Here is a 137808-nt window from a genome sequence, read left to right as displayed (position 1 = left end):
GATGGATGATTAGATTGTTAACCTGTTAGATCAAGCCTACTAACTGGCCATATTGAAGCAGGTGCACAATTATTGGAGGTATTTAATCAATCCAACAGTCACATTGGAAATCAGAACTTTGTTTAATTAAGATTAATATAAAGTAATCCCCTTTGTTTATGGGTCAACTTTCAGTAATGATAACAGGTTGGCATTTGATGCTTGATGTCACTGTTCCATTTTCTAAGTCATCACTGCATTATTTTAATGGAATAAAATCTCAGGTATATCTCCTGCAATGAAAATTATTGATAAAATGTCAAAGTACAGAAAAGAATAGGATCCATTAATAAGATCATGAAAATTATGGATTGTTTTCTCCGTCAAAATTTCCTAACTGAAATATTACAAAAAGACTGTCAAACTTCATCCTGGACTATTTCTCATTCTCTTCTTAGCTTATGTAAAGTTGATACCAGAAGATAAGCTCCAAGAAAACACTTGGAATTCAGGAGATAAAAAGGGTTTCCTCTTTGTTGGTGGAGGTGTGTTTTTGCACTTGAAGGCATGTAACTACTGCTTATCTGTTGACGCTTGCTTTTGGACGCCAACGACTCACACGTGAGAAGCGCTAAGCGGACTTAGGAATCACACGTGATGGATCCATGAGATTTGAATATGGAGCTGAGATTATATATGTTGCAGAAAACATAAATAAAATATTGGCAAGAGGGGGTTTTATAGTGGTTCGGATGCTCAACAAGCGACTCCTATATCCACTGTTATTTTATTGATCTCTGACTATTTCTATGATATTGCCCATAAGACATACAAAGATGAAGAAATACAATGTTTACAGAGAGAGAATGAAATAAAGCTCAAATCTCAGCCCAACCTCTTTCTTCGGGAAGAGGAGTGCTAATTTATCCACCTAAACACTCAATGTAATGAGTGTTTTGCAAGTTGCCTTGACATATGGAAGGCTCTCGTCCATTCATTTCTTGAAAGAAGATATGGTTGGTGTGAATATCTTTGAGCAGATATGGGCTTGGCAGCACATTTATTAAGCTAACATAAGCGTGACTTTTGAGGCATAACAAAAGCCCCCCAGTTTTTGAAGTGCGTAACCGCGCTTTAGAAACTAAAGTCTTTGATCTGAATGGCTGCAGTCTCGAACTTAGGAGCTTGAACTGAAATCTGTTAGGAAAACGACCTGAAATCTGGTAGGAGCATGACCTGAAATCTGTTAGGAGCTCGACCTAAAATCTGTTGGGAGCTCGACCTGAGGGTCAAACGACCTCGACGTGAGAGGTCAAACGCCTCAACCTGAGAGGTCAAAACGAGCTCAACTTGAGGTCAAAACGACCTCGACCCGAGAGGTCAAACGAGCTCAATCTGGCAAAACGATCTAAACGAGCTCAACTTGAGGTCAAAACGACCTCGACCTGAGAGGTCAGAACGAGCTCAATGAGCAAAACGACCTCGACCTAAGAGGTCAAAATGAGCTCATAAGCAAAACGACCTCAATCTAAGAGGTCATAACGACCTCGACTTAGAGGTCAAAACGAGCTCATGAGGCCATAACGACCTCGACCTGAGAGGTCAAAACGACCTCAACTGAGAGATCAAAACGCTCAATAAGCAAACGACCTCAATCTAAGAGGTCAAAACGAGCTCGACCTGAAAAGGTCATAACGAGCTCGACCTGAGAGATCATAACGAGCTCTACCTAAGAGCACAAAAGATCAACATCTCAGCGTGTGTCAGCGATCTGAACACGCGATTTGAAGCTAAAGATCAGCGTCTGAAGCCAAGGATCAGACGACCTGTGCATGCGATCTGCGATCTGGCCACGCGATCGGAGAACTCTGATGCGTGCGATCCGCTATCTGATGCAGGCGATCCGCGTTGGAGAATTCTGATGCGCGATCGAAGAATTCTAACGAGTACATCTGTGATCTGGCCACGCGATCGGAGAACTCTGACGTGTGCAATCTAACCAAGCGTTGGAGAATTCTGACGCATGTTTGAGATCTGACACGCCATCAGGAAACTTGGACGCAGGTTTGAGAATCGAACCTGCATGGGCCACCAAACTGTTGACGCTTGATTTTGGACGCCAACGACTCACACGTGAAAGCACTAAGCGGATTTAGGAATCACACGTGATGGATCCATGAGATTTGAATATGGAGCTGAGATTATTATGTTGCGAAAACATAAATAAAAGATTGGCAAGAGGTTTTTATAGTGGTTCAGATCGCTCACAAGCGACTCCTATATCCACTGTCATTTTATTGATCTCTGACTATTTTTATGATATTGCCCATAAGCATATAAAGATGAAGAAATACAGTGTTTACAGAGAGAGAATGAAATAAAGCTCAAATCTCAGCCCAGCCTCCTTCTTCGGGAAGAGAAGTGCTATTTATACACCTAAACACCAATGTAATAGTGTTTTGCAAGTTACCTTGATACATGGAAGGCTCTCGTCCATTCATTTCTTGAAAAGAGATATGGTTGGTGTGGATATCTTTGAGCGATTAGGCTTGGCCACATTTATATAGCTGACATAAACGTGACTTTGAGGCATAACATTATCTAATCTCATTTTTTTGGAGGATGTGTAAGTTGAAAATATGCAATTTAAAAGATAAAGAAGAGGAAACTTTCTTCTGCAATAGAATAACCTTATCACAAATTTGGGAAGTCTCACCCAGTGCATGTCATGAACGGATATACCAATTAATTCTTGAGTGCGTCATATGGTAGATGCAATAAATGTTTTTCCAATTTTTTAATATTGATAATCAATGAACTGTGAATGGAATAACACCAGGGAAATGGTCAAGAAGTGAGACTCTTTTAACTTAGATTCTGAAGATTTAAGAACTTCTTGATCTGTTGGAAGTTACATGAAGGGTTTTGTTCTGGGAAAGTGAGCTAATACATGTGAAGTCACATGAAGACGTGACCATTTCCACTTAAGGTGCTATAAAACTAGTTGATGAAAATAAAATTGTATCTCTGGCAAATCAAAGCGGCTCCCCCCGGAATTCTGTGAATGCCTGCAAATATATTTTACTTTCTTGCTTGCTTGCTGGTTTATTGGAAGAATAATTTAGTAAAATTTACACATGGTTGATAGTTGTACAAACATGGCAGTAGACTCTTCTCGAGATCTGACCTTTCGCACTTAACTGGGTGCCACGTTAGCCCTATGTTCCCAGGCATAACAGAAGCTTTCCATGATTATTCCAAGTCTAAAAAGACCACTTGTAATCTAATTCATAAGCAGAAGAATGTGTGAATTTTCTATAAAGTAAGACACATTATCTTGCACATTTTAACTAGAGAAAAAGAAAAAAAAAAAAAAATCACTTGTTTGCCATAAACTCTTGTACAAATATCTCCATGAAGATCTCGATTACAATAATGCATTTGACTTATTAATGGAAGAAATAAAAAAGCATGTGGGGTTGGGGTATCTTATAGGTAGATCATAAATACTATTTCTTTTCATATACTCTTACAACACTTGCTCACAGCAAACCTCTCCACCAGCTTGCAGTTTGTCTTTCAGTAAAACTATGGTAGGAAAAAAGTGGTTTTGGGCCATAATCACTTAATGAAAACTTCCAACAAACACAATAATAACAAACAAGCCTTTGGAATAAACAACCAGAATGCTACCACAACCCAGCTTGCAGTTTGTCCTGTCATAAGATATTTTATTTATACAAATATTATATCATATGAAAACTTCTAACAAACACAATAATAACAAACAAGCCTTTGTAATAAACAGCCAGAATGCTACCACAACCCAGCTTGCAGTTTGTCCTGTCATAAGATATTTTATTTATACAAATATTATATCACATGAAAACTTCTAACAAACACAATAATAACAAACAAGCCTTTGTAATAAACAACCAGAATGCTACCACCACCCAGCTTGCAGTTTGTCCTGTCATAAGATATTTTATTTATACAAATATTATATCATCCTCTAACTATCCTTTTGTTCATATCAGTTTGTGTCCATCTCAACTAATCTCTTGTAACGTTGAAGTTGACAATCGAATAAGCTTCTCAATGATCACCCCTATTAGGATTAATAGAGATTCGAACTCAAAAGCTCATGAAACCTCTTTTTATTTTTTTTACCATCAGATCACTTTGTGTAATTAACTATTCAACTAATATGATAGCAATATAACTTCATATACTAACATTTGTCATTCGGTGTGCTACCCTTTTTCCAGATCTGACAAGAATATACTTTGTCTTACTAGTTTGTATATGGATAAGAACTACATCCTTTTTCCAGATCTGACAAGACTATACTTTGTCTTACCATTTTGTATATGGATAAGAACAACATGAGTTGGCAAAATTCAACACTAAATGTCCTTATTCCTGAGGATTAAATTTTGAGTATATCAAACTCTTTATATTTGTTTAACCACAATGGGTTATTCTGAGGGTAAAAAATGTTTGTTCTCTTTTTTAAGTTTCTATGTTCAAACCTTGATATCACTTAGTATAATGATATTGTAGTTTATCTGGTTCTTTGAGTTTATAAGATGTTTAATAGATCTCTGATATTAATTAAAATGAACACAAATTCACCCGAATACTTTAGTTACCAAAAAACAAATTCTTCAACTTCGTCCATGATGAAAAATGTGAGAGAAAGTTGTAAAGACATTATATGACTTGAAAATTTGTGATTCCGATTGATGATAAGATTGTTAATGAGTTAGATCAAGCCCACCGACTGGCCATATTGAAGCAGGTGCACAATTTTTAATTTCTATGCATATTGATTAGTCATTGGAGGCATTTCATTAATCAAACAGTCACATTGGAAATCAGGACTCTGTTTAATCAAAATTAATATAAAGTAATCCCCTTTCTTTATGGATCAAAATTAATATAAAGTAATTCCCTTTCTTTATGGGTCAACATCACTGATGATAAAAGTTTGGCATTTGATGTGACTATTCCATTTCCTAAGTCATCACTGCATTATTTTAATGGAATGAAAATTACTAATAAAATGCGAATAGAATCCATTAATATCTAATTCTTAATAAGCAATGTTACGGTCACTCAAAATATACGTTAAATTCATGCATTAACATGTGTGGTATCATCTATTTTTCTTAAAAAAAAAAATTTATAATTAATAGACGATTAAGATTGTGTCACATCTATCGATGTATAAATTTAGTATATTTTTTTGAATAACTATATCATTTTTCTTAATTCTAAACGCCTAATAATTAAGATCATGACAATTATTGATTGTTTTTGCCGTCAAATTTTCCTATATAAAATATTTCATAAAGGCTGTCAAACTTCATGCTGGATAATTTCTCATTCTCTTCGTAGCTTATATAAAGTTGCTAACAGAAGATAAGCTCCAAGAAAACACTGGAATTCATGAGATAATTTGTTGGTGGAGGTGTTCTTTTTGCACTTGAGGGTATGTCACTACTGCTTATCTCTTCTCATTTTTTTCAAGGATTTGTCGGTTGAAAATGTGCAATTTAAAAAATAAAGGAAACTTTCTTCTGCAATAGAAAGTCTCACCCACCGGCCACTGCATTCATGAACTGATATACTAATTAATTCTTGAGTGTGTCATATGGTAGATGCAATAGATGGTCTTCCAATTTTTTAATATTGATAATCAATGAAGCGTGAATGGGATAACACATGGGAAATGGTCAAGAAGTGAGACTCTTTTAACTTCAATTATGAAGAGTTAGATCTGTTGGAAGTTACATTAAGGGTTTTGTTCTGGGAAAGTGAGCTAATACATGTGACCATTTCCATTTAAGTTGCTATAAAACTGGTTGATGAAAATAAAATTATGGCTCTGGCAAATCAAATCAGCTCCCGCTGGAATTCTGTGAATGATTGAATTTCAGATTGAATCTGCAAATATATTTTACTTTTCTTGCTTGCTTGCTGGTTTATTGGAAGAATAATTTATTAAAATTTACACATGGTTGATTTTTGTAGTAACAATGTATTTACTATCCATCCCCCCATTTGTATATATAAATATAAGCAGGCTCTAAGGAGGAAGAAGCATATGCAATTGATAGCTAATACTAGTTAGCAATGGAGAAAAAAATAGCCATCATTGGAGCTGGTATTAGTGGTCTTCTTGCCTGTAAGTACGTTCTGTCAAAAGGTTTCCATCCCATTGTTTTTGAGGCGAGAAGTAGCATTGGAGGAGTATGGATAAAAACTGTTGAGACAACAAAAATACAAACGCCTAAACCAGCATATCAGTTCTCAGATTTTCCGTGGCCCTCTTCGGTCACTGTAGACTTCCCTAGCCAACATCAAGTCCTTGATTATATTCAATCTTATGCACATCATTTTGACTTGCTTAAGCACATCAAATTCAATACCAAGGTTGTTGGCATTGAATATGAAGGTGCTTCCGATGAAGAGATTGGGTCTTGGAGTTCATGGAATGGCAGTGGTACGCCCTTTAGCTCACAAGGGAAATGGAAGGATGTAGCAGAGGACATACAAAGCCATTCAACTGAGGTACATGTATCCTTTATATATCTTTGTTTAGAGTTTTAAGAACATATAGATACAGTTCATTATGATCTAGTATGTTTCTTTTTGCTAAGGACTTATTGAAAATGCAGGTTTACCAAGTGGACTTTGTAATTCTCTGCTTGGGGCGATTCAGTGATGTTCCAAACATGCCAGAATTCCCTCCAAACAAGGGTCCAGAAGCATTTCATGGCAAGGTGATACACTCTATGGAATACGTTGCCATGGATTACAAAAGTGCTGCTGAGTTTTTGAAAGGGAAGCGAGTTACCGTGGTTGGATTCCAAAAAAATGCATTGGACATTGCAATGGAATGCAGTACAGCAAATGGTAAGATAAACTTAACAACTAATCATTCTCAACTAAAGTTTCCTGTAAAAGACCAAGCAATTTGTAGATCCTCATATAACTTGTGCCAAAAGTAGAAGGAATCTCCAGTTTATTGCATTAATCTTCTATTAACCAATTTTATTGGATTCCAGGGTTGGAATTTCCATGTACGGTTATGTACAAGACTGAACACTGGAATGTCCCTGATTACCTTCCCTGGGGAGTCCCTTTGGCATACTTTTACCTGAACAGGTTTTCAGAGCTTTTGGTTCATAAGCCTGGAGAAGGAATTCTACTGAGCCTCTTGGCAACATTGTTTTCACCACTGGTACACTTTTTGTATTCCTTTATGAATCATTCAAAATATTTCTTCCATTCCAAATAAAAAAAAAATCACCATCTTAAAGGACTAATTTACTTGGGGTATGCAATTTACAGAGATGGGCATTTTCAAAATTTGTAGAAAGCCATATTAAGCACAAGCTTCGATTAGCAAAGTACGGAACGGTTCCCAAACACAGTTTCCTTAAGGAACTGAATTCATGTTTGATCGCAACGGTGCCTGAAAAGTTCTATGACAAAGTTGATGAGGGCAGCATCATTTTGAAGAAATCTCCAAGTTTCAGCTTTTGTGAAGAAGGCATCTTGGTTAATGGAGAGACCGAGCCTCTGAAGACTGATTTGGTGATATTGGCTACAGGATTCAGGGGTGAAAAAAAGCTCAAAGACATTTTTGTCTCCCAAACCTTTCAAGACCACATTTTAGGCTCGCCAAAGGAAGCAGTTCCACTCTACAGGTTAGCATATACATTAATGAAAATATTCAGGTACCAACCTCTTACTTTTCTTCACTGAGATTATTAACTTTTAATATGTTTGCATTTGATCAGGGAAATCATTCATCCCCGAATTCCTCAACTGGCAGTAGTTGGATTCTCGGAAAGTGTTGCAAATTTGTACACCTCAGAGGTGAGATGCCAGTGGCTCGCAGAACTTCTCTATGGAACTTTCATATTACCTAACATAAAGGAGATGGAAAAGGATATAAAGAAATGGGATGAATTCATGAAGCAATCCTCTGGTGAATACTACAGAAGATCATGCATAGGTGGGCTTCATATATGGTATAATGATCAACTGTACAAGGACATGGGAAGGAACCCCAAAAGGAAGAAAGGATTTTTTGCTGAACTATTTGAGCCTTATGGACCATCTGATTACCTCCCTTCTTCAAGAAGCAATTAAACTGATGAAGTAATGATATTTTGCTGGAAATGCATTATTCAGAGGCTGGTTTTTTTAAAATGTTTTTGGCGCCAAGGAAGACTGTTTTGCTGTGCTGAACAAAATTGGTTAAGGGGCAGCTGGATGATTTGTTTTTGTGATGTAATTAGGTAGATGGAGCCGGGATTATGGCATTTTGTCTTTAAATTATAATGTATTAGTTTAACTTGTGTGGCTTAATTTAAATTCTGTAGAAGTGTCCCTGCAAGGGTGGTTGTAACAGTGGACTCTAAGCAAGTATTTTGTATAAGTTTGTTCCATGTTGTTCAATGAAAGATAACCTTCTCTTCTCCGAATTCTTTTCTTCTTTTCCTTTTTTGATTGATCTGGCATTAACACCAACAAATGGTATCAGAGCCATTTCACCAGACCTCTAGATAGAATAAAAAATCTAATCTCAAGCTCAGTCACCCTCCATTTTTTCCAAAAAAATAGCTATGTCCCAAGTCTCAAAACCTGCTTCTATGGCCTCTCAATTAGCCTTCCTTTCACCTCCTATCTTCAATGGTGAGCAGTACCACATGTGGCCTATAGAATGAAAGCTTATTTAAGAGGGCAAGGACTCTGGCAATGCGTGGAAGAAGAGAAACGGCCTCCTCAGTTGGGTCCAAATCCCACTCTGAATCAAATAAGGCTACACGAGGAGGAATTGTCAAAGGCTCTAAGAGCTTTATCCCATATTCTTTCAGCTATTATAGACCTTGTGTTTACAACGATAATGACATGTCAAATTGCAAAAGAAGCATGGAAAGTTAAGAGAGGAGTTCATGGGAAGTGACATAATAAGAAACATGCAAGTGCTGAATGAGAAGGGAATTTAAGATGTTGAGAATGCAAAAAACTGAGAAGGTAAAAGAGTATGCGGATAGACTGATGAGTGTGGTCAATAAAATCAGGCTGCTTGGAGTGGAGATGACTGACAAGATGATTGTTGAGAAGGTGCTAGTGAGTTTGCCTGAGAGGTTTGAGTCAAAGATTTTCTCCCTAGAGGATTCTAAGGACCTGTCTCAAATCACCCTTACCGAGCTAGTCCATGCATTGCAACCTCAAGAGCAAAGAAGGTTATTGAGGCAGGAAGATGCTAATGAAGGTGCTATGATAGTAGCTCAAAGAGGCAAGGTTATGCAAGGGAATAATAGAAGTTATGCTAGAGATAAGAAGGGAAAGGAAAAGACTAGTGGTTAGTAGGGAAAATCAAGTGGAAAAGACTAGTGGTTAGTAGGGAAAATCAAGTGGAACAAGAGGCTACCACCATGTCCTCATTGCAAGAAAAAGAGTCATGCAGAGACTAGGTACTGGTTTAAGCCTGGAATTCAATGTAGAGCCTGCAAACAATTTGGCCACATTGAGAAGGTGTGTAAGAACAAAAGAACTCAGCCACAACAACAAGCACAAGCCGTGGAAGATCAACAACAAGGCCATGAGTCTTAACAACTTTTTGTGGCTTCTTGTTGTACGACTTAGGTTAGCAATGAGGTTTGATTGATAGATAGTGGCTGCACCAATTACATGATAGCAGATTTCTAGAATTTTGTCAAGCTGGATATTTTATACAACTCCAAAGTCAAAATAGGGAATGGTGATTATCTAGAGGCCAAGGGAATTGGTGATGTTGTTGTCCTAACACAATCAGGTACAAAAATTATTTCAAATGTTTTGTATGTACCCAAGATTAGTCAAAATTTATTAAGTGTTGGACAAATGTTAGAAAATGATTATTCCCTGCATTTCAAAATCAATCATGTGTTATATTAGATAGAGGGGGAAATGAATTGATGAGTGTGAAGATGTTGGGAAAGAGCTTCCCAATTGAGTGGAAAAAATTAGAAACTCTTGCACTAACCATAGGCTAGAAGAGTCTAAACTTTGGCACAAAAGGTTTGGTCATTTCCACTAAGACACGTCCTAGTTTACCTAAAATTGAAGAGAAGAAGAGCTTTTGCATAGCCTGCCAACTTGGTAAACTTAGCAGACCACCTTTTCCATCAGATCAGGCTTGGAGAACAACAAATAAACTCCAACTGATCCACATTGATGTGTGTGGCCCCATGAAAACTGAATCACTAAATGGAAGTAAGTATTTCGTTCTGTTTATTGACGATTTCTCCTGGATAGCCTGGGTGTACTTCCTAAAGCAAAAGAATGAAGTAGCTACTGTGTTTAGAAAATTCAAGCTTCTGGTGGAGAATCAGCAGGGTTGAAGATCAAGGCCATAAGGAGTGACAATGAGACAGAATATACATCAAGTGAGTTCGGCTCAATTTGCAAAGAAGCTGGGATTATGCATCAATTCACCACTCCATACACCCCACAGCAAAATTGGGCCAGTGAAAGGAGAAAGAGAACAATCATGGAGATGGCAAACTTGCTATTTGATGGGACGTGGGATGACACCACAAGGGCGCGAGGTCCATAATGAGTGATGACCTCACAATGATGCAAAACCCATAAGGTTTCGTCCTATATAGACATGCGAGGTTCATAAAATGCATTTTAGGTGAAAGACGCTTGTGAAGCCTAAATGCAAATGTGCATGCCAAACAAAGCCGTGCATTTTGAGTAATGGACGTTTATGTGATGCTCGAATTCAAATCCGTGCAAGCCTAGTAATGTGAATAATATCTACTCAATTGGACCTAAGATTTTACTATAACTATTATAAAAATGGTCTCTAAACATTGTAACTAGTAAGATACTGTTGTGAAAGGTTTCCATCATTATTCTAAGACTAAAAATATCACTTATATATCTAATCGTGAAACAGAAAAAAGTTATAACTTCCACAGTCTAAATAAAGAAAAAGAAAAAGAAAAACATGTTGTTTGTGACTTGAAGAATACAGATGGTTTGCTGGATACAGATGGTTTGCTGCATTTGTACGCTTATTAGGCTCATTTGGAGCTAAATTTGGGAAAAGATCAAGCTGCAGCTCGGGGCTTTTGGGAGAACCTGGTTAAGATCTGGTTTGGCGCATTCATCTTTTTCTCTTTCTTATCCTGTATAGTTCAATATGATTGATTTATGATTCATCTTTGTATTTTTTCCATATAACTTGCTTTTTGTCTGTGCAGGGGGTCAATGTTGGAAGCCTGGCAAGGTTATATAGCTATGGAAATTGAATTGGGACATTTAAATGAAGCTAGGTCCATCTACAAGAGATGTTACATTAAAAGATTTAGTGGGACAGGTTCAAAGGTATAATTCTTTTACATTACTTGCTTTCAATTATTCTAGATTGTTTTATGGACAGGATTTGAATTTGAAAGTTTTTAAACTGGTTTTTTCCTCCTTCCTTCTCATTTTTTTTTTTTTTTTTTTTTTTTTTTTTTTTTTTAAATTTTTTTTTTTTTTTTTTTTTTTTTTTTTTTTGGAAAATTGTTGCTTTTAGTAGTATATGATGCAACTTTATTTAATCAATTGATATTTGTCATCTGCAATGCAAACATTTCTTTCTTTATTCTCTTTTTGTTGTTGATGGAAGTTGAAACCAGACAAATGGCTTAAGTCAAGGTTGTTAAAATGTTGTTTATCAGGGAGGGCAATTTATGGAGATCTTTTGAACTCTTAACATAGAATCATGCTCTATAGCTGAGAATTTTTTTAGAGAGTAGCATTGCAATAGGTCAACTTGTTACTAGGGGTGTGGAAATCCAGTTAACCGGGCTGGAATACTAATATTTTGAACCGAATCGATTTTTTGGTTCAGGAGATAATTCAAACCAAAACCGGACCGAATTATCTCTTAAACCGATTATTAACCGAACCGATAATTCGGTTTGATTACCGGTTAACCGGTTTTATAAAACAATCCCCATTCTCTGACTATTTTGAGGGTTCACGATTTTGAACTACCGTCACCAACTTTCTTGCACCATCAAACCACCCAGACTCCACCTTCCACCCCATCAACTCATATACAATCATGATATCTGAACTTTGTTGGATAGAGTGACCTTTCTAGAGAGAGAAAAATAAGAAGATTGGTGAATAAAAAAGTTTGCAAAACTTAGAAAGTTGAAGAGATAAATCAAAGAATTTAACCGTATCAAACGAATGCTATTGGGTGTGAAGGCTGCTATCGGTTGAGATGAGAGAGAAGACTTGGAAAAAGAATAAAGTTGATTGTGATTGTGATTGGGAAAAAAATTGGTTGAGCAGCTACGACTGGGGTGGAAAGCTCTGTTTTAAAACCCAGACCAGACCGGCCGGTTCGATCGGTTCGATCGGGAGCTGGCCTTTACTTCGGTTCAGGTTAACACAAAATCGAAAATATTAATTAACCCGTTTTGGACCGGTAATGGACCGATGGAATAGTACAAAATCGTCGATCCGACCGGCTCGGAGCTTAAAACGGTTCGTCTAATCCAAAAAAATTCATATTCCTAATCCCTAAACCAATTTCAGCACCGTTTCATTATCTTCTATTTTCATCTTCAATGCTCCTTCAGGACACTTACACTAAAATCTACTGGCAAAGAAGAAGAAGGAAGGGGAGGGAAGAAGAAAGAGAAGTGGAGACACGAGAAAGAGTAAGAAGAATATTAGAAGAAAGAAAAGAGGAGATGAAGAGAAAGAGAAGAGAAGAGAAAAATTACAGTAGGTGAATAAGAAAGAGGAAGAAGAAAGAAGAAGAAAGTGACGGGGAGTGATGGGGAGAGAGAGAAAAAAAAGGAGAGAGAATTGATGGGAAGTGATGGCGTGATGGGGAGAGAGAAAAAAAATTAATAATAAAATTGAGGGTCCATTTGCTTTATATTAAACTTAGAGGGGTTTATAGAACTTTTAGGGATATATTTGCTAGTTTTTAAACTTATAACAATTAATAGAATTGTTTAAAGATGGTACTGTTATATACCGGTAAGACCGACCGGTCCAATCGGTTAGATCGGTCAACCCACAAACCGGCCTATTAACCGGGTCAACGAACAGCCCGGCTTTTAAATAGGTGTTTGTAGTTGTAGGAGAAGACGTAGTAAATATAAGTGGAGCCCCCCGTCGGTGGGGGGGAAGGACAAGTCTAAAAGGTAGGGTAAACCACGATATTAATATGATAAATTACTATAAAGTTTAAACCAAAAAACTTAAGCACGGAGCAAATCTTTCCTTAGAGTTGAAAAAGGGCATTTTGATTCCGTACAAGACACATTAAACTACCCTACTAATTAAAGGTATAAAACAACAAGATAAAAAGGGCCGTTGCGATTCCTAACAATCATTTGAAAAAGAAAATAAGATGGCGGCATTGGTCTCAACTTTTTACAATTTTCATGTGCTGTAAATCTTCTGTTCTTGGGTACTTTTTACTATTTTTAAGCTTTCGACTAAGTATATACTCAAGAGAGATTACCTTAGAATAATTTACCACTTTTAGAACAATTGACCACTGGCAAACCAACAACCATTTTTAGAGCAACAGAATCTTGGATTTTCGTAATTCCACAATTAGTAGTATTCTTCAGGAAGCAATCAGATGGCTAAAAAGTGAGTCCTTTTGGGTGGATTTACAGTAGTGTAACTGGAAAACAGACCAGGAAATCAGTTTTGAAACTGGGTTATATATGATATGCCAAGCTTGCTCAAGATAAATTCACAACAAAATCTAATATAAATGTCAAATGCAGATACCAAAATGAAAAATTCCAACAATCAAATTTGAGATGCTTGAGCAGCACTTGCAGCATCTCATTGTTGTTTACATCTAAACTTCCAAGCATGGCGGTGTTTACATTGAATTGAAGTATTACAGTACAGCAGGCTAAAGGTAAATTCATTGTAGAAGTAAAGCATTTGGTTCTTGACATAAACAAACTCCAGACTCACAAGCTTTCTTGCTTTCTCTTCTTGGCTGCCTGAGTAAAACCCTTCCTTCTGTTTGAATGCCCCTAGAACTCCGTCTAAGCATAATAATTTAAGCTTGATTTCTTCTTAGCCTGGACTTGAATGATACCTTCATTGAAATCTTCATGGTTCACCTGTAATAAGACAACATCAGAACACACTTAAATTGGCACTTTCTTGAATCGAAACTCAGATGTTCAAAGTAAATAACACAATGATTTTGTCGGGCCTTCTATTCACACAGAGAGAGAAAGCACCTCAGTAGCATCACGGCGAAGAGCTAGCATGCCTGCTTCAACGCAAACAGCTTTTAGTTGTGCCCCGTTGAAGTCATCAGTGGACCGTGCAAGTTCTTCAAAATTGACATCTGGGTGCACATTCATCTTCCTTGAGTGGATCTGCAAAATCAATCATGTAAAGGATTCTGTAAGTTTTATGCACAGGAGATGAAAAGCACAAATCACTAAAAAAGTTATTGTGTCAGTACCTGCAAAATTCGAGCTCTTGCTTCTTCACTTGGATGTGGGAACTCAATTTTGCGATCCAACCTACCAGAACGCATAAGAGCAGGGTCCAGGATATCTGCACGATTTGTTGCTGCTATCACCTGCAATTTACATAAAGTTATATTAGTGGTGACTTCAAGCATCCTAAACAGCAAGAGTTTACTACTCTTAAGCACCACACTGCATCATCTCAAAGAACTAAACCAATTTAATTGTCAGAAATGGGATCCTAAGAAAGAAAAATCTTCATCCCAGATACATCAGCCCAAAAAGAACACCAGAGGGACAAAACAATTCAAAACACCAATGGAATTCTAATTGCACCAGAATGATAAAGAAAAAGAAGAGTAAATAGAAAGATCCATCAGTAGTATGAGGCATTAACAAACCTTAATTCGATCGTCGCTACTAAACCCATCGAGCTGATTGAGTAACTCTAACATAGTTCGCTGCACCTCCCTATCTCCACTCACTTCACTGCAGTCAATGAAAGTGATGTACTATCAGAAAGGCCATTTAAGAATAAACTTCAATGACACCAATCCAACCCATTAATGTACCAAAGTCTTCACACCTCAAGATATAGTAATGCCTTGAAGATTCAACTTACCTATCAAAACGCTTTGTACCAATGGCATCAATTTCGTCAATAAAAATGATACAAGGTGATTTTTCTTTTGCAAGCTGAAAGGCATCACGAACCAGTTTGGCTCCATCACCAATGAACATCTAGAAATATTCAAAATTATGTTTATTATGGAGCCAGTTAGGTATACAAAAAACTTGCACACATCCTAATATAAACAATTAGTAAAATAAAAAACTGAAGAAGAGCACCAGCTGTCAGACTTAACACATCAAAAGCATATTGTAAGCCAAGAATGGCATCCAAATTGAAAATAAAAAAAATAAAAAAATCATTTGAAGTATAAGAAAATGAAAAAAGAATGTCATACCTGAACAAGTTGTGGACCTGCCAGCTTCAAGAATGTAGCATTTGTTTGTGCTGCACAAGCACGAGCCATCAAAGTTTTTCCAGTACCAGGAGGTCCATATAGAAGCACTCCCTTAGGTGGACGAACCCCCAACTTTTGGAACCGCTCTTTGTGTGTCATTGGCAGCACAATGGCCTCAACAAGTTCTTGGATCTGTCCCAAACCCGATTAAAATAGAAGGCATAAGATATATGGTGTTAACAAACACCACTAATTGTTCATAAGAAGCACATGTTAGAAACTAACCTGCTTCTCCAGTCCTCCAATGTCATTATAATCTTCAGTTGGTTTCTCATCAACTTCCATTGCCTTCACCCGGGAATCATATTCGGATGGCAGTGTGTCCAGGATCAAGTAACTATCCTTATTGACCCCAACTAAATCACCAGGTTTCAACTTATCTGGGTCAACAAGCCCAACTACTGGAAGGAAGATGGTCTGCATTCAAGATCAAATAATCATTTTAAATAATCACAAATTAACTAGCTGCGTACATGAGTAAACACACACACAAAACATATGTAAAAATCTGTGTCTTACCTGACGAGTAGATGTTTTCAACACTACACATTTACCCTTCCTTTGTGAGTCAAGATCAATATTGGCACCGTCTTCCTCAGCCTCATCTTCTGGATTCATTTCCAAAATCTGGAGACATAAACAGACTAAAAATAAAGCCCAGTCCAACCATAAATCTACTATTTTCTTCTGAATAATCCTAGAAGTTACACTCCCAGTAACTCAACTGAAATCCCAGTAAAAACCTGCTTCAGTGAAGTGCCACATGTAAATTTGCCACAAAAATTAACCAAGGGAACCTTTGATCTTTGTTTGCACCCACAAACGATAGGCTCATAGCTTACTCATCTCATATAAACAAACATGGTAAGAAAGGGAGTAACAGGAAATTACCTCAACAATGTTCCCCACCAAGTAAGGAAGCTGCTTATTAAGTTTAATCTTCTCCTGATTCTCCTTTATCTTCTCCTTGTACGAATCCAACTCAAGATTCGTTCTCTGCAACTCTTCCTAAAACCAAACAAAACACGCACATTAAAACCGACATTTGCACAACACATATCAAAACCTTTCTTCATATTTCCTAAGATACATTTCAATTCCATCACAAAAACCATAGGCACAACAATATACCTACAAAATCCAGGCCTTATATATAATCAATAAGCATAATTTTGCTCGCTCACTAATGAAATAAATCATTTGGAAGCAGAATTAACTAAAAAGAGAAGAACACAACCATAAAGCAAACAAATTACACATGCAAAACAACACAACTGGACAACAACAACTAACAAAAAAGTGCAGAACACAAAAGCCCTAAATTATAACAATTAAACACGAAAAATGGATAAAACAAAACCAATATAATTGATAAATACACATATATATTATATAGTCACAATTATCCGCGTAATTAGCGAAACCGGAGGAAATATTAAAACAAATACAAGAGAAACGGAGAGCGAGTAATTTGATAAAGTAGAGATCTGAGACCTTGAGCACGCGAATCTCGTTGTCGAGAAGGCGAGAAGCTCTGACGATGTCGTCCGTGGTCATGGAGGCCAGCTGGTCATCTTCGAACGAGTCTTCTACCATCGCCGTCGCCATTATGATCGCCGATGAATTTCAAGCAAAGCAGAGACTTTAACACAGAGAGATGATAAAAGAGTTCGACTTGTTTCCGAAGAAAAGAGGTTCGCTTCAGTGCTTTATAATGACTTGAAGATGGGCCTGGACTGGATATTTTTGACCCGAACATGGGAGCTGCATATGTACTTGAAGATGGGCCTGGGCTTTATAGTTTGAGCCGGACTTTTGTAATTTGGGCCTTATCATGATCCCTGTCCCCTGCGGTTTTATTAAATATTAAAACTATCCCTAAGGTTTAAAAAAATACAAAATTCTCCTGTGATTACTAAGCCATTAAACTTCAGGGGAATTTTATCATTTGATGAAATCTCAAGGGACTTAAACCATTCTTAACGATACTTACTTAAATATTCTTTTCCATTTATTTTAAAACCATTTATCAAAACCTCTTCAGAACTATCTCGACTACCTTGATGCTTGATGTTTCAGAAAGTCATTAAAATCATCACTTTTGTTGGGGTAAGATTATACTTACCCATTCTACATACCAAATGAACATCCTAACGGACGTAGAGTGCAACATAATCGTGATGGAAACTACTCACGTCACACTCCACGTCAGTCGAGATATCCATTCGATATGCATAATTGGTATGTTTAATATTTCCCTTTATTTTGATAGCATTGAACACTGATTAAGTCCATTCGGTATGCATAATTGGTACACTGAAGCAAATTGACATAATCTATGAATGAAAATCAGTAGCTTCGCTCTCCAAATATAAGAATACATATATACATGTATGTCAAAAACGAGCTACTAAAGCTTCCAATAGATACCAAAACGGTGGAAAATGCCTGCGACAAGACCCCAGAACAGGATCTCTGCAAAGATAACATAAAGTAGCATGCCTACTCTTCGTGAATGCCAAACTCCAATGAAAACGTGCTTTTGAATCCAATAAACCTGCCACAGATTAGATCAATCCTCTGGTAAATATTAGGATGTTAATGCAACAACATCAATGGATGATGAAAAGATGAAGGAACGCTGAAAAGAAAAAGAATTTGGTCATGGAAGTATCAAATGGTATCATGCAAGACCTTCTGAACCTTCCAATGAAATTTATGGTATTCCTACAGGACAATGAAAATCTAAATATAGATCAAGAGCAATGCTGTGATATGATGATATCCATTCCTTAAGCTTGAGCGAAGAATTAGAATCTTGTTAGATGCTGTAAATCTTGAATTCAAAATGAACGTAAACATATAATGCGTTGACAAGGAAACCCACCAGTGTATTATGTGGGTCATCATAATACCACCCGTTAATGAAACCTGCAAAGATGCCTTCAGCGGCCATTACATAAACGAGCATAGCATTCATGCCAATCCACTCCAATGGCAGAAAGATGAACGTTAATTCCCAAATGTCAACCTGACATAACAGAATATTTAGATCAACAGAGCATTGTAGTTAAAAGAATATAACAACCGTCCGTTTGTATGGCCAAAAAATGGTGCAGTCAATCTCTCATGCCTCTGCAAATCTTGAAAGAGCGTATGGCTGTAGGTGAACTGACCACTATCTAATATGCACAACAAAGTATGAAACTAACAAATAAATGCATCTGTCACTATTACCGAGTCACTGACATCAGAACACCTAGTCAGTGAGTCTTCAAAGACGAAATAGTCAGTTCCTTCAAATAAGGTTAGGCAGTTTACTATATTATGTGGCTTTTTTGCCCGGTTTAAATAGAGTGTTTTCAGATTCTTATGGATCCTTACATAGCCATCAACAAATATAGTTGGGAGCTATCACAGTTATACATAGACCATCATACCAGGGCATAGATGGCTGAAAAAACCAATGCAGCTGCTCCAGATGTTACACAAACATAGCTAAAAGTGTACAACTGTTTATTCAAAGGAATAGCTGCAATAAGAAAACAAAAACATTAGAATAGATGAATAGAAATTGATTTCCTTAACAAAATTTATGAAGAATTTCATGCTTCCATGCTTACCATGTGTGAAATGTAGAGTAAGCCCCAAAATGAGAAGACTGAGTCCCATCAAGACCCAATGCTTGAGTCTAGCTAAATGACCCTATAACAAAAAATTCATCAGGAAAATAAATCAATACCTACTGTTTAAAGCCATCAATATTTTAACAAGAAAAGTTGGCCTAACCTTCAAATGTATAAGCACATGTCCAAAATGTACACCTATAATTGTAGAGAGAATAGCAGATATGGAGCTGCAAATAGTAGTATTAAGTTCATATATTCAGTCAAATACATTTTCACAAGATTTACGGAGTTCAACATATAATTGGTGAGTTGTATTCACCAAGGACTTTAACTAACACTCCTAAGCTTCAAGCTGTATAAAATAAAATCATGCATGTAAAGATATGAAAGCAATGCTCTAATACAATGGTCGTTGGGGGAGAGTTCAAGTCTCTCAGCATGACAGCATTTTTCTCTATAATGGTTTGGTATATTATATCAGCGGTAGTAGATATATAGTACCAGCAATTCCCCCACGGTCCACTGATTAAAACCACAGGTTTTTGCTAATTTGTTAAAATTAATATGAAGTGCAAATAAAGTGAAAATGATGTACAACAAACCTCAAGATTCCTTCAGGTTCAAAAGGTGCATGACACCAAGATGGAGCATTACTCCTTAAAGGCCCCTCATATGGAGAATCTTGAGTACAAGCCTGTGGCACTACAGAAATTATTAAAAACTTGTGATTGAGATCTACCACGTCCATAAACTAGTAACCTCAAATCTAAAGAGATGTTCTGTATGCTTGCTACCCACTTTAGATCTCCTCCATGCTGGATGATGATACATGCGATTGATCCCTAAGACTTTTCTGTCAACATATCCCACAGCATTACATGGAGGATCAAGTTTTCCACTCACACCACAGCTCACCTAAAATTCAAAACAATGAAGAATTGAATAGAAATCCTAACATTGTGAGTTTTAGTACCATCGCTTGGACCCACCATCAAACAGAAGAAATGCAACCTTCACGAAAATGATTAAATTTGACAAGGAAATGTTTCCTGATGTATATCAAGAAGTAATAAAGTTTCAGAAGAGAAACACTATATTATTTCATCTTCATTTACTCTGTTATACCTCCAGGCTGATGGTAGATCATATGAATTATAAACTTATACCATGATAAAAATATAACATCTAATTTTGAATACTAGGGTATACCAGTATCATTTGAAGATAGATTATAAGGTTCTATAATATCAATTATGGGAATCCAGGGACTTACATTGAAAACCTTCCCAAAATCGGCACTATCCTTGTCATGAATAGTAAATTGCCAATCAGGAACATATGTTCCATAGATAATGGCCAAGTAAATGATTAGTACACATGCACCAACCAACCTGCAAATTGAGAAGATGGTGTTAACGTTTGTTCTACAGTATGATGGGCATTATCATCAATCAGAGAAAATAATAGAATTAAGAACTCACCAGTGCCAACAGTATAACCTGAATATCGAGAAACACCCAGGTGATTGATTCTTGTCTTGTGCATCTTTTGTAAAGATTTCCACCATTGCCACTATCAAATACGCAAGAGCTATTCTCTAGAAACAGTAAACTCAATTACTGCACAGATCCATTCATTCAAATAAATATACACATTCAAAAAATGTTAAGTATGTAAGAATTTAGACAAACGTTACCTGTAGAATGCCACACCACCTTATCATTTTTACGTCAACCCCATATGTTAATTTGTCAGGAGCATGAGAGAAACCACCTTCATAAGATAAGGTGCAAGTTAACATCAAAGAAATGTTTTTTTAAGTAATGGTTTAATATGGAAGAATTTGTTGACATGACATATGATTCCATGACAAACTTTGCCAAGTTGAAAAGATGTAACTGAACATAAAGTGCTGCATTTGCCATAATTTCAAAAGCTCTACAAATGGGCTTCAGGCCACAACAATAATACATTCAGCTAAGCACCTAAGCTTCGATCATCTCAGAAAGCAGTGGTTGCATCGGACAACTACCACATAAATCGCAATGAGCAATGCAGTTCTCTATCAATTACCATCTATTGTGCAATATTATTACACAGAAACAGGAATGTGGCAAAACACATGATTTCCAACAAAATGTCATTCACTGGCTACAAGAAAGCAAAAACACTCTTGAAAGCGTAAACATGGTAGCACTATATGGCAACATTGAACATCAAAAATGCAACCAAGCAGAGTATTTGGAAATGAAACTAACCTTGTAACAGGATGCCCCAAAATAGGAGTTTCAAAGTTCTAAGAATCACCTTTTTCACAGCTTCAAGCCGGCTCGGTATTCTCTACAACAAGATTTGCAACAAAGAAATCAAATTAACTGAAATAACATAAGGAATCAACCACAACAGTAACTACACTAAGACCTACATAGAACATGTTCTCAAGTAGTAGCCTATTTAAACTATTATATATCCTATCTAAAATAACAAAAGAATCCAAGTTTGGACAGGTCTTAAAGTTGCTAATTAATCATTTGAACTACACCCTGTCTATAAAGAATCTGTCTAAAGCAATACATTTTACATGTCACAAACAAACAACTGTGAGTGTGTTATACTACATAGTTGAATGAACAGATAATTCAACGATACTGCGACGGGTAACATCTAAAGTAGTATAAAACAATGTTTTAGCAATTACAGCATATAAAGTAGTTACATACACTGGTAACTGAAAAATCGTTTATGGTCACTAAATCCTGGTTACATACTAACCAAAACACACCAAAATAACTCTTGAAGGAAATATTCGAACAGTTTCTTATGCATAAGGTGATTAGTTTCAGAGCTTACAAATTTATCAAATATAATTACTAGTATTCACTAATATTACTTTAATATAGAAGCCATCTATCTATCTTCTAGTTATCTATTACCCTTTGCATTAAATAAAAAGATGAAAACATAAACCAAGGTCCAACCTTGAGAGCAAGAGCAATGGCCACACCCACAATGAACAAGAAGAAAGGCATGACAAAATCAGCCAAGTTGCAGCCATTCCAAGGAGCGTGACCAATCATGGGCCACTCTCCTCCAGCATCATCCACCAAAATCATCAACTACAAAACAACCCACATAAAAGAAAAATCATAATAAAGGTGCAAATTGAAGTTGAAAGACCGAGTTTCAAGAGAGATTGGAGATAACATACCGCCACTGTTAGGCCTCTAAAGATATCTAGTGAAGCGAGACGCTTTGTTTTGATATGAGGCTTTTGTGGGTCCGAGATATCGGGTTGGGAAATGATGAGAGGGTGGTGGTGACTCGGTTCGGCTTTGATTTCCGCCATTCAAAAGGAAAAAACTTTCTGGGTTTTGGACCCTCTTGTCTTAACGAGAAAAGATGAAGATTTTAAGAAGTTAAAGATGAACTGAAACTGAGCAATAATGCACACCTAACTAGTTAAGTCAGCTTCAAACTTCAGCAGTCTTTTGTCCTAGTAAGAATAAAGGGGGTAGGGAAGCTCTTTTTAATCCCTGAGGTTTCTCAAAGTAACACATTGATACAAAAGAATCTAAAAATGATACTGTCAACCTTATTAAGTTTCTTCTACAGTTCTACTTCGTTTTTATGTAATTTCTGTTTTGTTATTCACTAATTCACTTCCATTTTCCTTAAAATAATTGACCCTTTTATAAAATATGGCCAACTATACGATTTCTAAATTGAGTAATGTTAATGAAAATTTAAGGTCAATAATTTAGGCTTACTATTAAGTGACCCTTTTTCTATCTATATCCAAAATTTGTTTTCTCTTTTTTTTTTTCTTTTTTTCTTTTCATAGGTGAGGCATCCGCCAGCCACAATTGTCAATCAAGCTTGTCCACAGACCCCTGAATTAATTAACCCAATAGCTAAAAGGCTGTCACCCGACCACGAGAGAAAGATAACTTGGTTTCTCTTTCTTATATTTCAAGAAATAAATGACCCTTTTTGTGATTCTCCCTAAGATACTTGGTTTAATTAGAATAAATAATCTCAATTGCTTCAATTACATTGACAATGGCAGAAGTTCATTTCCTCACAGTTGAGACAAAGTGAAGGAAAAATGAATGGCTTCTGTACTGACTGTCAAGTTCAGTAATAAAACCCCTATCACATTGTTTAATCTATATAGGATATACAACAAATCAGCAACGAGATATTAAAGAACAATTTTATCTATGCTAATCTATACAAGAGGAATTCATGTGGAAGACCATAATGATTAAAAAATAAATCAAAAAGTAGAGGCTGAATGCCGAATCTTTTATCTGGGATAACATTTCTTCTCTGGTTTTCCCCCCGAGCGAGCAAAGGCAATTTTTTTCATTCTGTAGTGTCTATAACTGAATTTTGTGCTGATAATAGACACAAAAAGTCCATGCTCTCGTGCTGCATAAAAAACAAAGATGCATTTCGCTTAGATACACATCAACATAATGACTTCTGCACTCTTTATAATGTATCATCTACCATAACCACATATAGGGAAACAATTGTGTATGAAATTGTGCTGACTGCTGGGGCTTCCCGTATTTCAAGCTTGACAAGGAAATGAAGTGGAAAGATGAGCATGGGCCATTCAACTGAAGACACAGTTTATGTTTTTGTAATGATAGAAAAAATGTTTTTGTTGAATTCATTCAGCTGGTGACCAAAGTATTTGTTGTGACTCATCACAGATGGGTTAGAATGAAAGCAAAATTCTCACCACTTTTTACTGCAAGCCCTCTTGTGCCCTTATCTTTTGTCAAGGGCCTAGAGTTTCAACGCAGCGGAACGGCCTGTGCAGCACCCCAACATCACACTTGATAAGGGGTAAGCCTCCACGTATGCTATTCATCAGCTTGAGCTCTACTGGTTTCATCCTGCCATGGACTCATCAGGGAAGCAGCTCTAGCTCCGGAACAATTTGTGCAGGAATGGCCTAATCCTTGATACTGAAATTGCCAATTTTCCTGAGCACAATCTCACTCACTTCTGTTTGAAACTCAATAAACTTGAGCTTTACTAATGGTAAAACTCTAGTAAGTATATCAATACCTGGAAAGGACAGGAACAATTACATCTCAAAAACTTTTTGAGGCCAATCCCAGTCTTACCAACTAGAGTGAACTGAATCTTATAACAAAAATACAGATACAGCTTGCAGATATTCAAGCAAACAACAAGAGTTATAAATCATAATTTGGCATGTAAAACTATCCAACAATCAAATAGTGCCACAAAAGTACATCACTCTATGTGACTTAACGAGGACTTAATATAATCCGAGATCCATGATAAGCATTCACCTTCAAATGATTTAAATAAAATTACCAGAAACTAAACTTAAGCAGCTCTTAACTTCATTAATACTAGTAAGCTATAAAACAAGAATATACTGATTTGACTCTGGTCAGCCAGCGAAAACCCATCTCTAAGTAATCATCACAGAGATGCGCTTCGACAAAAGGCAATCAATCTAGAGCTTGAAAAAGGGTACACAAGAAACCATTAATGTGCCTCTACAATACCCATAAAAATTCAAGCTTTAAAGACAAAATGCCTTAAGGAGCACATGAATGGTGTCTGATTTGGCTAAGCTACATCATCCCAGATAAAATCTTTAATATCATGGTGCTTCAGTTGAAATTTTCATCCATTTCTATATAACATGAGAATCAACTCTTGCAGGCTTTGACCATAAAAAAATACGTCATTTGCAAAAGATAGCTACAACAGGACATTAGCTACGACAGGACATCTTTATCATTTCAAAATGATCGATACTACTACAAATTCATCCCTTCAATGTCATAATAACTTTCACCCCATACAGTTTATTACAGTATACAGACCCCCAAAGGTTAAAATAAAATCAAAACCCTCCGTAAGTTTGTAATAATATCACTTTCACCATTTTGTTTCACAAATACCACATTCCGTCAATTCCTCATCCTCAACAACCAACATGAGGCTGAGGCTCACATTACAACGGTTCAAAATCTCACTTCACCCCCTAAAAACTTTAAAAAAAAAAAAAAAATCAGGCAAATATTACTAAGACCATTGAAATCTGACAAATGCAGGTGATATCAACCTAAAAAACTGGACACTTGATCGTTCGAAAACTTATCTGCAAAGCAAAAATACTTGAACTCCCAGTTGCGAATAATAGGAAAACCCAGAAAAGGATTCAAAAAGAAAGAGGAAGAAAAGGATTTATATGGGTGAAAAGGAGGGAACTTAGTGAAAATAATGTACAAATACTTACCCTGCGGATTCCATAACTTATTAGCTGCTCTGGTTCTGAGTTGCTCTGGTTGAAGGAGGCGGAGAAGGTTTCCTACGGGATTTAGGATTTGGAATTTATGGTAACGATATAAATAAAACCATAGGGTGCTTTTTAACATTTATGTAATTCCAATAAAGTCCTTCTGTTAATACTAACTAAATTTATAAAAAATTTAATTCAATTGAGATAACAAGTTCCGTTGTCGTCCAGCGGTTAGGATATCTGGCTTTCACCCAGGAGACCCGGGTTCGATTCCCGGCAACGGAAATTTTTTAAATTTTCTTTTTGATTTATCTTTATTTTTTTTATTTTTAAATATCTTTATTTTATTTCTTTAAATTTTAAATATGAAAGATCTTATTTTATTTCTTTGTCTTTTTTATAATATTTTTATTCTTTTTGGTTCTGTCTTTCAAAGATTTTTATAATCTTTTTTTTTTTTTTTTCTTTTGCGATACCTTCATTACCTGAGCCAGTTTCTTCATATCATAGGTACGATGAATTAATTAGACGGGTTTAACACTATCTCAACTCTTGAATCATGATTGATCTCATCGCAAATCAATAATATTACTAAAATAAATTAACTAAAACCCAAAACTTACAATTATAAATTACTAAAACAAGCATTTGTTCATAGCTTTGCTTTTTTGCATGAAAACCCTAATTCATAGCTCTAAATGAAGCACAATAAATCAAATGGGCATCCCACAAACTCTTCGAAGGAAACAAACGACAAAATAATTTTAGGATATACCAGGCAAACAGAGTCTACAAGTACATTAAGATCACAAACTTTACAAACATCAAAAGGGAAAAATAATGTCATTGAAAAAAAAAATTACTACTATACACGATACGACTCGTCAGTAACACGATACAAAAACTACACATCAAAATTGAGAACACTATTGACAGAGAACAATTGATGGAAAATGGCGAAATGACCAAATTTGAGGTGAGGAAGGGGGAGGAACTAAACTCTCCCAAGAATTAATATGATGTTTAAGAAAGCAAATCTTCAATAGGAAGAAAACTCACTAACTCAATTTTACACATCAAGATAATGGCTAGGTTTTTGAGATGATGTAATATTCACTTTCCAATTCCGAGTTCTTTTGAGATTTCTCTTGTAAGGCTGAATTGTGTAGTGTTATGCCAAGGGAAATGGGTACGAGTAACGGGAAGTTTCCTTCGAAGATCCTGCATCACGATATTAAGGGATTAGATGACTCTAGTACTAGAAATGAATTTACTTCTTAGCTATCACATCATATTACAAAGAAAATGCAACCTTTATTAGTTTGAGTCAGCTAATAGCAGTAAAAAGAAACAATTTGAGGACAATGGGCCAACAAGCATCATCAATCACAGGCCGCTTAACCTAGGTAGAATCTTTTGGGATTTAAGTAAAGATAGTCCTCAAACAAGATAATACCTTGAATGTGTTATCTGGCAGATTTGAGTAGGATGCCTGTTAATGTAAAATGTTAAGTAAAAACTGACAAATTCAAATATTTGAAAAAGAAAAGAGGCATAACGAGAACCTCTAGAGATGCCAGATACTCTGTCTCATGATGGCGTATAATGTGGGCTATGGAAATTGCAGAGTCATCAGGGGACTGAGACAAATAAAACAAAAATAATGAGATAAAGTAACAGAAAAGGTATACCGTTCTCATACAATAAATTTATACAAAATGCTCAACTATAATGTTGTGGAAAATATAAGCATGGGTCTGCGAAAAGCGAAAATCGTATGTCTCTGGAAGTTTTTTTATTGGAAAAGTATTTCTGTTCTACTAATACTAAATCTAGCAAATCCTACCACTTAGTTAGCTCTCACACAAATAAGTTACATGCACTTGCATTAACTGACTTGGACAATCGAGTACTTTGCCTGAATTTTAGTTTTTTCTTATAAAGACAGAAGGGGTACATCATAAATAGGATGTGATCATGTACGCGTAAGTTTTGTGACCTGACCTGAAAAATTGTTGTATCTTTGCATTCATGTTTTGCATCTAACTGCACATTTCCCTCTTCAAAATAATGGGCACCCACCTGAAAACAAGAAGAATTAACAAAGTATAGGCATATATAAGCACGTGGATGAGAATTGAGGAGAATTAGAAAAGGAAAAGGCACAAATATGTAATGAAAAACACAAAATCGTTACAAATACCTGCAACTTGCCTGTTACTTCAAGCACTTGTGCATCATCGTTGAACTCAATGTTCCAAATTGACCGCCAACTTCCATTGCTGTTCATATTCCAGTAAAATAATGTAAAGATTAATAAAAGATGTTTATCTTTTGTAACTGATAGATATAATATTAATTAATAATATGAAAGAGACACCCACACAAGTAGGTGTTTACATGGTATAAAATCTCCCAAAGCTAACCACAGTGCCGAAGTAAGAGTATCAAACAATTACTATGATTGGATAGATTTTACACACCAAAAGTTCTGTGGGCTAAGTTTGGCAGCAGAAATCACCACAAGAAGCTCAAAACCAAATCCTGCTCCTTCCACATCTTTTCCCTTTGTACAATAAACTGAACATACACCTTTTGGATAAGCTTCACCAACATATCTAAGTATTTCTGCATCCAGAGCATACCTAGCAAAATAAAAGATTAGCCACAACTTGGTCAAGCACGTAAGAGTACAGCCTTTTAGTAAATAAACCTCAGGAACATACATAATATTTGGCACATAAGCTTGGATTGCAGACATGCCAACATGGAGCTGAAGGAACAATAGGTTAGGAAAAAATCAACATTCACAAAATCATGGTTGCACAACAAACATAAGTCTGAATTTACAAAACCTCCAGATAGTAAGATTTCAGACCAAACACTTTTGACAATTTGAGTTCAGAAAGGCTAGTTGAAGAAATGCAAAAAGGCATGTGAACTAAATAGAAGCAATAACAGTGAGAAGCAAATAATATAACACATGTAATAATTTGGACGCCTACCTTCTTGCCTTAATTTTAAATTTCATACAATTTAAACAGAACTAGTACAAAGCAATTCAGAAAACATCTATATAAGAGAATAATAAGGCATACCGGAATTCCTCAATATATGGAGAAGGAAGTTCCTCATCAGCTGCAGGTCTCACTTCTGTACAAACCTGAACCAATTTAGCACAACATGACATAAAAAATGGGCAATCAAAAAATATAGTTCCTCATCAACATACACATCTCATTACTTCAACAAAAATGAATAGTAAGCAACTAATGAATTTTCAATATGGTATACTTCTCATTTTGATTTAATATTTTCTCTTCATTGATTTATTTATTAAGATTCCATATTTTACCATAGATCCTGAAATGGAATAATAGTGCTTCCCCTTTCCTTAAGATAAGTAATACTCTTATTCTTTTGCACTACCTTATAATATAAAAAGTGCAGGATTCTTTAAAGAGATCACAACTTACCTGTTTAATATGGTCAACTATAGCAACCTGCGCAGTCCTCGGATCAAGATACTTATTCTTATCAAGCTCACCATATGATGTTACCAACACCTGCACTTACAAAACAAGAATATCAAGAAATGTAGAGATAAAGACTGATACAAGTAAAATTTATATGCATCAAATAACTTTAGCTTCAAAGAGATCCACAATTGTCACTGTGTTCCCACTTCCACATTAGGATTCCACAAGACCTAAATTTGAACTCACATTCACCATATGGATTAGGCGCATTTCTGAGTTATGAAAATAAAAAAATGAAAATTCCATACCCTAACAACTTTTTGTAAGCAAGATTCTCAACGTGTAACCAGATCTTATATCAGATTTTCCACACCACAAACCAAACAAAGATAAAAAATAAACTGATGTATCACAAGTTCGAGTTCAGAAAGCTACATGTTAACCTTTATTTTTTTTCTTCTAACTATCTTTTCACGTATCTGCTTTAGAATCAATCTAATAATAATAACACAAATCATAAACAAATACTTAAAAAAAAAAAAAAATGTAATATCCGTTAAACTTCATAGACAATAATATTCCATAACTCAGTATTAAAGTAATCACCAAACCATAAAGATTAACCTAACAAAAATAACAGTAGACTANTTGCTCATTTGGATAATTGAGGAAGACATTAATATCCATTCGATTAGTGTAGTGAAGTTGTCAAATCTGATCACTCCATTCTACTATGATTCTTTGATTCTCTTTATCCACTTTATTTGTAACTTGCAATTAATTGACATCGGGGGTCCTGATTTTGTAATGCTTAAAATAATTGGCAATTGTCTATGACTTCAAATTATTTTGACCATGCAACAATTGCATTTACAATTTCATCAAGAACACTTATCTTTATTGGTTCCAAGACAAAATCTTCTATCAGTTTCAAAAGTAAGCAATTGAAGTGCTGAATTGAAATCCTAATACTGTTAAAACATTAATTGAAATCCTAATATTGTACTACAAAAACATGAATTATAAAATAAGAAATTTTTGTAACTATACATCTATTAAGTTATAACTTCTTTATAGTAATAAAATTAGTTAGTCCCACCATTATGACTATAGAGAGGTTTTACTGTATATATATAAAATATGGGTTGGGGACGGGGCGGGGCAAACCTATCCCAGCCTCGGCCCGTCCCCGAATTCCGGGGGCCAATCTTGGGCCCGATCTAGGCCTGAAGCCCAAAAAATTTGGGGAAATCTGCCCCGTTCGGGACAGGTCCCCGTGGGGCTGGGCTTTATGCCCATCCCTACTGTTGCATGAAGAGACTGGTGAGTGGTGGTGGCAGTGACGATTGACAACCAATCGAATTTTGGAATCATGGGTCTTTCGATGTATAGGTGCCGACGAATCTTATAGTGGTGTCAAGGAGTTCTATCGGCATCGAAATTTGCTAGAATCAAGAAAAAAGATCGACGGTGGCATGAACAATAGGTGGATGGCGATCGACGGTCAATCGAAGTTTGAAATGATGGGGTTTTTTATGTAGAGGTGATAACAAATGTTATGGTGGTATTAGAGAGTTCTAATGGCGTCAGAATTTGCCGGAATCAAGAAGGAAGGCCGACGGTTGTGTGAACGATAGGTGGATGGCAAGTGACGAAAGACTAGATGGCGGCCACTGAAAATAGATGGGTTTTGTCATAGAGATGCCATCAAGTCTTATGGTGGTGTTATCTCCCTTGAATGATGCCGGAATCCCACGAGATTGACTCGCAATTGGGCCACGATTTGACATTATTCGATGGTCCAACCGCTACTCTATCCAGTTTGATTAAAAATACCAGTTTTTAAGAGAAACCAGGCCGAAGATGACGCCGGTTCCCAATCAAACGGTCCCATTTTCATAACACTGATCATAAGAATATAAATAAATATTAATGCGTGATTCCGGATGCCGAATGGTTCCCAGTCAAACTGTTGCAGGATCTCAGCTGCACGTTCGGCAGTTGGTTGCTCAAGAGCTAGTCTGTCGACTTGGACAGTTGGACTTTTAACTGTTGCAGTCGATGACCAATCCTTGAAGCTACAGCATCGTAAAGCTTTCCTCTTGATACATTTTCTACTTGTTCCTCATTAAGCAAATCATCAAACTCGATCGGTCACAGATAAGTACAGTTACCTACAAAATTTGGGCGTATGAAATAGTTTAGAAGTTATAAAATTAGAAAAAAAAACATATAGGGCAGAAGAATGATTCAGAAAGTGGGCCCGGAAAAGGTCAATAAAAGGTTAGACTATTGAATAACAGTGATCCTCAGCAAAGTATCAGCATCACCATTATTAATTTACAAGCCACATGGTACAATGGTATCAAACTACTTCCTACATAAAGGCAACTGTAGTGTTTCTCGACCTTCAGAAAGAGAGGGAGGGTTGATAAAGAGCAGAAAATGAATTTGGTGACCATACAATCAAAAATCAATTACCATCCTTTTCTTTTTCTTTTTTTCAGCACGTTGAATAAATAAGATTGAAAAAACAGAGACTTTTATTTCAATCCACCAAATGTGAACATCTATTGCAGCAATTAACTAAAATGGAGTTAGAGAACTTTCTATGCAACAGCAAGAAGGACTACTTACTGTCTTGCCAATCCTTGGAAAGGTAGCACCAATAGGCATGACTTCCTGCATCCCAGTATGCACAAATGGGACAACCATTGGTACGTTGTCAGCATCTAGGACTAACCTATTGAGCATTAACATTATAACATACAACTGTTAAATATAATCCACTCAAGGAAAAAGTGGAGCAAATCACACAACAGAAAGCAGAATTAAATAGTTCCAAAATGTCTCATTAGCAAAAGAATAATGTTAAGCACATGAAACAACATTGGGACCCTCCTCTTCGACAAGTACATAATAAAAATAACACATCTCGCAACAAATTCTTACCTCCCAACACCTCTCTTGGAAGACCCAATGGTTTCCCTACCATCTCCCGAACGACTGCCTTCTGGGAAGATGTGAACCCACCCACCACCATTCAACTCTGAAATAGCTATGTCCATACCCTGAAAGAAGCAAGGTGTAATATATATTCACATCAAAATGGAAAAGATAACTAGAGAAAGCAGATCTATTAATGTAAGCAAGCTTATACTAGAAATGTGAACTCGAACCAACAAGACGTACAATTTTCCCATCTGGGCTACAAATCTAAATTTGAGATGAGATTATGCAAGCAGAAGAAACTGAATCGAAGATATTTGCAGATACAATAAAGAAATATTCACAGGAATTTACCAGTAATAACTAATAACGCTCAAATAACAATGGAAGATAAAACAAGTCAATTGTGAAACCCCGTTTTTTTTTTTTATTAATTAATATATATTACCTATTCTTTGTGATTTTATTTTTATGGAAGGGCATTTCTGTTAGTTTTTAAAAGTTTATTGGGAATGAAATTGCAAGAAAGGAGCTGCTGGGTTTGCATGTAACAAGGGGCAAAATCTGGAGGTTTTTGAACGAAAAGCTGATGTGGCAGGGTTTACCGGAATTATCTGTAATCTAGGGGCAGAAGCTAATTCTAGAAAGACTAAAATATAAAAAGGCTGATTTTCGCCCAGATGAAGGAAGAGGAGACTGGGAGAGAAGAAAACACGGAGAGGAAGAAAAGAGAGAAAAAAAACAAAAAAAAAAAAAAAAAAAAGAAAGAAGAGAGTGTGAGGTTCAGCCAGAGGAGTGAGAGTGATCTGGAATCGGTGGAGAGAGCAAAAACCGAGCAAGATTAACCCAGATCTAAGCTCGGGATTGGAGGGGGGGGGGGGGGGGGTGGGGGGGGGAGGGGGGAATGTTGGAAGCTTGCTGGAAGTTTGGTTGAGCTGAATGGTGAGTGGATTTAATGAAAACTTTCCTTAAAAAATATTTCAGATCTATGCTTGCATGTTAATTGTGGTATGCCATGGTTGTGTTTTGATGAGGTTTGAGCTAAATGTGAAGCTTGCTTGATTTACCTTCTCTGTATGTTTTCGGACAGATTTTAAAGTGGATGATTTGCTTGCTATTTGAATTTGCATGCATTTGGTTGTTTCACTAAATTGTGATGGTGGCTGGATACTTTGATTACATGTAATCGACTGGAATGTCTTTGTGATAATAGATTGAATGCTGTTTTAAAATGATGGGAGTTAAGATAATTTGGCTGGAAAGTGTATTGGGTTATTGAGAGGTTGTCAACTGAGTTGAGTTTTGGGTAAGCTTTGCTTGTCAAAGGCTTGGAAACGTAGTCTTACCTGGGTAGAGATGAATGTAATGGTTGGTAAAAAGGAAGAAAGTGAGTAGTTAGAGAAGGGATGTTGACGTGTGCAGTAAGTGAGTTTTAAATGTGCTTTTTCCTTTATTTTTGTCAAAAACATGCATGTGTCTTTATCATTAATTGTCTTGTCTTGTTGAAAAATCTGGAAGAGAGGAAATGCACAATTAAAGGGAGGATTAGTGCAGATTTTTAATAATGCGGAGTGTTGAGGCTCGCTGTTAAATTGTTAAATGGGTTCTTGGTAAAAAAAAAAAAAAGAGAAGGGGAGCATTCGTCAGCTTTGAAAGTATGTTTTAAAACTTGCATTCTACCCCCATTTTGCATGGAATTTCATACGTTTTGGCATGATTTGCTTTTATATGAAATGTGGTATATATATCTTATGATTAGTGTTGGACATATGCTATGGTAATGTGATGTTGAACTAATTTTTAATCTGGGTTAAACTGTCAGTTTTGAAACATGTTTGGAAATTTCCAATTTCACCCCTGGATGTGATTTTTGAATATTATGGCATATATGCATGATTTATAAGCACATATGTGGTATGTTCTTGACTTATATATGTTAGTTGAGATTAACATGAGATGCATGAGTAAATGAGAGTTTAGTGATTTTGATAAATATGCTAAATGAGAAACGAGAAAGGGTTGATTTGTCAATTTTGAGGCATGTTCATAAATCTATATCCCCCCCCCCCCCCNGATTTTGGGTATTTTACTGTTTAACTTTTTTGGGAATACCAAGAATAGTATTCCCAATCTTGAACCAAACGGAGCCTTGATAACTCTAATTTTCTTTCAAATGGTAAACAAATTCGAAACAATTATTGACAAATATTTCAGAAACTAGAGCTATTGGAACAAGTGGTAAACCAATTTGCACAACACAAAAAAGGCTTGTAAGTTGTAAAGCAAGGCAAATTCCATAATATTGATCCGATAACGTTACTACACCAATACCAAAAATCGTTACTATGGCGGGTTTACTGTACAGTAAAGCTTGACGCCAGAGCTGCTGCCCACTTTGAGAAAGAGATCAGCAAATGAAAATTTGGTAATCTGGCACTGTTTGCCCAACGTTCAAGTAGTTGACATCAACCGCAACATTCCCCAGATCATCTGGCAAGTATCCAGTAACTTTTCTTTTGTTAAAAACTTTACAAATTAAAATTTGAGGAATAACAGTGTATATATGTACAACTCGGTGAAGTGAATAGTAAATGATTGACACAAACCTTCATATATGGTCCTCGCAAAATTCACATACTCTGGTATGAGATCTCTGTATATAATTCCGTCAGGGCGAGCATCCAGCACAACCAACACTCCTGGTACATCAAGAACAAGGCGAAATCAAACAAAATCGATAAGGGATGGATTCTTCATTTACATTTCAGTAACATCAGCTAAATCGAATAAGAGTTGAACAAAGTACCTGGGGCCAGCCAACCTTTTGTGGAGTTCCTTGGCAATGGGGCAAGCCAGAGAATATTTCTCATGTTCATTGAATTGTCATATGTTACATTGGACCCTAAAGGAAAACAAGTGCTATAAGCATATAAACCACACAACAGCATGGCTAGAATATATTTTAATATTACTTTCACAATCTAAAATTTTCTTTTGTGCTCAGGAAGGAAGAAGAATAACTTGACCGAAGAACTTTTTTCTTCTCTAAAAGTAGCATGATCAAATCATACTTATTTAAGAAAATCGGCTGGAAGCCTATATCTTAGTTTTTCTTTTATAAATTTTTACTGAATACTTTTGTTTCACCTACTTACCAACAAAGAGATTTGAATTGATTAATAATGATCATTTCTAACCAAATGCACCGCCTATAACTCTCTCACTAGACAACCTAATATTAATATGTAGGAGATCTGAAAAGGACCGTGTAGACATAAACTAACAATACTACCCATTAAACTTTACCTTTCTGGCAATAACCCATATTATAGGGAAACCATTCTTTGTCATATGCTGGGTATTCTCTAGCATGGAATCTGCAATTTTTAGTGTCGTGAAGTCAGGAGATGCAATGAAAATAATAGAGCTTTTAAATTATGGCACAAGCACTAACAAAGAATTGGCCATTTTGTGAATCTAATATAACTAATGATGAGCTAAACTAAGACAAACAGAAATACAACACAAATTCTGCACTGCAATTTGGTAGTTAATGATCTATTAATCAATAGGATTTAGCAAGTAGCGAACTAATTGGTCATCTAGCTTCCATCCCTCAAACTTAATCAAGGTTCTTTTAGCTCAAGCCTTCTCAAAACAAGCATTGACCAATTATTGTTCAATTTATTTCTGGTTCTGTTTTAACTCATTGAAAGTTCAATTTATATTTAGACAAATTAAGATTGGCTAGCTCTTGAAAAGTTGACCCCTAAATCAATGAGAAACCTAAAAAATTTGCTCCAACGTTGCTAGCACATAGTCTTCTTGATGACCTGCCAAGGTTAAACAGCTTGTCATCTAACATCTTCTTGAATCAAGTTTTTACAAGTTGATTATTTGTGTGTGAACCATTCAGCATTTGATTTTGTTATCCAAACATGAACAATTTTTAAATATCATAATTATGGCCAGAGCCATGAGAAAGATGCTAACTTACAAGATACCAAGCCTTCCAGTTTCCGTGGCAAGAAAGAGGTGACCATGAAATAAATCATAGCGATCCAGTGACACACTCAACCCAACATCAGGACCTCGAGCAACAATAAGTTCAAATAAATACCCGAGATATGAATTCAACTCCTGCAATCCAACAAGAGATGCAAGTCACAAAAGGCAGAAAATAATCAATAAAAGGACAAAACCTTTGATGTTTGAAGCTAACCTCACTTATGAATTGTCTCCCGTAGGGTGTTCTAGTTAGCTCACATCGATTCTCTTTCGAACATTCAACATCAGGTACCTATCACATTACTCAATGAAAAATATCTTTGCATACCAAAGTTGTAGAGATCATACGTTCCAATCAATTACAAACATTAATACAATAAATCTCTAGAAAAGTGAAACATCATTTCACTTCCTTAACAACCAAGAATTTGGTAACCAAATGTTACTAAAAAATGTACCAAAATTTACTAATTTCGTCCCAAACCCCAATTGAGACCAACCCAATTGCCTTAATAAAACAGTAACAAAACCTACATATGTAATCAAGCAAAGAAACGCAATGAAACGAGAACTCACAGTGAACATGGTAGGGTCAAGAGCTTGATAAATAGCATCAGGGTCGCCGCCGGAATCAACGGCGAGCCGAGCGAGCTCAAGAACGGCCTCGGGGGGCCACCAAACGAGCTCATTCTCCTTGTCCGTTCGGCTCGTAACCTTCTTTATATTATTCAAGGTGCGTCCAATGGAGAAGCCTTCAAATTCTTTACGGGGAGTAAATGGAACGAGGAACTTGAAGCAGGAGCTGAGCTCTCGGGCAACGAGAGGGTTGACGGAGTGGCGGGTGGGACCGAGGAGAGAGAGGAGATCGGAGGGTGTGGCCTTTGGGACGGGAGGAGAGGGGAGTTTGCAGAAGAAGAGTGAAGCTGAAACTGGAGGTGTAATGGTAAGAGAGAGAAATATCATGAATCGTATTGAAATTGGGAGGTGCCGCATCTCGTCTCCCTCTCCAGCGTCTCCACACGGAAGTTTAAATCATACTATATATTGGGTTGGCTTAAAAGACAATATTGCCCTTGCTGAGTTAAATGGGAGACGTGAGACGTCTATAATCTAATTGCAATTGGGGACTACAGTGTCACTTTCAGATTTGTTTGGATGAATATGTTCTTTTCCAAACCTTAGGGATGATTCTTAAGTTGGAACAATTCAGAATTCAATGCCGTCCCTATGGTTTCTGCTTACTTTTGTAAGCAGAGTCATTTGATATACTATAATTTTAGTACCATCACTTAACCCAATAAGTGTCAAAAGACAATAATACCCTTAAATCATATAATTAAATAGCTACAATGGGTAATACTACGACTCAAAACACTTCTAATAAAACACGAAAAACAAGTAACAACTTTTTTTTAAGATTTAAATATTTTGTTTCAAATTCACACTGAACAAATTATTGTAATTTAAGGGTATTATTGTCTTTTCTCACCTATTCTGTTAAGTGTAAAGAGTGAAACTATAGTGTTTTAAACGGAAGTCCTTGATATCAGTAAGCAAAAAGCACAGGGACGCAAATAAAACAAGTTCATATATTTCTTCTATTCATCAAATTTGGTTGAGTCTCTAATGTCTTCATATTGACCCAAGAATCATTCACAATAACAAGGGATGAGCAAACAGATGGAATTATACCAGAAAAAAGATCGATTTTTTTTTTTTTCCTCTTCTTTTTTGAAGAAATAAATTTTTCATCGAGGTTATACAAGAAGAATACGAAAAGTCGAATCATCGCAAACCTGAACATAATCTATGACATTATGTGTAACTCCAATGCAAAACTTAATAGTGTCATTGTTGCATTGACTTCTTTGTCAACTTGGCTTTGTACAAGCTAACTATTGTTCATGATAAGGTCATAAGACTGAAGATCAATCTGCAACCGGTTCTGGCTATAAGGTTCTGGGTATAGCTTGCGAAGATTGCTATATTGTTGCATGTTTAAGGCTCTCGCCGAATAATATGTCATAACACCTGCAGATGAGACAAAACTTCAATGCCAATTCATTATCGAGTAAACCACCACAATCTAGCTCCTTCAAGATGAATTCATGACTTCCTACGTAAGAATCTACAGAGAGCAGTTTAGTTCCATTTCATAGGGCAGAAAAACACATTGTGGCCTAACTTTATTTCATAGTTCGCGCCACAAACGGCAATGGTATAGGAAAGAAAAAAGAGAGAAGAGAAATTTACTTCTTATGATATATTGGCTTAAGAAAAATTAAAGTCCATCCACGACTTTAATGCCAGCATTCTTGTCCCACGCCTCTGGGGGTGCAACATCTGCCATGATTGTTTCCTGACCACGCCACAGAATCTGGACCCCATAATCAAGTATTAGCTCAGTCACAAGCAAACACAACGTATGTGAAATGTCAAAAACCTCAAACGTTTGTCTATAAAGTTACCTTGTCAATGACCCCGAATTCTCTAGCTCTAGTAGAATCCATATAAAATGGTCTTCTCATAACATTTGCAACTGCCTCCTGTGACTATTGAAAGATTGCAAGTTATACGATTAGCTCCCTAATTTTTCCTAATTAACATTCATTCACAACAAGGTTTAACGCAATGAACCATACATTTCCAGTGTGCTTCGCCAGAAGTTCTACAAGAGTGTCCCTGTTTGTTATAGCCTGCAAAAAACAATTAACAGAATAAATTTCTAAAAACAGTTTTCTTAACTTATACAACAGTTAGCAATTAAAGAAGCAAAGAAATTGAGCACAAAATGACTCCGAACAGTAATCACATTAAATAGCAAAATCTGATGATGAGACAAAAGAAATTAGAGATTAAACAAAAGGAAAGAGGAATACACTGAACCTTATAGCTGTTGTTCTTCATTTCATTATATATGCCTGAAAATACATTATAATAGAGACAACTAACCTCTCTTGCACGAATAAGAACATCACTAGCAGGCATCAACCCAGATGAAGGGACACGAGGCTGCTGAATCATGGCTGAAATAGAACTTGTGTGACCATTAGTAATCAGACAAAGGAAAGGATAAAAGCATCAAAAGCATAGGATCACAAGTTAAACAATTTGTTAAACCTTTGGCGTGAGGCATCATAAAACGTTTTCCCGAGCTTCCTGCAGCTAGCAGTAGACAAGCCTGGCCTATAGCAGCTCCAACAGCAACCGTATGTATCTACATAAAAAGAACAAATATGTAACAGGGAACAAATATGTAACAGGAAAAACACTTGAATCATAATTCATAAGTGATGAAACCCTATTTCTTTCATGAAAGGAACTATATCATAAACATCCAGGGGGATCAAGAAAATGACTGTTTATATCTCCGTTGCATTAAACGAGGATAGCCATCACAATCTACATTAATTGCTAAGACACTTCCATCCACATTAAATCGCGTCACATCAGTAGCATAATCACTGTTATCACCAGAAATATGATACAAATGAGAAAAATCAAATCCTTTCACAAAAGAGGAACTCACCTCATTTTTCAGCTGCATCATAGCATCATAAATGGCAAAACCTTCTGTTTCCATCCCAACCTGAATAGTAAGCATTTTGATTAAATGAAAATGTTAATAAAAGAAAAGGCATTACTGATGAAAATGGTATGCAACAGCTAAGAATCGGCAACAATTATAAAGGCTATATGAACATATAATCTCTTAGTTCTAAAAGCTGATCTGATCCAGGTTTGCCCGACATACTCATGACAAAGTTGGTATCAGTTCAGAAAATCCAAATTATAAATTGTCAGGTGATTCATCATCAAATAGATAGATGTATCAGAAATATAATTTCCAACACATATAACATGTTCACAATCAGATCTAATGCACCAAACTTGCAAAACAGAATAGCCAAATCTATTTCAGAAAAAACTCTAAACTCACCAAATTCATTCTTCCAGAAAAGAGTTAAAAAAAGGTGCATCACTAAAGGCTGTGCATTATGTTATGTGAATTTCAATGAGTCACATACAGAACACCATCTATTTTTTATTCATATCCAATTTTAATGTAATAAACAGAAAGACAGGCTTTTTAGGATTCAGATGCAAAGCTTACCGATTCACCATCATCACGAGTTGTCCCAGTTGAATTTATGTAAATATATATTGGTTCTTTGGGATCCATCCACTGCAAATACATCAGCTCTGCAACAACAAGCTCTGTGACAGCAGGCACCAACTGGGGCGGATAAAATGGTTAACTTGTTGAACAGAGAGGAATGAAATTATAAGAAGGTGATAATGACTCTTATAAAATATATAAAGTAGCATCAGAATGCAAAAACATTGACACTAGGATAGCTGAAGATAATCACAACCAACAATTTATAACTTAGTGAACATGAAAGAAGGTTTTTGGGTATCAAGAAGTAAATTTAAAAAAAAAAAAAAAAAAAAAGATGAAAAAATACTATTTCAATGACAAATCAGCAGATACGGCAATCACACTGACCTTAAAAATCCAAGTTCATCAGATGGTTTTATGTCAAATTTGCTCGGCCCATTTATAAGGAAAATAACTCTAGTTCCCACCACAAAAATTCTATAGGTTAAGTACAAAACTCTTCTATAATCTGACAGATTGTAGCAATTTATATATATCTATACCACTACACATGGAAGACATTCTGCATATCTCAGCCTCAACAACATTATGAAACATATATTACTATAGTTCTACATCACTTGACTCAAGCTTTTCTATAAAAACAGAAACTTAAGCATTAAGAGAACATATTAAATCAAACCACTTACCGGCATTCCAATGTAAACTATTCTACCGTGGAGAAGCAATGATGGCAAATCCGGTGGCGGCCTCCTTGGCCTATGTTCATTGTATGAAACTGATCTCTCCACCTAACTCAAAGATAAACATAAACATTAATAAAACAAAATAAGAAAGTACAAACTTGCTTAAAACAGCTAACAATTCTTGAGTAAAATAAACTCTCCTCGAAATCCAAATAAACAAATTTTGGTTGACAATGAAAAACTCTACCTTCTACCTCAATTAACTCTACTCCATAAAACCTAAGATTAAAGTAGATTAACAATCACATATAAGTCTTCTTTAAACCAAATCTCTAAGTGACAATACCCAAGCCAACAATAACATAAATTTCTTGCTAGCCAAGAAGCTAATAAAGAACTTAACATCCCAAATAAACAAATAAAACCCCAATTTCTTTAAAATTAATTATAAAGGCTTACTTGGGCAGCTCATAAAAGTAATTTGTCACAAATGGTCAATCAAGGGTCTTCAAAATTTGCCACCAGTATTCATTTAACCATTCTAATCCAGCAGAATAAACAAAAACTTGCTATATTCACAATATTAAACTCTACTTTTACCTTAATTAACTAACTCTACTACATAAACCATAGGATTAAAATAGATTAACAATTACAAATAAATAACAATTACATAATTTTTTAATGCTAAGCTAAGTACCTGCTTACACAGAACTAAATAAATAAACAACAAATTCTACCTTCAACCTAAATCAACTCTACTCCATAAACCCATAAATAAATTGATTAACAGTTTACAAATATGTCTTCTTTATACCAAATCTTAACCTACAACACCTATCCATAAAAAAAACATGACTTTGTTGATACCCAAGTAAATAAATAACAGAAATAAAAGTACCCGTTTTTTTTTAAATTACGTGAGAGGGCTTACTTGGGCAGGAGTGGCCATAAGAGTGGGAGAGTCAAAGACATCCAAATACGGCGGCGTGTCGGGGTTAACAGGACGGTTAAGAAACGTTTCAGGAGATTTGGCAGCAACAGAAGCGAGTTTCGAAAGGAAGGGGTCCTTAGGGTTAATGGGTGGCATGGGGATTTTAGCAGAGGCCTTGGAACCAATACAAGAAGCAGCAAAAAGAGTCTTGACAGGCCTCGGGTTGCTTCTACGAGAGGGAAATGAAGAGGAAGAAGATGAGATTGAAGTCGCCATGGGAGTGAAATGAAGGAAACAAGTGGACATGGTTGATTTTTTTTATGGTGAATTGAAGAATTTAGAGGTTTGTTTTTGTGATTTTGTTTTGTTTGCTTTGATGTGGAGAAACTGGAAATTTTGAGAGGGACTGAATTGAAGGTGTCTAGTGTTCTGCTGAGTTCCTTCAGTTCTTCGGTGAAGATTGGGTTGGGCTGGGCTATCGCTGATCTTGGGCCTTGATTTCTTGGGTTGAGCCCATATATATATATAGAATAATATTAAAAAGTTTGTATCGAACGGTGTTTAATTTTTAGTATAATTACTGTATACATATGCACTTAAGAGTGATCCNATATCCAAATGAAAGCTAGTAAAATCAAATTGATCAAATCCATCAATGGATATAAAACCCATTTCCAGTCTGAGTCTACAGTTGCTTAGCGTTTGTTTGCTAAGAAAAACATTAAGAAAATTTAGCCTCTTTTTCTATGCTTTCTAAATTCTCATTACAAAACCTGCATTGGTCAGTTTCAATGAAAAGAAGACCAGAACGGCTCCCCATAACTAAAGCTATAGACATTTCATGGCTCCCCCAGAAAGGCAAATGGCAACAATATAAAGGAATACTAGTAATACTCTTCCTCATTTCTCTCACTCTCCTCTTGACACGTGAACAACATATTAAGGATATTCCTTTTTTAATGTTGTCACTACAATGATGTTGTTAACTTTTATCTTTTGTATTTTCACAGAGGAATCAGGTAGTGAGGAAAAAAGCATTACTGGTATTTCAAGTTCACCATATCAAATTAAGAGATAAGAAGGTCATTAACAAAGAGAAAGAAGAGATACGTAAATAAATGACAATGCAAATGGCCCTCACCCCCAAGGAATTTTATCTTCAAGCAAGTAATGAGCTTCATTAGAAATGTCAAGGTAGAGTACATCCCATCTGGGCCTGTCTCCCCACAGCTCTTTCACAGCTTGAAACATTTCATCCCTCAGTTTCCTAAAAAGTTGTTCATAGCAGGTAACCATTGTCAAATCAATCACCATGTTCAAATGCTTCCCTGTCACTGTCATATGTACCTGGAAGTAGATATTTACCCTTATCAAATATTTGCATGTAACTTGACAGACCAAGTAAAAGTCTTTGTTCATGTAATAATTTTCAACAAGAGTGANTGAGTTCCTTCAGTTCTTCGGTGAAGATTGGGTTGGGCTGGGCTATCGCTGATCTTGGGCCTTGATTTCTTGGGTTGAGCCCATATATATATATAGAATAATATTAAAAAGTTTGTATCGAACGGTGTTTAATTTTTAGTATAATTACTGTATACATATGCACTTAAGAGTGATCCGTGGGTACTTTATATGATTAGGACGAGTTAGGATAGTATGAATAGACATACGGTCGGGTAATGCTATGCGTACTAACGGATTTTATTAATCAGTGTACTAACTTAAAGCATAGTATGAGTATCATACGCATAGTATGAGTATTATGTATGATTTTAACAAAGGTTAGTACATTGGTTAGTAAAATCTGTTAGTACGCAAAGTATTATTCACGTACGGTCTTAGTTTCAGTTCTTCATTTATGCATACCCGATTTAAGTGGGAGGCTTTGACAAGCCCTTCCTTTAACTAGTTTTGGCTGAAGCCTTTCCTCACCAGCTTTTGAGCAAGCGTTTTACTCAAACTCACTTTTATCACTTAACCAGAAAATCTATGTAATGCTATGCTATATGATATCTCCTTTAGAACATCAAATTCCTAAAGCGGTTGTTGGAAGTACCAGTCTTGCTGAAACATCAGACATCAGTGTCTGAGAGCACCTTTGAAAAGATTATCGTAGGTGGAAGAAAATTGATGAAAATTGTCGATGTTACTTGCCCAGTTGACTTGCTGGGCAAATACTAATACTGCAAATTGATCTTATGTAACCAGATTATAATTCTGTGGTTGCCAATTTATCGTCTAGAAAGCGATCAACTTGCCATTCAAGTGGCTCAATTTCTCTTGCAAAAGCATGAGATGAGAACAGAAATTTTTCATTCTGTTTGCGTATCTCAGAATAATTTCTCAAGTCTTTTTAATTAATTCGAGAAGAAAACCACAACTACTGATAGGGACGTTCAAAAGAACCGATTGGAACCGAAACCGGCGAGTATCCGGGGTTTGGTTCTGATTCCTACCCGGAACCGGCCGTCAACGAGTAAGTTCAGGTTCCAATTTTTTGGAATTGTTACTGTGCGGTTCTGATTCTTATAGTTAGGAACCGGAACCAGGAACCGAGACTAATATAAAATAAAATTAAAAAGTAAGGGGTTAATAAAAACTTTTATAAAAAAAGTAATGTGAATATATTTATATTTATATTTCATAATATTTAAAGTAAGTTGGTTTGACTTTTGAGAATCTATCTTTACAAAATAATTGGGGGGGAGGGGGGTATTTGTAAGTTTTTAAGGGTTTTTTGCCATTTTAAAAACTTTTGAGAGGTCCATGTAATTTTATAGGGTACCCAGAACTAGAAGTCTAGAACTGTCGATTCTGGTTCCAATTCTTTCAAAAAATACAGGATACCCGGAATCGAACACCCCTAATACTGTAGCCCGTTATTTTAAAACTCAATCCGTAATGAGACCTGACAAGATGATTGGGTCACAGGTAGACTGGTCCAACTGGTTGGATATATGATGTCAACAATGAAAATATTTTTAAAAAATTACATTAGTCTTATAAATTTTAATATATTGCAAAACTACCCCTACAAAATTACCATGAGACTCTGAAATTTTAATTTATTTCAAAAATACCCCCATTTTAGTCCCTAAATCTTTGAAATATTTCAAAAACACCCCTATTAAATTTCGTGTAGTCCTTACAACCTTGAAAAATATAAAAAAAACCCTGAAACGAACCAAAGAGGTTGTCGAGTCCCAGTCCAACCGGCCGTCCAGTCCAAGTTTAAATACAACTTCGGAGTCACACGTTAACAGGGTTTAAATACAAAATCGGTCTTCCTATCCGGGTTTGTGTAAAAAGAAAAAATAATTGGTGTTAAACCATATAGAATATTTGCAATATCTGCTACTGTTGTTGTTTTACACGAGCAACAGCAGAATGATAGCAAAAACAGGAAGAAATAGACTGCAAATTATCTACATATTTCATTGAATGAAAGTGCAATATATACAAACAATAAACTAAAAAAGTGCTGCACGAATACATGAACAGCAGTTAATAATCTTAATGTCTAATTTCTAGCAACACTTAGTTTTAACTACTTCAGAAACTTGACTCATTCCACAGGTAACTGAAATACCTCTTTTCCAGCTGCCACCTCACCAATCTATTCAGCACTTCTCAAGTCCGAACACCTCTGCAGCATCTTGAGACACGTTCAACAGCTCCTATGTAAATAAAGCTCTTTCATCCTTTCTCGCTGGTTCTTGGCAGGATTCCCATCTCCTGTCTAACGTTTACAGACTTCTTTTGGCGGATCATACTTTCCTGGCACCATGCAGAATACACTGCAATATCCAAATGAAGCTAGTAAAATCAAATTGATCAAATCCATCAATGGATAAAAACCCATTCCAGTCTGAGTCTACAGTTGCTTAGCGTTTGTTTGCTAAGAAAAACATTAAGAAAATTTAGCCTCTTTTTCTTGCTTTCTAAATTCTCATTACAAAACCTGCATTGGTGTTTCAATGAAAAGAAGACCAGAATGGCTCCCGATAACTAAAGCTATAGACATTTCATGGCTCCCCCAGAAAGGCAATGGCAACAATATAAAGGAATACTAGTAATACTCTTCCTCATTTCTCTCACTCTCCTCTTGACACGTGAACAACATATTAGGATTTCTTTTTTAATGTTGTCACTACAATGATGTTGTTAACTTTTATCTTTTGTATTTTCACAGAGGAATCAGGTAGTAGGAAGAAAGCATTACTGGTTTTCAAGTTCACCATATCAAATTAAGAGATAAGAAGATCATTAACAAAGGAAAGAGAGATACGTAAATAAATACAATGCAAATGGCCCTCACCCCCAAGGAATTATCTTCAAGCAAAGTAATGAGCTTCATTGAAATGTCAAGGTGAGTACATCCCATCTGGGCCTGTCTCCCCACACTCTTTCACAGCTTGAAACATTCATCCCTCAGTTTCCTAAAAGTTGTTCATAGCAGGTAACCATTGCAAATCAATCACCATGTTCAAATGCTTCCTCTGTCACTGTCATATTACCTGGAAGTAGATATTTACCCTTATCAAATATTTGCATGTAACTTGCAGACCAAGTAAAAGTCTTTGTTCATGTAATAATTTCAACAAGGGGATGCCTCTAGCACTGTCCTAATTTGCTCTTATTCAATAAAATTCTCTCTATTTCATAATTCGGTAAAAAAATTTAGAACAGGGGACTGAAAAATTTTGACATCTAACAAACCCAAAACAATACTTAGTGGACTCGACGCACCCACATCATTTGTGTTCATCTTAATTTAAGATGCATATTGTATTAACTTCAAAACCAGATATTCATGGTTGTGCATATATCCATTTTTTCCTTGATCTAACAAAGTACGTAGGACTCATTAAAATGGAGAGGAAACAACCCAAGTCAATCAAGCTTCGCACCAAATATTTCGTGATCCATCACGCTGGTTGACTTGATTTTCAGCTGGCGGCTCAGCTGCATTATGAATACCATTTTCATGCTGGTTGGCTTGACTTTCAGCCGGTGGCTCAGCCTCATTATGAATACCATTTTCATGCTGGTTGACTTGATTTTCAGCTGTGGCTCGCCACATTATGATTACCATTTTCATGCTGGTTGACTTGATTTTCAGCTGGTAGCTCAGACGCATTAGTAATATCATTTTCATGCTGGTTGACTTGATTTTCAGCTGGTGGCTCAGCCGCATAAGGAATACCATTTTCATGCTGTTACTTGATTTTCAGCTGGGCTCAGCCGCATTAGGAATACCATTTCATGCTGGTTGACTTGATTTTCAGCCGGTGGCTCAGCCGCATTATGAAACCATTTTCATGCTGGTTGACTTGATTTTCAGCTGGTGGCTCAGCCGCATTATGAAAACATTTTCATGCTTCTTCTGAAGGCAGAGTAGGCAGAGAAAGCACGAAAACCAGCAAAAGCAGCGGCACTAATGGTATAAAATACTTGTCATCACCTTCAGTAATAAAATAAGGTGAAGTAGTGTTGTAAATAATTGGGTCCCAGAAATTAAAAGCTTAAGTTCAAAATTGGTTTCTCATCTGGTAATCTGATGGATCTTCCCTTCCAATAAACCAATAATGTTGCGAAAAAGACAAACACTGCCAAGACCAATGCAGCCCCAATGAAAACAAGCTTGCCTTTCCCAGTGATATCCAATACACATGATACCTCTAAAACAGATGATATTATCTCTAAAATAAAAATAATATTGCAAGAGCAATTTCTTATATTTATGGTAGAGATATACACAAGTGAGTGCTTGTTATCCTCATCGTCCCCCTGCAAGATAAAGACAAAAGAAAATAAGTAGCTCCTTGTTTTGATATCCCAAATCGAATGCTATAATATATAAATTTTCTACTATACGTACGTTCTCACTATATTATTACTGTTGACCTAAAGCTTACCCTTCAGGTCAATTGATATTAAACATAAAAAGGTTTTATAAAGTCGAAATCATACATTAATGCATAAAAAATAAATTTACATTTCACTTGAGTGGAACTGTTATCATGCGTATTTAGTAATCAAGGCAAATCAAAAACGTTTTCTCCTAAATTATTAGAGAATTTATCTAGAAAAAATATGGGTCACTCTCCAGGCAAGTTGTTATTATATTTGAAGCCCTACACTGATTGCGCTTTAGTCATGAAGAAGTTTGCAAGAGATGAATTTATATACCTGGATATCTTGTGGTTGATCATGCCGGAGAATATGACGAATCATTTTTGACACACGGGAGGCAAGGTCATCAGTTGATCTGCGGAATCACTCTGAAAACTTCATGAGGGTCCTCATCAATTTGCACACGCAGGTCATTTGGCTCACTAGGCTCCCTGGATGGCTCCTTTTGAAACTGAGCAAAACACACTAATGTGGTATAGCAGACTATTCGGAGAACCGATGCTTCAATAATTAACTCCTTGTCTCAGGTACCAAAAAAAGACACGAGTATAAAACAAGGAGATGAACAAAAAGGAAGAGGTACATCTCCAGAAGATCACTAGTCGGTTAATGGAGCTCATGGTAAAAGCCTTGATGTCTTAATCATGCCAATCAATGTCATGAACTGAGCAAAAGAATAAATATGAGTCCAGTCTCCATTAATAGGTTCAATAACCCATCTCCAATTAATAGTTAGTATAACATATATGGCCTCGAAGACAGCAAACCTATGAAGAACGAAGAAGGTGTTGACCACCTAAACAAAACCCCTGTAATTAAGAAAAAAAGCATATATATATGACACACATCCTCAGATAATTGAATAAAAAGGTCTTTTATTTTTAAAGGGTAATACAAGGTGTAAAACTTTGTATCCCATTTGTAAGTATAGTAAATTAAAGAGGAAGAAGATAAAAGGTCCAGTTTCTGTACAAGATAGCCTTTAACAACACCCACAGTGTAGACCGTATTGACACATCTTCAGACACAGATAAATCTGCAAACATTTCACGAGTAGAAATGATATCCTTATGATGTAACAAACATATGTTTATGTAGAAAACTGTCAAAGAAGCAAATTGTCTGTTCTTTTAGTAGTGGCTCACACCTAATGGAACTGCACTCTGCAACTTTCCTGCAGGTAAAAGACGAGTAAAGGTAAGCTTTTATTACAATAATTGTAATTTATCAGATGCTGAAGTCCACCATTTCAAATTTGAATCGCCACTCCACTAATACTATTTAAGTTAACGACAAATTTTCTTCCATTAAAGACTGCAAAAGTTATCTTAACATCACTGATTAAGCGTAGTAAACAGAGTCAATCTTCTTTTAAAATCAGAAAATGCTATTACTAAAGTACTCATAGGTCATAAATTCACTGGAAAAGTTACTGTAAATGCACACATAGAATTTTTTATCAGATTATTAGTGTTGATTATAGCATATTTCGTCATTTTAGGTTGACTGATGTACCAGTTCAGCATCTTCATGATCAATGACCTGTTTGGATCTCGACCGAAACCTTAGATTCTGGTTTTTTGCCCTTCCATACAGGACTCTCGTTTCCCCAGACGCATTCTCTTCAAGATTTTTATCCGAACAGCTCCCCCTTAAATCCTATTACGTTTCTTGCACCCATTAAGATAACAAAGAAGAAATTGTCCATTGTCCATATTTTATGAATCCATATCTACTGTGTTTAATCACAGACAGGGGAAACATAGCTCAGAACATAGGTGAATCCACTCTCAGCAGCAGGAACAATTTAAATTAATTTACAGTCAAACATGCACATTTAGGCATATAAAATTAATTAATCATTGGAAAAAAGCATAATAATTACACTTTCTAGTTTAAGTATTCAACAACAAACCTCATCTTCATCCCCCCCTGCAAAGTAAAGACAAAAGAATAATTAAGCTCCTTGTTTTGATATCCCAAATCGAATGCTATAATAATTGTAAATTTTCGTCACTTTCTAGTTTAAGACTCCAACAACAAACCTCATCTTCATCCCCCTCCTGCAAGGTAAAGACAAAAGAAGAATAAGTAAGCTCCTTGTTTTGATATCCCAAATCGATGCTATAATATAGTAAATTTTCTACTATATGTACGTTCTCACTAATACATTACCGTTTGACCTAAGCTTACCTTTTAGGTCTGTTACAAACAGAGAACGTATTGTAATTTTCTTATGTATTGCATTGACAAATTATACATCTATATAGAAAATAAAGAACTAATCTAGGAAATAAATATCTAATCTAGGAATAAAAAATCTGACTTCCTATTTACAATTTGTTCCTATTATGTTGATTACAATCCTATATCCTATTATAGATTTATTCACTAATCATGCAATAATCTGTAAATTTGCATGATTATCTACAACAATCTACAACACTCCCCTCAAGATGGAGCATAAGTTAATCATGCCCAGCTTGTTACAATATAATCAATCCAAACCCCATTCAAGCTTTAGTGAAAACATCTCCTAGTTGCTCTCCAGTCTTCAATATCCGTAGAAATTAAACCTTGCGTATTTTCTCACGAATGAATGACAGTCAATTTCAATGTGCTTAGTTCGTTCATGAAATACGGGATTAAAGCAATATGCAGAGCGGCTTGGTTATCACACCACAATTTTGCTGGCAAAGAGGCCATAAGACCAACTTCAGTCAAAACTGATATATCCATATTACTTCAACACAGACTGGGCCATAGCCCTATATTCCGATTCTGCACTGATCGGGACCAACAGTTTGCTTCTTACTTTTCCATGAGACCAAATTTCCACTAATAAAACACAATAGCCCGTAGTGGATCTCCTATCTATCTTGGAACCCGCCCAATCTGCATCAGAGAAGCACTCAATTATTATTTCCATGATTTCCATACAAAATACCACGTCCTGGGCTCCTTTCAGATAACACGAATATGTCTCACGCTGACCAATAATCAACAGTAGGAGAAGACATGAATTGACTTACTACACTAACAGAGTACGCAATATCAGGACGAGTGATTGTTAGATAGTTCAACTTTCCAACCAGTCTTCTATACCTCTCAGGATCTTCAAATAGTTCACCATCTTTGGTAAGTTGCAAATTAAGAAACTGGCGTACACATGCTTAGCACTCAATTTTCCTGTCTCAGTTATAAGTCAAGTACATATTTCCTCTGAGAGGGAAGATGCCTTTCTTGCTCCTTGTTACCTTAACCCCTAAAAAATACTTCAACATTCCTAATCTTTTGTATGAAACTGAGTGTGAGAAAACTTAAGTAATGCAATCCCTGTAGTGTCACTCCCAGTGATGATAATGTCGTCAACATAACAACAAGAAGAATAATGCCAACTCTGATTGTTTGTAAAAGACTGAGTGATCAGACTTGCTCTTTGTCATTCCGAACTTTGCAACTACCTCACTGAACTTTCCAAACCAAGCACGTGGACTCTGTTTCAAACCATACAACGATTTGCGAGATGACAAACTTTCCCACTCCCCCTGAGCACACACATCCAGGTGGTTCTCCATATAGACTCTTCCTGAAAGTCACCAATAAAAAAACATTTTTTATGTCCAACTGATGTAATGGCCAAGAATGAGTACGGCCATAGAGATAAATAAGCGAACGAAGTCAATTTAGCCATAGGGGAAAAAGTGTCAGATAATTCACTCCATAAGTTTGAGCATAGCCTTTAGCTACAAGACGAGCTTTAAGCCGAGCCACTGACCCTCAGGATTACTTTAACAGCAAACACCCATTTGCTCCAAAGGCTTCTTTCCATAGGTAAGTCAACCAAGTTCCAAGTACCATTACATCTAAGCAGTCATCTCTTCATCATACATCACGCCACCCAGATGAGATAAGGCTTCACGGACAGTTCAAGAAGGGAGACAGAGTTTCCGAAGCAATAGGAAGATCAAGATCACTCAAGGTTGGATCCAACGACGAAGAGTCTTGGGTAGGACATGAGTCTGAGTGTCTTCTTGACGAGGAACACAGGTATTCGGATCACTGGGGACTGGGTCTAACGACGAAGGGACTGGTACAAGAGGTTCCTGTCGACGAGAATAGACAATGCGAATTGGAGGTGGTGGACGGACAGTGGTGGTGCCGGAGGAGGAACAGTATGTGGGAAAACTCAGGTGTGACGTGACGTATAGATTAGTAAGTCATCGTCCTCCCCCTGACGTGTATAGGTAGACGAAGTGGAAAAAATGGGTGTTTTCTAAGAAAGTAACATCAGGTGACACAAGATTATCTATAAGACCAGGACAATAACATCGATATCCCTTCTGAAGACGAGAGTACCTAAAAAACACATTTAGAGATTTGGGATCTAACTTGGTTACTTGGGGTCGAACATCACGAACAAACAAGTACCCAAATATCTTTGGGGCAATAGGAAACATAGACGGGAAGAGAACACTGTAAGGAGTGAACCATTCAAATAGAGGAAGGCATGCGGTTAATTAGAAAACAGGCCGTGAAACTGCATCGGCCCAAAACTGTTTAGGAACTTGCATTTGAAATAATAAGGCTCGAGCGGTTTCAAGAAGTGCCTATTTTTCCTCTCGGCTACTCCATTTTGGGATGGTGTGTCAACACAAGAGGATTGATGAAATGTCATGCTGGCGCATATAAGACTGAAAAGAACCTCGAGAAATACTCTTTGGCATTATCCTTCTTAATGTCTGGACAGAAGTATAATTGAGTTTTAACTTCAGCACAAAAGGCACAAAAATGAGAAAACAACTCAGAACGATTCTTCATTAATAACCCAAGTTACACGAGTTTGTCATCAACAAAGGTACAAAATATTTAAATCCAAGTTTAGACACAATAGAACACGGACCCCAAACATCTGAATGACTAATTCAAAAGACCCTAGCCCGTTTAATACTCTTGGACTTGAAGAAAGACGGTGGTGTTTGGCAATTGACATGTCACAATCTAACGAAGATAATTTATTAACTGAGGACATAGTTTCTTTAACAATGGTAAAGAAGGATTCTAACCGACAATGCTCCTCAAAAGGGGTCGAAATACTGGAACATGCAATGGTTCTGGGCACCTGTGTGTCAAGGATGTAAAGCCCTCTAGATTCATGTCCTTTACCATAATCTGTCCGTCGTAAGATCCTAAACAGGCAATGATCAGGAAAAATAGATGCAACATTTAAGAGCGCAAGTGAGTTTACTCACAGAAATTAAATAAAAGCGAACTGTGGTAGACTCAATACAGAGGATAGAATTAACGGAGTAGGGGTAACAACCTAGACCTAAGAACACAAGAAGTTGACCCATCAGTAAAGTACATTAGACGAGGATTTGTGACTGATATGATGAAAAGAACTAGATTACCTGTCATATGATCTGTGGCACCAAACAATGACCATTTGGAGGTGAGGAATAAGACATGTGTTTGGTAATGTCAAAAATTACGGAACATAGCTTAATGGCTCTGATACCATGTTACAAACAGAGAACTGATTGTAATTTTCTTATGTATCGCATTGACAAATTATACATCAATATATAGGAAAATAAAGAACTAATCTAGAAAATAATAATCTAATCTAGGAAATAAAAAATCTGACTTCCTATTTTACAGATTTGTTCCTATTATGTATTGATTCCAATCCTAATATCCTATTATAGATTTATTCACTTAATCATGCAATATCTGTAAGATTTTGCATGATTATCTACAACTCTACACAAGGTCAAATGATAATTATAACAAAAGGTTTTAACGTTTGAATCACACATTAATGCATAAAAATAAATTTATATTTCACTTAGTGGAACTGTTAAAGCTCAATATCAAAACAAAACATCAATTACATGCGTTTAGTAATCAAGGCAAATGAAAAATGTTTTCTCATAAATTATTAAAATTATCTGACAAGGATATAGGTCACTCTCCAGGCAAGTCGTCTATTATATTTAAAGCCCTACACTGATTGTGCTTTAGTCATGAAAGAAAGTTTGCATGAGGATGTATTCATATACCTGGATATCTTGTGGTTGATCATGCCGGAGAATATAGCGATCCATTCTGACACACGGGAGGCAAGGTCATCAGGAGATCTGCCTAAATCACTCACAAAACTTTCACGATGGTCCTCACCAATTTGCACACGCAGGTCATCTGGATCACTAGGCTTATGATAATCCTGGGATGGCTCCTTTTTGAAACCGAAGCAAACAACTAATATGGTAGAATCGACTAGAGAAAACCGATGCAACAACATTAAGCTCTCGTCCTTAAGTACCAAAGAAAGTATGACCGTGTAACAAGAAACTGAAAAAAAGAGAAACATCTCCAAAAGATAACTATGTCGGTTAATGAAGCTGATGGTATGAGCAATTGAATTCATAATAATGTCAATCAATGACAAGATCTCAGAAAAAGAAGGAAATACAAGGAGAAGTCTCCAGTTAATAGATACTGTAAATATGATATTCCTCCAAGACAAAAAATGTTATGGCAAACGAACGTTGTGTTGACCACCTAACACAACCCTGTTATTTACACATAAAGCACATATATAAGATACACAACCTCAATAATTGAAATAAAAAGATTTTTAATTTTTAATGGATAATAACGGTGTAAAACTTTGCATCCCAATTTGTAAGTGTAGTAAATTAAAGAGGAAGAGAAGATAAAAGTTCTAGTTTCTTTACATGATACCTTTAACAACACGCCACAGTTTAGACCAATGACACATCTTCAGACACAGATAATCTGCGAACATTTCACGAGTAGAATGAATACCTTGTGATGTAAATAACATAAGTTTATGTAGAAAACTGTCAAGAAGCAAATTGTCTGCTCTTTTGTATGGCTCATCACCTAATGGAACTGCACTCTGCAACTTCCCCTCAGGGTAAAAGACAAGAGTACAGGTAAGCTTTATTACAGTAATTGAAATTTCAGATGCTGAAGTCCACCATTTTCTAAATTTGAATCGCCATTACTAGAACTATAAGTTAAACGGCAAAATTTTGGTCAAAATTTCTTCCATTAAAGACTGCAAAATGTTTCTTAAACATTACTAATTAAGCAGTAGTAAACAGAGTCAAGTTTTTTAAATCAGAAAATGCTATTACTAAAGTACTCATAGGTCATAAATTCACTAAAAAGGTTACTACTCCACTTTCCCACAACTATAAATTTTTCACCTTTAAAACTCTCTAGATAGAGCGCGCTGAAAATAAAACAAAAATTCACGGATTAATTCAAAAACCAACATGTACTTGAAGTTAATAATAACTGTAAATGCACAACATAGAATTTATTTTATCAGATTATTAGCGTTGATTATGCATATTTTGTCATTTAGGTTGACTGATGTACCTGTTCAGCATCTTCATGATCAATGATCTGTTTGGATCTCGACCGAAACTTTAGATTCCAGTTTCTTGCCCTTCCATATAGGACTCCCGTTTCCCCAGACGCATTGTCTTCAAGATTTTATCCAAATAGCTAAAATCCTATTACAGTTTCTTGCACCCATTAAGACTAACAAAAGAAAAACTGTACTGTTTTATGAACCCATATCTACTGTCCTTCAATCACATTTAGATGAATCCACTCTCAGCAGCAGGAACAATTTAAATTATTTACAGTCAAACATGTCAGATTTAGGATCTAAAATTAATTCAATAATAATAATTACACATACAAAACATGTATCTGAAAAGAACAACATATAAAAATTTGTAAGTGCGGACCTAAATTATAAACTAAAACTCTAGTTAGATTTAAGCGTTTTTAGAATGTGTATTCCTGCACCAACATACAAAAATGACACCAATGCGTTCTACCTATGCATATTGTCGAATGAGTCAAGCTCAAAGAAAACAAGCTATAATTATGATACTTTTCTCCAACATAAAAAATAATGAGATGCAAAACCCATAAAAACACCGACAACTGCTTACTCTACAACCTAAAATTCTCAACCACATCACTTTTAGATTTCTTCTACAACTTCAACTTCTTTTCAGTATTTGACCATTAAACCCAAAAACAAAGATAATCATTAACCCAAAGAGCGCCAACTTCCGAGCTCAGGCACGAGGTGGCCACTGAGATGGAGGGCCAACTAGAGATTCAAGGCCACCAACGCAGGTGCCGCCAATGAAAACGGCAGGCGCTGCAGGATTACGAAGAGAGTCATCTTTATCATGAGAGGAGGTGGGAGGAAGAGCAGAGATCTCATGTCCACCGAGTTCGATGACGGGGGGGTGAAATCCGATGGTGAGGAGTAGTTTTCTCGTGACGTGGCACATGCAGCAGGAAGATTGACTGAAGATGATGACAGGGTGTTCAGATATGAGGCGTTGGCTTTTGATCTATGGATTCTTCGATCGATAAGTTAGTGGGAGGGATGGTGGAAGAAGAATCAGGTGGGTTACGGTCAGGATGAATGGTGTCGTTTTGGTAACGTCGTAGGCCTTCCATCCCAGACAGAGTGGTGATGTCAACGGACCGGGGGAAACAAAGTGGAGGGAAGAGTTCGTGTTTTGGGCCTGTTTACGGTTTTGATTTGCCATTTTCGTTTTTTTATCCCTCGAAAAAGCTGCAGCAAGTGTTCTTTTATTCTTTGGCCGTTCCCAAGGCAACTTTAATCAGTAATACCGGACCGGATTAACCGGTTCGACTGAGACTCGGTTACCGCTTTTAAGGCATCTCCGACCCACGGCTATTTTAGTGTAAAAAACACCAAAATAGCGTGAAATTGCTGCTCTATTGAAGCGCCATTTTCAGCACCAATTTGGTGGAGATGAACACTACACACCAGTGCCATATTATTTATCCGCCTCAAATTAGCGTGGCACTATTTATACAGTAAATTTTTTTTAATTATTTAAATTTCGTTATTTAGATTTAAGTTAATTTGATTATTATTTATATTAATGTTTATAATAATAAATTCATAATAATAATATAATTCAAAAAAGTGATGCAAAATTGAAAACAAAACTTTATTTAATGTAAATATTAAGTTACAATAATTCAAAATAAAATTAATACTAATTTAAAAATATTAAAATAAAAATAAAATACAACATAAACTAAAATAACAATTTAGTATTTCGGTATATTAGTTCTGGATCTTGTAAAATCGTCAAAATATTAGAAAGAATTAGAGTTTTTTTTTTTTTTTTTTGGGGTATCATTTTATATTAGATGTAATGTTTTTCTATATTAAATGTATGTTTATTTGTTTGATTAAATAAATGTATAATTTTATTAAATTAGTATAATTTTTAAAGTAATTATTATTTAATAAAAATATCATTATCAATATTTAATTAATATATACAAACATAATGAGTGAAATAGATTAATTGCTAGTTATTACAATAAAATAAAAAGAAATATAATATTTTAAAGAATATTCGTTTTGATGTAATATCTTGTGCAATGGGTTAGAGATGCATTAATGTTTCGCATAAAAAATTACACCAATTTAGTGCAATGGTTTGGAGATGGTCTTAATTACTTACATAATCTCTAATCTGACCGTTGACAAATGAAAGGTTATTGAGTGTCAGGAAGGGTTTCATAGAGTGGAGGTTGGTGGTTCAAAGGGTGGTGTTTGATTATATTTTTTACGTCGAAAAATCAACCCGATTGCGACAGTATACGCAAGTCACAACCGGCCAACAGGGGCCTACCAAGTGTCAGGGTTCTAGGGGTTTTCCAGAATAGAGGATGGTGGTTCAAGTGGTGGTGTTGGATTGAATTTGTTTACACTAGAATCAGTCAAAATTTGGCCGAAAAAATCAACAACCTAACTGCCACAAGAGTGTGTTTGATAGAATTCAAACTTACTAATGGATATCTTATCAAGAGTGTGTTTGCTAAATTTTAAAGTTATTTATCATTATAAAACCGTATATTTAACTGAGTTAACCAATCAACTCACAACCTCTGTTTTAAAACCTGGACTAGACCAACCAGTTCGACCGATTAGACTGGGACCCGGCCTTAACTTCTATCCGAGTTAACATAAAAACCGAAAATAACATAAACCCGCTTTGGACTGGTAATAGATTGGCAGAACAGTAAAAACAGTCGGTCTGATCGGTTTAGAGCTTAAAATGTTCACTGTTTAAGGGTTAATCTGATCCCTAATTCCTAAACCAAATTTGCAACACAATTTTATTCTCTATTTCATTGAGCCAGCAAGCATTCTTCATTTCATTTTAATACCATTTTCTAATGTTCTGAAAACGGGACCAAACCGTCCAATCGAACCAGTTTGACCGGTAGCTGGCGGCATATCCGGTTTGGTATCCTCTGAAAACCGCTATTTTCAATCAAACAAGATTGAGCCGTGGTTGGACCGTCCAAATAGTACTGAATCGCTGTCCAATCGCAACTTAATCCCGCCGAATTCTGGCATCGTTCGAGGGAGAAAACACCACTATTAGACTTGACAACATCTCCACGACAAAGTCCAACCATTTTCAGTGCCCATCGTCCATCCTTCGTTGCTCACCGTCCACCTAAAGTTCACGCGACCCTCAGACTTCTTTCTTGATTTCAACGAGTTCCAGCACCGATGGAACTCCCTAGCACCACCATCAGATTCGTCAGCAATTATACATCAAAAGCCCCATGATTCCAAACTTTGATTGGTCGTCGATAGTCGCTACCACCACCATTACCAGTCTTTTCACGCGATAGGGGTGTTTTGGATAGATTTCAAACCTTAAGGGAGTATTAGAGGAGTGTTTTTGATGAATTTCAAACATTTAGGGAGTAAAAATAATTTTACAAAATACAGTTCAACCGACCGATCCAACCATCAAACCGGAAACTAGACCCTTGAATGGGTCATAGTCCTGTCTGGTTTTTTGAACATTGCCATTTTCATCTAGACCAAATTGTATCTTCCATTTTCATCTTCTATTCTTCTTTGCTTACTCTAAAATTTACCATATAAAGAAGAAGGAGAAGTAAGGGGAGTGGAAAGAAGAAGAAAAAGAAGAGGAGACATAGAAGAGTAGAGGAAAGAAGAAGATTAGTAGAAAGAGGAGGAGACGAAGAAGATTAGAAGAAAGAAAAGAGGAGACAAAGAGTAAGAGGAAGGAAGAAGAAAGAGAAAAGAGAAGAAAGATATTGGAAAAAGGGGAAAGGCATAGAAGAAAGAAGAAAGTGACGGGGAGAAAGAGAAAAAATTGAAAAAAATGAAAGTGACGGGGAGAGAGAAAAAAATAATTAATAATAAAAATTATAAGCTATTTTAAATATACAAAGATTCATGTATAAATTTTAGAAATATATATGTGGGTTTTTAAACTTATATTTAGAAATTTGTTTGTTGTATCTCGGTCAGACCGATCATTCAACTGATTGAACCGATCAATTTGAGAATAGACTCCTTAATCAGGTCAAAGAACAGTCGGATTTGCTCGCAATCAACCCTTAGCCGGGTGACACCCCAGGTTGGCTTCATATAATCACTGACTTTGATATCTACTATTTCTCACGCCCGCCAATACAATGCCCAAAAAGTATAAGAAGCTAGATGAAAGGTGAGTGGATATTCAGTCAAAGACTCCGTCAACGCTCCACAAAAGGAAATGATGAGCGGAAGGACGATAACGCCGTCAAGATTTTTAACGAGTGGGTTTAAAACATTTAAAGTTATAATTTTATCATAAAATTTTGTGACGGTAAGTATAAATTTAAATAAAATTAAAATTGTAAATATTATAAAATATAAAGTTTTGTAATATTTTTTTCAAAGTTTGAGTAGGTTCAATATAAATTTTAGTAGGGTGTCAAAATATAAAGACTTTTTTATTTTAATTTTTTTAAATTAAGTACTTTAATTGATTGAAATAAATTATGAAAAGTTCCCAGCATAATTCAATAAATAAATTGACCCTGACTTGCTTTAATCTATCAATTTCCAAGAAGATGATCAAGAGAGCAAGTGTGCTTGTTTTATTGTGTTCGATTAAACCATTCACAACCTTCTATATTTAGAGACCCAAATTAATTACACATAAAATATTTGTCGTAAAATTCCATAAACATTCTTTATACACTTAATAAACTAATACAATGCAATGTTTTAGAAAACCAAACCGGACCTTAATAAATTACACACAAGTTATTATAAGTTTAAAATCTAGTAAAAACACACTTTCAATTTGGGCAAGAAACCACGAAAGACTCAATAGCAGCGACAAAGATCGGTGGTCAATCGGACTACAAGATGATGTAGGTTTTGATATAGAGATCAATGTGATGTCGATGGTGGTGTCAGGCGGGGTGTTTGGCATCGGGCTAATTGTAAATATTAGTGTAAAATTAAAAAAAAAAATATGTACATAACCCTTCGGAAATAAAGATATATTAGCAAAATCTCAAATATTTAAGTGTAGATAAAAAGATAAAAATAAAAGAGTAAAGGACATTTACCGTTCTCAATCCCTGGTCGGTAAAAATTGGCTGCGTAGTGTTATTAATAAAGCTGTTTCCTACGAAAAGCGGGACTTTCTGAATCTCTGATCCGCCCATGCCTCGGATTCTCAGCTCTGCAGAAAAAAATGGTGAGAAAAGGAAAACAATGATTGGGAAGTAAGCAAGAAAGAAGATTTGATTGATATTTAAATAAGCTAAATAGGGAAAGTTCAAAGAAAGTTCTTTTCTATAACTATGGAAAGTTCAGAGAAAGTTCGAAGCTAAATATCGAGCAAAACAATTGATCAAGACTCTACGAGTAAGTTGACGTCTAAGTCGTCAACCAATCAGCGTTGCCGAGGCGAAAACCCCACAGATATGAGATACCGCGTCGTCATGTGTCGAAACGGCCCTTTCACCACCACCATACGGTTACACCTGATTCTGCTTTAGTATTTTTCTCCTATAATAAATAAAAAGTTTCGTTAATCTCCAGAAACCCACCAACATCTATAATTTCCTGGCATAAGTACTGTTTTTTCTGAGAAAATTAAATAAAAATATCATTTCAAGTTTGGAATGAATTAAACTATCATCGTTTTATTTGTACTTAAGAATAATATTGTGTATATACTGTTATATGTACTTGAGAATCATCGTGTATATATAATGTTACATTACATTGTTCTTATCTAATAAGATTACAGAGCTTTGGATAGGGCATGGTGAGAATTTTTATATGAAGGGAAGATAAAGATTAGAGGAAACCTGTTCTTCTTCTTTATGGGCTTCTCGTTTCACCTTAGAGAGATGAGAAAGGAATAACCCTAATTCCCTTGCCTCCCAGTTTACATCCTTACCTTTTTCTTTCTGTAAACTCGTTTACTTTTGATGGGGGACACACACTGACACACACAATAAGAACAAACCATCAACACTTAAAAAAAAAAAAAAAATGGTCACTGCACAGAAACATCAGTTTCATATCCAGCAGAAACCAGAGGTTGTGATTCAGCTATCACATTGCTAAATAACTTAGCAATCCTCTTGGTACGGACCAACGGCAAATAAGAGGAAACTCTGTATCCCTTCTCTGCGGTGGTAAGCACCGTTTGGTTGTACTTCTCGGAACAAAAGGCGGCAGTTGGCACGAAAACTTGGGCCACTTGAGGGAAGAGTGGGAGCTGGTTGAGTTTGCGCCAAGCTAACACAGCGCATTGCTCGGCTTTTGGCTCGTACTTAGAGTAGAGCCCCTTGGCTGTTGACAAATAAGATGTTAAGATCTCAAACTCGAAGCCATACAAACTAAACAAGGCTGTCAACAAACGACTGAATATAAAATTAATCAAATCCAAAGCTTGTGTAAATTAATACCTGGTGTTAACCATATAGAAGATTTGCAATATTTGCTACTATGTAAATAAGGCTCTTTCCGATCCTTTCTCGCTGGTTCTTGGCATAAAGTCGCATCTCCTGTATAACTCTTTACGGACTTCTTTTCGGGAGATGCATATTTTCCTGGCAGCCATGCAGAATTAACTGCAATATTCAAATGAAAGCTAGTAAAATCAAAATGATCAAATCCATCAACGAAAATAAAACCCATTTGCAGTCTAAGTCTACAGTGACTTATCGTTTGTTTGCTAACAGAAACGTTAAGAAAATTTAGCCTCTCTTTTTCTATGCTTTCTAAATTCTCATTACAAAACCTGCATTGGTTAGTTTCACTGAAAAAAAAAAGACCAAAATGGCTCCCTAGAACTAAAGCTATAGACATTTCATGGCTCTCCCAGAATAAGAAGATCTATAACAAAGAGAAAGAAGAGATACATAAATAAATGACAATGCAAATGGCACTCACCCCCAAGAAATTTCATCTTCACGCAAGTAATGAGCTTCATCGGAAATGTCAAGGTAGAGTACATTCCATCTGGGTCTGTCTTCCCACAGCTCTTCCATAGCTTGAAACATTTCATCCCTCAGTTTCCTTAAAAGTTGTCCATAGCAGGTAACCATTGTCAAATCAATCACCATGTTCAAATGCTTCCCTGTCACTCTCATATGTACCTGGAAGACGATATTTACCCTTAGAGACTAAGTAAAAGTCTTTGTTCATGTAATAATTTTCAACAAGAGTGATGCCTCTAGCACATATCCTAATTTGCTCTCATTCAATAAAATTCTCTCTATTTCATAATTTAGTAAAAAATATTTAGTACAGGGGGCTGAGAAAATTTTGACATCTAACAAACCCTACTTAGGTGGACTCGACGCACCGCATCATTTGTGTTCATGTTAAAATATTACGACAATAATTCATATTAACTTCAAAACCAGGTAATTATGGTTGTGAACATGTCTATTTTTTCCTTGTTCTAACAAAGTACGTAGGACTCTCATTAAAATGGAGAGGAAACAACCCAAGTCAATCAAGCTCAGTACCATAATATTTCGTGATCCATCATGCTGGTTCGCTTGATTTCCAGCTGGTGGCTCAGCCGCATTATGGATACCATTTTCATGCTTCTTTTTGAAGACAAAGGAAACACGAAAACCAGTAAAAACTAGCGGCACTAATGATACATAATACTTTTCATCCACACCCTTCAGTAATAAAATAAGGTGAACTAGTGCTGTAAATGATTGAGTCCCAGAAATTAAAAGCTCCACGTTCGCAATTGGTTTCGCATCTGGTAATCTGGTGGATCTTCCCTTCAAATAAACCAATAGCGTTGGGATAAAGACCAACAGTGCCAAGACAAGTGCAGCCACAATGTAACCTATCTTGCCTTTCCCAATGAAATCCAATACAAATGATATTGCCTCCAAAATAAGGGATAATATTGCAAGTGCCAATTCCTTATATATATGGTAGAGATATAACATAAGTGAGCGCTTGTTACCCTCCTATGATAAAAGACAAAAGAAGCATAAGAAACAGAAAGGTCCAAAAATTTAAACTTCTTAAACATTCTAAATGTCACTTTCTAGTTTAAGTACTCAAACAACAAACCTTATCTTCATCCTCCCCCTGCAAGGTAAAGACAAAAGAAGAATAAGTAAGCTTATCCCAAATCGAATGCTTTAATAATAGTAAATTTTTAACTATACATATATAATAGTAAATGTTTTCTCATAAATTTTATCATGAAAAGGACTCCAGGCAAGTCATTTATTATATTTGAAGCCCTACACTGACTGTGCTTTAGTCATGAAAGAAAGTTTGCATGAGGATGAATTCATATACCTGGACATCTAGTGATTGATCATGCGGGAGAATTTGACGATCCGTTTCTAACACACAAGAGGCAAGGTCATCAGGCGATATGCGGAAATCACTCTCGAAACTTTCATGATGGTCCTCATTGTGAAAATGGCAAGCACGATAGAAGAAAAGTAATGATTTTGAACTGTGTTTTTCATTCAATGATCGTAATAATATATACAAATTACAAGGAAGATTTAAAATTTAAAATATACAGAAAAGGAGGAAACTAATTAACAAACACAGTGAACGGAAACTAAAAAGTGTTACAAAACTAAAAAGCCTAAAAAGTAGGATTTGACTTGGTCTTGATTCTTGAGTGCGTCCAACACCCCCCCTCAAGTTGGAGTTGGGATTGAGATGTCAAGAACACCCAACTTGCGAAGTAGTCAGCGATAAGCATCACCTCCAAGTGGTTTGGTAAAAATGTCTGCCAACTGGTCGTAAGAACGTAGGTAGGAAGAAGCAATGAGACCTCCTTGAATTTTTTCTCGAACAAAATAACAATCAATCTCAATATGTTTGGTGTGTTCGTGAAAAACAGGATTTTCGGCGATATGAATAGCAGCTTTGCTATCACAATGAACTACAATTGGTTGTGAATGGTTGGAACCAAAATCGGAAAGAAGATATTTTAACCATTGCAACTCAGAAGCAAGTGCAGCGAGAGAACGATATTCTGCTTCTGCAGAAGAACAAGAAATAGTTGGTTGTTTCTTGGTTTTCCAAGAAATAGGACTAGAACCTAACATGGTAAAATAACCAGTGGTGGATCGACAGATAGTAGGACAACCGGCCCAGTCAGAGTCAGCATATCCAACAAAAGTAAGAGAGCTAGATGCAGAAAGGAATAATCCTTTACCAACAGTACCTTTAAGATAACGAAGAACCCGGTTGGCAGCATCAAGATGAGTCGAATGGGGAAATTGCATGAATTGACTAAGTGTGTTTACAGCATATTGTATATCTGGGCGTGTGACCGTAAGATATAAAAGACGTCCCACTAGTCGACGATGATTGTCGGATCCGGAGAGGAGTACCATCCTCTGGTCGTAAACGAAGAGTGTGTTCCATAGGAAATTCGATGGTCGAGAACCAGTCATACCAGAATCAGATAAGATGTCAAGGGTATATTTTCTTTGACATAGAAAAATTCTGTTTAGATCGAGACACTTCAATACCTAAAAAATATCGAAGATTGCCAAGACTTTTATGGAAAAAGATTGAGCGAATAGAAATTGTTGATTTCAGTGATGGCATCATCATTATTGCCAGTGATAATAATATATCGACATAGACGAGAACAAAAATAGAAGTCTGATCATGAATATATGTAAAAAGACTATAGTCGCAACAGATTGTCGAAACCTCGATGAATAAGAGTGGTGAGAATTTAGAAAACCATTGACGACAAGCTGTTTGAGACCATAGATTGATTTATTTAATTTGCATACACGAGTCTCCCCTTTACGAGAGAAACCAGGAGGAAGTTCATATAAACTTCTTCATTGAGATCTCCTTGCAGAAATGCATTGTTGACATCGAGGTTGATGTAGAGACCAATTTTTAATGGCAACAATGGAGAGAAGGAGACGAACAGTAACTAGTTTGGCCACAGGTGCGAAGGTATCATGATAGTCGTTCCCCAACTTGAGTATAACTTGGCAACTAAACGAGTTTTATATCTCTCATTGAACCATCGGATCGATATTTAATTGTAGACCATTTACAACCAATGGGTGATTTTCCCTTGGGAGTGAGCATAAAGACCAAGTATTATTTGATTCAAGGGCCTGAATTTCTTTGGCCATGGCATCGCGCCATTCACCAATTATGGCTTAGAGAAAAAAAGTGTGGTTCTTGTGTTCAATAATATTTGTTAGAAAAGCACGATGAGAATGGCTTTATGGGACAAAGAAAAATAATTGGCAGTGGAAAATAGTTGAAAGTGAAATATGGTTACAAATATAATCTTTGAGATGACCTAGTGGACGACGAATTCGTTGAGAACGATTATTTATTGTAGAACCAGGTGCTATGGAGGAGGTATTAGACTGAGTGTCCTCAGAAATAGGTGGGAGTTGGGTGAATTATCAAGATGAGGACTAGGTGCCATTGAAGGAGAAGTATTAGAGGGAGTATCCATTAGAATAGAAATAGGTGGAGAATTGGGTGTGTCATTAAGTGGAGAATCATTGGAATAATCAACTAGATTATGAGGGATAGAATCACTAGAAGAAATATTAGTGGGAACAATCAGTGGTGTAGTGTAGTCAAAAGTTCCATCATCATTAATTGGAGTAATAGTAATTGAATTTTTTAATGATGAAGATGGAAGATCGCGATATGGAAAAATTGACTCATGAAATATAACGTCACGAGAAACATAGAATTGATGAGTTTTGCAATCATATATGCGATATCCTTTTTGACCGTATGGATAACCAACAAAAATACCAGGTTTGGCTCGCTCATCAAACTTATGTTGAATATTCATATTTTTAGCAAAACATAAACATCCGAAAACTCGAAGAGACGAGTATGAAGGAACAGTTCCAAGTAAAACTTGATGAGGTGATTTATAGTGGAGGATCGGAGTTGGAAGTTTGTTAATAAGAAATGCGGCAGTGAGAATACATTCACCCCAAAAAGAAAGAGGCAAGTGTGCTTGAAATCGTAGAGATCTAGCAACATCAAGTAGATGTCGATGCTTATGTTCTACAATGCCATTTTGTTGGGGGGTCGCAATGCAACTACGTTGGTGAATAATACCATGTTCATGAAACCATGTTTGAATTTGTTTAGAAAGAAATTCAGTACCATTATCTGAACGAATGGTTTGAAGTTGAGGAAGAAAAATCTACCCATTACCAGAGTTGATACGAGAAATTTTTGTGTTGAATTGACGATTGATTTGATTAAAAAAATGAATTAATATGTTGAAAGTTTCAGATTTATGTTTCATTAAATAAATCCAAGTACACCTTGAATAATCATCAACAATAGTTAAAAAGAAACGTGATCCATTTTTGGACGGGATAGAAAAAGGACCTCAAATGTCAACATGAATTAATTCAAAACAATGAGAAGAACAAGATGATCTTTGAGTAAAAGAAAGACGCGGCTGTTTAGCACGCGGACATACATCACAAACAAAATCTTTATTCGCAATAATAATGGGAAAATTCTTAACAATGAAATCAAAACGAGACCTAGATGGATGACCAAGGCGAGAATGCCATAGGTCAAATTTATTACAATGCTTGAATGAAAAAGCAGAATTAAAAACTAAATCTGCATCTAGGTAAAAAAGACCATTTCGAGCACTACCCCAACCAATCTTCTTCTTCGTTGCTCGGTCCTGAAATATACATTCAGAAGATGAAAAGAATACATCACAATTTGTTGAATTGGTTAATTGTGAAATAGATAACAAATTGAATTTGAAAGATGGAATGTAAAAAACATTAGTGAGAATAAGTGATGGTGAACAATGAACTATGCCTATGTGTGTCACAGGCGCATGAGAACCATCAGGCAATTGAACTGCCATGCTTTTATGAACAGTAGAATATGAAGAAAAAAATGAAAGAGACGTACATATATGATTAGAAGCACCTGAATCAATAATCCAACAAGAGGACAAACAAGTGAGAATTGTACCTGCCAAATGGACTGATGATCCACTAGATTCCTCTTTGGATAAAAGTGCAAGAAGCTTGTTGTATTGTTCAGGTGTTAATTGATTAGTAGCGGAAGTGGATGGAGGTGGCCCTGATTTCTTCACCTACGTATTTGGAAAGCCATGAATCTGGTAGCAGGTGGCAAGAGTATGACCATGCTTGTTACAATGTTCACAAAAAGGACGTTGACGCTTTCCCGATGGCTGAGAAGGTGGTTTAACGCCTGAAACGCTATTGAATCAATGGTAGGAGTTGTTCGAATATTAATCTCTTGTTGTTTTTCTTCTTGATGTACCAAATTATGGATACGTTGAATTGAAGGGAACGACTCCATCAAGAGAATTTGACTACGAATTGCTGAAAAACGATCATGGAGTCCTTGAAGAAACTCCATGGCACGATCTTGATTTTGCTGATCAATATTGCTTTTAACATTACCACAGATACATGGAGTGATGCAGACAATGGAACTGAGTTCGTCCCATAAGGATTTGAGTTGTGTGAAATATAATGAAACGGACATACCTTCTTGCTTGAAGGAAGAGATTGATTGTTTCAATTGATAGATCTTAGGAGCATTTGATTGAGAGAAACGATCCTTAAGATCTGTCCAAATTTGTGCTGCAGTTTCAGCATACAAGATGCTTGGACGGATCTCAGGTGAGACTGAATTAAGAATCCAACTTCCNATCAATATTGCTTTTAGCATTACCACAGATACATGGAGTGATGCAAACAATGGAACTGAGTTCGTCCCATAAGGATTTGAGTTGTGTGAAATATAATGAAACAGAAATACCTTCTTGCTTGAGGGAAGAGATTGATTGTTTCAATTGATAGATCTTAGGAGCATTTGATTGAGAAAAATGATCCTTAAGATCTGTCCAAATTTGTACTATAGTTTCAGCATACAAGATGCTTGGATGGATCTCAGGTGAGACTAAATTAAGAATCCAACTTCCAACTAAATCATTACATTGTTCCTAGTTGGAAATATCATCTTTCTCCTGTGGAATGGGAAGTGACCCATCAACAAAACCAAGCTTACTTTTGGCACGAAGTGCCATTGTCACTGCACGACTCCATGGCCCATAATTATCTACTGTCAATAGAGGTGTAACAAGAACAGCAGAAGGGCTATCTGAGTGATGAATAGCATAAGGATCTATTTTGATAGGTAGTGATGACTGTGGAGATGATGATGGTGATGTGATGTTGGGGTTAGGATTTGCAGTAGACATGGTGAAGAAATACTGAGAGAGAAAAAAAAATTATTGCTCTGATACCATGTGAAAATGGCAAGCACGATAGAAGAAAAGTAATGATTTTGAACTGTGTTTTTCATCCAATGATCGTAATAATATATACAGATTTCAAGGAAGATTTAAAACTTAAAATATATAGAAAAGTAGGAAACTAATTAACAAACACAGTGAACGGAAACTAAAAAGCCTAAAAAGTAGGAGTTGACTTGGTCTTGATTCTTGAGTGCGTCCAACACCATTTCTGGTTTTTTGTTGCTGTATGCAGTATTTTGGATAGTAAAAGGTTAGGATGGTTATGGTTCTAGGATTTTTCTCTCCAAACTGAGCGTCGATGATATATGGATGTGACTAAGGGGTATTCAAGGATTGGTGTGATCATAAAAATGGAAGATAATTGCGGTAGTATTTTGGTGATGAGGCAAAATGGGAAGTAGTAATGTTGTTTAGGGGTTTACAAGGTTTTGCTTAAACTCAACAAGAAAATAATGGACTCTTTTAAGTTTTACGAATTCTGAGATGCCTAAAGAATGAGAAGGCTGGTCTTTATACAGGGGAGAATTAAAGAAAATAATTTTAAAAAGATATATGAGAAAAGGAAGTGATCAATACGTTAGTCAAGCTTAAATCATTATGATACAATTAAACAATGTATATTTTCAGAGAGATTATTCTTGGAAAATATTGTTGATGTAATTGTTGAGAAGGGTAAACGACTTTTTCCCGCCCAAGGTTTGGCTTAATGATACTTTAACACTCAAAAAGTTTTAAAATATCACTTTCCCATCCAAAGTTAATATTTTGTTAGTACCCAAGATACACTTCACTTTCTCGGTTGATATTCGACGAGTTACTAGGAGTCAGGTTAACAGGAGTTTTGCAGAGTAGAGACTGATGGATCGAATGGTGGTGACTAATTGAATATTTTTTGTTGGAATCAACTAGAAATCAGCTAAAAAAGCAAACTCTAACTTTGTAGTGGCCAATAATCGACGAGAAATTAGGTGTTGAAATGAAAAGGGTTTTCTAAAAAGGAGATCGGAGGTTCAAATGATAGTGACTGAGAGAATTTTCACCGTAGAATTTGGTTGGTGTTGGCTTTGGGTAGCAATAGAATATTAACTTTGGGTAGAAAAAAGTCGTTTACTCTGTTGAGAATAGTAGCGGTGACTATTTTGTAAGCAGTCTTTGTGAGATGGTACTGGTAACTGTCCCAAAATATGTATTTAAAAACATCTTTGCATATCCGTAAATCGTTTAAAGAATTACAAGCTACATTTACTTCAATAATTCCAGTAACACAACAACCTCTATTTGCCACTTCAAACCCTTATTCGATTAATAAAATTATTTAAATTATTTCTTTTTGAAGAAATTGATGATAATGATGCATAATTAAGTAATTATATGTGAAATATTTACCGTATTGAGCAGGGTTCTGGATAAGGGAAAGTAACTGATTATATATATCAAGGTATATAATTGAAGAGTCAAGAAGCTCTATATCAAGAGAATCTAATTCCAATAAGAGCTTTGAATCAAAAAATTGAGCTGATTGATTCAAGACACAACACTATCCTCTTGGTAATCCTCCGCGTATTGTTCTTTGAGATGGAACATATTTTTATGTCTTTTAATTTTGTTCTTTATATATAACACTACCTTTTACATCGATCAATCAATCCAGAGCCTGTTATGTATTACATACCTTGACAAAATTTGAAGCTGAACTTACTATCAAATCGGTGCAGGAATTGAAATCATAGCGGGCTCTTCTTTTAATGGATAAGTATGTAAAATATCATCGCTTACTGAACACAATATGAATATGGTTTTCGACACTGTACTTGCAGTTTCTTCTTCTCCCCCCATTGCCTTCATCTCCGTCAGGGATTTCTTGAACATCTCTAATTGATCTGATAACCAGAAGAGACAGACTGTATATAAAGATGTATACAGTCTGTCTCTTCTCGGAGACCGATATATTTGTACCATTAGTTTGGAAGTGAGAGGATCATATCCACCGCCATCCGAGGCAAAACTTACGCAAGTAATTAACCATATCTTCAGGCTGCAAATTCGGATCAAGATATGCAGGCAAGACCTCCTTAGTCCTTAATATATAATAAATATAAGGAAATAAAAAATTATAGTTGAAGAAGAAGACAGAATGGATCTACGTAACACTGTATGTAGCCAAAATTATTTGCATGTATCATAGTGTTAGGTTTATAAAATTGTCCTTGCTTTTGAAGAAAGTTTCTATTATTATAAAGGGCGTCGATAGATTAAATAAAATAGGCTTGAATTCAAATATGATAGATTGATCAATCAGTGTTAGAAACATGCAACGGTGGTTCAATTTGGCAGTAAATGAGTGAGTTAATGACTTTTTCTCACCCAAATAATGACTTAATGACATTTTTCCACCTATAAATTTTTAAAATACCACTTTATTATCCAAATTTATATTCTGACGGCGAATAGAGAGTAAATTTGGTTTAGATTATTAGGGCTTTTGAAGAGAGGAGGTCAATGAATCTTTTGATGGTGAAATATTGGATTTTAGTGGTTGAGATTGATCTTGGAAGGAGTGGCTACGCAAATCTTAATCGCTCAATTGCTAGTGATTAACGGGGTCAATGAGAATAGGGTTTAAGGAGTTTTGGTAAGTGATGATCGAGAAAGAGAATGATGATAGTGTGATGTCGCAATGATGCCGGAATCGGAAACAGAATATAAAATTTAAGTAATAAAATGATATTTTAAAAGTCTGCGGTAAAATGTGTCATTAAACCATCATTTGGGTGGAAAAAAGTTGTTTACTCTAAATAAGTTGAACAGTCTTGTCTCAATTAGGTTGGCAATTACTGAATATATACATTGCCAATTAAAGTTGAAATTAAAGGTCATATATGTATTAATTTGATCAACAATATAAATATATAATTACCCTTTCGTAAAAGACTTGCTTAATTAAAAGAAATGACCTTTCTCTTGCTTTTAGAATAATATATACGGGTCGCCTTTTGGATTCCTCTCTTTTATTTTTGTAAACTCATGGGGAGGGAAGAGCTAATCGAAGGGAGACTGAGATATTTATTGTATTTTCTGGAAAAATAAAAACTCTTTGTACATATCAATTATCATCTCTTCATCATAGCTAGTATAAAATTTATATAGTATTAGTTAACTACAAATTATTGAAATAATATTTATCTTCAATATTTGAACATATTTTATTTTGATTGAGTGGAGCAAGTGGTCGAGACCTCGTGTGCATCGCCGCTTGTAAACGAACCGTTTATGGTTAAAGTGGAGCAAGTGGTCGTCAATTTCAACATGAAACATATTTAAATAATTTTTCTTTTGACAAAATTACAGAAAAGCGCTTCATCAATTAAATAATATTCGAAACACTTTTTGAAAAAGCATCTTAGGTTTGTTTCTTTAAAGTGATGATCTCGAGATTTTCCATTATTGAAGAGGAGACTGTAACTAAAGCATGGAAGTAACCAGAATACTCCAGCATAGTTTTTCTTATTAGCAGTACAACTATTCGTACTTATAATATCTCCCGGAATTTCAGTTACAATGTGATAAGCTCGAAGCCTTAAAAAAGCTTCTGCTCAATATTTCCCACTTAACAAGGCCTAGAAACAACGTGGTGCTTCTAGATCATTTTCCACATGCACCAGACCACACGTGTCATGTCCATAACAGCTACACCACCTTCAACTGCTCATGAGCTTATCAATAATTCATCGCTCAAATTTTCATTATATATATATATATATATATATATATATATAAGCTATGATTCCTGGTACTGGTTTTTCCTTCTAAGAAGAATCTGACTGTTTGAAAATCACTTTCAACGTTGAAATATAAATCTTATTAATTGCTTGGTCTGAATCAGACGTATCACTTTCTTGTTTTCGTGTTGTCTGCGTCCTGCAATGGGCTTTCTTGAGGACGTCTCTGAACTCTGCGACTGCCATGGCATTCGCAGCCACAAGAAATTTAAAAAAATTAAGCAATTACAGGTATGCATTAGAAGTGCTTTTTGCATTGTCCGAGGTTCTCTATATGCTAAATGTTGTAGAAGTGCTTCCGAGTTTTTCACCTTTTTCTTTTTGTGTGAATAAATCAGACGGTGGAGATTAAGATCAAGATGGACTGTGAAGGGTGTGAGCGAAGAGTGAAGAAATCAGTGGAAGGCATGAAAGGGGTGACACAAGTGGAGGTGGAACCCAAGCAAAGCAAATTGACGGTGATTGGGTACGTGGAACCCGACAAGGTGCTGGAACGCGTAAGACATCGGACAGGAAAGAAGGCGGAGTTCTGGCCTTATGTACCGTATGATGTAGTACCTCACCCGTACGCGCCAGGCGCGTATGATAAGAAGGCACCACCTGGATACGTGCGAAACGTGCTGGAGGACCCCGAAGCCTCTGCTCTCGCACGTGCCAGCTCTTTCGAAGTCAAGTACACCACTGCGTTTAGTGACGAGAACCCTACTGCTTGTGTAGTCATGTAAATTAAATTAGAAATTAGTTAAGATTCTTTATGTTGTACATTCTGTAATTGAGGTTAAATGGTTTCTGTTTTTGTACTGAAGTGAAAAGATGTATTGGCGCCGTATTGCCAAGTACTATATTTGTTCTGGTCTTCAAGGGGACGTTACAGCACATTTGCAGAACCTTATTCTCATCTTGTGATCTGAGGCATTGAGCTTCGAGTCCTTCGTCTTTCAAAGTTCATGACAATCTATGAATCAATCAACATCAAAATTGAACAGGAAATTGCATGTGATCTCAGAAAATGTTAGCATCTCAGATCATCGATCCGACCGTCGGGATCATATATATACCCACCAAGTATAGTGTTTATTAAGGTTTTTTCACCTATTAGATCAGTCTTTTGGATTTGATTCATACACTCTTAAGTATAACATTTAAGCTTAAGGGTTTTTTCACTGAGTTAATGATTTTTTTTCATCTAAATAATGGTTTAATGATAATTTTTTATCTATAAGTTTTTAAAATATTATTTTGTTATCATAATTTATATTTTGACAATAAATAGAGAGTAAATTTGTGGTTCAGGTTATTGAGGTTATTGAAAAGAGGAGGTTGATGAGTCTTTTAGCAGTGGAAGGGTGGATTTTGGTGATTGAGATTGAGATTAGTTGGAATTTAACTTAGTAGAGATAGTTACACAAACCCTAATTACTTGATTGTTGGCGATTAGCAGAGTTGATCGGAGTAAGGTTTGAGAGGCTTTAGTGTGTGATGATTGGAAAAGAGAATGGTAGTGATATGAGGTTACAACGATGTTGGAATAAAAAACAAAATATAAATTTAGATAATAAAATAATATTTTAAAAGTCTATAAGTGAAAATTGTCATTAAACCATTATTTGAATAGAAAAAAGTCATTTACTTGTTTTTTACTTATCAAATCAGTCTTTTGAATTAGGCTCTCCTGTGGGATTATTTAATCTTATTCTTATTTTTAAGTAGAGGAAAATTGCAAGTTTTTTGGGCTTATGGCTTAGGTCATTTTTACTGATATTTATCAAATTGAATATGGTAAAAGTTTCTTAATCTAAATTGCATTTATCCTTTTGATGTTTCTTTTTGGGTATACAATAAGATAAACATAATAAGATGGTTAGTAAGATTGCGAGTAAACATAGTATTATTCTAAGATAAAATCTAGTAGTTGTTGCAATTTGGAATCATTTCAGCATTGTATTGGGGTCAACTAAATAGGGAATACGGAAGACGTAAATGAATACGTAATACAAGAATGACACCACTCCCATTTCCAAACAGATCCCTCAGATAATTCTTATGAGGGAATGGAAATCTTCCATGTGTCCTGCATTCAGAGATATCCTTGTTTCCAAATATGCGGACATCTTTGTTCATATAAGCAATGTTTTAAAACCCAACCTGGGGTGCAACCCGACAAAGTCTTCGAGTCCCGGGTTGACCCGTTTAACCAGTTTGACCGCTGGTTAAACCGGTTGACAATAAATTTTAAAATTCAGCAAATACACCCCTAAAAATTACCTATAAGTCCCTATATGTTTGAACTTTATCAAACACATCCTAAATGCAAATCGACCGGCGATCGATTGACGGCGGCGACACCCTAGATGCAACCCAATCGTCCCCTGAGCCCATTTTCACTAAAACCTACCCAAGATCTGGCCGAAATAAGTTCGATTTCGGCCAGATCTCACCGACGCCAGCGTGGGTATTCCAGGCCAGATCTCATCCAAGCCGGCGTTGACAACCCTCCCCATCACTCAGGAATCACTTCCCACCTTCTCCCGACCAAGACCCACCTCACCCCACCCCCGTTAGCCTCTCCAATCGCCGGCGAAATCCCATCGTTGCCCCTGCCAGATTTGTTCAATTTCCGGTCGATTTACTCACCGGAAATCAACGATGTCACCACCATTACATTCAACGGCGCTTATCTTCAAAAGCCCTAAGGTTCCGACCGTCAATTACTCGCCGATCATCCACCCAAATCCTAGGGTTTTGGGTGAATAGGAAAAGTAGAAACCCGGCCCGTTGAAGCTTTTGGGTCCCGGTTGAACCGGTTCAACCGGCCGGGCTGGGTCGGGTTTTAAAACAATGCATATAAGTAATCCTCTCTGCCCATTTTTTTTATTATGCTTTTGGTTTTCTCTAGATAAAATTCAAGATCCCCTTTAGCCCTGGTTTACGCGTCTCGTCTTCTCAAACCTTAACCCTAGAACCCCTACCCCTTATCTTGATCTAAACAAGATTTTGGCTGGAAAATTGCATGCGTCTTTACTAAAACCCTAGATAAAGTCTCTTGGCCGGTTAATTTTAGCTTTAAGTTAGGTTTGTTTACTTTCTTTTGACAAATCTTCATTTCTTTCACACGAAATTACGCTTTGTCCGGTTGAACGATGTCTCATTGCTTCCCGTACCTCCACCGGGATATGTGAAGAATGGTATTCGCGATGAGGCTCTGATCGAATCGATCAAGGTTTGTTTGTTGAGCATTCATGGCTTCATTGCAATCGACTGACTTGACTACTCGATGTGTTCGGTTCCAATCGTCTGATTATGATGATTTGTGTATACTTGAGTAAATATTGTGTTAGGGATTGTATAAATTATACCTCAAATTAACAATTAAAAGAAAAAAATTGTATATATACTTTTTAATCCAAACACTTGCTACCAAAAGTCTATCTTTATCAACTCTTGGGCTGAATTTGGGGAAGTGTTTGTTCTTTTAGGGTGATTAAGATTTTGACACTGAATTGCCAGTATTTCTAGTCTAGTGTCTTTTCACTTGCATGTCACTACTCGATGAAAAAAAAACATCTAGTGTCTTCTCATCTGTCTATCACTACCCAATGAAGAAGTACATCTAGTGTTCTCTCATCTGCTTGTCACTACCCAATGAAGAAAAAAATATGTTGGTGCATTGCTCCTCTTATCATCAATAATTATATAACCATGTAACCTTCAATTAATAGAGCTGGAACATTAATGTTTTTCATGACCCATTTTAGTTGCCAAACTTCCTTCTGCCCAATTGTACCTGAATTAAATGACTTCGTTTTTATGCGTTTGAATATTAATTTGCAATTGATGTTGTAACGTTAGGTTCTTGTAAGTAAAGTTGCCCTGAATAACCATTAAGAGCACCAACAAACAATCAATTATCAATTATCAATCTTGAGGTTGATGTTAGCTTATTCTGAGTAGGGCACTTTCATGTTGTCATAAAGTCATGTGTACTGGAGAGGGGACTATGGAAGAGGAGCTCAAGAAAATTCATTACTAGTAATAGGTTTATAGACTTCATTTAGGTTGATTAAGATTCAGTATAAGCTTATGTGTTATATGTTTTGGTAATGGTTTGGATGCTTTAAGGCTATTTTATTTTGAGTTTGATTAGCTCTTGTTTGACGTGGTTTGGTTGCTGGAATTACATTTTTGTTAGTTATTCACTCTTATGTTTAGTCACTGGGAAGAAGGATATCACGTGTTTAGAATATGATTTACACATTGAATGTGATTCATCTTGATATTATCTTGGTGGTGAAATGGTAGACACGTGAGATCAAAAGTCTTGTGCTTAAGAGCGTGGAGGTTCAAGTCCTCTTCAAGGCATTATAAGTTTTTATCTTATTGGGTGAGGTTAGTAATTTATGTTTAACATACGGTCTATGTTTAAGTCACACTAGGTAGATTGGCTTATATATTTATGAATGAGAATTTTTAGCAGTGGATAATAGATAAGATTATGAACAAGGGCAAATTAACGCGGAGAAGCCAATTCCCTCTTCGTATTGCTAAGATACTTTCCAGTGGCTTTAAGAACAATGGAAAATAAACTGATGTGGAATTAGTCAAATGCTGATTAGGCTAGTCTCGATGTCTTATTTTGGTTTTACCATAGTTTTTATATGAATTTAGTGGTGTTGCTAGGCCTGTTGCACATACTTCCTTTTTTTTTTTGGGGGGGGGGGCATGGTGGTTTGTTTTGGTTAAAAGTTAGATTCATTGTGTTCTTCTATTATGCTTGTTAATATATGAATTTTATTGTGATTACTAATTTTCACCCATTGGAATTTCCTCCCCAAGTAAATTATCGAGTGTGCCTGTAACTTTGTGCAACTCTTTCTACTTATTCCTAAAATTGTATCTTTGTTTAGGAAGGTATTTTTGTGGTATTTCTCTGATTATTTTTGGTTACATACCTTTTTGCATGCCTACTTGTACCCACTACATCTAAGTAAACAACTCTGCTGTAGTTCGGCATGCTCTCTTCTCTGTGAAACTGATGGTGTTTACTCTTTTTGTCTTTTCACACTTCTTTGTTCGTTCTCAAATTGATGGTTACTCTTGTGATTTGAAGCTCCAACGGGAGGGAGAGAAGGCCAAGAAGGAAAGGAAAGAAAGGAAGAAAGAGAAAAAATTGGAGAAAAAGAAAAGGAAAAGTTTCAGGGAAGTGGAGCGGTTGAAAGTAAGAAGCACCGACATAAGAAAAGGCACAAGGATGATAAGAACCAAGAAGATCAGAAAGGAGGAGGCCTTCAAAAGAAAGTAGAGAACGAACTTGAGAAGAGTAGGCTTACTGAAGAACATGGGCATCCGATTAGATCTCAGAACTCTTCTGACAGCACTCTTAGCAACACCAAAAGACAGAAGCTGAACTCACCCCTTGATGGTGAGAATAATTCTAGTGAGTGCCTATGTGTTTTTCCCTTTCGAGGGGAGGTTGTTCGCTTGTTGGGTTTGTTTGCTTCACATGGGCATTGATGTTTTTTCTTCAATTGTTATTATTAATATGAAGGAACTAGCATCCGGATCTGGTTGCCTCTCCAAAGGCAAAATGATCCAGAAGTGTTACCCAGCAGGGAACAGCCTTGCTCTGCCTCTGGGGGGATTGACGACGCCTGTACTCAAGTGATGCAGGAACATGCTCATAGAATAGGTTTGGAAGAGGGAGAACTTCCTTGTTCTACTTCCAAAGAGATGTGTTCAGAACTCATGTTAAGGCTAAACGAAGAAAAGCCTTGCCTCTCTATAAGAGTGTCTCAAAGTTCTGCTCAGATGGCTGAGATAGTTGTGCCATCAAGTTTGTGTGATCGCTGCTCCCCTCAGTTAGCATTAAAATGCAGAGATGTCATTAAGAATTGGGTTACACCTCCAACGGAACTTGACTGCACTTTTGATGATAAGGAATGGCTATTCAGGGCAAAGCAGGATCAGATATGTGGAGCCAAAATTGGTGAAGTGGGTAGTCTTGGTTTACCTCTTTGAAATTCAACTACTTTGCCACACGTTTGTTACTTGCCTGAGGCTGAATATATGCTTTACCATTCACCGTGCTCTACTGAAACCCTCTTATAAAAATGAACATAGGATCTAAAGTTGCATGTAAAGTTGTGATAAGGAATGGTTGTTCAGGACAAAGCAAGACCAGATATGTGGAGCCAAAATTAGTGAAGTGGGTAGTCTTGGTTTACCTCTTTCAAACTCAACTACTTTGCCACACATTTATTACTTGCCTAAGGCTGATATATATGCTTTACCATTCATCGTGCCCTATTGAAACCCTCTCATGAAAATAAACCCAAGAGCTAAAGTTGCCTGTAAAGTTGTGCATTGTTAATTATTCGCATTGTCGAACAATGTGAACAAAGTTTGCTATCAGGCATTCGGCCATGCTTGATGTGTGTTTGACTGTTGAGTGACTCAAGTTCCATTTGTTCGGTAAATGTTGTGCAAGAGGATAGTTATAGCCGGTTAAGGATTGACAAGTTGATTTTTTTTTTTTTTTTTTTTTTTGGTAGGTAGTGAAAATAGAAATGTACCATAGGACCAATTCTTCAAGTAATATAATCATCTAATCTTTCAGAATCTCATTCCATTTCGGTAGTGTATATATAACTAGTTTAATAGGAGACATTACTTCTTCGGGTGGTGAAGAGTTGTTGGCCTAGTTCTATTGATAATATACCTGAAATGTAGTGGAAGTTTTCTCCAGGGCATGGATGTGAAACTGGTAGGAGGTACATATGACGTGAGTAGAAAAAAAATGTGAATAACGCTTTGGATGATTCCATATTCAAAGATGTGTTGGTAAATCTTTGATGATTCCATCCTCGGACTCCTACTTAGATTGGCTCCGTAATTGGAGGATCCTTTCCTATCTGACTTTCGATCTTTGGATCTGAAATTAGTAAATTTATGATGAGTGAATAATCAATATAGATGTTACCACTTCGACAGTTTGACTGTTGCCTCTCTAGTTGTCAGCTATTCAATTTGAAAAGGGGGTAGAAAGTGTATAAGATAAAGGGGTGGCAGAGGAAGAGGATAGAAGTAAAGGAGGTAGTGGTTGGGTGTGTGACGGGGGTGGAATTTTAAACATGAGGGTGTGGGTTTATTTTGGGCGGGCTTTATATATTTTATGATTTTAATTTGTTTTTAATTTAATTTATTTAATGTAAAGAAAAGAAGTGGAACTCAAAAGAATGGGAGAACAACATTTTCCCACCCAAGGTTTGGCGAATTGACACTTTCCCACTCGTCAAGTTTTAAAATGACATTTTCCCACCCTCTGTTAGGTCTTGTTAGTGTTTTTTGTTTTGAAGAAGAGTAATGTAGTCAATTTATATCAAGCCACAAAAATAAAAACCAAGTCCCAATAAAGTTGACTTTAAAAAAAAAAAAAAAAAAAAAAAAAAAAGAGAACGCAAAATTGTCTACCTTTTCTCCACGTTCTCTCTCTCTCTCTCTCTCTCTCTCTTTGCTCTTTAAAACTGAAACTACTGCGACCTAGGTTCTATGTAACTCTCTACTCTTTAAGACTGAAGCGTTTTTTCTCATAACCCTTTCTTCTGCTCATCGTACCCGACGAGGATGCACATATTGGCTTTTTCTTCTTTTGTTTTTGTTTTAGGTAATCTTCATCTTTCATTTTTGTTTTAGGTTAAAATAAAATTGTTGCGTGTTTTTCGTTTTGTTCTTGTGTTATTTTACTAGATAACAATGTTGTGTTATTTTAATTTATATTAAATTGAAACATTTAAGTTTGTAATACCATTGGTTGAAAATTGTGATCATCTTCACCTTTCTTTCGTTTGAAGACTAATATATTACCTTCAAAGCTGTTCAAAGAGGTTTAGGGTCTGTTTGTTTTATTATTCCCTATCCTATTCCCAAAATACCTGTTTGTTTAATTATTTGGGAAAGACTATTATATTTTTTAATTATTTTTAGACCCCTTAAGTTTATTAATTTAATTAAACTCCCCTAAAAAAGAAGTTTAAAAATTAACACAAACACCCCATCCACCCATAGTTGCCAGATTCCGGCAACCACCTGTCACAACGGCGTAGAAACGATCGGAACTGGCCGGTAATTCACCGATCTGGCCTTTTTGGGTCAGATCCACAATGGATCTGGTCAGAAAAGGTCATATCTTTGGCCGTCACTGATGGCCAAATCTGACCTTTTACAGCCGTCGATGGCCAGATTTGGCATTTTTTGGCCGTATTCATGGTGGATTTGGTCGGAAAAGGCCATATCGATGCACGACCGGCCAAATCCAACTGGTCTGTGTCGTAACACCATTTTCTGGCTAGATTCCGGCGGTGATGGCCAGAATCTGACACTATGGGTGGGTGGGGGTGTTTTTGTCATTTTACAAAAAAATTATATGTTGGGGTGTTTAGCTAAATTAGCAAACCTAGGAGGTTTTTTTTTGTTAAATTTTAAATTTTACCTTGTAATACTCACCTTATTCAACTACCCAATATTATCCCCAAATCCATATCCAAAATAACAAACCAAACGGACCCTTAATTTCCTTGTCTTTCAAGACTTTAAATATATATACTCAAGGATTTATCTAGAACTAATGATTATTTGTTTAGAAATAGGATATTAGGATAATTTGGTGTGACCTGATTTGTGTTTGAGAAAGAGCTAAAAAGTGCGGAGTTGGTTTCTTGATGAAAAAAAGAGTGAAGGGATGTGAAGATTTTGGGGAAGTAGAGAAAGTGGACTATAGGTTATAGACCACATGAAATACACAACTATTTCAACCAATGTTTTAATTAAAGAAAATGGACATAATCATATATGGAAAATTACCTCCAGTTTTGCACAAACGAGATAAAGAAAATATAAAAGTAATTAACATATTTCAAGTCACATCTCATCAAGCTCTCTACTAGAGGTAGAAAAGTGGCCCAACCAATGGTGGGCCAGGGCAAATTGCAGGCCGGGTTAGGCCTGCCTCTTTTTCAAAAGGGCTAGCCCGACCCGACCCAATAACCTAACCCCACAGGTTTTTATGCAGGCAGGGCCAGGTCGGCCCACCAAAAAAATTAATTTTTAATTTTTAATGTTTTTGTCTTTTGTGTAATTTTTTTTTTAGTTAACTTTTCAAATATCAATTAAATTAAATTATTTTTTTTAGTTAATATCTCAAATATTAATTCAATTTTAATACAATTAAATTGTAATATAAGAAAAATTATATTTATTTATTTTTCAAAAAATAAAATAAGAAACAAGAAATTACAACAATTATTGTCTTGTTAAAAACCTTACAAAAAAAAAAAAAAAACCCAATTGGGACAAAAACTTGGTTAAGAAAAAAGAGTGCAATTATTGATAGTTAATTTACAAATTACAAAGTTACAATTTACAAAACAACTAATTTGAGGGTTGACTAGAACCTCCTTCATCTGTATCATCTAAATTATAACATTGAAATGATTTTATTAAAGTATCGTCAACAACCTCATATTGATATTGTTGGCGCGACCATTCTCAATCTCGAAGATATGTGAAGACTTCAATCTATTTTGGTGAAAGTTTAGTCCTTATTTCATTTAAAATTCTTCCACTTCCACTTGCACTAAATATTTGTTCGGATAAGACGGTTGAAACAGAGACAGAGAAAGCATCCATGACAAGTCTTGGTAGTACCGAAAAAATTCATTTTCTGGTTTTCCAATATTCTAAGACATCAAAAGTTGACTCTTTGTTGTGGATCTACTGGTAGCCAGTCAGGGGTTCCCAAATATTGGTGAAGCTTATTACTCTGCAGTTACATGGAGGACATTATATTCCTTGTTGATGCTTCTGAAGAAAAGGTTGTGGTTTGGGTTCGGGTCTTATTTTGCCTATTAATTGCACTCCATGAGTAGAAGTCTTCATTTGTGTCTTCTACTGGTACTTCCTCGAGTATTGCACCTTTTTGCTGGTTCTCATATCTGCTTTTATATTGCAAATATACCTCTCCAAGACACTGTCTTATCTCTCCTAGTTGATTGACATACGCTTCTTCTTGTAAATTTTCACTTAATGTGTCGAAACCATTTTCTAAACCCGTTAATTTAATCCTAGGATCAAATATAGCAGTTAAACTAAAAAGAAAATGAATGAGTTTCCAGTTTTTTTAAATTTAAATTCCATTGCTTCTATTGGTCATGCTAAAAATTCATTGTTTCTATTTCGAGCAAATAAATTTGAAATTTCTAAAATTATATGTATTATCAATGGACTAGTAAGATAATACACACCAGAAAGTTTTAAAGTGGCAACATAAAAAGTTTTAAGAAAAGATTAAAATTTTTGAGCTATATGCCAATCACTCTACCAAAAAATGAGGATCTCTCTTATTTGCTACAAAATAACTAATTAAATTTACATAAGGTAAACATGAATCAAGCATTAAATAAGTAATATCCACCCAAATAGCATGTCTAATGCAAAAGTTTTAGAAGACAAATTTGAAGTTCTACAAGCATTTTTAAATTCAAATTTTTTTTTTATTACTACTAGTAATCCAAGCTAAACAACCCTTAATTATATCAATATTATTTCTAATTCTTTTGATACCACTTTTTACAATTAAATTAATAATATGATATGCACAACGTTGATGGAAAAACTTATAATTATCATAAAAAAAAAAAAATTAGTTTAAAAAAATCTATAGCTCTACTGTTAACACTTAGATTATCTAAAGTTAGACTTATTGCTTTGTTAATCAAATCAAATTCTTCTAAAACTTCAACAATTTTAAAATAAATTTATTGACCACTATTATCTATATTTATTAATTTAAATCCTAATAAAGATTTATTTAATTTACATTCGTTATCAAAATAATGACCAGTAACGCAAATATAATCTTGTTTAGCTCTACCACTCCAAATATCGACTGTTAGAGCTACACTAACATGACAATTATGTATTTTATTTCTTAATTCTAATTTCATTTTGTTAAATAACTTTATTAAATCATTCCTAATTGCAGTTTTAGAATAGGTTTTAAATTATAGTAAAAATGAATTTTTAATAAATCTTTCAAAATATTTAACTTCAGCTATATTAATAGGTTGATCAGTTGCAATAATATATAAAGCTAATTGTTCCTTATACACATTAGAATTATGATGCCAAGTATTACTCATACTAATTATTTGAGTTTGATTGGTTTGTCTATATCTATGATGATTTATATGTTTATCTGCATGCCTTTTTAAAGTACTAGTAACATTACCTGCATAAACTTTATAAATATTTTCACAATACTTATATTTTACTTTCTTCACTTATAACTCTATTTTCTATCTCATAAAGCTTTATGAAATGCATCCAAATGTCTGATGTGTGTCTATTGTCGGTTCTGGTAGCTGCAGTTGATGAACCCACTTCTACTGCAAATGGAGTTGGATGAGGACGACGATTATGAGAACGACCTCTAGAACCATTGGGAGCTATAACAGCATGGAGAGGAAGAAAGGAAATATTATGAGGTGTATCAGATTTTGAGAATGGGAAAATGAGACTATTTGAATCTACACGTTTGTGTTAGTAAATTCATGGGGACTAGGATAATTTTCTTCATCATCTAAATTGATATTGGAATTATAGAAATATCTATCAATTCTAGTTATAAAAAAAAAAAAATTGGATATAAAAGAATTAAAGAAGGAGAATCAGAATTTGGAAATATGAATTGAAAATTGTAAAAAGTAAAAAAAATTAAAATGAGAGTAAATTGATAACCAAGATTTGAGAGATTTTTAGAGCACGAGCAATTGAAGAAAATGAGAGAATTTTGGATGTGAATAAATATAAGAAGTTTAGGCATTATTTATAAAGAAAAATTGGAAAAAAAATGAATAGACCTCTCTAACGACTATAAAACGATTATATTTAAATGGTAAAATTGATTTTGTAAAAATAGTTTTTTTTAAATTTTTTTGTCGCCAACCCACCGGGCTGCCCGTTAGCAGCCCAGGGCGAACCCCCCTGGTTGACTGTGGGCAGCCCAACAACCAACCCGTCAGGCCGGGTTAGGGCTGACCCGCCTATCCAAGCCCAATTTTTCCACCTCTAACTGGTTCAGAGCAAACCGCTGATATCTATTTGGGGTGCAGATTTAACGGTAGAGATCTAATCAGGACGTACAACCGAAGAGCACAGTATCACGCACTGCCTCCCGATCCAAAGACTTGACAAGCAGTTGAGGTTCACAGTTTCGTAGTAAGTCAAACGCAACCTCGTTAACAACTAACAAACGTTTTAGAGAGAGAAAGAGATACCGATGATGATCGGAGACGGCGTCGAAGACGAAGAGAAATGGCTGTCTGCTGGAATCACCGGCCTTCAGCAGAACGCTTTCTACATGCATCGCGCTCTGGTAAGCTCTGTTTGTTTCTCAAAAAAAAAAAAAAAAAGTTGATCAATCGAGAGAAAATGTAAATCTAGGGAAATTAAGTTCCGGAATCTTGAATTTATCTTTTGTGGCGTTCCTCCTACGCGTGAACCCTAAGTTTAGATTTGGTAATTTTGAAAATATGTTGTGAATTTCTCAGGACTCGAACAATCTTCGAGACGCTTTGAAATATTCTGCTCAGATGTTGTCTGAGCTTAGGACTTCGAAACTTTCTCCGCAGAAATACTATCAACTTTGTAAGTCTTAACTCTCCGATTCGATGTTGGATCGAGATTTTTTTAATTATTTATTAAAAGTGAAAATGTGATTTATTATTAATGTAATAGATATGCGAGCATTTGATGAGTTGAGGAAGCTGGAGATGTTCTTTAAAGAGGAGACGCGACGCGGTTGCTCAATTATTGATCTGTATGAACTTGTGCAGCATGCTGGCAACATATTGCCTAGACTGTGAGTTAAAGTTCCTGTTAATGATAACAGAAAATATGTCAAAAATGAATCTCATGTGCACAATAGTTATTATGGGCTTTATGTATGCTAGTTAGTTGTTTTGGCAATGCGTGTCTGTTACTGCAGTTTGAAACATTCATTTAAGAAACTTGGATGATGCTAGATTGCTTTTGTTTGTTGGAAGGTCTTCTTTGTATATTGTTTTATGAGTTTTCTGATTTCTGTCAGGTATCTACTCTGTACAGTAGGATCTGTATATATCAAATCAAAGGAAGCACCAGCTAAGGATGTTCTTAAAGATCTTGTTGAAATGTGCCGTGGCATTCAGAATCCTGTTCGTGGGCTCTTCCTGAGGAGTTATCTCTCTCAAGTTAGCAGGGATAAGTTACCTGATATTGGTTCTGAGTATGAAGGGTAAGGGAATTATATGGTTGTTATGTCTTTTATTTTTATCATGTGATATCATATATTTTTCCATAATGCGGAGAATATGGTGTCTTGGCTAATGTTCAAATAATATGGGAGTGACTCAAGTCTGATTCTACTAAAGTTGATGCAGCTGTCGTGGTGCAATTTAATTGAAACACTAATCTGTTATAAGTTATTAGAAGTATTTTGCTTTAATTATTTTAACTGCCTATCTCCTGTTGTTTCAAGATCATTATCATTGTGCTTGTTCATTTTTGATTGATTGATAGAACTATCGAGTACTCAATGTTTTAATTAGTAATGCAGTTGTGTATTGGATAGGAATCTGATTTTTGGATGGATTTATGGATCTCTGCAGGGATGCGGATACTGTCAATGAGGCTGTGGAGTTTGTACTCCAGAACTTCACCGAGATGAACAAACTATGGGTGCGGATGCAACATCAGGTTGGTTGAAAACATCTATGGACTGTTTCCTGCTCTCATGTTTGGCATGCGTGTACCACAGTCCCTTGCATGTCATGGAGGTAAAATTGTATCATGAGGGCATGATTTCTGGTCATGCAGGTGTTATAGTGCTTGTGAATCATTCATACTCTTAGCTGATCCTGTGTTGAGGATTGCTGTCGGGCTTTCTGGTCTGCAGGGACCTGCCCGGGAGAAGGAGAAACGGGAGAAAGAAAGGAGCGAGCTGCGTGATCTTGTAATGCCAATAACCTGTATTTGGTTTATTTCACTGCCGTAATCTTGCGTACCTAATTCTGTGTACACTTATGGAAAGCTTCGCTGTTGCCTCCTTTCTAATTAGGTTGGGAAGAATCTGCATGTCCTCAGTCAGATAGAGGGTGTTGACCTTGATATGTACAAAGATATTGTGCTTCCAAGAGTTCTGGAGCAGGTCTGTTGTATTGTGTTCTCTCATAATAGATTTTACTCTGAAGTTTATGATATGTGACTTTTACTTGCTAACGGCAAACAATGCATTACTTGTCTCACTTATTTTGACAGGTTGTCAATTGTAAAGATGAGATTGCACAGTGCTACCTGATGGATTGCATTATTCAAGTCTTTCCTGATGAGTACCATTTGCAAACTCTTGAAATATTGTTGGGTGCTTTCCCACAGCTTCAGGTATGTTATATGGTAGGCTTTTTGGATTCATGGTTCACAAGTCTTAGGCCTCTCAAAGTAGCTTGTTAAGTATTTATATTTTGTTTTCAGCTCATGACAGATTGGTAATTTGGCCCTTGGTGTGTGCTATTTGAGTTTTACTACCTAATTCAGTTATTCTTTATAAAGACTTGGAAGTTTAGCCTATTAAATTCTGTTTTACTCTCATTTCCTTGTGCATTTGTGCTTCTCAGCCATCTGTTGACATTAAGACAGTGCTATCTCGACTGATGGAAAGGCTTTCAAATTATGCGGCTTCAAGTACAGAAGTGTTACCTGAGTTCTTGCAAGTAGAAGCATTTTCCAAGTTGAACAATGCCATAGGAAAGGTAAATTTGTGTATTAGCCTGGAGGAATAAAGATCAAAATTTAGAAATTTATCAATTCAACTTTAGAGCATCTGCAATGTTTTTACTTTGTTATTATTATTAAATCTTTGAATGCTTAGTCTGACTAATTAGTTCCTCTTAGATTGACAAGTTTATTAAAACTTTAATGGTTGCATATGTGACGAATAATCATAAGTGAAGTTGTTTTTTCCAACTGAAACTTTTTTGTCCTAGCTGCTCCGTTACCTCTTTTCTTTTTTGTATCTCCTTTCTATTTCTCACCTTTCTCCCACCTACTGATTCTTTGTTTTTGTTGATGGTTAGATTAAGTCTTATTCAATAGTCATCGTAGTGGTTTGTATGTTAGTTTTGTACACTTTCATGTATTTTCCGAACAATTGTTTTTTTCTTAAAGAAAACCTTCTTTTCACTTTTATCATAGAATATATTTCAACTTCTCACTTTTTTTTTGTTGGAAATGGAATTTGTAATGCCTAAGTGATGATTCAGGTGATAGAAGCACAGGTTGACATGCCTATCCTCGGAGCTGTAACTTTATATTCATCTCTTCTTACATTTACTCTTCATGTCCACCCTGATCGCCTTGATTATGCGGATCAAGTACTGGTATGTTTCAATTGCATTGAATGTATGCTACATCATAAACCAATTGGCAGAAGTTTACCCTTTGTATGGTGTCTGTCTTTACCTTTTTCCTGCCCATAGTGAGGAAGAAAATGCAAAATATAGACTGGTTTCCAATTTAAAAGTGAAATTTTAATAAACTATAAAGCTAAAATAATAATGTATTGGCTTGTGCAAATTTATATGTGAAGAATAATAACTTGTGCAATTAACTTTATAGTCAAGTAAACATGTCTTAAGGAATTCGTTTTATACCTTATTTATGCTCATCATTTTCAAGTCTCCATGGATTGAGTTACAAACTTGAGGTTGAAAACTTGCTTTCTTAAGTTGTGCTTGGGAGTTAATGGAACATTTAAAGCTATTTTGCAAAGCTTTATATTAACTTGGGCTTGTTATATACAAAAGTAATCATGAAACTTGGTAAATGCTGCTTATGCTGTCAAGTTTCTTAGTTGTGCATACAATGTTTGCTTTATCTAGTGGGAGTTATTTAGCAAGAAATTTCTTAGGGGCACCTTAAGGTTATTATGAATAAAGTTCAGCGTGGAGGTAATAATTTATCTTTCTTGCTTTTCAGGGAGCATGTGTTAAAAAACTTTCTAGCAACGGGAAACTGGATGACAGAAGAGCAACAAAACAGATTGTTGCACTGTTAAGTGCTCCACTGGAGAAATACAACGACATTGTCACTGTGTTGAAGCTCTCCAACTATCCTCATGTGATGGAATACCTTGACAATGAGACTAACAAAGTCATGGCATCTGTTATAATTCAAAGCATTATGAAAAACAATACTCATATTTCAACAGCTGAGAAGGTACGCTTCTATTAATCATGTATCCAGTTATCCTGTTCTTCCAAGCATTCTTCCCTGCATTGCAGGTTCTTTTTTCCCCCCTTTTATTTGCTTATTTTTCTTTGTTTTATAGGTTGAGGCATTGTTTGAATTAATTAAAGGGCTTATTAAGGACTTGGATGGGACTCTTCATGACGAGGTTATTTGGAGTTTACTTTTGTCACATTAGTTCTATTATCTGAGAATTATATAAGCAATTATGCAAAATTTCCTTCTTAATTCTGCTCCAGGAATTGGACCATTCCGCTTGACATTTTTTTTCATTGAAAATTTTCTTATTTGTTTAGGTTGATGAAGATGATTTCAAAGAAGAGCAGAATTCTGTTGCACGTCTTATTCAGATGCTTCATAATGATGATCCAGAAGAGATGTTCAAGGTACAGTTTTGATTTGGTAGAACTATTCCTGGATGTCAACTCTTGTATATGTTAAATAGTGTTATACCATTATGATCTTATATTTCTAGTGCATACATTAGGGTTTCCTGATGCAGATGGATATGCTGCTTCTATCAACATTAGATGACTAATCTTGTTCAGTGTATAAAATGTTTATTCCTTTATCTGATGATTTGGGCCTAAGTTTTCATTTTATGTGTTTAATGTTGTGTTCCATGCTAAGTGAATGTGTTAAAGCCGGGTAGAAAGTGAAATGTTAATTGTGATAGTTCAACATTTTATCTACTGAAAATGCTAATGGATATTTTTCCTACTGGTATGACTGTGGTGTTTATTATTCTAATAAAAATATTAAATCTTCTTGTTTTGGACTTTAAAGAAAATATTGTATGCAATGTCAGATCTGGTAAACTTTTTAGCCATTCCTTAGTATTTCTTTACTATCAGTTGACTAATCAAAGATTGCTAATAGATAAATTTTTTTTTCAAAATTCAGTGTTTTTGGTTTTCAACTTCTTTAATATTTTGCATGTTGTTTTTACCACAACACATTTAAAGTTTGTGTGAGGATTGTTGTATCATGTATTGTTAATTTCCTCTTTTTCTTTATGCTTAGCATTTTGTTTATCTTTGCTACAAGAGTTTGTCTCAATATCGTTTGAAATGCTGCAAATTATTTAATGAATTGCAGGTCATATGTACAGTAAGAAAGTATATTTTGACTGGAGGACCAAAGCGTCTACCATTTACTGTGCCACCCCTTGTTTTTTCTTCACTCAAGGTTTGCTGCTTTGTACTTATCTCATGTAAATGCTAACAAGTTTGAAGTTTTTAAGATTGTTTTTGTAGTTCATATGATATTCAATGTTATTGGCATGTGTAGTGGTCAGTTGTATGCTGTTGCTTCTGCTGGCTATCATGGACAACTTAGAAACTTGAATTAGCTTTCCTTGTTTTTGTAGTTCATATGATATTCATTGTTATTGGCATGTGTATTGTCAGTTGTATGCTGTTGCTTCTGCTGGCTATCATGGACAACTTAGAAACATGAATTAGCTTTCCCTAATAGATGAAATAATGTACAACTAAATAATTTTCAGTGAGTAGGGTCAAATAGATCTTTGATTCATAGCCTGTACTTTTGTGTTGTAAACTTATTGTGATTCCTATTTACAATACGTTGTCTGTTATTTGCAGTTGATTCGGCAGCTTCAAGGCCCAGACCAAGGCTCTGATGAGAATCCATTTGGAGAAGAGGGAGCAACTTCACCGAAAAAGATTTTTCAGCTTTTAAATCAGGTAGCTATCGTTCACTTCCATTATGTGAAAATTACATATATACCTAGTCCCAACTGAAGAAAACCTAAGACTGTTGTTTTAATAACGTAAGAATTATTTCCACAAATGAAGCATACGAGTAATTGATTAGAGGGTGAGGTACACTTGATACCTGTGCAAATATGACACTGTAATATATCTTGATTGGACTTGATGCAAGGCCATTTGTGTAATACCACACCACCTTGGTACTGAGTTCTTATGTACCCTTGGATAAAGGTGAGGTAATCTTCACCAACAGTCTGTAATAGACAGTACTAATTGTTATTTTATCAAAATTTTGCATGTGTATATATATATATATATATATATATATATCAAGTAAGCATATATGAACTGAGGAAAGTATTACAAACAAGTGAAACAAGCTGTCTACAGTATATCTATGCATGTGTGAGTCAAGACAACCCCAAAAACAGAAACGAAATAAAGAAACAGGACAAAAACGTCCCAGAATCTACTAAAACCCTAAAAATAAACTCTTTTAATCACGTCACTGCAGCCTCCCTATTGTTAAGAATAAAGAAAAAGAAAATCATGTGGTATAGAAGCCCAAAAAGGAGCCCAAACTTAGCTTAGTCCCATAAAAATTCATTTTCATCCCCTTTTTTGTTTCCAAAGATTCTTCTCTTTCTTCCTATCCAAATGACCCAGAATATAGCCATAACAGCACAACCCATAAAACTCTTAGCTTTTCAATTACCTGTAAAAGCTTGATTCTTCTGAGAGGATAGAAACACGAGAAAAGAGCAGCCCAACTAAGCTTAGAGGTATAAATAAGATTGAAACTGCCAAGCTAAAGGGCATTGCAGAAACAAGTTGTCTAAACTCTCAACCTCTTTTTTACACATAATACACCAATTAGGAGAGAGACACATCTTGGTCTTCTATTTTGGAGTACATCATTGGTATTAAATTTCTTTTGAGCAGTTGTCCGAGCCAACATCTTTACTTTTGCAAGGAATTTTGCTTTCCAAATCAGACTTGAGGAATCAAAAGTAGGTATGGAAAGATTATAAATTAAAATGTTAAAGTTGGATTTAGTAGAGAAAAACCAGATTTTTCATGTTCCAACATTTCTTATCATTCCTCTAATTATTGAGGGAAACTCTATCAATAAGGCCAAGAAGGTTAGTACATTCTAAAGCTTCTCTATCATTCAAATCTCCTCTTAACTTAGAGATCCCAACACCAATAGGAAGAGACAACTGTTGTTGTTCTAGAAATAGAAGCAATATGCCCATCTGAAAGTTAATAAATCTGAGGAAAAAGATTATAATAAGCATTCTCCCCACCCACCCAAATATTCTCCCAAAACCTAATTCTCTTCCCATTACCCACCAAAAACCTCACATTAGACAAAATTAAATTTCTGATTTGAGACATATAGGGCAGGGGCAGCAACTGGAACCTCTCTAAACTTTCTTTATTCCCAGCCATACAAGTGAAGGCAGTATCTTTTTTTGATAACAGAGTGCCAGAGTGAATATCTACAAGAGGAAATCTCCATAGCCATTTTCCCAGATGAATCCAATTCCTTTTGATCAAATCCCTCATCCCTAATCCCCCTTAGGGGCTGAGAGACTACTATCCAATTAACCAAATGGTCTTATTTGCCTTCCCCCACTCCGTCCAAAGAAAGCTTCTCATGTATCTCTCCAGTCTCTTTGCCACATTGATTGGGATTGTAGAAAGGGAAAGGAAATAAACTTGAAGGCTAGAGATAAGCGATTGGATAAGAGTAAGTCTCCCTTAGATAAGCGACATTTCCTTCAACTATCTGATCTTTTTTCTACTCTTTCAATAACAAGATTCCATAGAGCTAATGTTCTTGGATTGGTTCCTAAAGGTAATCCCAAATAATTCACTGGCCATCTCCCCACCTCACAATCCACTGTGGATGCTAAAGAAGCCAATGTATTCTCTAAAATGGTAATCCCAACCAATCTGCTCTTTTGCAAGTTAATTTTCAGCCTTGATATGTCACAAAACAACTACCCGGCTTTAACTAAATTGAGATATTTAGAATCATCTCCTGAGAGGAAAAAATTGTCATGAGCAAATTGAAGACAAAAAACAGAAACTTTGTTTCTACTAATCTTGAAACCTTTCCATGTGCTTAACCTTCACTGTTCTATCCACAAGTCTGCTTGGAATGCCCCTACTGGAGCGAAACGAAACGGAGACAGTGTGTCTCCTTGTCTTAGTCCTCTTGAAGCCATGATCTTCCCTCTAGGTCTGCATTTAAGAAATAGATAAATTAGTAGACTTTAGGCATCCCTCAGTCCAATTCCTCCATCTAGCCCAAAACTGAGAAAGTTTGGCACAATGGATAGTTTACTTAGATTTGTGGAAACTTGGCATGTGAGTAATATCCTTTTGTTGAAACTTACTAAAATTGGGTACTAAGATTTCTCCTGTAAATGAAAAATGCAATGATCTTAAAAGCAGCTAGGTGAATTACGTTTCAATAGTAGTATTAGAAAAATTATGATGGGATTGTGGTTTGATACTTGTAGAACTTAGATGTATATGATTTCCTGTTGAATTGTCTATGCTGCTACATTGTACAAGTTGGTTCAAAGTTCTCACTTGTCTTCATCTTATATTTGCTTCTGCAGTTGTAATATATGTTTCTCTTTTGTTTTTATTCTTATGGTTTTTGGGGTATATTTATAATACTTGCGGCTTATTGTTTCAGACTATTGAGATTCTGTATGGTGTTCCAGCACCTGAATTGGCATTACGGTTGTACTTGCAGTGTGCAGAGGTACATTACATGAGGTACCGTTTGATCTTTTGTATTTAGAATTCCCTTAGTTTAAGTATGTCACATTTTATTCAGTACTTCTCAATTACTTCTTATTAATCAGGCTGCAAATGACTGTGACTTGGAGCCTGTGGCATATGAATTTTTCACCCAAGCATATATCCTTTATGAAGAAGAAATTTCAGTAAGTTGATTGCCAATTGGAGAAGTGGTCCTTTTTTAATTTATTTTTTTATTTTTTAAAGAAATCGTTTAAATGTGCTGTGAAGCAGAATACTTTCTACTAATTTTCTTTGCCTGAACCTGTTCTGCTATAGGATTCCAGAGCACAGGTGACAGCTATACATTTAATAATAGGGACTCTTCAGAGGATGCATGTCTTTGGTGTAGAGAACAGGGATACTCTAACACACAAGGCTACAGGGGTAATTATTGTCGCATTTAATTTATCTATGGTGTTAGTGAAGTCTATTCCTAATAAATCTTCATCTTTGGGCAGTATTCTGCAAAGCTTTTGAAGAAGCCTGACCAGTGCAGAGCTGTCTATGCATGTTCTCACCTCTTCTGGGTTGATGATCAGGATAACATGAAAGATGGAGAGAGGTCTGTAATTATCCATTTATTATTTATATAATGGATTAAAAATATGTATACTCATGCTCTTGCCTGCCCACTATAATTTGCGTGTCATGTAAGTTGCCCAAAAATATGTATGCATCATGTCCTCTGATGTGTTATTGTACATCATTTTGTGTGGTGGCATATCTCGCTGGTTATCTATTTTTTTCTTGTTTTATTCCAAATGGTTTTTTGGGCCTCGAGGGTGGGTTTTGGTACTGCCAATCTTGTTGAAGGAGATGATAAATAGTTATCATGTTTCCTTTTTTTCCCTCCATGATCTTTGATAACTAGCACTTTCTAACTCTATTTGTTGTTTTCTGAACCAGAGTTCTGCTTTGCCTCAAACGTGCACTAAGAATAGCAAATGCTGCTCAACAGATGTCCAATGCTACACGAGGCAGCACTGGATCAGTCACGCTTTTTGTAGAGATACTGAACAAGTAATAGTTGCCCCCATTTTTTTTTTTACTTTTTTATTTTTTTATTTTTTTTATAGCGGAATTCAAAATTAGTTTAACAAGATAAAATCCTAACTGCATATTATCTGTAGGTATCTCTACTTTTTTGAGAAGGGGAACCCACAGATCAATGTTGCTGCAATTCAGAGCTTGATTGAGTTGATTACAACTGAGATGCAAAGTGACACCAACACCACAGATCCGGCTGCAGATGCTTTCCTTGCAAGCACCATGCGGTACATACAGTTCCAGAAACAGAAAGGTGGTGCCGTGGGTGAAAAATATGAGCCTATCAAGGTGTGACACAGTCGATGACAAGAAATCGCTTCTAGATTTTGCTATCGTGTGAAGGCTGTGATGAGTTTTGATTCAAACTTCTGCAGATAACTTGAGGGAATTAGGTTTTATTTGCTTTGTTCCCGGTTTCTAAAGTTCAGTTCATGAAACCCTGCAAGCAATATTGAAAATCTCTGTTACCATTCTGGTTTCACATATTTTCTGATGTATAATTTTGCTTTTTCGTTTTACGTAGTTCACTTACTCTTAGACCCCAAAAACATTTCCATTTCCTGAAAGCTTAAGGACCGCTCATAAGACTTATGAGTTATTTGACTTAAAACGGTCACATTATATTTTCTTTTTCTTTTGTATATGTTGGCTGAAAACATTTTATGTGGAACATTGCTTATCATTTTGTGCGTTTATTAAAATATATTGCAAATTGGCCATCTTATCGTACTGTATCAAAAGAAATTGGCGAACAAAGAGGAACAAGAAGACACCAATGAACAGATATAAGAAAGCAGCACTCGATAGTTAATCTTTATTAAGAGTATCCTATCGTAAGGGGTGTTTTCCACTTAAGCTGTAGATATTAAACAGCAATACAAACTCATACGATTCAACTCATTTATTCAAATGAACTATATTATTCACATTGTTTATAGTAAAACAAAGCCTGTTTTCAAGAAAACTGGAGGTGAATTACTATTATGAACTCACACAGCACATACTATTAGCATATCGGATAATGAGATCAAGAGCTCTCAAATTAATTCATGGCATATTTCTGAGTCCAACTTCTTGCCACTGTCTCATATTTGTTCTTGTCTGTCTTGTACATGTGGGCAATCTCTGGAACAAGTGGATCATCTGGGTTAGGGTCTGTCAGCAGTGAACATATCGAAAGTAAAACCTGCATTAATCAAATTTTTAATCATCAATAAAATTCATTAATTTTCTTTTCAAATAACATAAGATTATCTACTTCTGAATGTGCATCTAGACACCACCTTTGATATGGTGAGAGCAGGACTCCACTGATCCTTTAGAATATCTAAGCAGATATTACCATTATTGTTAATATTCGGATGAAAAACTTTTGTCTTAAAAGCAACCTGCCAAAATTAATGAAACAATCAATTCAAACATCAAGATCCTCAACCCATATCATATTATCTATCAAATTTTATACCAAAAACAGTTGAATTCATAAGTTACCTTGGGTGGCTTGAAGGGATAATCAGCTGGAAAATGGATGTTAACATGGAAAACTCCACCGGCATAGGGGCTATCGTGAGGGCCAATAATTGTTGCTTGCCAACGGAACATATCATCTGCCACAGGACCTGATTTCACCACAAAATTTTGTTATGTTACAAGAGACTCCTTCAAATTAGTAAAATAATTGTTTTCATTTCTAGTATGCATGTTTACCTGCACTGCATGAGCTTGGAGGGTCTCTTTGGAGGTCCTTGAACTCCTTAAGAATTCTCTTGGACGCCATTAAAATGAAGCAAATTTTCTTCACCAATGAAAAAGCTTGAGAAAAATTGAAAGGAATATAACGTTTTCAGATCTATTGACTGGAGGGTTTTTGAATGGTTTATATAGTGAGAAGAGAATTGTGGAGGTGCCGAGGTGGTCCAATGTTTGGTTCTTTTCAGGAAGACGAAAGAGTGGACAGAAACTAGAGGGTATAAATTCCTGAAAAAAGCAATTTGAACAGAATCCACAATTTTTTTTATTGATTTGAAAGCCAAACAATTAACTCAGGGCACCTCTCATATTCAATTCATCAGGAAATTGGCCACTAATATGGTGGAAATGTTGACGGACTAGGATTAGTCAACTGGAGTTGCCTGTGCCCCTCTCTTTCTGTACATTTTCAATTGATTTATGCATTCATGATGCAATTCTGTTCCCCATCTTTAATGCTTTTTGATATGTTCATGATATGTTTATTTAATTAACGCTTATACTTTTTAAAAGAGAAAACGACTTCTTCCCACCCAAGGTTTTCCTTGACGATATTTTTCCACCCAAAAATTGTCAAAATACCACTTTCCCACCCAAAGTTTATATCCATTAATACCTAAAATACACTTCACTTTTTCAACTAGCGTTAGGTGAGTTTCTAGGAGCCAAGATAAGGGGGGTTTTGTATAGTGGAAGTTGGTGGATTGAATGTTGGTGACAGATTTAATATTCGCCACTAGAATTAGTCGAAAATCAGCTAAGAAAAAAAAACTCTAGTTTTACGGTGGCCGACAATCGATAAGAAATCAAGTGCCGGAGTGAGAGGAAACCGGAGGTTTAAATGGTGGTGACATAGAGAATTTTCGCCATTGGAATCAGTCGGAATCGGCTTTGGGTGATAACAGAATATAAACTTTGGGTGAAAAAGTGGTATTTTAAAACTTTTTGAGTGGAAAAGTGTCATTAAGGCAAACCTTGGGTGAGAAAAAGTTGTTTACAGTTTTTAAAAATATCTACTGAATCACTCTTAAATTCTCTTAAGATCCCACAAAAAGTTTTTGCCATCCTAATTAAACTCTATAAAATTCATACAGAAAACATTTTTAATGTTCCCCAAAGCGCCATGACAGACAGTGCATACAAAGCTTCTTGTTTTAACTTAAATTCAAGTGCCCCCACTAAAATGCTACTTGAACCTTCCAATTTCTTGCTTCAAACCTCTCCTCTTTTGATGTTGTGAAAACAACCCACCATCAGTTTTGATCCACAGAAATCTGATGGATGGAATTAAATTGTAGCCCAAGTTGATCATTAGAACAATTCAGATTTGGTGCTTCCACTGTTAATAGTATTTTGTCTTAAAACAACCTGATCTTCATGGGTAAAACACAAACTGAAATATGACCAAACCAAGAGTGTAATTACATCAGCACAACTGGTTTGATTGGCGTTAGTCTGAGATTTATTGATTATACAATTTACATGACGAACTGCGCCCACAATGCTCACATCAAAATCATATATTCCCTTGGCCAAAAATCAAAGGTCCAATTGGCCAATGCAAAGTAAAAGGTGTCTTTCACAAAGGTTGAGATTCAATGGACGGGACCGCCCACAACATCAACGAATAAAAAAATCTATTGAAGATTATGTGTAAACTGTAAAGTAGAAGATATTCGTGCATACCCAAAATAGTTTTTTAAGATTCCAAGCAAAATACCATGAATTGTATAGCAAAACCTGCAAAAATCCTTTGTTTAAATTACGAGGCCCTGTCAGGAAAAGCAAAAACACAGAACGATGGTTCACCTCGGGACGGCTCTTAGCCATTTTTCTGTCAAGACTCGTAAAATTTATGGTTTATTCCCTTCCTTTTTTCCCATGTCGCAATCAATTTTTAGAACCTATCTACTTCTATGCGAGGGAGAAAAGAATATCGGGAACCAGATAAAGCCCAAGGAATCCATGGATTTTCATAAAAGAAGAAAAAAACTAGCAAGTTGTTAAAGAATCATGAAACATGATACAGAAAACATGGACAAGCCTTTAAAAACAATACAGAGTTAATAAGTACGTTCATGCAAGGTGGTTTTTTTTCTAAGTGGGAAGTTTTGATCCATTAATACATAAAGCATATTGAAACTGGGAGTCAAGAACCATGTAAGGTGTTTTCAACAATTAGAAGTCACAACAATATGAAGAAAGCAACACTACACCACCTGATGCTTCTCACAATCGCCAATTTGAGACAAAATATTTCAAGGCCTCCGGTTTTCTTCAAGAGCAAAAGAAGAAAGAAGAGGGAAAAGATGAGCAAGACGGAGGGTCTTTACACCGATTTGAATCACAAAATAGAGCAGGCCTTTTGTGCTTTGTTCTTCTTTTTCTTTTGCTTGGGTGGTTGAAGGACAACTCTGATGGCCGCATCAAAAACTGCCTTCACATTCTGCAGTAACACATGCAGGTATTTTTCTTTCAGAGGTCTAGATAACATACATACTTAGACATTACACAAATTTCTACACTCATTTTCAGTCAATGGATTCGAAAAAAATGAATGGTGAGGATTAGATAACATACTTAGAATTTAGTCCATTGGAACTATCATGATGTTACAGTTATTTCTTCTCCTTTACAAGGCAAATCATTTTAATTTGTAAGAACATCTAACACTTTTAAAAAAGCAATGTCTCACTTTAATAATTTGAATTTTGAAATAACAGAATATGGGAATGTCTAGCTTATGCGAAGACCAAATATAGTATTTATTGATCATGATACTGTAATTTATTAACATTATTATTCTTTCAATTATCAAGTCAGAGTTAAAGCTTTTGTAAAACATAGAAGCTGTTGATTCGCTAAGTCAGAGAACTTGTAACATGAATTCCAGTAGGACTTGTTTGCTAGCAAAATTCAAAAGAACTCAAAAAGTGTCTACATATCATGGTTAAATATGAGTTTTACAAAATTGTTCTTGCTGTTTTCATTACACATTGAAAGGGTCTATGTTTCTTGTTATTTGATGATGAGAGAGGAGACAGAAAAGAAAAGATCAAAATGAGGAGAGATGATTAATGGAGAATTAACTGTAGCAAAATGTTAGTTTCAGTGCAATAAATTTTATGCTATTCATCTAATGTCATTTAATCGTCACCATTAATTCTTTTTTAGACCAATGACTTTACATGAGTGTAAGAAATTCTACTATACATGAAGCATATAGAAGCTGATATGAACATATTATCACCTGCTGTGTTTTTGAACTGCATTCAATGTAAGCAGGTGCTCCAATAAGCTTCCTCAGTTCCTCCCCCTTTTTTAAAAAAAAAAAAAGTTCAAATAAATAAATAAAAACCTTTGCACAAAAGAAAAAAAAGGGGGAAATTCACCCCCAAAATAAAAAAAAAATGTTTTGAATAAGAAATTTTTACCTGAGCTGTACTGATGGGCACAGCACCTGGATGATCTATAAAGAACTGCTTATCATCCCGAAGATCTGGTTTATTGGACATCACAAAACAATTTGTACTTGATAAATCATTTGAACCATTCACAGTTAAAAAATACATTGACATAATGAGCAGTCAGTTCAAATGATTAAGCTAAAACATATAAAAGAGTAACAAGCCAAGGTCTTCATTTTCTGATTCTCAAACAAAACATATGTCAGCACAAGCAGAAATAACGGATACAATTAAATAAAAACTTGTGACATATTAATAAAAGGAACACAAAACAGTGTAAAACTTCTAAAGCTGCAATTAAAGCTTCCAAATGAGTCATGTGTCACAACTCCATAATTATTATTCAACCTTTTGATCTCAGTGATCACAGAGCTGAAGAAAAATTATAATCATCAATTAAATAAACTCATAATGAATATCAAATCTTAAAATAATCTGTCACATAGAAAACATAGAAAACAAATGCAATAAACAGATCTGCTTTTTCTGTTTCCCTTTTCTTATTCTCCTAATGAAATGAAATAATAGCTATACTTCAAAGAGATTATTTTGCAGTAGATAGTCCATTTACATAAAATCAAGGCCAAATTAAATAACTTGCATAATAAGATTATCTTCTATAGTAACTTCTCTCTCCCTCTCTCACACACAGAGCCACACCCAACCACAAAATAGCATGAAGGATACACAAATTGATCACCGACGTTGGAAGCAATATTTTAGCACAATGCCATAAAAAATTGTCACCCAAAACAATCTACTTAGCTAAGCATCAAGAACTGTGGAAAACATAGTGTGAAATGGTTGAATCACAATGTAAATTGACCATGAAGTCAATCATACAAAATGTCCTCAGGCACTGAACAATCCAACAATAAAGAAAAGATTGAAAAAATGGTCCTTTTTCTAACTAAATATCAATAGCAGACATTCTATTTTCATCATAACATGAAGCCAAAGCAATTTCAAACTAGAGGCCAGCACTGAAAATTAGCAAGGATCTGCATCCACACAAATACACACAAATAGTAGATATGCACAGTACAAAATCCATGTAGACAAGAAACTATCCTGCATATCCTAAGAGGCAATTTAGAATTGTTGAGGTGCAACTAATACCATAACTTCAACCATGTTTAAGCTATTTAAACTAATGACCAGATCAAACATATTGAAAAAATAAGTTTATTCAGATTTGAACAAAATGGTTACACAACTGCAGAAGATCAATGTATAAAAACAAAGCTGATGCTAAGGGAAAAAAATCAAGGTAGTAAGACTGACTTAAATTGGCAAAAACCTTACCAAGCTTTGTTCCAACGAGAATTATTGGCACACCAGGTGCATAATGCTTCAACTCTGGAATCCACTGAAAATGAAGTCAAAAAGGAATTTAATTAAACATACTGAATCACATGTCATCCACAAATGGTGTGAATTACTTAACAAGGAAACGAAGACATTATTTAAACATCATAAAATTCCTCACCTTCTTGGAAACATTCTCATAACTTGCCTTGCTAATGAGAGAGAATGCGAGTATGAAAACATCTGCCCCACGGTAACTCAAAGGTCTCAATCTGTTATAATCTTCCTGCCCTGTTCACAAAGAACAAATTCAGACCCACAAACAGAAATCTACAACAATATTTCCTTAAAGAGGGGGTCAATCCAATGTTACCGGCAGTATCCCATAAACCAAGATTAACAGTGCTCCCATTGACGACCACATTTGCACTGAAATTATCAAAAACAGTTGGCACATAATCCTGGTTCCACACACCAGAAAAATAATTAATATTAAGGAGCCAAATATCTCAAAAATACTCTTTCAAAACAATATTCCAACGGCAGATCACACAATATTCTTACAGTAGTTTTGCATCATCTATCAACAGCCAAATGTATTAATTCATTTTTCAAAATATATAAGCAGCAATAAATTCCATAAGGCAATATTACAGACAATTCTAAACAAAACATCAAAGTAACCAGCTTTAATCCATAATTCCGAATTTATTCCCCAATTCCTTTCCAAATTAACCTAAAACAACGAAACCACAAATTTTCCTCATTTAGGAAAACCCAATTTCAACAATATTTCAAAAAGTTTCCATTTTTTCCGACAAACCCACATGCTCTCGAAAACTAACATCCACAAATTCAACACATTAACTTAAATAAAACATCAAACACACCATAAATGCAAAGACAAAAGAGAAAAACAACATAAAAAAGAATAAAAGTAGAAAAAAATTACCGTAGGGAAGGTGTTGCTGGTGTAAGAAATCAGCAAACAAGTTTTACCCACAGCTCCGTCACCAACCGTGACGCACTTGATAAACCTCGACGCACTCATTTTCCTTGTTCACTTAATTTCTTCTCCAAAGCCCCCTTTTTCTTGTCCCCAAATTTAAAAAAAAAAAGAAAAAAACAAACAACCCTCAGATCCTAACACCTGAGGACAACCGCGATCACAACCGTCTCGTCAATTAACCATCTGTAGAGTAAATTTAAACACGCATAAAAAAAAATCACAACCAAACCCTAGAATTTTCAAGAAAATGCAGAAACGTGAAAAAAAAAAAAAAAAAAACGTATAAACAGTAGATTATGATTACGCCAAAAAAAAAATTAAAATCAAAACCGCCCCCAAAAAGAAAGAATGAAAAATTCCTGAAATGAAGACGTGAAAATCCAAAGGGAAACGAAAGAAAAGAACTTGTTCAGCCGGAAAATTTTCCCGTTGAAGCGTTCGTTGAGCGAACCAACTTCGCCAACAAACCCGTTGTGTTCTTTTACCCGCTTATTTTATCTTGATTTTACGCTCTTTTTTTTTTTTTTTTTTTTTTTCTTTCTGTTTTCGTTTTCAACCGACTTTTCGGAGATTGGGACCGTTTCTCACGGATCCGACCCGCTTTGTTTATTAAAGTAGTTTACGGGATCATTATGGGATGTCTAATTTGCTGCCACGTCTTAATTTTTTTTCTCTTAATAAATTAATCAATTAATTAATCCCTAATTATGGTGTGATTAGATTTGTTAAAACTTAAAGGCCCCAACCAGTAAGGGGTTAAGAATTGTTTCATGATCACGATCAAGTGTATTTCAATTAATGAGATTTTCTCTTTTATTATTAAGTAAACAACTTTTCCCCATCGTAATAATGACTTAACGACATTCTCTTATCCACAGACTTTTAAAATATTATTTTATTATTCAAATTTATATTCTGTTTTCGATTTTGGTATTGTTGTGACCTCATATCACAAGAATTTTCTTTCCCGATCATCATTTACCAAAATCCCTCAAACTCCACTCCTGTCGATTTTGTCGATCTCCGACAATCGAGCGATTAAGGTTTGCGCAACCGTTCCTCTCAAGTAAAATTCTGATCAATCTCAACCACCAAAAGACTCATCGATCTCACCTCTTCAAAAACCCCAACAGTTTGAACCTAGTTTGTTCTCTGTTCGCCATCGAAATATAAATTTGGGTAATAATATAGTAATTTAAAAATCCATGAATGAGAAAATGTTATTAAACTATTATATATTGGGGAAAAAGTCGTTAACTCTTTATTATTAAGATAAATTCATAATTATTTCTCGAGCTAACCTCTATAGATAATTTTTTAGATCAAGGTCAATGATAATTAGGTAATGATCTAATCTGTGATTTAATTGAAGAGACATGTTAGGTGCAACGATTTGAAATATTAATTGAAAGAAATTTGATTAAATTAAAATTAATTAATTAATTAATTTTGAAGTTAATCCGAAAGTAGAGGGAAAGGCCTAATTGAAGTCATGTGCATGTGGTGAAATAAAGAGGCTCCCGCCAATTTCGAGTTTCAGTTTGAAGATGAAGAAGAAAGGGTCAGCTTCCAAATCAAGCAAGTCAAAGCGTGGAGTGAGGCTGTAATGGAAGAAGCAACCTCAACCAAAAGATTGAATTTTTATCACACTTTACTTCCACTATTTCTGACGTTTTCACTGCAATGACCCACAAAATCTTCTTCACATTTTTCATTAACTGCTTTCAATATCGTCACTGATTCTGATTCTGAGAAGAACCCACATTTACACTTGAAGGAAGAATTGATATTTAGTAAAATGTCAGCTGCTCAGATTCTGGTGCCTCTACTGGGACTGTTTGTTTTCTTGGTTTTTTCGGGTATTGCTGATGGAAGGAGTCATAAAAAAGGTGTAACTTACGATGGGAGATCATTGATCATTAATGGGAACAGGGAGCTTCTCTTCTCAGGTTCTGTCCACTATCCCAGGATGCCTCCTGAGGTATTTATCAATGTCCATTATTAAATATATTTTGGTTTGAGCTGCTTGCAGTTTTTGCTTATATATGGGGTTTCTTGATTTGTATTTAGATGTGGTGGGATATTATCAATAAAGCCAAAGATGGAGGATTGAATGTGATTCAGACTTACGTCTTTTGGAGTCTTCATGAACCAGTCCAGGGCCAGGTAACATGCAGTAGTACTATAATTTTCTTTTTCTTTTTTTCATAAGCTTTCTGGGATCTTGTATTGTAAGCCATTGGTTTTTCTTTCTTTCGAATTTGCAGTACAATTTTGAAGGGAATTGTAATCTTACCAAATTCATTAAGACGATTGGTGATAATGGTATGTATGCAACACTTAGGGTCGGGCCATTCATTGAAGCTGAATGGAATTATGGGTATGATTCAAAGTTTTCTAAATTGAACAACGCATTTTGGTAGTGAACTTCCTTTGTAAAACAAATATGTGCTTACTCTTTCTGTTTCAATGTGAACTTGTGCAGTGGACTTCCATTTTGGTTGAGAGATATTCCAAATATTACATTCCGCTCTGATAATCTACCTTTCAAGGTACTTGTCATGTTTAATTTTCGATCCCCAGCTTGCATAGGTTGATATAGCTAAACGGATGGTTCCTTAAAATGGACATTTCTCTTGTGCAGTACCACATGAAAAAGTTCACCAAAAAGATCATACAAATGATGAAGGATGAGAAGCTATTTGCCTCTCAGGGAGGTCCAATCATTTTATCCCAGGTTAAGTACCCTCCTCTTGAGGAAAAAACAGAGTTTTGTGATCATTTTGGACACGTAAGATAATGATATCTTCATTGGTTTTCGCAGATTGAAAATGAATACGCTGAAACTGAAATTACGTACAAAGAATTAGGAACTCGATACGTCCAATGGGCAGGAACAATGGCGGTAGGGCTACATACTGGAGTCCCTTGGATAATGTGCAAGCAAAAGGATGCCCCAGATCCTATAGTAAGTGTAAATGACCCTTTTGGATGAACCATCTTGATTTTAGATGGATTGATTCTCTGTCACTCTGGGTACTCAAGTATGCTAGAAAATTTGCTTGAGAAAATAACAATAACGGTTATGAGCAGATCAATACGTGCAATGGGAGAAACTGTGGAGATACTTTTTCTGGCACCAATAAACCAAACAAGCCTGTTTTATGGACACAGAATTGGACTTCTCAGTAAGTATATTACTTGATAAGCATTGATACATTAACTAATTTTTGCTTCTTGTTCATTCAACTGATTGAAGGAGAGCTGCAGCAAAGAGGCTTATGTTAGAATTCAGTTTCAGTCAAGTGATTGAAGTTTCATGAGTATACTGAGCTTGAAGATACTGATCTTCTGTCAATGGGATTAATTTATAATGCAGGTTTGGAATATATGGGGACCCTCCATCTCACAGGAGAGCTGAAGATATCGCATACTCAATTGCTCGCTTCTTCTCAAAGAATGGTACTCTTGCCAACTATTATATGGTATGAGGCTTTAAGCCCTTCTCAGAAGGCGTTCAACATGTCCATCAAGTCAAAAAGTTTCACCTCTTTGTGTAATTATTCTTGTATTCTTGCTGACAGTATTATGGTGGAACAAATTATGGAAGATCAGGTTCATCTTTTGTAACAGCTCGATACTATGATGAAGCTCCCATTGATGAATATGGTTAGGCATATTGAATCCTTGTCTGCATTAAGTTGTTCATCTTGTTTTTCGTGATTTGGAAATTGGGTTTTCCTTCTTCTTTTGAACAGAAATATGTTATCTTTAAATGCATTTTCAGCTTCTTTTCTCTCAGTGCAAAACAAAACAATAACTAAAACGTCACTCAAATTTTTGTCCTTGTCACCAGGCTTGCTGAGGGAACCTAAATGGGGTCACCTTCGAGACTTGCATTCTGCTTTGAAGAAGTGTGAGAAAGCTTTGCTTTGGGGGACACCCTCTGTTGAGAATTTGGGTGAATATATGGAGGTAAGCTTCGTCGTGAAAAGGAGGATTTATCACAAGGACATTGCTTTTTACAATAATCTGAGCAGTTGTTCTTTGCAGGCTCATATCTATGAAGATATTAAATCTAAAACTTGTGCTGCATTCTTGAGTAACAACAACTCCAGGATACCGGCAATTGTAAATTTCAGAGGCGCCAAATATTACCTGCCCCAACATTCTATTAGCATCCTAGCTGATTGCAAAACTGTCGCCTATAATACTCAAACGGTAACACTATTTTAAGTCCGCAATTTCTATAAGTACTGGGTTGCAAACTTTGTAACTGAATTAGAATTACATTTTGAAGAAACTTTTGTTTGGCATGAGATAGATTGTTGCACAACACAGTTCAAGAAACTACCAGAAATCAGAAATAGGTAACAAGGATCTCAACTGGGAGATGTCCCACGAACATATTCCAACCCTTGATAATTCTTCAATCAAATCAGTTAATCCTTTGGGACATTGGTCGGTGACCAAGGAAACTACAGACTACTTATGGTACACTACAAGGTATGCAACTTATCACTGATATTCAAACATGTTTTCAATGTATATAAAGTCTCATGATTCACAGAATTGAACTGGATCGGGCTGCCTTACCTTTCCGGAAAAATTTACTCCCAGTTATTCAGATTTCAAGTCTTGGCCATTTGTTGCATGCGTTTGTAAATGGAGAATATATAGGTAATGTCTACCAAGTTTCAGAATTGTTGTAGACTTGCAGAACTTATAAGATGAGGATCCCGAAAGTCTTCTTTGGCCTTCTGTATGATAATACAACTCATACGATAAACCCTGTCTAATAGCATTCATGTCTAGACACAAATCCCTTGAATTGTAAAATAGCATCCAAGTTTTCAAAGTAAAATTGACACAAATTTCATCTTAAATAGTACTCAAAGGTTGAATGCAAAATTTGCACAATCTTTAATATCTAGTTGACATGCACTGGTTTACAGGATCTGGACATGGAACAACATAAAGAAGAGCTTTGTCTTTGAGAAACCAATAATCTTGAAGCCTGGAACTAATCATATATCCCTTTTGGGTGCAACAGTTGGTCTTCCAGTAATGATCGTACAACTCTATTGTACTAGTAATGTTGATATTTTAACTTTTCCCTAATGAAACAGTTAAGGAGCAGGTAAATTGATCCTTTTTGTCATCATTAGGATCATGGAATCTACTTGGAGCGAAGGTATGCTGGAGTTCTTACTGTAGCAATAGAAGGTCTTAACATTGGAACTATTGATGTTTCGGACAATGGATGGGGTAATAAGGTATATAATCAGCTGTTATTCATCATCCTTCATTTCACACAAAACTGCACTTTAGAGGAGCTGATGAATAAGGGGTTAAACTGCTGCAGATAGGTTTGGATGGTGAAAAACTTGAGGTTTTCACACAGAGTGGTTCACACAGGGTAAATTGGACTAAACCTACGGGAAAAGGAGGACCCCTTACATGGTATAAGGTACTTCCATAAGCAAACTTCTCTCTATCTGCTCAATATGTGAAAAAACTTCCCCCATCTTCTGAAACACTTATACTCATTATCCAGGCTTATTTCGATTGCCCGGAAGGAAATGAACCTCTTGCAATTAACCTAGCAACCATGTCTAAAGGCATGGTGTGGATCAATGGTAAAAGCATCGGTCGTTACTGGGTATCTTACCTTACTCCTTTAGGAAAGCCTTCCCAGGAAGTGTAAGTGTTGCATTATTTTTTTATTTTTTTATTTTTTCACTTATTTGAGTTTTGTTCACCAAGAGACAAGTTCTCACAATTTTTATGAATATCAGATACCATATCCCCAGAGCTTTCTTGAACCCAACTGACAATCTTCTGGTAATCTTCGAGGAAATCGAAGGATATATAGATGGTGTTCAAATCCTAACTGTCAACAGGAACACAATCTGTAGCTATATCANCACAACACAGTTCAAGAAACTACCAGAAATCGGAAATAGGTAACAAGGATCTCAACTGGGAGATGTCCCACGAACATATTCCAACCCTTGATAATTCTTCAATCAAATCAGTTAATCCTTTGGAACATTGGTCGGTGACCAAGGAAACTACAGACTACTTATGGTACACTACAAGGTATGCAACTTATCACTAATATTCAAACATGTTTTCGGTTTATTCTCATGTTTTCAATGTATATAAAGTCTCATGATTCACAGAATTGAACTGGATCGAGCTGCCTTACCTTTCCGGAAAAATTTACTCCCAGTTATTCAGATTTCAAGTCTTGGCCATTTGTTGCATGCGTTTGTAAATGGAGAATATATAGGTAATGTCTACCAAGTTTCAGAATTGTTGTAGACTTGAAGAACTTATAAGATGAGGATCCCGAAAGTCTTCTTTGGCCTTCTGTATGATAATACAACTCATACGATAAACCCTGTCTAATAGCATTCATGTCTAGACACAAATCCCTTGAATTGTAAAATAGCATCCAAGTTTTCAAAGTAAAATTGACACAAATTTCATCTTAAATAGTACTCAAAGGTTGAATGCAAAATTTGCACAATCTTTAATATCTAGTTGACATGCACTGGTTTACAGGATCTGGACATGGAACAACATAAAGAAGAGCTTTGTCTTTGAGAAACCAATAATCTTGAAGCCTGGAACTAATCATATATCCCTTTTGGGTGCAACAGTTGGTCTTCCAGTAATGATCGTACAACTCTATTGTACTAGTAATGTTGATATTTTAACTTTTCCCTAATGAAACAGTTAAGGAGCAGGTAAATTGATCCTTTTTGTCATCATTAGGATCATGGAATCTACTTGGAGCGAAGGTATGCTGGAGTTCTTACTGTAGCAATAGAAGGTCTTAACATTGGAACTATTGATGTTTCGGACAATGGATGGGGTAATAAGGTATATAATCAGCTGTTATTCATCATCCTTCATTTCACACAAAACTGCACTTTAGAGGAGCTGATGAATAAGGGGTTAAACTGCTGCAGATAGGTTTGGATGGTGAAAAACTTGAGGTTTTCACACAGAGTGGTTCACACAGGGTAAATTGGACTAAACCTACGGGAAAAGGAGGACCCCTTACATGGTATAAGGTACTTCCATAAGCAAACTTCTCTCTATCTGCTCAATATGTGAAAAAACTTCCCCCATCTTCTGAAACACTTATACTCATTATCCAGGCTTATTTCGATTGCCCGGAAGGAAATGAACCTCTTGCAATTAACCTAGCAACCATGTCTAAAGGCATGGTGTGGATCAATGGTAAGAGCATCGGTCGTTACTGGGTATCTTACCTTACTCCTTTAGGAAATCCTTCCCAGGAAGTGTAAGTGTTGCATTATTTTTTTATTTTTTTATTTTTTCACTTATTTGAGTTTTGTTCACCAAGAGACAAGTTCTCACAATTTTTATGAATATCAGATACCATATCCCCAGAGCTTTCTTGAACCCAACTGACAATCTTCTGGTAATCTTCGAGGAAATCGAAGGATATATAGATGGTGTTCAAATCCTAACTGTCAACAGGAACACAATCTGTAGCTATATCACTGAAAACTATTTAGACAATGTGCACACTGCAGCGGATGATGCCAAAAGATCAGCTACCTTGAGCTGCCCCGACAGCAAACGTATTCTCAATGTTGAATTCGCAAGCTATGGTAACCCATTTGGCACTTGCGGAAATTACTTTCTTGGAAACTGCAGTTCACCAGTTAGCAAGAAATTTGTTGAAAAGGTTTCCTTGGCTCACTCTCTGATATGTGCACATATACATTGTTTTGCATTATACTGCAGCTTTTGTGCTGTGCTAATTGGTTTTTGTTGTGATTGAGCAGCAATGCTTGGGAAAAAGCAGGTGTGATGTACCGTTTGACAAGAAAATTTTCGACAGGGATGGAGATCTTTGTCCGAATATTCCCAAATATCTTGCCATCCAAGCTGTATGTGGTGAGAAGAAATAGTGTCCAGTGACAGAGTACAAGTTTTGGACAGGACAGCAGAAGTGATGAGATCTTCTTGTGAAGGCTTTCTGCAACCGTCCTGTGGACTTGAGCTGCCTTTAATCAAGTTGAATTGAATGATCAAAATCAAGTATAAGGGCTATCCATATTCATCAATAGTCATTTTTGTTTCCCTTCTAGAGTGATGTATTAAGAGAATTGTTACTATTTTGCTGATTTACACTGTAGTAGTGTGTTTCCTCTGAAAGGATATGAACATGGAGAGGTCCTTTTTCTCGCAATTCATCTTCGCATTGCTGGTAGATCCAGGCATTGGGTTCAGAAAATCTCTAGTCTCTGTATTTGGAGCAAACAGTTAAGACGTAAAGTTCCGAACATGTTCCAAGATCGGTTCCTTTTTTTTATTATTATTTATTTTTATGCTTTGCTTCTGTTTTAACATGTGAATTTCATCAATTTTCTGATTCAAAAAGTTCATAGAGAAACCCTTGTAGAGTTTTTCCAGCCTCAGCACCAAATACTGATATATGGTTGAGTTAATCAGTTAATATGAAATGAGTTACTGGGAAACACTGTAGATTAACCACCATTGAATGGTCAAATGATAAAATAGCAAAGAAGTCTAACATGAGTCCTGAGTTCGAGTCCCTTTACACACTAATAAGAGTGGTCATTGAAAAAATTTATTCGATCATTCACTTCAAAGCCTCAAGAGATTTATTGAGATATGTGTAAACTGACTCAAACACCCCCCGGTCACCGAAAAAAAAAAAAAAAAGTGTAGATTATCTATAGACAATGGAAGTGTGAGCTTTCACAGAACTGTGTCAAACTTGATACAAGCGGTATTTATCTATTGAGAAACTTTTGAATAACAAATTAATTATTTGATTAATCCCATTTGAAACCAGGAAAATAAGAAAGGAAAAATAAAAACATTTGTTTAATCTCTTTTATTTCATTCATAGCCAAAGAGACTGGATTGTTTCAGCAGTACTGATCCTTTATAAGCAAAGTTTCAGCAACTACATTGGAGAGGAGTTTAGCAGGTAGCCCTTCTCCAACTACGAATTTATCGACAGATCTCACAATGACATGTTCATACACACCATCAAAATGTAGGGAAAAAACATCACTAATACTAAAACCATGGTACAAATTGTCTAAACAGCAAAACAAAATGGGCACAAGAACAACGAGAAGACATGTTTATCCAACGTGTCTTAGTAATTGAATTAGGATGAAAAGGTAAGAAGACATCCAAGTACAGGAAAGAATAGTGGCATGACCATTAAGATGCATAATACATAGATCTTGTTCTTGTTGTGGGAGTAACTGGGACCACAAACTCGCATGGTTTGCAAATCATGACTTGCAAAATGCATGGAGTGTATCATCCAGGGCCTTTCTATCGTAATCACCTGTAAAGACACAGTTGCCTAGAGGACCTTTCAGAAGGATAAGCCTTAGTAGCCCATCAGCTACCTTCTTATCAACCTGAAATATCAAAAGGATACAAGAATGTTAAGGATCAGAGGGGGGGAAAAAGTGAGCTTCAATGAGTAATGAAAACTGAAATCTCTTACCGCCATGATGGACTTGAATGTTTCTACAGTCATGGTTTCTGCAGGTGCAGTAGGTAGCTTAGCCTGTTTCAAAATGTTAAGCACTCGTTTCACAATTGAATCATCAATCCAGCCAAGCCGGTAAGACATGTCAACTGCCATGACCTAAAAAAAAAATAGACAACCAAGTTCAGCATATAGCAGGTAAGCCACATAATGGACGAAACACAAATATATATGATGCTATACCGTGCCAGCTGCAACAGCTTCTCCATGAAGCCACTCTCCATACCCAAGTCCATTCTCAATGGCCTGAGAAGAAGTTGATCAGTCAGGAAGTTTTGCAAGAATATCAGATAGCAGAGAGCATTCTCAAAAAACCATTCTTATAACTTGATAAAGTAGTTAAAAGAAAAAGAGGAGTTCATTATACTTAGTACTATTATGTATATGAGTTACACTACATGCTAGCCTAAACAAAATGCCAACAAGAAACAACAGGCTGATTGAGCAAGCTGAAAAATTAAATACTTTAATGCAAAAACAAAACTTACATGACCAAATGTATGGCCTAGGTTTAATGTTGCCCGTACCCCACCTTCTTTCTCATCCAAGGAAACAACTTCTGCCTTATTTTCACATGATCTCTTTATAGCATAAGCCAATGCGCTTGGATCCCTGCAATGACCCAGTCCCAAATATAAAACATGCATGCATAACTAAAACAATAGTAATTGCAAGATGTTCAAAATATAACAATGCTAAATCAATTGTCATTAGAAAGAGAAAAAGGAAATGACAACAGGGAGGGAAGGAGACATGCAAGATTTTATTCCCTGAGGTTTGAAATAAGATTCAATATTTTAAATTCAATGCAGATATGTGTCCGCTGATGCATAAAACAAGATGTTTCATCATATGAACCGTTGACTTAACAGAAAGACATCCTTGTTCTTTGGGTAAAAGAACTTATTTTGAATTTGGCATTGATAATTTATACCTTGCCATCAATTTGTCAATATTCTTCTCCTGCCACTCAAAAAATTCAGCATCCCTAATAAGTCCGTACTTTATAACCTCTGCAAAACCTGATGCCAGTTCCCTTTCTGGCAATGTGTTTAATGTGTCGGTATCTATAAGGACACATTGAGGTTGGTAGAAAGCACCAATCAAGTTCTTCCCAAGGTGGTGGTTTATGCCAGTTTTTCCTCCAACAGAAGAATCCACCTATAAGGTATATTCAATCAACAAATATAAAATATTAGAACAAAAGAGTTGAAGGTAAGCGAGAGACATGGAACAAATAAACATATTTGAAGAGAAAATCAAATTAAAATGAACCATGAGTGGCAAAAGACCTGTGCCATAACAGTAGTAGGAATTTGAATAAAATTAACACCACGAAGATAAGAGGCAGCAGCGTAACCACACATGTCACCAATCACACCGCCACCAAGGGCAACAAATGTACATCGCCGATCCAATCGTGATTCAATGGCTTTGTCAAAGACTTTCATGAGAGTGTCCTATAGAAGAAAAAGAGTTAAAATTGAAACTTAAATTATACCTTAACAACAAGATGTTAATTAAAACTTTTTAAAAACTTACCATGTCCTTGTACTTCTCACCATCTGGTAAAATCACACTCTCAACTGAAACATTTGGGTTCCCTCTTGTCAAAGCATCAGTAACTTTATCCAGGTAAATTGGCCCAACTGTGTTGTTAGTCACAATGAGAACTCTCTTCCCATGAACATGCCTATCAAATAACATTTTTTCTTATAAACATGAGAACAACAGAAAACCTTTAATATTCATCCTCGCAAACAAACAGAATCATTTATTATTATAGTGTATTTGATAGTGTTTTAACTCAAAAGAACTTTTTACAAAATCCTCCCAAACGCATCCTTAGTTTCATGTGTTAGGAATCTAGCTCAAAGTCAGGGACGGAGCCACATTGGGTTCAGTGGGGGCTCCAACGTAACTCTTTTTTTTCTTGTTACTTTGTCTCTCTTCTTACAGTAACTAAAGTTGTCCCCAATGTACATGTTTTGATTTGTATATTTGCCTATTCATTTTCCTTCTCACTCATTAATTTGCATCTTACTCTCTAAGTTTCGCCAGTACTAATTATAGAATATTATCGACATTTAATTACAGCCCAGGTTAAATACATATTTAATATTCAAAATTACAAACGTCAGCATGTAATGCTCAAGATTATAAAGCAGAAGTGATACTAGAAGAATATTATCCAGTATTTTTACAAGAACCTATTCAAATACCATACAACCATGCAGAACTTTTTATCTTTAGATTTTATTGTTATGTAACTTATACCTTACTGAATATGAGATTTACATTATGAAAATGAGTTAGCATTCAGTATTCAAGATTGAAAAGATAATTATCATTATAAAGAATACATAACTTAGCAATTACAGTTTAATATATTAAATGGATATACTATGGGAAAGTTCTATATTTTATAAGATTAATAAAATTTCTGACTCCTTCACTGCTCAAAATGATTATCTTGCCTTGCCTACTCTTATCAGCAATTAAATAAAAAAATTTCAGAAATTGAACAAACTACACAAAGAAATGTCAACATGCAATACCTTTGGAGCAGGTCGGGCTGATCAAGAAGACTGGATCCAATATAAATCGGGTAGCTCCGGTCACCCAAATCCACGTTAACAATTGTAGGAACTTTAGAACTCGCTTCACTAACCGATTGATCCATCACCGGAGCTGCACTCGCACATATCTTGGACGCCACTCGACTCGCACTCAACACGGCAGACGCGCTTCGATTCAACTCAGTAGAACTCGGCGAGACGAACGAAGAAGACCGAAGAGAGACGGAGTTGGGGCTCTGAAACCGGACCAAAGAGTCGGAGGATTTGGACGTCAGTTTAGTTGAAAGAGAAGGAGAGAATGAATTGGCGGTGGATAGTGCCATGGGCTCGGATCCAGATTCCGATACGAGATTTCGGTCCGAAGGATTATGAATTTGGTGTGTGGATTTAAATGGAACATGGTGTAAGGGAATTAGTTTATTAGTTGAAAAAGACAGGATGAGAAGAGAAGATGTGCGGGGTAGGTGAGGGAGAGCGCGATTGGTGAAGGACGTTAATTGACGGACCTACTTGTCCCGTTAACTCATTTGTTTAAATAATTAATTTTCTCCTGCGAAATTTAGGTGAGATGATATATTCCATCGCACGTGTTTCAAAATGTATTTAACGGTAATTTTATTGCTGGGCATGTTTCTGGGATACTGTTCGGTTGTCAGCCACTGTTAAAAAACGGTTTTGACAAATGAATCCCACCAACTTCCTCTAATCAATTCTATGTGACACTAAATTAATATTATTACGTTAATTTACGACTTTGATTAGAGATAAAGATCATTCCTTAGAGATAAACGATCATTTATCATATAAAGAATGACCATTTATCGTATAAGGAATAACTTTTCTATGAGAAAGGATTGTCATTCCATCATAGAATGTCCTCTAAGAGGAATGATCGTTCTTCATCCAAATAACAATCCTTCCAAGGAGGAACGACCATTCCCCTATTCATAACGATCGTTTCTTATGAAAGAATGATCGTTTCTTAATTTTAGTCGAAATTATTTTACGACAATTCTGGTCAAAGCTGTTAACTCAAGTGTCACGTGACGTTTGTGAAAAAAAATTTATGAGATGCATTTGTCAGTTTATCTTTATTCTAATTAATTTCTTAACTTTATTTATGCTAATTAATTTCTTAACTTTATTTAATATTTATATAAATGATTATATAAATAAAAATGTTTTTAGAAAAATAAATATATAATGCAAATTACTCTTGTGATGCTATGAAATTCCAGCAACCAAACAGGCCACAAAGTCTACGGATGTCAATTTATTAATATATTTAATTTACACCTTTAGTTGAATTGGCACGTTGAGAATTGCGAATTGGTATCTTTCTTAACGTGAAAGCTGTAACGGTTTCGCCGTTAAAGAACATGTGGCAAGGGACAAATCTGAGATATAATAAAATAAAACAAAACTATAAAAAAATAAGACAAGACAAGATCCTCTGGTTGATAGTTGGGTGTATTGAAAGTTTGATAGTAACTGAATGCTATTAGCTTATTGTTCAAATCATTATGCATTACCGAAAGGTCAAGTGAGAGTGAATCTGGAGTGTTTTTTTTTTTTTTTTTTTTTTGGGATGATCGTTATGTTCGAGTCAGTTTACGTATGCTTTAATTAATCATTCGAAACCCTAAAATTAACGATTGGATAAATCTTTCAATGGTCACTCTTATCAACAACTGAAGAGAATAAAATTTAAAACCTCTGGAGTAATGCATTCAAGAGTTTCTATCGTTTCACCCGAGCACCCCCTGGTTAGTGAAGAGGAGTTCGGGCTGACAAGTTTAACAGACAACCCATTTATAAGTAGAAAAAATATGTAAAATCTTATAATAACAAAAATGATAAATTGGGTATTGAATTCATGCATAACTTAATTAAGACTACTACAAACGACACAATACAAAAACAAGAGTAATAAATATCAATGACTTTTTCTAATCAGAGAAAAAACAGCACCAATATGTTCAACTTCTTTTGTATCTGCGGCTACGATTTCAGTGAACCTTTGAAATAAACGATGCATAATTTCAGACCCAAAATGGCTATGAATCACCGATTCATTAAATGCTCTTATCATTTTTGCCATAATTTCAGCTGTTTTTGTCCTGTCATACTTGTTTCCACCATTGACACCATCCCATGGTATTGCAGTAATTTTCAGATGATCAAGGATGAAGGATCCTTCCTTCTTTATCTCTGCTTTTACGTCTTCTGTGTATGGCTCATAGTATGGCATATTGTACGTATCAAACTTTTTCTCTTCGATCAGCCCCTATATTATAACACTACATGAATTAGTTATAGTATCCAATACCGTAAAACAAAATTGTGTAACAGAGTTTTATATATACCTCAGCAACTAAATCCTGGAATGCCTCTCCCAAGTAATCCCAAAGAAGACAGCTTTCATCTGGGGTTGGATCATCTGTTCTCCTGGCTTTCAATGAAAAAACCATGCGGCCTCCAGAGACTACTTCTTGTGAGCGAGACTTGAGAAATGAAGAAAAATCCCTCTCAAACTGGTACTTATAAGCGTCTATAACACTAGGTGGACTTGTTTTTGAAATGAATATCTTCCCTTTGTTTATCAATGGATTTACTTTGTCACACAATTCCGGAGGTACCTATAACCATTTCCAGGATTAATTGAATGAAAGAATACCCGAAAGACCTGAAGAGTGTTTAATGATGAATTGATTAATTACCTGGGAAAGCCAATGGAGGCTAGAAGAACAGTGCACAAAATGCAGGCTTTGTGTTGGAAAAATCCGCCCATAGAAAGACCCAGGAACACCGCAAATATATATAGGCCCATGCTGTTCCTGCATCTTTTTGTTGAAATCTGGCAAACACTTGAACACTCTGTTGAAATCAATTGCATGAAGATCATTCAAATACACAAGAAATTCAGGGGTTGCTCGACCAAGCTCTCGGCATCTTTCGGAAATCGCACTTGTGATTTCAGTAATTGCAAATAAAGTAGTGTCTGGCCCAGAGGAACATCCAATGTCTGCTATGGTCACAATCTCTGGTAAAAGGAGGGTGCCTAAATCCTGTAGCGCTTGCCGAAGAAGAGACATTGAAACAAAATGAGCAAAGATAAGATTACAGAAAAAATTAGCCTAGAAACAGTACAGGATCAACCTTAAAAGTTCTCCTTTCCACGCATTAGAGGCTTATTACATAAATCCAGGGAAAATAATTGTGGGATCCAATGTGGTTTTGAATAAATGGACTGAATCAAAGACCATTGTTAGTTCTTGGCTGCATGCATGCTTCACAAAATTTGCTGCTTACAGCCTAATTAGACTCCCAAAGTGCGATTTCTTTTTCCCGGAAACTTTATCTAATTTAGAGTAAACTGTAAAGTGATAAGGACAATTAACGGTAGAGGTAAACTGATATGAGGCAGATGCAATATTTAATTAACATGTTCATTAATTGAATGAGTTTTTATCAGAAATCGGCCACCAGCTCGACGGCATGAGTGATAATTAAGCCGCCTACACAGTAACCAAAACAGTCTTAAGCTTAGATCGGAAAACTTTATCCCATTACCTTGGAGTTTGTTTTTGCTCCAAAAATGCTAGGATTTATTGGGGATCACGAACTTCGGCGCAGCAGGGCACATGCATGCCAATGAGTAAAACGGAGCCCCATTTTTCAAAATAGACCAGCAGGCCATGTCGCCTCCATTGAACTTTGGGAATTTTCGATTAATCAATAGCCTTGCGCAAATATGAATTACAGATGATTCATAAATCAGTGTTTGTCCATCAAATTAAAAGAGGCACATATATACTGCTTGTGCTTTGTTCTTTCATTCTATATTAACAACGCCAAGAAAAACTCAAAACTTAAACCAATACGTTATATGAAAAGTTTAATATGAGTACCATATAGAGCTGTTTGATTAAATATTGCTTCCTGTAATTTCCATGGTCATATCTCTGTAAATCGGGTGGCTCGTCTTCATAAAACAATTTAGGAATTGGATCAAGCTTCACTTCATAATTTTGGAGAATAGGATGTGACGAGTTTGTCACCACCCTATGCTGCACACTTCTAGAGCTATCCCGCAGCAACTCACCGCTGCAGTCCTCCAGGTAAATCATAGACAAATGTATTACTTTTGCATCTAACGGAGAATCGAACCTGAGACTATGGATTTAATATTGCATTACCATGTGTTCATGATCCAACATTGCATTGCATATGGGTAAATGATAGGGGTAAGCACAAGTAGCTAGTGGAACCAGTACCTGCAGGTAGAACCGAAACCTAAACCAGAACCGACACTGTGTGGGTAGGTTCCGGTTCCATTTTATTGCAATCGACACTGTGCAGTTCCGGTTCCTACAGGTTTTGGAATTAGAACCAAAACCTAGGAAAAGAACTTGAAGCGGGTACCCGGCTTGGAACCCTCTTGGAACCTATTTGTGTTTTGGTTTTGATTGAGAAATTTTATGTGAATTATTATGAATTGATTGAATTCAACTATTGCCTAAAGATTAGAGGATTTATGAGTCACATTGGACACAAATGAATGAATAATCAAAAGTTGAAAACTACTAAATGTAGGTTTTCTTAATTTGTTAGGAGTGTATTTGTAAACTTTTAAGGTATTTTTGTCATTTTTTAAACTAATAGGGGGTAATTAACTTTTTACAGGATACCCATGTAAGGAACCGAAACTTACATTTCAGGTTTGAGTTCCTTGAATTTAAGAACTAGAACCGATAGGTTCTAGTTCTTTTTTTTGGGAACCTGTATTGTGCGGTTCTGGTTCTCTCAAAAAATACAGGGTACCCAAAATTGCTCACCCCTAGTAAATGCAACTTTCATTAAAAGTTGTAGCTTGATTATTGATAGTTTGGAAAATTAAATATGTAGGAACAAAACTTTTTAGCATCAAAATTAGGTAGATTTCTATTTGGGTTTAAAGTAGGAGTGGTCCAAAAAATAGAATGTATTATATAGTTAAATGTAGATAAATTGAACCATTTCTTATATCAATTATTCAATAAACAAAATTATTGGTTTTCTTTTTTCCTTTAATACTCAACAGATTTTAGAAATAAAAAAAAAAAAGTATTTGTATACACTAATTTGTGTAAATAATATGTGAACAATCAACAATCTCTAACTAGCTTGACAATTTGCTTGAGACTCTTGGGTGCATTACTTAAGAGGTCCTGAGTTCGAATCTCCACGATTATTAATAAGGGGTAGTCACTGGAGGCTTATCTGACCCGTAATTTCAAGACCAAGGGATTAGTTGAAGTACGCACAAGTGGACACCTAGGATACCAAAATATATTTATATATGGGGGCAATTTTAAAAGAAAAAGGTATCCCATACTCAAGGGAAAACACCATGAGACCATTTAAACATGAACTAAATCACGAACCAACTTCAAATAACCAAATGAAACCCAATCAAATAGTCTTCAATTTATGTCTTTTAATAACAGGATTTGCTTTGGCAATTGCTTGACGACCCAAAGCCTTATAATCATAGCAGCATTCGTGGTCTTCCGAAAGACGATGAAATATACAGAAAACTCCACCACACTTGCACTTATATTTCATCGGTCCAACTTTCTTCCTGCAAACTGGACATCTCACCACTCTGGCCTGCTCAACCTCACCACTTCTTGAGCACTCTTTACTTTCTGAACCGAGCGTCAATGGTGGAGGGACTGTAGAAGAACTGTCCATAGTATCCAACTCATCACCCCGGTCATTTCTTCGAGTGATATCTAGTAGTTCAGAGAACGAAAGTGGCGAATCCTCAAATTGCCTGGCACGTTCTTTTCTTCTGATCATAGATATCCATTCCTCCAGGGTAATTGTTGACATCTGTGCTCTGACCCAATTTTCACCTGGATTTGTTTCGTTTGAGTATGCAGCCTCCGCCCTTTCTGCCGCTGTAACGGCAGCTTGTTCCTCCGCAAGAAGAAGCTTGAAACAATTGTTACAGTAATTCGAGTTTTCAGCAGGGACCAAGGAGCCACAGCCATTAGCACATGGGTTCCGGCTGGTTCTATCGTTTTCTTGAGAACTCATGGTTGTGTGTGATTCTGTAAGAGAAAAAATAGAAAGAAGAAGAGTTTGTGAATTGTTGAATGCCGAAGTTCTTCTCTACTGGGGAATTTATCATCTGCTAAAAGGAAAAAAGCAAGGCCACAATTATTTGTGCAGCTACAATAATCTCACCGGTCAGACAAATCAGTTTCACAATTATGGGTTTAACTCTGCTATATTCACTTTTTAAAGATTTCGGATGTGTCTCCTTCTATTCTTAGACCTGACATGAGCCACAGGTCCCACAGGGTCACCAATTGTGACTTAATTTCTTTTGATGCTTTCTTTTTCTCAGCCAGCCTAGTATAATTTCATTAATTAGCTTGTTAATTATTCATTACCAAATGGTCATTTGAGTGGAGATAATTTTTTATTTTATTTTATTTTATTTTATGACAAGGTGTCTAGGCTATATTACGTGTACCTTAACTAATCCCCAGGGATCTTGGAACTATTTATTGGGTAATAACTCTAGTGGCAACTCTTATTAGCAACTAAGAAGAGACTCGAACTCAGGACCTCTTAAGTAATACACCCAAGAGTCTCTAACGAACCACCACTCGGTCACCCAGAGGTAGTTGGGATAAATTTTTGTTGTTAAGCCTTACTGATGACTATATCTTTTTTTTTTTAATCGGAGTGTCCGGACCAGCTTGCACGTACCTCAACTAATCTTCGGGGTCCATTGAATATCCTACAAACTTAATAGATCAGATAAGACACAAATGTGGTATGTGACTACTTTGTGAGACTCGAACAAAAATGATGATATGGGATTAGCTACATGATGTTGATTAAAATCAACTTGATTTCGTGCATTACTTAAAGAGTAATGCTACAATTACCAAAAAAGTATACCGAATTTATGTACCGAACAGATATGGCACCATCCGCTTAATTTAAAAACGAAATTCATAATTAATCAACGGTCATAATGGTGCCACATCTATTGGTGTATGATTCAGTATCCCTTTTTCGGTGACTGTATCATTTTCCTTACTTAAATTGATGTCAAGATTAGCGTTTTTAATATTATGGTGGGAGAGCGACATTTTCCCACCCAAGATTTGGCGAAACAACACTTTCCCACCCTTGAAGTTTCAAAATGACACTTTCCCATCCTTCGTTAGGTTCTATTATACTTTCCATTAATATTTTACTAAAAATACGAAAACACCCTTAAATATTTGACTTTATAATTTTTTAATTAGCCAAAAAGTCAAATATTAAAAAATTAAAAAAGAAAAAATAGTTAACCCCACCTAAAAAGTTAGGAGTAATGCTATCGAATTATTTAAAGTTAAATGACTTTAATATTTATTTATTTATAATATTAATATCTCATCACTATTATTCAATAATTTATGAAATTTATAATATATTCCATAATATAATGTTTTTCATTTTCACTAATTAATATAGAAAATCAATATTTCTAATTAATTAAACAAACAAAGGAAAAAATATATCTTTATACTTGAACTAATAAATAATCAAGTAAAAATTTTGATTTAATTAAATTTTAATTTATAATAAACTATTTAAGATATTTTCGTCTTTTTAATCAAATATTAATAAAAAAACACTAACATAACTTGATGAAAGGTGGAAAAGTGTCATCTTAAATCTTGACGGGTGGGAAAGTGTTGTTTCGCCAAATCTTGTGTGAGAAAATGTCGTTCTCCGTATTATGGTTCCAAAGCAGCTTTTTCCATTTCTCTTGGTCTTTAGTTGTGCTAATTTGGGATTCAAAAGATATGCTGAAGTTGCATTAACAAAGACGAAAATTTATGCAGTTAATATTACAATATTGCTTCTGATATGCTTTAAGGAAAACAAATTTTCATGCCAATGAATGTGTAAACGGGGCCTCATTTTTCGAAATACACCACCAGCTGGGCAGGCATGTCCATGAGTGGGGGCATGAACTTGGAAAATATTTTTTTATCCTCATATTTTGTATTTTAACAATTAGTACCCTCTCTGTTTTGTTTTGTCAAAGTAGTCTTAATAAATCCCAACATTGTCGCCATTATTGTTTTTATTTATTTTTTTCTAACATCTAAAATAGGTTTTAAATACTCTAATTAAAGCAGCATTAATATACATATTTTGATTGATTATAAGAATATAATTTATGATAATCTCTTAATTGCCATATATTTATGATCCAACATTGCACACGAGTAATCATAAATGAAAACCTTTTTATTAAAGTTTGATAAAATAAATCTGTAGGAATATAAATTTTAGCTTCAAAATTAGGCAGATTTCTAGCTATTTGAGTTTAAAGGAGTGGTCCAAAAAATACAATGTATGGTTAAATATAGATTAAATGGACCATTTATTAATATAATTATATTAATTATTTCAATAAACATAATTATTGGTTTTCTTTTTTCCTTTTAATACTCAATAGATTTACAAAGAGATATAATATTTGTATACACTAATTTGTTCAAGTAATTTGTGGACTATATTAAAAGAAAAAAGAAAGAATCAAATCGATAATAGCATTAATTCCTATTACAATATTAGCAAGAAATTTACTTACGGAATATATACATAATATTATTAATAAGGTGATTCTCTCATTAAATGTCTAAAATAAAGTTTTATTTTCTTTATCATAATATAAACAAAATGATCTATGGTTATTTATCATTATCTATCCCAATAGTAAAGAAAAAAAAACTTATCCAGGTAAATTGGCCCAACTGTGTTGTTAGTCACAATGAGAACTCTCTTCCCATGAACATGCCTATCAAATACATTTTTTCTATAAACATGAGAACAACAGAAAACCTTTAATATTCATCCTCACAAACAAACAGAAATATTATTATATGGTATTTGATAGTGTTTTAACTCAAAAGAACTTTTTACAAAATCCTCCCAAACGCATCCTTAGTTTCATGTGTGTTAGAATCTAGCTCAAAGTCAGGGACGGAGCCACGTTGGGTTCAGTGGGGGCTCCAACGTAACTCTTTTTTTCTTGTTACTTTGTCTCTCTTCTTACAGTAACTAAAGTTGCCAATGTACAAGTTTTGATTTGTATATTTGCCTATTCATTTCCTTCTCACTCATTAATTTGCACTTACTCTCTAAGTTTCGCCAGTACTAATTATAGAATATATCAGACATTTAATTACAGCCCAGGTATACATATTTAATATTCAAAATTACAAACGTCAGCATGTAATGCTCAAGATTATAAGCAGAAGTGATACTAGAAGAATATTATCCAGTATTTTACAAGAACCTATTCAAATACCATAAACCCTGCAGAACTTTTATCTTTAGATTTTATTGTTATGTAACTTATACCTTACTGAATATGAGATTTACATTATGAAAATGAGTTAGCATTCAGTATCAAGATTGAAAAGAAATATCATTATAAAGAATACATAACTTAGCAATTACATTTTAATATATTAAATGGATATACTATGGGAAATTTCTAATTTTATAAGATTAAAAAATCTCTGACTCCTTCATGCTCAAAATGATTATCTTGCCTTGCCTACTCATCAGAATAATAAAAAAATTTCAGAAATTGAACAAACTACACAAAGAAATGTCAACATGCAATACCTTTGGAGCAGGTCGGGCTGATCAAGAAGACTGGATCCAATATAATCGGGTAGCTCCGGTCACCCAAATCCACGTAACAATTGTAGGAACTTTAGAACTCGCTTCACTAACCGATTGATCCATCACCGGAGCTGACCTGCACATCTTGGACGCCACTCGACTCGCTCAACAGGCAGACGCGCTTCGATTCAACTCAGTAGACTCGGCGAGACGAACGAAGAAGACCGAAGAGAGACGGAGTTGGGGCTCTGAAACGACCAAGAGGTCGGAGGATTTGGACGTCAGTGTTAGTTGAAAGAGAAGGAGAGAATGAATGGCGGTGGATAGTGCCATGGGCTCGGATCCAGATTCCGATACGAGATTTCGGTCCGAAGGATTATGAGTGGTGTGTGGATTTAAATGGAACATGGTGTAAGGGAGTTTGTTTATTGGTTGAACAAGACAGGATGAGAAGAGGAGATGTGCGGGGTAGGTGAGGGAGAGCGCGATTGGTGAAGGACGTTAATTGACGGACTACTGTCCCGTTAACTCAATTTTAAATAATTATTTTCTCCGCGAAATTTAGGTGAGATGATATATTCCATCGCACGTGTTTCAAAATGTATTTAACGGTAATTTTGGGTGCCTTTAGCTCCTATTTCTAGTCCTATTTTCAATATTCTCTAAATATTATTTGACACATTATTTCAAAAATATACTATTTTTTAAAATTATTTTTAGACTCTTTAAGTTTATTAATTTTATTAAGTCATCGCTTGACACGGCAAATCTTGGCCATCGTGACCGAAAATGACGATCATATCTTTGATCATCACTGACGGCCAAATATAGACTTCTTTAGCCTTTTCTGGCCGTTGACGGCCACATCTAGCCGTAAATCTGGCTAGAAAAGGCCATAGCGACGCGTTACGACACAGATTCGACCAGTCTGTGTCGTAACGTAATTTTCAACCAGATTCTGATGGTGGTGGTCGGAATCTGGACTGCGGGTGATGGGGGTTTTTGTCATTTATATGTTGGGATGTTTAATTAAATTAGCAAACCTAGGGGTTTTTATAATTTATAAATTTTACCTCGTAATATTCCCGATTCAACTACCCAATATTATTCCCAAAATCCTATCTAAAATAATAACCAAACAAACCTTTATTGCTGGCATGTTTTTGGACACTGTTCTGTGTCAAACGTTTTAGAAAGAGATTCTCAAAATGAATATCACAAACTTTTTCTCATAAATCTATATGACATTAAACAATATTATCACGTTAATTCACAATTTTGACTAGAGATGATAATCATTCATTGAGGATGACCGATCATTCATGTATAAGGAACAACCTTTCCATGAGAAAAGATTGTCATTCCATCATAGAATGTCCTCAAAAGGAACGGTCGTTCCAAGGAGAAACGATCATTCCTCCATTCATAACGGGTATTCCTAAAGGAATGAGTTTCTATTCTAATCGAAAAATTCTAATGGGGGCTACTAACTCAGGTGTCAAGTGAAGTTTGTGAGAAAAAGTTTATAAAATACGTTTGTCAATTTATCTTTATTCTAATTAATTTCTGAACTTATTTAATATTTATATAAATGATTATATAATAAAAATGTTTTTAGAAAAATAAAGACACAATGCAAAATTACTTTGTGATGCTATGCAATTCCAGCAAACCAACAGGCCGCAAAGCTACGGATGTCAATTTATTATATATTTAATTTATACCTTTAGTTGAATTGGCACGTTGAGAATTGCGAATTGGTATCTTTTTAACGTGAGAGTTGTAACGGTTTCGCCGTTAAAGAACATGTGGCAAAGAACAAATCTGATATATATAAAATAAAACAAAACTATAAAAAATAAGACAAGACAGATCCTCTGGTTGATAGTTGGTGTACTGAAAGTTTGATAGTAACTGAATGCTATTAGCTTATTGTTCAAATCATTATGCATTACCGAAAGGTCAAGTGAGAGTGAATTGGAATTTTTTTTTTTTTTTTTTGTGATCAGGGTGTTGGGTCAGTTTGCGTACACTTTAACTAATAATTCAAGACCCTAAAGTTAACCACTGGATAAATCTTTCAATGATCACTCCTATCAATAATCGAGAAGAATAAACTCAAAATATCTGGAATAATACACTCAAGAGTCTTATTGTTTCACATGATCACCATGGTGGTTAGTGAAGAGGAGTTCGGATGCTAAGCTTAACAGACAACCCATTATAGGTAGAAAAAATATGTAAAATCTTATAATAACAAAAATGAAATTGGGTATTGAATTATGCATAACTTAATTAAGACTACTACAAAGACACAATACAAAAACAAGAGTAATAAATATCAATGACTTTTTCTAATCAGAGAAAAAACAGCACCAATATGTTCAACTTCTTTTGTATCTGCTGCTACGATTTCAGTGAACCTTTGAAAAACGATGCCTAATTTCAGACCCAAAATGGTATGAATCACCGATTCATAAATGCTCTTATCATTTTGCCATAATTTCAGCTGTTTGTCCTGTCATACTTGTTTCACACATTGACACCATCCCATGGTATTGCAGTAATTTCAGATGATCAAGGATGAAGGATCCTTCCTTCTTATCTCTGCTTTTACGTCTTCTGTGTATGGCTCATAGTATGGCATATTGTACGTATCAAACTTTTTCTCTTCGATCAGCCCCTATTACAACATTCAGAATTAGTATAGTATCCAATACCGTAAAACAAAATTGTGAACAGAGTTTTATATATACCTCAGCAACTAAATCCTGGAATGCCTCTCCCAAGTAATCCAAAGAAGACAGCTTTCATCTGGGGTTGGATCATCTGTTCTCTGGCTTTCAATGAAAAAACCATGCGGCCTCCAGAGACACTTCTTTGAGCGAGACTTGAGAAATGAAGAAAAATCCCTCTCAAACTGATAATATAAGCGTCTATGACACTAGGTGGACGTTTTTGAAATGAATATCTTCCCTTTGTTTATCAATGGATTTACTTTGTCAACAATTCGGAGGTACCTGTAACCATTTCCAGGATTAATTGAATGAAAGAATACCCGAAAGACCTGAAGAGTGTTTAATGATGAATGATATACCTGGGAAAGCCAATGGAGGCTAGAAGAACAGTGCACAAAATGCAGGCTTTGTGTTGGAAAAATCCGCCCATAGAAAGACCCAGGAACACCGCAAATATAATAGGCCCATGCTGTTCCGCATCTCTTGTTGAAATCTGGCAAACACTTGAACACTCTGTTGAAATCAATTGCATGAAGATCATTCAAATACACAAGAAATTCAGGGGTTGCTGACCAAGCTCTCGGCATCTTCGGAAATCGCACTTGTGATTCAGTAATTGCAAATAAAGTAGTGTGGCCCAGAGGAACATCCAATGTCGCTATGGTCACAATCTCTGGTAAAAGGAGGGTGCCTAAATCCGTAGCGCTTGCCGAAGAAGAGACATTGAAACAAAATGAGCAAAGATAAGATACAGAAAAATTAGCCTAGAAACAGTACAGGATCAGCCTTAAAAGTTCTCCTTTCCACGCATAGAGGTTTATTACATAAATCAGGGACAATAATGTGTGGATCCAATGTGGTTTTGAATAAATGGACTGAATCAAAGACCATTGTTGTTCTTGGCTGCATGATGCTTCACAAAATTTGCTGCTTACAGCCTAATTAGACTCCCAAAGTGCGATTTCTTTTCCCAGAAACTTGGTCTAATTTAGAGTAAACCGTAAAGTGATAAGGACAATTAATGGTAGAGGTAAACTGATATGAGGCAGATGCATATTTAATTAACATGTTTCATTAATTGAATGAGTTTTTATCAGAAATCGGCCACCAGCTCGACGGCATGAGTGATTATTAGCCGCCTAAACAGTAACCAAAACAGTCTTAAGCTTAGATCGAAACTTTATCCATTACCTTGGAGTTTGTTTTTGCTCCAAAAATGCTAGGATTTATTGGGGATCACGAACTCGGCGCAGCAGGGCACATGCATGCCAATGAGTAAACGGAGCCCCATTTTTCAAAATAGACCAGCAGGCCATGTCGCCTCCATTGAACTTTGGGAATTTTCGATTAATAATAGCCTTGCGCAATAGAATTACAGATGATTCATAAATCAGTGTTTGTCCATCAAATAAAAGAGGCACATATATACTGCTTGTGCTGTTCTTTCATTCTATATAACAACGCCAGAAAAACTCAAACTTAAACCAATACGTTATATGAAAAGGTTAATATGAGTACCATATAAAGCTGTTTGATTAAATATGCTTCCTGTAATTTCCTGGTTATATCTCTGTGAATTCGGTGGCTCGTCTTCATTCAACAATTTAGGAATTGGATCAAGCTTCTTTACTTCATTCAACGAGTGTTGTCACCACCTATGCGCCACACTTGGGGAGCTATCCACACAACAACCACTCAAACCCGCCGCAGCCATAAGTAATCATGAGCAAATGTATTACTTTTGCATCTAGGAGAGAATCCCCTAAAGTAAATCATGAGCAAATGGATTACTTCTGCGTCTAGGAGAGAATGAACATGGGATTATGGATTGAATATTGCATTGCCGTGTGTTTTGATCCGACAATGCATTGCACATGGGTAAAGCAACTTTATATAAAGTTGTAGGGTGATTATTGGTAATAGGAAAAATAAATATGTAGGAATAAAAAAATTTAGCATCAAAATTAAGTAGATTTCTATTTGGGTTTAAAGTAGGAGTGGTCCAAAAAATAGAATGTATTATATAGTTAAATGTAGATAAATTGGACCATTTCTTATATCAATTATTCAATAAACACAATTATTGGTTTCTTTTTGCCTTTAATACTCAATAGATTTTAGAAAGAAAAAAAAAAGTATTGTATATACTAATTTATGTAAATAATATGTGGACAATCAACATCATTAGATAGTTTGGCGATGCGCTGAGACTCTTGAGTGCATTACTTAAGAGGTCATGAGTTCGAATCTTTACGATTATTAATAAGAGATAGTCATGGGGCTTATCTGACCTTTAATTTCAAGACCAAGGAATTAGTTGAGGTACGCACAAGCGGATACCTAGATACCAAAATATATTTATATATGGGGGCAATTTTAAAAGAAAAAGGTATCCATACTCAAGGGAAACAGTCAAAACACCATGAGACCATTTAAACATGAACTAAACACTAACCAAATGAAACCAATCAAATTGTCTTCAATTATGTCTTTTATAACAGGATTTGCTTTTGCAATTGCTTGACGACCCAAAGCCTTATAATCACAGCAGCATTCGTGGTCTTCCGAAAGACGATGAAATATACAGAAAACTCCACCACACTGACTTATATTTCATCGGTCCAACTTTCTTCCTGCAAACTGGACATCTCACCACTCTGGCCGCTCAACCTCACCACTTCTTGAGCACTCTACTTTCTGAACCGAGCGTCAATGGTGGAGGGACTGTAGAAGAACTCTCCATAGTATCCAACTCATCACCCCGGTCATCATTTCTTCGAGTGATACTAGTAGTTCAGAGAACGAAAGTGGCGAACTCTCAAATTGCCTGGCACGTTCTTTTCTTCTGATCATAGATATCCATTGCTCCAGGGTAATTGTTGACATCTGTGCTGACCCAATTTTCACTGATTGTTTTCGTTTGAGTATGCAGCCTCGCCCTCTCTGCCGCTGTAACGGCAGCTTGTTCCTCCGCAAGAAGAAGCTTGAAACAATTGTTACAGTAATTCGAGTTTTCAGCAGGGACCAAGGAGCCAAGCCATTAGCACATATGTTCGGCTGGTTCCATCGTTCTTGAGAACTCATGGTTGTGTGTGATTCTGTAAGAGAAAAAATAGAAAGAAGAAGAGTTTGTGAATTGTTGAATGCCGAAGTTCTTCTCTACTGGGGAATTTATCATCTGCAAAAGGAAAAAGCAAGGCCACAATATTTGTGCAGCTACAATAATTACCGGTCAGACAACAGTTCACAATTATGGGTTTAACTCCGTATTCACTTTTTAAAGATTTCGGATGTGTCTCCTCTGTTCTGTATAGACAATGGAAGTGTGAGCTTTCACAGAACTGTGTCAAACTTGATACAAGCGGTATTTATCTATTGAGAAACTTTTGAATAACAAATTAATTATTTGATTAATCCCATTTGAAACCAGGAAAATAAGAAAGGAAAAATAAAAACATTTGTTTAATCTCTTTTATTTCATTCATAGCCAAAGAGACTGGATTGTTTCAGCAGTACTGATCCTTTATAAGCAAAGTTTCAGCAACTACATTGGAGAGGAGTTTAGCAGGTAGCCCTTCTCCAACTACGAATTTATCGACAGATCTCACAATGACATGTTCATACACACCATCAAAATGTAGGGAAAAAACATCACTAATACTAAAACCATGGTACAAATTGTCTAAACAGCAAAACAAAATGGGCACAAGAACAACGAGAAGACATGTTTATCCAACGTGTCTTAGTAATTGAATTAGGATGAAAAGGTAAGAAGACATCCAAGTACAGGAAAGAATAGTGGCATGACCATTAAGATGCATAATACATAGATCTTGTTCTTGTTGTGGGAGTAACTGGGACCACAAACTCGCATGGTTTGCAAATCATGACTTGCAAAATGCATGGAGTGTATCATCCAGGGCCTTTCTATCGTAATCACCTGTAAAGACACAGTTGCCTAGAGGACCTTTCAGAAGGATAAGCCTTAGTAGCCCATCAGCTACCTTCTTATCAACCTGAAATATCAAAAGGATACAAGAATGTTAAGGATCAGAGGGGGGGAAAAAGTGAGCTTCAATGAGTAATGAAAACTGAAATCTCTTACCGCCATGATGGACTTGAATGTTTCTACAGTCATGGTTTCTGCAGGTGCAGTAGGTAGCTTAGCCTGTTTCAAAATGTTAAGCACTCGTTTCACAATTGAATCATCAATCCAGCCAAGCCGGTAAGACATGTCAACTGCCATGACCTAAAAAAAAAATAGACAACCAAGTTCAGCATATAGCAGGTAAGCCACATAATGGACGAAACACAAATATATATGATGCTATACCGTGCCAGCTGCAACAGCTTCTCCATGAAGCCACTCTCCATACCCAAGTCCATTCTCAATGGCCTGAGAAGAAGTTGATCAGTCAGGAAGTTTTGCAAGAATATCAGATAGCAGAGAGCATTCTCAAAAAACCATTCTTATAACTTGATAAAGTAGTTAAAAGAAAAAGAGGAGTTCATTATACTTAGTACTATTATGTATATGAGTTACACTACATGCTAGCCTAAACAAAATGCCAACAAGAAACAACAGGCTGATTGAGCAAGCTGAAAAATTAAATACTTTAATGCAAAAACAAAACTTACATGACCAAATGTATGGCCTAGGTTTAATGTTGCCCGTACCCCACCTTCTTTCTCATCCAAGGAAACAACTTCTGCCTTATTTTCACATGATCTCTTTATAGCATAAGCCAATGCGCTTGGATCCCTGCAATGACCCAGTCCCAAATATAAAACATGCATGCATAACTAAAACAATAGTAATTGCAAGATGTTCAAAATATAACAATGCTAAATCAATTGTCATTAGAAAGAGAAAAAGGAAATGACAACAGGGAGGGAAGGAGACATGCAAGATTTTATTCCCTGAGGTTTGAAATAAGATTCAATATTTTAAATTCAATGCAGATATGTGTCCGCTGATGCATAAAACAAGATGTTTCATCATATGAACCGTTGACTTAACAGAAAGACATCCTTGTTCTTTGGGTAAAAGAACTTATTTTGAATTTGGCATTGATAATTTATACCTTGCCATCAATTTGTCAATATTCTTCTCCTGCCACTCAAAAAATTCAGCATCCCTAATAAGTCCGTACTTTATAACCTCTGCAAAACCTGATGCCAGTTCCCTTTCTGGCAATGTGTTTAATGTGTCGGTATCTATAAGGACACATTGAGGTTGGTAGAAAGCACCAATCAAGTTCTTCCCAAGGTGGTGGTTTATGCCAGTTTTTCCTCCAACAGAAGAATCCACCTATAAGGTATATTCAATCAACAAATATAAAATATTAGAACAAAAGAGTTGAAGGTAAGCGAGAGACATGGAACAAATAAACATATTTGAAGAGAAAATCAAATTAAAATGAACCATGAGTGGCAAAAGACCTGTGCCATAACAGTAGTAGGAATTTGAATAAAATTAACACCACGAAGATAAGAGGCAGCAGCGTAACCACACATGTCACCAATCACACCGCCACCAAGGGCAACAAATGTACATCGCCGATCCAATCGTGATTCAATGGCTTTGTCAAAGACTTTCATGAGAGTGTCCTATAGAAGAAAAAGAGTTAAAATTGAAACTTAAATTATACCTTAACAACAAGATGTTAATTAAAACTTTTTAAAAACTTACCATGTCCTTGTACTTCTCACCATCTGGTAAAATCACACTCTCAACTGAAACATTTGGGTTCCCTCTTGTCAAAGCATCAGTAACTTTATCCAGGTAAATTGGCCCAACTGTGTTGTTAGTCACAATGAGAACTCTCTTCCCATGAACATGCCTATCAAATAACATTTTTTCTTATAAACATGAGAACAACAGAAAACCTTTAATATTCATCCTCGCAAACAAACAGAATCATTTATTATTATAGTGTATTTGATAGTGTTTTAACTCAAAAGAACTTTTTACAAAATCCTCCCAAACGCATCCTTAGTTTCATGTGTTAGGAATCTAGCTCAAAGTCAGGGACGGAGCCACATTGGGTTCAGTGGGGGCTCCAACGTAACTCTTTTTTTTCTTGTTACTTTGTCTCTCTTCTTACAGTAACTAAAGTTGTCCCCAATGTACATGTTTTGATTTGTATATTTGCCTATTCATTTTCCTTCTCACTCATTAATTTGCATCTTACTCTCTAAGTTTCGCCAGTACTAATTATAGAATATTATCGACATTTAATTACAGCCCAGGTTAAATACATATTTAATATTCAAAATTACAAACGTCAGCATGTAATGCTCAAGATTATAAAGCAGAAGTGATACTAGAAGAATATTATCCAGTATTTTTACAAGAACCTATTCAAATACCATACAACCATGCAGAACTTTTTATCTTTAGATTTTATTGTTATGTAACTTATACCTTACTGAATATGAGATTTACATTATGAAAATGAGTTAGCATTCAGTATTCAAGATTGAAAAGATAATTATCATTATAAAGAATACATAACTTAGCAATTACAGTTTAATATATTAAATGGATATACTATGGGAAAGTTCTATATTTTATAAGATTAATAAAATTTCTGACTCCTTCACTGCTCAAAATGATTATCTTGCCTTGCCTACTCTTATCAGCAATTAAATAAAAAAATTTCAGAAATTGAACAAACTACACAAAGAAATGTCAACATGCAATACCTTTGGAGCAGGTCGGGCTGATCAAGAAGACTGGATCCAATATAAATCGGGTAGCTCCGGTCACCCAAATCCACGTTAACAATTGTAGGAACTTTAGAACTCGCTTCACTAACCGATTGATCCATCACCGGAGCTGCACTCGCACATATCTTGGGCGCCACTCGACTCGCACTCAACACGGCAGACGCGCTTCGATTCAACTCAATAGAACTCGGCGAGACGAACGAAGAAGACCGAAGAGAGACGGACTGAAACCGGACCAAAGAGTCGGAGGATTTGGAGGTGAGTTTAGTTGAAAGAGAAGGAGAGAATGAATTGGCGGTGGATAGTGCCATGGGCTCGGATCCGGATTCCGATACGAGATTTCGGTCCGAAGGATTATGAATTTGGTGTGTGGATTTAAATGGAACATGGTGTAAGGGAATTAGTTTATTAGTTGAACAAGACAGGATGAGAAGAGAAGATGTGCGGGGTAGGTGAGGGAGAGCGCGATTGGTGAAGGACGTTAATTGACGGACCTACTTGTCCCGTTAACTCATTTGTTTAAATAATTTATTTTCTCCTGCGAAATTTAGGTGAGATGATATATTCCATCGCACGTGTTTCAAAATGTATTTAACGGTAATTTTGGGTGCCTTTAGCTCCCTATTTCTAGTCATATTTTCAATCATATTCTCTAAATATTATTTGACACATTATTTCAAAAATATTACTATTTTTTAAAATTATTTTTAGACCTCTTTAAGTTTATTAATTTTATTAAGTCATCGCTTGACACGGCCAAATCTTGGCCATCGTTGACCGAAAATGACGATCATATCTTTGATCATCACTGACGGCCAAATATAGACTTCTTTAGCCTTTTCTGGCCGTTGACGGCCACATCTAGCCGTAAATCTGGCTAGAAAAGGCCATAGCGACGCGTTACGACACAGATTCGACCAGTCTGTGTCGTAACGTAATTTTTCAACCAGATTCTGATGGTGGTGGTCGGAATCTGGCACTGCGGGTGATGGGGTGTTTTTGTCATTTTATATGTTGGGATGTTTAATTAAATTAGCAAACCTAGGGGTTTTTTATAAATTTATAAATTTTACCTCGTAATATTCCCCGATTCAACTACCCAATATTATTCCCAAAATCCTATCTAAAATAATAAACCAAACATACCCTTTATTGCTGGGCATGTTTTTTGGACACTGTTCTGTTGTCAACCGTTTTTAGAAAGAGATTCTCACAAATGAATATCACAAACTTTTTCTCATAAATCCTATATGACATTAAATCAATATTATCACGTTAATTCACAATTTTGACTAGAGATGATAATCATTCATTGAGGATGACCGATCATTCATTGTATAAGGAACAACCTTTCCATGAGAAAAGATTGTCATTCCATCATAGAATGTCCTCCAAAAGGAACGGTCGTTCCAAGGAGAAACGATCATTCCTCCATTCATAACGGTTATTTCCTATAAAGGAATGATCGTTTCTTATTCTAATCGAAATCATTCTAATGGGGGCTACTAACTCAGGTGTCAAGTGAAGTTTGTGAGAAAAAGTTTATAAAATACGTTTGTCAATTTATCTTTATTCTAATTAATTTCTGAACTTATTTTAATATTTATATAAATGATTATATAAATAAAAATGTTTTTAGAAAAATAAAGACACAATGCAAATTACTCTTGTGATGCTATGCAATTCCAGCAACCAAACAGGCCGCAAAGCCTACGGATGTCAATTTATTAATATATTTAATTTATACCTTTAGTTGAATTGGCACGTTGAGAATTGCGAATTGGTATCTTTCTTAACGTGAGAGTTGTAACGGTTTCGCCGTTAAAGAACATGTGGCAAAGAACAAATCTGATATATAATAAAATAAAACAAAACTATAAAAAAATAAGACAAGACAAGATCCTCTGGTTGATAGTTTGGTGTACTGAAAGTTTGATAGTAACTGAATGCTATTAGCTTATTGTTCAAATCATTATGCATTACCGAAAGGTCAAGTGAGAGTGAATTGGAATTTTTTTTTTTTTTTTTTGTGATCAGGGTGTTCGGGTCAGTTTGCGTACACTTTAACTAATAATTCAAGACCCTAAAGTTAACCACTGGATAAATCTTTCAATGATCACTCCTATCAATAATCGAGAAGAATAAAACTCAAAATATCTGGAATAATACACTCAAGAGTCTTTATTGTTTCACATGATCACCCTATGGTGGTTAGTGAAGAGGAGTTCGGACTGCTAAGCTTAACAGACAACCCATTTATAAGTAGAAAAAATATGTAAAATCTTATAATAACAAAAATGATAAATTGGGTATTGAATTCATGCATAACTTAATTAAGACTACTACAAACGACACAATACAAAAACAAGAGTAATAAATATCAATGACTTTTTCTAATCAGAGAAAAAACAGCACCAATATGTTCAACTTCTTTTGTATCTGCGGCTACGATTTCAGTGAACCTTTGAAATAAACGATCCATAATTTCAGACCCAAAATGGCTCTGAATCACCGATTCATTAAATGCTCTTATCATCTTTCCCATAATTTCAGCTGTTTTTGTCCTGTCATACTTGTTTCCACCATTGGCACCATCCCATGGTATTGCAGTAATCTTCAGATGATCAAGGATGAAGGATCCTTCCTTCTTTATCTCTGCTTTTACGTCTTCTGTGTATGGTTCATAGTATGGCGTATTGTACGTATCAAACTTTTTCTCTTCGATCAGCCCCTATATTATAACACTACATGAATTAGTAATAGTATCCAATACTGTAAAACAAAATTGTGTAACAGAGTTTTATATATACCTCAGCAACTAAATCCTGGAATGCCTCTCCCAAGTAATCCCAAAGAAGACAGCTTTCATCTGGGGTTGGATCATCTGTTCTCCTGGCTTTCAATGAAAAAACCATGCGGCCTCCAGAGACTACTTCTTTTGAGCGAGACTTGAGAAATGAAGAAAAATCCCTCTCAAACTGATACTTATAAGCGTCTATGACACTAGGTGGACTTGTTTTTGAAATGAATATCTTCCCTTTGTTTATCAATGGATTTACTTTGTCACACAATTCCGGAGGTACCTGTAACCATTTCCAGGATTAATTGAATGAAAGAATACCCGAAAGACCTGAAGAGTGTTTAATGATGAATTGATTAATTACCTGGGAAAGCCAATGGAGGCTAGAAGAACAGTGCACAAAATGCAGGCTTTGTGTTGGAAAAATCCGCCCATAGAAAGACCCAGGAACACCGCAAATATATATAGGCCCATGCTGTTCCTGCATCTTCTTGTTGAAATCTGGCAAACACTTGAACACTCTGTTGAAATCAATTGCATGAAGATCATTCAAATACACAAGAAATTCAGGGGTTGCTCGACCAAGCTCTCGGCATCTTTCGGAAATCGCACTTGTGATTTCAGTAATTGCAAATAAAGTAGTGTCTGGCCCAGAGGAACATCCAATGTCTGCTATGGTCACAATCTCTGGTAAAAGGAGGGTGCCTAAATCCTGTAGCGCTTGCCGAAGAAGAGACATTGAAACAAAATGAGCAAAGATAAGATTACAGAAAAAATTAGCCTAGAAACAGTACAGGATCAACCTTAAAAGTTCTCCTTTCCACGCATTAGAGGCTTATTACATAAATCCAGGGAAAATAATTGTGGGATCCAATGTGGTTTTGAATAAATGGACTGAATCAAAGACCATTGTTAGTTCTTGGCTGCATGCATGCTTCACAAAATTTGCTGCTTACAGCCTAATTAGACTCCCAAAGTGCGATTTCTTTTTCCCGGAAACTTTATCTAATTTAGAGTAAACTGTAAAGTGATAAGGACAATTAACGGTAGAGGTAAACTGATATGAGGCAGATGCAATATTTAATTAACATGTTCATTAATTGAATGAGTTTTTATCAGAAATCGGCCACCAGCTCGACGGCATGAGTGATAATTAAGCCGCCTACACAGTAACCAAAACAGTCTTAAGCTTAGATCGGAAAACTTTATCCCATTACCTTGGAGTTTGTTTTTGCTCCAAAAATGCTAGGATTTATTGGGGATCACGAACTTCGGCGCAGCAGGGCACATGCATGCCAATGAGTAAAACGGAGCCCCATTTTTCAAAATAGACCAGCAGGCCATGTCGCCTCCATTGAACTTTGGGAATTTTCGATTAATCAATAGCCTTGCGCAAATATGAATTACAGATGATTCATAAATCAGTGTTTGTCCATCAAATTAAAAGAGGCACATATATACTGCTTGTGCTTTGTTCTTTCATTCTATATTAACAACGCCAAGAAAAACTCAAAACTTAAACCAATACGTTATATGAAAAGTTTAATATGAGTACCATATAAAGCTGTTTGATTAAATATTGCTTCCTGTAATTTCCATGGTTATATCTCTGTGAATTCGGTGGCTCGTCTTCATTCAACAATTTAGGAATTGGATCAAGCTTCTTTACTTCATTCAACGAGTTTGTCACCACCCTATGCGCACACTTGGGGAGCTATCCCACAACAACCCACATCAACCCATCGCCGCAGCCCCTAAAGTAAATCATGAGCAAATGTATTACTTTTGCATCTAGGAGAGAATCCCCTAAAGTAAATCATGAGCAAATGTATTACTTCTGCGTCTAGGAGAGAATCGAACATGGGATTATGGATTGAATATTGCATTGCCGTGTGTTTATGATCCGACAATGCATTGCACATGGGTAAATGCAACTTTTATATAAAGTTGTAGGTTGATTATTGGTAATTAGGAAAAATAAATATGTAGGAATAAAAAAATTTAGCATCAAAATTAAGTAGATTTCTATTTGGGTTTAAAGTAGGAGTGGTCCAAAAAATAGAATGTATTATATAGTTAAATGTAGATAAATTGAACCATTTCTTATATCAATTATTCAATAAACA

The 137808-nt window shown here is 35.7% G+C and overlaps 19 protein-coding genes, 1 long non-coding RNA gene, 2 other non-coding genes and 1 pseudogene across 24 annotated transcripts; 6 read left to right on the top strand and 17 right to left on the bottom strand.

The window, feature by feature from the left end:
* The first annotated feature begins 5328 nt into the window (after window positions 1-5328).
* LOC116108312 (probable flavin-containing monooxygenase 1) lies at window positions 5329-8480 on the top strand. The gene is made up of 6 exons (XM_031394561.1): window positions 5329-5473; window positions 6068-6555; window positions 6663-6900; window positions 7053-7228; window positions 7339-7697; window positions 7791-8480. Exons 2-6 carry the CDS (start codon window positions 6118-6120, stop codon window positions 8143-8145), a joined length of 1566 nt encoding a protein of 521 aa, XP_031250421.1. The 5' UTR covers window positions 5329-5473; window positions 6068-6117; the 3' UTR covers window positions 8146-8480.
* A 5286-nt stretch (window positions 8481-13766) lies between these two features.
* On the bottom strand, window positions 13767-17233 carry LOC116108352 (26S proteasome regulatory subunit 6A homolog). The gene is made up of 10 exons (XM_031394601.1): window positions 17039-17233; window positions 16436-16552; window positions 16064-16171; window positions 15770-15961; window positions 15485-15676; window positions 15139-15257; window positions 14918-15005; window positions 14510-14629; window positions 14280-14420; window positions 13767-14156 (listed from the first exon to the last, which is right to left on the bottom strand). Exons 1-10 carry the CDS (start codon window positions 17150-17152, stop codon window positions 14079-14081), a joined length of 1269 nt encoding a protein of 422 aa, XP_031250461.1. The 5' UTR covers window positions 17153-17233; the 3' UTR covers window positions 13767-14078.
* Window positions 17234-17852: 619 nt separating this feature from the next.
* On the bottom strand, window positions 17853-22631 carry LOC116108342 (heparan-alpha-glucosaminide N-acetyltransferase). The gene is made up of 13 exons (XM_031394591.1): window positions 22382-22631; window positions 22152-22289; window positions 21432-21513; window positions 20870-20946; window positions 20655-20770; window positions 20447-20564; window positions 19972-20088; window positions 19776-19867; window positions 19334-19400; window positions 19168-19249; window positions 18985-19076; window positions 18432-18575; window positions 17853-18101 (listed from the first exon to the last, which is right to left on the bottom strand). Exons 1-13 carry the CDS (start codon window positions 22517-22519, stop codon window positions 17955-17957), a joined length of 1410 nt encoding a protein of 469 aa, XP_031250451.1. The 5' UTR covers window positions 22520-22631; the 3' UTR covers window positions 17853-17954.
* Window positions 22632-23165: 534 nt separating this feature from the next.
* LOC116108355 lies at window positions 23166-25563 on the bottom strand. The gene is made up of 3 exons (XR_004124624.1): window positions 25469-25563; window positions 23924-24255; window positions 23166-23604 (listed from the first exon to the last, which is right to left on the bottom strand). It is a non-coding gene; the product is annotated as an uncharacterized LOC116108355 (long non-coding RNA).
* Window positions 24676-24811, bottom strand: LOC116108362. Its single transcript, XR_004124625.1, has one exon. It is a non-coding gene; the product is annotated as a small nucleolar RNA snoR127 (small nucleolar RNA).
* Window positions 25564-25684: 121 nt separating the features above from the next.
* Window positions 25685-25756, top strand: TRNAE-UUC. Its single transcript has one exon. It is a non-coding gene; the product is annotated as a tRNA-Glu (tRNA).
* Window positions 25757-26179: 423 nt separating this feature from the next.
* LOC116108325 (F-actin-capping protein subunit alpha) lies at window positions 26180-30740 on the bottom strand. Its single transcript, XM_031394573.1, has 9 exons — window positions 30548-30740; window positions 28948-29042; window positions 28570-28634; window positions 27955-28116; window positions 27675-27753; window positions 27476-27553; window positions 27037-27111; window positions 26928-26963; window positions 26180-26692 (listed from the first exon to the last, which is right to left on the bottom strand). Exons 1-9 carry the CDS (start codon window positions 30738-30740, stop codon window positions 26585-26587), a joined length of 891 nt encoding a protein of 296 aa, XP_031250433.1. The 3' UTR covers window positions 26180-26584.
* Window positions 30741-30763: 23 nt separating this feature from the next.
* Window positions 30764-32018, bottom strand: LOC116108324 (tafazzin). The gene is given in 5 exon segments (XM_031394572.1): window positions 30764-30991; window positions 30994-31106; window positions 31109-31124; window positions 31588-31693; window positions 31903-32018. Coding segments are annotated over 5 exon segments (579 nt in total).
* A 2060-nt stretch (window positions 32019-34078) lies between these two features.
* On the bottom strand, window positions 34079-37073 carry LOC116108354. The gene is made up of 7 exons (XM_031394603.1): window positions 36484-37073; window positions 36122-36199; window positions 35897-36039; window positions 35206-35276; window positions 34706-34801; window positions 34506-34598; window positions 34079-34389 (listed from the first exon to the last, which is right to left on the bottom strand). Exons 1-7 carry the CDS (start codon window positions 36898-36900, stop codon window positions 34307-34309), a joined length of 981 nt encoding a protein of 326 aa, XP_031250463.1. The 5' UTR covers window positions 36901-37073; the 3' UTR covers window positions 34079-34306.
* Window positions 37074-37505: 432 nt separating this feature from the next.
* Window positions 37506-42056, bottom strand: LOC116108341 (ATP-dependent Clp protease proteolytic subunit-related protein 3, chloroplastic). Of its 3 annotated transcripts, none has more exons than XM_031394590.1 (10): window positions 41651-41956; window positions 40720-40821; window positions 40022-40144; window positions 39437-39496; window positions 39028-39124; window positions 38860-38933; window positions 38550-38603; window positions 38376-38459; window positions 38161-38284; window positions 37506-38035 (listed from the first exon to the last, which is right to left on the bottom strand). In XM_031394590.1, exons 1-9 carry the CDS (start codon window positions 41954-41956, stop codon window positions 38189-38191), a joined length of 996 nt encoding a protein of 331 aa, XP_031250450.1. In that variant the 3' UTR covers window positions 37506-38035; window positions 38161-38188. The 3 variants fall into 3 exon arrangements, with proteins under 3 accessions (XP_031250450.1, XP_031250449.1, XP_031250447.1); XM_031394589.1 differs by having other exon boundaries at window positions 37507-38023; XM_031394587.1 differs by having other exon boundaries at window positions 37512-37938; window positions 41651-42056.
* Window positions 42057-55642: 13586 nt separating this feature from the next.
* Window positions 55643-56435, bottom strand: LOC116108323 (annotated as a pseudogene).
* Window positions 56436-72221: 15786 nt separating this feature from the next.
* LOC116108361 (heavy metal-associated isoprenylated plant protein 27-like) lies at window positions 72222-72802 on the top strand. The gene is made up of 2 exons (XM_031394610.1): window positions 72222-72308; window positions 72416-72802. The coding sequence occupies exons 1-2, from the start codon at window positions 72222-72224 to the stop codon at window positions 72800-72802; spliced, it is 474 nt and encodes a 157-aa protein (XP_031250470.1).
* A 4359-nt stretch (window positions 72803-77161) lies between these two features.
* LOC116108322 lies at window positions 77162-78092 on the top strand. The gene is made up of 3 exons (XM_031394570.1): window positions 77162-77173; window positions 77274-77511; window positions 77623-78092. The coding sequence occupies exons 1-3, from the start codon at window positions 77162-77164 to the stop codon at window positions 78090-78092; spliced, it is 720 nt and encodes a 239-aa protein (XP_031250430.1).
* A 6211-nt stretch (window positions 78093-84303) lies between these two features.
* LOC116108313 (vacuolar protein sorting-associated protein 35A-like) lies at window positions 84304-94557 on the top strand. The gene is made up of 21 exons (XM_031394562.1): window positions 84304-84504; window positions 84680-84776; window positions 84867-84990; window positions 85219-85404; window positions 85778-85865; window positions 86065-86121; window positions 86227-86316; window positions 86427-86549; window positions 86783-86917; window positions 87428-87544; window positions 88143-88382; window positions 88495-88560; window positions 88709-88798; window positions 89511-89600; window positions 90017-90118; window positions 92859-92927; window positions 93031-93111; window positions 93245-93352; window positions 93427-93530; window positions 93875-93988; window positions 94099-94557. Exons 1-21 carry the CDS (start codon window positions 84409-84411, stop codon window positions 94307-94309), a joined length of 2388 nt encoding a protein of 795 aa, XP_031250422.1. The 5' UTR covers window positions 84304-84408; the 3' UTR covers window positions 94310-94557.
* A 245-nt stretch (window positions 94558-94802) lies between these two features.
* Window positions 94803-96120, bottom strand: LOC116108315 (ubiquitin-conjugating enzyme E2 10-like). The gene is made up of 4 exons (XM_031394564.1): window positions 95723-96120; window positions 95507-95634; window positions 95299-95403; window positions 94803-95201 (listed from the first exon to the last, which is right to left on the bottom strand). Exons 1-4 carry the CDS (start codon window positions 95790-95792, stop codon window positions 95058-95060), a joined length of 447 nt encoding a protein of 148 aa, XP_031250424.1. The 5' UTR covers window positions 95793-96120; the 3' UTR covers window positions 94803-95057.
* Window positions 96121-97767: 1647 nt separating this feature from the next.
* LOC116108314 (rac-like GTP-binding protein RHO1) lies at window positions 97768-101767 on the bottom strand. Its single transcript, XM_031394563.1, has 7 exons — window positions 101492-101767; window positions 100913-101000; window positions 100721-100830; window positions 100537-100600; window positions 99199-99263; window positions 99015-99080; window positions 97768-98210 (listed from the first exon to the last, which is right to left on the bottom strand). The coding sequence occupies exons 1-7, from the start codon at window positions 101588-101590 to the stop codon at window positions 98109-98111; spliced, it is 594 nt and encodes a 197-aa protein (XP_031250423.1). The 5' UTR covers window positions 101591-101767; the 3' UTR covers window positions 97768-98108.
* Window positions 101768-103346: 1579 nt separating this feature from the next.
* Window positions 103347-109853, top strand: LOC116108321 (beta-galactosidase 13-like). The gene is made up of 20 exons (XM_031394569.1): window positions 103347-103529; window positions 103619-103714; window positions 103816-103928; window positions 104034-104100; window positions 104193-104285; window positions 104373-104516; window positions 104642-104736; window positions 104928-105033; window positions 105133-105217; window positions 105405-105523; window positions 105602-105769; window positions 105873-106054; window positions 106119-106228; window positions 106504-106515; window positions 108130-108227; window positions 108332-108439; window positions 108529-108633; window positions 108721-108866; window positions 108962-109277; window positions 109378-109853. Exons 1-20 carry the CDS (start codon window positions 103347-103349, stop codon window positions 109501-109503), a joined length of 2472 nt encoding a protein of 823 aa, XP_031250429.1. The 3' UTR covers window positions 109504-109853.
* Window positions 109854-110441: 588 nt separating this feature from the next.
* On the bottom strand, window positions 110442-114121 carry LOC116108353 (3-dehydroquinate synthase, chloroplastic-like). The gene is made up of 8 exons (XM_031394602.1): window positions 113693-114121; window positions 112677-112827; window positions 112427-112594; window positions 112069-112295; window positions 111623-111746; window positions 111318-111380; window positions 111090-111233; window positions 110442-111000 (listed from the first exon to the last, which is right to left on the bottom strand). The coding sequence occupies exons 1-8, from the start codon at window positions 114034-114036 to the stop codon at window positions 110869-110871; spliced, it is 1353 nt and encodes a 450-aa protein (XP_031250462.1). The 5' UTR covers window positions 114037-114121; the 3' UTR covers window positions 110442-110868.
* Window positions 114122-115649: 1528 nt separating this feature from the next.
* LOC116108320 (jasmonate O-methyltransferase-like) lies at window positions 115650-116808 on the bottom strand. Its single transcript, XM_031394568.1, has 3 exons — window positions 116434-116808; window positions 116080-116352; window positions 115650-116000 (listed from the first exon to the last, which is right to left on the bottom strand). The coding sequence occupies exons 1-3, from the start codon at window positions 116806-116808 to the stop codon at window positions 115650-115652; spliced, it is 999 nt and encodes a 332-aa protein (XP_031250428.1).
* A 2359-nt stretch (window positions 116809-119167) lies between these two features.
* LOC116108318 (zinc finger A20 and AN1 domain-containing stress-associated protein 1-like) lies at window positions 119168-119797 on the bottom strand. Its single transcript, XM_031394567.1, has one exon. The coding sequence runs from the start codon at window positions 119795-119797 to the stop codon at window positions 119168-119170; it is 630 nt and encodes a 209-aa protein (XP_031250427.1).
* Window positions 119798-125981: 6184 nt separating this feature from the next.
* On the bottom strand, window positions 125982-126737 carry LOC116108317 (salicylate carboxymethyltransferase-like). The gene is made up of 2 exons (XM_031394566.1): window positions 126510-126737; window positions 125982-126095 (listed from the first exon to the last, which is right to left on the bottom strand). The coding sequence occupies exons 1-2, from the start codon at window positions 126735-126737 to the stop codon at window positions 125982-125984; spliced, it is 342 nt and encodes a 113-aa protein (XP_031250426.1).
* Window positions 126738-129607: 2870 nt separating this feature from the next.
* On the bottom strand, window positions 129608-133208 carry LOC116108339 (3-dehydroquinate synthase, chloroplastic-like). The gene is made up of 8 exons (XM_031394585.1): window positions 132859-133208; window positions 131843-131993; window positions 131593-131760; window positions 131235-131461; window positions 130789-130912; window positions 130484-130546; window positions 130256-130399; window positions 129608-130166 (listed from the first exon to the last, which is right to left on the bottom strand). The coding sequence occupies exons 1-8, from the start codon at window positions 133191-133193 to the stop codon at window positions 130035-130037; spliced, it is 1344 nt and encodes a 447-aa protein (XP_031250445.1). The 5' UTR covers window positions 133194-133208; the 3' UTR covers window positions 129608-130034.
* Window positions 133209-135262: 2054 nt separating this feature from the next.
* LOC116108316 (jasmonate O-methyltransferase-like) lies at window positions 135263-136421 on the bottom strand. Its single transcript, XM_031394565.1, has 3 exons — window positions 136047-136421; window positions 135693-135965; window positions 135263-135613 (listed from the first exon to the last, which is right to left on the bottom strand). The coding sequence occupies exons 1-3, from the start codon at window positions 136419-136421 to the stop codon at window positions 135263-135265; spliced, it is 999 nt and encodes a 332-aa protein (XP_031250425.1).
* Between the last annotated feature and the right edge of the window lie 1387 nt (window positions 136422-137808).

The sequence above is a fragment of the Pistacia vera genome, unplaced genomic scaffold (assembly GCF_008641045.1).
Source record: "Pistacia vera cultivar Batoury unplaced genomic scaffold, PisVer_v2 Contig562, whole genome shotgun sequence".
NCBI classification, from domain to species: Eukaryota; Viridiplantae; Streptophyta; class Magnoliopsida; order Sapindales; family Anacardiaceae; genus Pistacia; species Pistacia vera.
The sequence above is the reverse complement of the archived record's forward strand: the minus strand, read 5'-3'. Positions and strand labels throughout refer to the sequence as shown.

What these genes read in the sequence shown, in the direction of transcription:
- LOC116108312 (XM_031394561.1), top strand. Translation starts at nt 6,118, where the DNA reads ATGGAGAAAAAAATAGCCATCATTGGAGCTGGTATTAGTGGTCTTCTT. An exon ending in GGAATGCAGTACAGCAAATG is followed by an intron (nt 6,901 to 7,052) that starts GTAAGATAAACT and finishes ATTGGATTCCAG; the next exon opens with GGTTGGAATTTCCATGTACG. An exon ending in CAACATTGTTTTCACCACTG is followed by an intron (nt 7,229 to 7,338) that starts GTACACTTTTTG and finishes TGCAATTTACAG; the next exon opens with AGATGGGCATTTTCAAAATT.
- LOC116108339 (XM_031394585.1), bottom strand. Translation starts at nt 133,193, where the DNA reads ATGGCACTATCCACCGCCAATTCATTCTCTCCTTCTCTTTCAACTAAA. An exon ending in GTGAGAAGTACAAGGACATG is followed by an intron (nt 131,761 to 131,842) that starts GTAAGTTTTTAA and finishes TTTCTTCTATAG; the next exon opens with GACACTCTCATGAAAGTCTT. An exon ending in CATTCAAGTCCATCATGGCG is followed by an intron (nt 130,167 to 130,255) that starts GTAAGAGATTTC and finishes TTGATATTTCAG; the next exon opens with GTTGATAAGAAGGTAGCTGA.
- LOC116108314 (XM_031394563.1), bottom strand. Translation starts at nt 101,590, where the DNA reads ATGAGTGCGTCGAGGTTTATCAAGTGCGTCACGGTTGGTGACGGAGCT. An exon ending in TGGTTTATGGGATACTGCCG is followed by an intron (nt 100,831 to 100,912) that starts GTAACATTGGAT and finishes CTTTGTGAACAG; the next exon opens with GGCAGGAAGATTATAACAGA. An exon ending in ATGAGAATGTTTCCAAGAAG is followed by an intron (nt 100,601 to 100,720) that starts GTGAGGAATTTT and finishes CTTCATTTTCAG; the next exon opens with TGGATTCCAGAGTTGAAGCA.
- LOC116108354 (XM_031394603.1), bottom strand. Translation starts at nt 36,900, where the DNA reads ATGCGGCACCTCCCAATTTCAATACGATTCATGATATTTCTCTCTCTT. An exon ending in GGAGACAATTCATAAGTGAG is followed by an intron (nt 36,040 to 36,121) that starts GTTAGCTTCAAA and finishes GTTGGATTGCAG; the next exon opens with GAGTTGAATTCATATCTCGG. An exon ending in TGCGAGGACCATATATGAAG is followed by an intron (nt 34,390 to 34,505) that starts GTTTGTGTCAAT and finishes GATACTTGCCAG; the next exon opens with ATGATCTGGGGAATGTTGCG.
- LOC116108318 (XM_031394567.1), bottom strand. Translation starts at nt 119,797, where the DNA reads ATGAGTTCTCAAGAAAACGATAGAACCAGCCGGAACCCATGTGCTAAT.
- LOC116108342 (XM_031394591.1), bottom strand. Translation starts at nt 22,519, where the DNA reads ATGGCGGAAATCAAAGCCGAACCGAGTCACCACCACCCTCTCATCATT. An exon ending in AGGTTATACTGTTGGCACTG is followed by an intron (nt 20,565 to 20,654) that starts GTGAGTTCTTAA and finishes CTCAATTTGCAG; the next exon opens with GTTGGTTGGTGCATGTGTAC. An exon ending in ATTTTGGGAAGGTTTTCAAT is followed by an intron (nt 20,089 to 20,446) that starts GTAAGTCCCTGG and finishes TTTGAATTTTAG; the next exon opens with GTGAGCTGTGGTGTGAGTGG.
- LOC116108322 (XM_031394570.1), top strand. An exon ending in TGATGGTGAGAATAATTCTA is followed by an intron (nt 77,512 to 77,622) that starts GTGAGTGCCTAT and finishes ATTAATATGAAG; the next exon opens with GAACTAGCATCCGGATCTGG.
- LOC116108341 (XM_031394587.1), bottom strand. Translation starts at nt 41,956, where the DNA reads ATGTCCACTTGTTTCCTTCATTTCACTCCCATGGCGACTTCAATCTCA. An exon ending in TAGTTTACATTGGAATGCCG is followed by an intron (nt 40,145 to 40,719) that starts GTAAGTGGTTTG and finishes TATCCGCCCCAG; the next exon opens with TTGGTGCCTGCTGTCACAGA. An exon ending in AATTCGGGGTCATTGACAAG is followed by an intron (nt 38,285 to 38,375) that starts GTAACTTTATAG and finishes TATGGGGTCCAG; the next exon opens with ATTCTGTGGCGTGGTCAGGA.
- LOC116108317 (XM_031394566.1), bottom strand. Translation starts at nt 126,737, where the DNA reads ATGCCGAGAGCTTGGTCAGCAACCCCTGAATTTCTTGTGTATTTGAAT. An exon ending in GCCTCCATTGGCTTTCCCAG is followed by an intron (nt 126,096 to 126,509) that starts GTATATCATTCA and finishes ATGTTGTAATAG; the next exon opens with GGGCTGATCGAAGAGAAAAA.
- LOC116108352 (XM_031394601.1), bottom strand. Translation starts at nt 17,152, where the DNA reads ATGGCGACGGCGATGGTAGAAGACTCGTTCGAAGATGACCAGCTGGCC. An exon ending in CAGGTCCACAACTTGTTCAG is followed by an intron (nt 15,258 to 15,484) that starts GTATGACATTCT and finishes GAATATTTCTAG; the next exon opens with ATGTTCATTGGTGATGGAGC. An exon ending in GTAGCGACGATCGAATTAAG is followed by an intron (nt 14,630 to 14,917) that starts GTTTGTTAATGC and finishes TGTAAATTGCAG; the next exon opens with GTGATAGCAGCAACAAATCG.
- LOC116108321 (XM_031394569.1), top strand. Translation starts at nt 103,347, where the DNA reads ATGTCAGCTGCTCAGATTCTGGTGCCTCTACTGGGACTGTTTGTTTTC. An exon ending in CTCTTGCCAACTATTATATG is followed by an intron (nt 105,034 to 105,132) that starts GTATGAGGCTTT and finishes TCTTGCTGACAG; the next exon opens with TATTATGGTGGAACAAATTA. An exon ending in GCAAGAAATTTGTTGAAAAG is followed by an intron (nt 109,278 to 109,377) that starts GTTTCCTTGGCT and finishes GTGATTGAGCAG; the next exon opens with CAATGCTTGGGAAAAAGCAG.
- LOC116108320 (XM_031394568.1), bottom strand. Translation starts at nt 116,808, where the DNA reads ATGTCTCTTCTTCGGCAAGCGCTACAGGATTTAGGCACCCTCCTTTTA. An exon ending in GCCTCCATTGGCTTTCCCAG is followed by an intron (nt 116,353 to 116,433) that starts GTAATTAATCAA and finishes AAATGGTTATAG; the next exon opens with GTACCTCCGGAATTGTGTGA. An exon ending in TCCAGGATTTAGTTGCTGAG is followed by an intron (nt 116,001 to 116,079) that starts GTATATATAAAA and finishes GTTATAATATAG; the next exon opens with GGGCTGATCGAAGAGAAAAA.
- LOC116108325 (XM_031394573.1), bottom strand. Translation starts at nt 30,740, where the DNA reads ATGTCAAATCGTGGCCCAATTGCGAGTCAATCTCGTGGGATTCCGGCA. An exon ending in CCATATATTGAGGAATTCCG is followed by an intron (nt 28,117 to 28,569) that starts GTATGCCTTATT and finishes TTATTTTGCTAG; the next exon opens with GTATGCTCTGGATGCAGAAA. An exon ending in AAGTAACAGGCAAGTTGCAG is followed by an intron (nt 27,554 to 27,674) that starts GTATTTGTAACG and finishes TCTTGTTTTCAG; the next exon opens with GTGGGTGCCCATTATTTTGA.
- LOC116108315 (XM_031394564.1), bottom strand. Translation starts at nt 95,792, where the DNA reads ATGGCGTCCAAGAGAATTCTTAAGGAGTTCAAGGACCTCCAAAGAGAC. An exon ending in TCCAAGCTCATGCAGTGCAG is followed by an intron (nt 95,635 to 95,722) that starts GTAAACATGCAT and finishes TGGTGAAATCAG; the next exon opens with GTCCTGTGGCAGATGATATG. An exon ending in CTGCTCTCACCATATCAAAG is followed by an intron (nt 95,202 to 95,298) that starts GTGGTGTCTAGA and finishes TGATTAATGCAG; the next exon opens with GTTTTACTTTCGATATGTTC.
- LOC116108353 (XM_031394602.1), bottom strand. Translation starts at nt 114,036, where the DNA reads ATGGCACTATCCACCGCCAATTCATTCTCTCCTTCTCTTTCAACTAAA. An exon ending in TAGGCCATACATTTGGTCAT is followed by an intron (nt 111,381 to 111,622) that starts GTAAGTTTTGTT and finishes ACTTCTTCTCAG; the next exon opens with GCCATTGAGAATGGACTTGG. An exon ending in CATTCAAGTCCATCATGGCG is followed by an intron (nt 111,001 to 111,089) that starts GTAAGAGATTTC and finishes TTGATATTTCAG; the next exon opens with GTTGATAAGAAGGTAGCTGA.
- LOC116108361 (XM_031394610.1), top strand. Translation starts at nt 72,222, where the DNA reads ATGGGCTTTCTTGAGGACGTCTCTGAACTCTGCGACTGCCATGGCATT. An exon ending in AAAAAATTAAGCAATTACAG is followed by an intron (nt 72,309 to 72,415) that starts GTATGCATTAGA and finishes TGAATAAATCAG; the next exon opens with ACGGTGGAGATTAAGATCAA.
- LOC116108316 (XM_031394565.1), bottom strand. Translation starts at nt 136,421, where the DNA reads ATGTCTCTTCTTCGGCAAGCGCTACAGGATTTAGGCACCCTCCTTTTA. An exon ending in GCCTCCATTGGCTTTCCCAG is followed by an intron (nt 135,966 to 136,046) that starts GTAATTAATCAA and finishes AAATGGTTACAG; the next exon opens with GTACCTCCGGAATTGTGTGA. An exon ending in TCCAGGATTTAGTTGCTGAG is followed by an intron (nt 135,614 to 135,692) that starts GTATATATAAAA and finishes GTTATAATATAG; the next exon opens with GGGCTGATCGAAGAGAAAAA.
- LOC116108313 (XM_031394562.1), top strand. Translation starts at nt 84,409, where the DNA reads ATGATGATCGGAGACGGCGTCGAAGACGAAGAGAAATGGCTGTCTGCT. An exon ending in GGAGCGAGCTGCGTGATCTT is followed by an intron (nt 86,122 to 86,226) that starts GTAATGCCAATA and finishes CTTTCTAATTAG; the next exon opens with GTTGGGAAGAATCTGCATGT. An exon ending in AACATGAAAGATGGAGAGAG is followed by an intron (nt 93,531 to 93,874) that starts GTCTGTAATTAT and finishes TTTCTGAACCAG; the next exon opens with AGTTCTGCTTTGCCTCAAAC.